A 144,179-nucleotide genomic window follows, 5' to 3' on the forward strand; every position below is an offset into this window, starting at 1 on the left:
CAAACAAATGCAGAAAATTCAAATTCCACTGAATTCATATGCAATCTCAAAATCAGAAGTTCCACATTCACAATGACAGAAACAAACATAAATGGATGCAATAGGATTCAGAGTCTGTATTTTTTCAAGGAAGACAACGGTTTCCTGAGAAGAAAGCACATAACTTGGCCCAGTACTAATAACCCATTCAGGTGTTGGTATGTGATTTATCAGACATCTTTCATACATTGCTTTACCTAGTTGCTGATCTTGGGCAGTCTTTAGATGCTTAACTCAGCCTGACAATATTAAACAAAGTAGCAAAAGCTACATAATAAAAAGAACCTCATCAACAGATTGCCAGGAGCAGAAAGATGCAAATAAATTTTATAAGAGATAGCAGGACCACATGTATGCCATTTTGAAAAAAGAATTTATACTTCACATTTCTTCCCAGTGGTGACCAAAAGTGGTTTATATTGTCAACAGGTAGCAGGGGGTATGGAAAGCACTGCCACTCTTGTCTTATATACAGTGCACTCAAACATTCTAAGACGACAGGGAAACTTTCACCAACTGCTACTTATCTGTCACTACTTTCCTGTGTCTGGGAGTCTATCATTGGGAGGATAGAACTTCAACCACTAGGACCTTTTGTACAGCTCTCATATTCTTAAGCTTTGAAATATCCCATTTCAGGTTTCAGCACCCCCACAATGCAAAATATACCTTTTTGTCAGTTGATTGATGTATAAAAAGCCATACAAGCTGTAACTAAATACCAGAGTTAAATAAAAAGACTGAGATAGTGGGGAATCAAACAAAAAGACAGGAAAATGCAACAACCTTGAATTTGCACCCGTTTCAGTTTTGCAGTTCTTCAAAGCCATTCAGACAATACTGAGCAAGGCTCCCCCTCTCCTCAGATAAAGAGGTGCCAGAACTCTTGCGAAGGAAATGAAAGCGAAACACATGGGATTCTTTGAAACATGATTACTTCCATGTGCTATGGACTTACCTCTACTTTAAAGAATCTTCCAAAGTTTAGACGTGTCATCAGCTTCCTTTTTGAGTCTTGCTTTTGATGCCTAATGCTGGTTGATGACCTTGAAGCAACTTTTACCGAGTCATTTATTTCAGCAAGTTCACAACACAGTTCCAAAACAGGGCAGAACTTACAACCATGAAATGCTACAGCAAGTTTCTTAGATTTGTAAACTGGCCACGTGTGATGTTTCACAAACACTACTAATTACACAAGGTCTTGCTGCTCATTTCAAGAAAGCCAGGATGTTCCATGAAGTGCTGGAAGCATTTTCAAGGCATTTTTATTCTTTTATGGTATTGGGAAAATATTCACTTTCTGGGATGCCAGATGTCTTGTGTCTGTGTCCAGTAAGCTTTTAGGCCACATTAGGGGGTAAGCTGAGTCAGCATCCTTCAAATACTCCAATGGGTTTCTATTGGATCCTTCATTGTATTTTGCTGCTTCTGGGAGGTAAGCAGTGGTTTTGTAATACTTTAGAAGAAGACTGCAGATTTATACCCTGCCCTTCTCTCTGAATCAGAGACTCAGAGCAGCTTACAATCTCCTCTCTCTTCTCCCCTCACAACAGACACCCTGTGAGGTGGGTGGGGTTGAGAGGACTCTCACAGCAGCTGCCCTTTCAAGGACAACCTCTGCGATAGCTATGGCCAACCCAAGGCCATGCCAGCAGGTGCAAGTGAAGGAGTGGGGAATCAAACCCGGTTCTCCCGGATAAGAGTCCGCACACTTAACCACTACACCAAACTGGCAGGGGTATCAAACATGTGGCCTGGGGGCCAAATCAGGCTCCCAGAGGGCTCCTATCAGGCCCATGAGCCTTCTTCCTTCTGCCTCTCCCTTGCTTCCTTCAGTTATGAGACTATTAAATAAAATATTTCAAGAGTGCTAATCTTATAGGCATGTTTTATTTAAAGGGATTTTTTTTTAAAAAAAAATCTTTATAAGTTATATGTATACTATTTCACAGCAATGCTTTCCAGCTATTTATAATGCAGTTCAATACTTGTTTTCTTGGCCAGGTTAACCTTTCGTCTGTCAAAAAAAACAAAACAAAAAAACGGCTTTCTCGAAATGAGTTAGCAAATGAATGTAGCAAATCATTTCACTTCAGTCCACTATTTCAGCTACTTACTGCAACTAGTTAAAGATGCAAATTTGGGGGGGGGGGGGGAATGACTTGCTATGGGAAAACTAGGAGCCGATTGTTGTAGGAAAAGCCAAGGTTCTCTGTGTATTATGAACCAGAGGCAGTGCTTTTTATTTGCAGCTTGTGGCTGTGTGGCAAGTCATGCCACATGCCTGTTACAGCCTTTATCCTTATATTTTACATATGGAGCAATGTGTGGAGGAGCATATACTATACCTGCTCAGTCAGTTCCTCAGCTCTGGTAATGAAACCAATTCTTAGGCTTATCTCTAGTGAGCCCAGGGATCCCTGTGGAAGGCTCCTTCTTTCAGTGGTGGATTGTCTTTTTTCTTTTATACAAGAAAGAAATATGTTCAAGCAAACCACTTGTCTTCTCAGAAGCAGGAAAGCTAAGCAAGTTTGGACAGAACAGCTGAAGGCCAATGAAAAGGTCAGATGGAAGAAAAAATATCCTGCCCTACCCAGAGACTGCAGGCAGTGCTATTAACAAAACGGACGCTTAAGGAAAATGCTGTACATGTAAGGAGTCCAGGTGAGAGGGACTGAATTTTACATACTGATTGGAACTTATCAGTCCAGACTTTTGTTGCTGGGACATTTTTATGAAGGTTATACAGGCTCAATTAATGTCTCTGTGAAAAGGAACAAGGCCGTGTCTCCCATGTAATGTACCTTTTCCTTTAGTTGACAGCCTCCTCCTTAACACTAATTTCATTTCCATGTTTAATATCAGGCTCCAAAGACTTTAGATGCTACTGGTGCTGACAAGAATCTGTATCAACTAAGGTTTCTATGCTTGCTAGTTCTTCCTTGCCTGCAATACTGTACATTTCTGAAAGAAGTTTATGAAAAGATACAAAGAGTCTTGTGTATGATATTCTGATATGCTTTTAATCTTACACATGTAGCACAGAACCATATGATGGGTATCTTGAAAACATAGTTGTACTGAAGTGTGATCTTATAATACCACTTCCAAGATAACGGCTGTAAATCAACAGTATTTTAGCTTCTGATCACCTTTAGTACTTCCAGCAATAACAGTGTACAAGTTAATGCAATTGTGCTCAAGTTTTCTGGTTAAGTACCTGGTATAAGAAGGAAACCAGGAAGATCTTCATTAACAACTTGAATACCAGCCAGAGGTAGCTCAAAAAGGTAAAGGTAGTCCCCTGTGCAAGCACCAGTCGTTTCCAACTGTGGGGTGACGTTGCATCATGACATTTTCATGGCAGACTTTTTACGGGGTGGTTTGCCATTGCCTTCCCCAGTCATCTACACTTTCCCCTCAGCAAGCTGGGTACTCATTTCACCAACCACAGCTGAGGACCAATAATTATACAGATATCCATTTACTCATAAATTCCTTTGTTATCTCCAATTAAATTCTGAACACTTGACCCAAGATAAGGTCCCCAAATTAAGATGTATAATTATAGAATGCGTTTAACTATACATAAACATATTTGCTAATTACATAATAAAAAGGTAAAGTGAGCCACTGAGTTGCAACCAACTTATGGCGACTCCATGAAGTTCCACCTAATGGGGTTGTCAAGGCAACAAATGAACAGAGTTGGTTTGCCATCGCCTTCCCCTGCATAGCATTCTTCTTTGGAGGGCTCCTATCCAAGTATGGATACCGCTTAGTTTCCAAGTTCTTTTGAGATCAGGCTAGTGCGAGTTATTAGGGCTGCTAAGCATAATAACCACCCTTAAAACCCTCTTTGGCTGATGGTCAAATGTTGCAGCTTAGAAATATACTTACCTGAGGAGCTGTTTCTGTTGGCTGTAGTGGCTTTGAAATCACATGATCACAAGGTGAGCCAGGAGTTATGTTCCACAGGAAACCACAGTTATCTCATTGTTTTAATTAACAAGAGTTGTCAATTCTTTATGATGACTTGCTGGAACGGGCAAGGGTATAAATATTTTTTTAAAGGCATACATAATTCAGTGGTGGTGATGGGAAGTGCCATTGAGTCGCAGATTATTTAAGATGACACCACAGGGCTTTCAAGGCAAGAGATGGGTCAGAGATTATTTTGTCATTGCCTGTCACTGCATAGCAACCCTGGACTTCCTTGGCGGCTTCCCATCCAAGTACTAACCAGGCCAACCCTGCTTAAATGCCAAGATCTGATAATATCAAGCCAGTATGGGCCTTCCAGGTCAGGGTAAATAATTCAATGCCAAAGCATAATTCTACTACTTCCAGTCAAGAGCAATTCTATATGCAACTGATTTTACATTCTTCTTCAACAGTTAGATTTCAGTCAAATCTATAACCTGTAGGTAAGCCTGGACACTCAGGTTTGAATTTACACTCTTGCCATGGAAACTTGCCGTGTGAGTCTCTCATTATCAACCTAATCTACCTTAAAGGGTTGTTGTGTGGATCAAACAGAGGAGAGGTGAACAATGTAAGCTATTTGAGTTGATATTAGAGAGAAAGGAAGAATATAAACAAAGAAAATAAACCAACAACTATGCACCCAAAGCCAAAAGATTCCAATGAGTTCAGAAGTGACCCTTTTCAATCTTACTTCTATAGCAGCCAGAAGTGATGAAATCTGAAACACAATTTTAAAGAGCTAAACTGATTACTGTAGTCAGATTTGCTGGCCATTTGCCCAAAACGTGTCAAATTCCCACCATACTCAAAGGCTTGAAATTATACTTTTACTTCATGGACCAGAAGAGACTCAGCAAACATTGTGGGCATGCATAGATGTAACCTGTCTAAGCAACCTTTTTTTAAATAATTCCTGACAAACTGAAATATTCTAGCTCAGACTGAAAGTGTAACAACACAAGTGCTTATTATTCTTTCCAATCTATAGTATCTTGCTGCAGTCAAGTTAATAACTGCTTCTTCACCGCTAGCAACAGATCACCTAAAGATGGCACTTCTGGATTACATAAAAACTATGATGAAAGAAGGAAGCTGAGGAAAGATGTTAGAGGGATGACTGGAAAAAAGGACAGCTAGTTCACTGCCTTTGCTAAGCTTGTGTTTTAGAAGTGAAATAAAAAACAACTCCATGCAACGAAGTTAATTTGTATAACTGACATGTGGAAGAAGAATTCCCTTCTACCAACTAGGATGAGGAAGGCTTCTGGTGCTGTCACAATGCAGGGAAAAGGAACAGGAAGTGCTTCTCCCTATAGTGATGTAGCATTCCTTGTCTGTTCCATCACCTCTTATGGAAGGGACAGTCTTCCAGTCTCCAAAAACGCAACTGCTGCATTAAGGAAGAGGCAGCTGCTGAAGATAGGTTAGTTTAAGGCATTCATGGCAGCCCCCTCACACTTCCTTTTTTTCCAAAAGCAGGCCAGCCTCTGAAGTCTATCTTGTTCCACCTACTTCTCTGATGGAAAAGAGCTGGCTTTCTCCAAATTACACAGAACCCCAAGAATGCTCTCCTACCAAATCCTGAGTGTAGAAACAGAGCAGTATGAGGACACCAGTGGCAAGTGGCTACCACCAGAATACAGTGCTCTGCATCAGTGAACAGAACTATGCAAGCAGAAGTACAGCATCCAAACCAGAAATGGGAGGGATATTTAGTTTGCTGAACATGGGACTTGACTGAATTCATGGTTCACAAATGCAATCTGGTACCCACTGGAAAGAATAATTTGAGCTATTTTTATTTGTCTTTGAGGTGTGATAAATTAAGCTACTAATTGCTCTCTGTGAAGAGCTCAATCAACACATTTTAACAATAAAAGCAATCCACTTTATATTATACCTAGGTAGAAAGCAATAGGGAATATAAGGTCCACTATATTTAAAAAAAAATGCAACCTTTTCAACTTTGTCAAATTGGACTTCCCAGCATGTAAAGGAACCTTAAAAACACTGGGCAAAGTTTTGAGAACATTTAATGCATAATAACTGTTGAAATGAATTTCAATAGAGCTAGTGCAGGAAAATGTTTGGGTAGATTGTACCCCAGTTCTGCAAAATCAGAGATGTTACTGAGACTGTTCAAGTTGTGAGAAATAAGCATAAGGAAACAGAAACACCCCCCCAATGCATCAAATGTTTATACCACAGAAAATATACAATAAAAACAACAATAAACTTTAAAAGCAAAACAATTTTAAATTAAGAGATTAAAAATGAATGATTTCTCCTGAGTATCTGTCACCATACTAAGGCCATGAGCTTAACATGATTAAAAATATACTAGACATTCATGGATGAAATCATCCACAATCATATGACCAAACTCATTTTAATTAAAGCTTTTATGCATATAGGATGTAAGCTACTGGTTAAATGCTGGAAGCTGAGATAAAACTTGCCCTGTGGACAAAAAAATTATCTCTTGCCTACTAAGTCTTGAGTGTCTGCCAGCTTTTGACAGGCAGGATGCCATAATAAAGGGACAACTTCCTGATTTGCCTTTAAGATTTCTTTGTTCCTGGCAGTTGGTGATTGAACACATTTAGAGATATGGCACATAAAGTAAACTGTGTCCACATAGTTAGATTTAAGCACCACAAAATGAGGCTGTAAGCCACAACCCATCTGCTACAGAGCAATTCTAAGCCAAGGAATGTGCTTCAAAACAAACAAGCATCACCTAAATAGCTTTAAATAAGGTACTCTACACCAGGCGGCAAATGATTGCTGCTCCAGTGAATGGACTCACAGCAAAGTAAATACAGGAGGAATAAGTATCTTGCTCTCAAAATATTGCTTGAGTAGTATAGAGGCTGCTTCCAATAGCATGTGCTGAGATGAGTTAAAGAACTGCCAAGTCTACTATGGTGATAGGGTCTTTAGAGTAGACAGCAATGCAAGCAGGGAGGTTGCTGAAACCGCAAACTTAGTGCAGCGTTAGATCTCAGTGATGTGCATTTTGAAACAAAGCTTCTAGTCACAGGGTATGTCGTAGATTCTACGAATAACTTATGATATTGCAAATTACAGTAAACAAAATTAGGAACACCACAGAACATATTGCGCTTTTCAACAGACTGATCAATCATTCAAGTTCTGTCCTCCACACATGGGGGAATTCATCATGTTTATCCAAACATAAATTCAATACTCCATCTTCACATGATACCTTTTTTTTTATTACAATATCCAAAAAACTGGGTATGCAAGATTCTGGGATCAAAGGTCCTTCTCTCGATTTTCAGGAATGTGCCATCAAGACTATATTTAAAAACCATAAAGATTAAAAGTAAAGAAAGAGAAAATGCATTTTCTTCATATAACATTCTGTGTGTCTTATTACCAATCATTCCACATTTTTGTACCCTGAATTTTTTCCCCCTGGAATTGCAAATATATATATATATATATGTATATATATATTATACAAATGCATGTATGTGTTGGAAGCCCCACCTACCTATAATTAGTTATGTTTATTAGTGTCAATCAGCTACAGATACATATTACTTTAAGAATTAAATACATAATTGTTTAATTCAAACAAGCAGAAGGGCAAGAAGAGAAAAGCATTATGTGGATGGCACATTTGGTTGGAGATTACCAAAACATTCAACCATTACAATTCAATGATTCTCTAAGTAATCAACTTTCAATGAAACATCTGTTGCATTTACATGTCAAAATACGCTAGATAGTTTTCTTTTACTACAATCTTACCGTAGTAGTTTAAGAAGTACTATTACAAAATGCTTTAATTAGTGTACTCTTCACAAAGAGTCAAGGAGGCAATGTAATAGTTGAGAAAAGAGTGTAAAGAGTGCTTCTAGAAACTAGGAATTTCTGGAATATACTACTTGGTAAGCAAAATAGCTACAGAACTCACAGCCACAACTGTTAATGTCTACTATATTTCACTTAATTAGCTGCAGGTTCAGTGCATTCAAACTGTGCCCAAAGTCTCTTAATGATGAGTTCTGCTAGCGTTCTGCCAGCGTGAGCTATCCGAACAATTTAACACTGCTTTGAATTGAGAACACCCCTCATTTATGTGAGCTAACTATGTAAACGTATACGGAGGAGGAGAGTTTAGAAACCAGGGAGGAAAATGAGTGCTTGCAATGGGCCATTTAAGTGAAATTTTCAACCTGAGGGAACATGAAACAACTGAAGTTTTAAAAGACAAAACGGGAAAAAAGGGGGGTGGGGTGGAGGAATGGAATAGAGAATATAACCAACCAAGCAAAATACTTTAGAAAGAGGTCATTCTTTGAAGACTGTTCCAGACTGGTGTCGATTGCTCTGCTCTATAAAAGTGAATGTAGGACCTAAGGCTTGTAAGTTAGAAGAGGCCCGGCAGGCCTAGTCCATCTTCAATGTCACTGAAGTGCTTTGACAAGGTATAACTTTTCCCCATGTTCACTGGTGAAGATGGGAGCTTTTTTGTAGTGTTCCACCAACTCATCCATAGTATTAAAGCGACGCTGCCCAATGCAATAGACATTGTCCACCAACTGCACTTTGAAATGTTTGTTCTTCCCTGATGCCTTTAGAGATACTGAAAAGTCACTGGGCTGTGAATAGAAAGGGAAGAAGACATTTAAATACAGTAATAGGCAAACATGCAATTTTAAGTCTGCTATGAATTAATTTAGTTATGGTTCTGGATCCCCTCACTGCTTCAAAGCAACAAATGACTAGCAACATGGTAAGTATGTGCAATTAAGCAAAAGCTTGTCAGAAGCACTATATACAGCTATACACAATCACACTATGAATACAAATCAGAACACTGGAATTGTACAAAGATGCGCACTGCTCCTCATCACATGCAGAAGGGACAGAAGTATTATACCAGCAATGTTCTTTTAAGCAGTGGCCACAAGAGGGCATTTCTTGCTTTGTCCTGACAAAGAAGCACCTTTCAATACATGCTGAGGTTTTTAAGAGTGGATCTTATTTGACTTTTAAGAGCAGGACACACATCTGCAGAATCAAATTACTTCCCTATCATGGTATTTGACGTTTGTCTGCCGTTTACTTTGCTATGAGACCAGCTTCATGAGAGATTAATGTTTTCAAATATATGGTTTATTTTCGCCGTTCAGCATTTGAGAGCCAGTGTGAGGGAGTGCCTAGAGGTTGGACTAGGATCTGAGAAGAACCAGGTTCAAGTCCCCACTCAGCTATGGAAGCCTGCTGAGCCATTCCCTTTCACTCATCCTAGCCAACCTCCCAGGGTTGTTGTGAGGTGAAAATGGAGAAATTATGTAAGCCACTACAGGGCCCACTGGGGAAAAAGCTGTCACAAAATGAAGCAAATAATTAAATAATTTTTGTAAATTAAAAGCCCCGTTCACTGTGAAGTGCTTTGCAGACAGAATAACTGAGGAATGTCATACATTAGTCACTGCATTTTATAACAATCATGCTCCCCCCTTAAAAATCAAATATGCTTTCTATGTGGTTCTTTTATTCTTTTTTGTTTTGTTTTTTAATTTCCCACAATCACTTTTTCGTCTGAAGACAGTCTATTCATTGATGGCCAGTTCAGGAGCTCCGGCTATATGAATGAATTTTAAACATCAGTCAAATGGATCTGTTTTCTCTTTCAATTTGTTAGGTTGGATGTAGATTGCCAAGAGTTCACTGTTGCCAAAGAACTGAGTAGCTAATATGGGGGAACTGGACAGAATATCAACATGGTGTAGCAATTAAGAACAGCAGACCCTAATCTAGAGAATGGGGCTTGATTGCCCACTCCTCCTCCATAGGAAGCCAGCTGGGTGACTTTGAGACAGTCAGTCACAGTTCTGTCAGAGCTCTCTCAGCCCCAGTTACCTCACAAGGGACCTGCTGTGAAGAGAGGAAGGGACGGGGATTATAAGCCATTCTGAGACTCCTTAAGGTAGAGAAAAGCAGGATATAAATACTTGCTCGTCTTTGTCTTCTGATCTTCAGCTTGCCCTGCTGAAAGGTCTGTACTGGTTACTTTTCTGATACTGGGCACAATTCAAAATGCCGATTCTTACCTTTAAGGCTCCAAACAGCTTGTGGGGGGGGGCACAGTAACTGAAGGGATGTTTACTTCCATACTATCCAGCCTGCCAGTTAAGATCTTCATGTCACCCTGACCTGGATAGCCCAGGCAAGCCCGATCTCACCAGAACTCAGAAGCTAAGCAGGGTTGACTCTGGCAAGTACTTGGATGAGAGATCTCATTGGAACAACAGGAGTCAGAAGCAGGCTTTATTCAGTCACCTCCTTGAATATCCTCCATACCCCAGTAGGGGTCAGTCATCAGAGTCATATGACTTCTGGGTGTGCATGCGCGCACACACACACACACAAACACAAAAGTATCAAAAGAAGATAAGAAAAGATCTGCATGTCAAGCCCCGCTCTGTGCCCCTCCGCCTTCAGAGAACTTAGTGGCTACCACAGCCATAGCATTTTATGTGATGGCATCTTGCCATCTGGAACATCCTCCCCCTTGAGGCTTGCTTGTTGCCTACTTTACTTTCTTTTAGGTGGCAGGCTAAAATATACTTTTCTACCCAGGCTTTTAATTATGGGTTTTATCTGATCAGTTTTTAATGACCTGCTTCTGTTTTATGGATAGTTTTTATGCTGCTGATATCTAACAGCTATTGATTAATAATAATAATAATAACAACAATAATAATATTTAATTTGTATCCTGCCCTCCCCGCCAAAGCAGGCTCAGGGTGGCTCACATAGTATAACATAAAATACAAGCATTACAATAATAAAAGCAACTATTTACACAACATATTACAATTCACTGAAATATACTATTACATTAAAACCATCTAATTAAAACCATCAAATTCAATCCCAGCAAATTAGTTTGGTGCTACAGTCTCGGTGTTACTCATCTTACAATTTTTCTTGACGACGGTACAATAGGTTCCACATTAAGAAAAAGCCAGCTGAAAGAGGGTAGTCTTGCAACCCCTGCGGAACTGGGCAAGGCTCCGCAGGGCCCACACCTCTTCTGGTAATTGGTTCCACCAGTGGGGAGCTGTGATTGAAAAGGTCCTTTCTCTTGTAGCTTTCAGTTTGGCCTCCTTTGGCCCAGGGATTGTCAATAGATTTTGCAAACCAGATTTCAGTACTCTCATATGGGGAGAGACGGTCCCTAAGGTAGGCAGGTCCTCGGCCATATAGAGCTTTAAAGATAATAACAAGCACCTTGTAATGAATCTGGTACACAACTGGCAGCCAGTGCAGTTCCCGCAGCCTCAGCTGAATGTGCTCCCACTTAGGGAACCCCAATAGCAGCCTGGCTGCCACGTTCTGCACTAGCTGCAGTTTCTGGGTTCGGCACAGGGGCAGCCCTATGTAGAGGGCATTACATTAGTCCAGCCTCGAGGTGACCATTGCATGGATCACTGTTGCCAGGTCATCGCGCTCCAGGAAGGGAGTCAACTGCCTCACCCACCTGAGATGAATAAAGGCGGATTTAGCAGTGGCTATCTAGGCCTCCATTGACAAGGAAGGCTCCAGTAGCACCCCCAAGCTCGTGGTGCACCGTCAAAAGCTGGTAGGGGGATTTCCCTTCCCGGGCCACCACAGCTTAGGCAAAGGACCTCTGTCTTCGCTGGATTCAACTTCAACCTACTCAGCCTGAGCCATTCTGCCACGGCTTGCAATGCCAGGTCCAGATTTTCTGGGACGCAGCTAGGCCGGCTGTCCATCAGTAGATAGAGCTGGGTGTCATCAGCATATTTGTGACAACCCAGCCCATACCTCCGGGCAATCTGGGAAAGGGGGCACATGTAGATGTTAAACAACATCAGGGAGAGCACCGCCTCCTGTGGCACCCCACAATTAAGTGGCTGCCTCTGGGACAGTTCTCCCCCAATCGCCACCCTTTGTCCCCGACCGTCAAGGAAAGAGGAAAGCCATTGCAAGGCCAACCCCTGAATCCCCGTGTCAGCAAGGTGGCAGGTCAGTAACTGATGGTCAACTGTATCGAACACAGCTGATAGGTCTAACAACAGTAGCACCGCCGAGCCGCCTCGATCCAGATGCCGCTGGAGGTCATCCACCAGGGCGACCAGCACTGTCTCCATCCCATGACCCGGACAAAAGCCGGACTGGTGAGGATCTAGGACGGAAGCATCATCCAGAAAACTCTGCAATTGTAACGCTACTGCCCTCTCAATAATTTTGCCCAATACTATGGAGTTTTTTTTTATTACTGTAAGCCACCTCCAAGCAGAGCTCTGAAGATGTTGCACACAAACATTCTAAATAAAATAGGGATGATATTAAATAGCATTTCCCTCTAAATAAAAAGGGGATGGTATTAAATAGCATATTCCTCACTGCTAACATCTACGGTGATTGAGGTTTTATTGCAGTACCAATGAAGAGATGAACTCTTCATTTCATAACAATGCATAGAACAATATATATAGCTCCTTATTAAAAGATAGTGGCAATGTTTACCAGCAATTATTTTGGATAACTCATTCCATGGGTGGGGCTTTCCATCAGGCTATCCAGACAATCTGGTAATTCTAGTGATTTAGACCCTCCAGCCCTGGCTGCCTATCCAAGACACTTAAGTCTTCTACTTCCAACCCATGTTCCTAAGTTTCTACTTGGCCTACATATATCTGGCTCTTTTCCCCACACCTGCTAGAAATGAGGACATTTAAGACTGCAAGTCCTAGAAATAACACTGAGGACATTAACCATAATACCAAATAATTCTTCTTTATTCGTGTAATCTGAGCCACACACTTAAAGAATGCACTAGATGAATGACTGGGGCAATTAGGAGAGATCTGGCTACAGAGCAAGAAGTCGGCAACCATGGAAGATCTTTTGGTGTTTTTGGCTTTCTAAAAATGAAATAACAAGGACTGCTACTGACACATCGAAAGTTTTTAATTTTCTTCATTTAATTAATGATTAAATGATTAATGATGAAAAAATGAATTAGAAATACTTGAGCTTAAATCTTTTTTTTTTTTGCATCAAATTCTGTAATTGGAATTTCAATAAAACTGTATAGGGACTATGCAAAACATTCACCACTGGGGGGGGGCAACACAATTTCTTAATGACTGAACATGAACCAGTACCAAAGCAGTATAAGAAGGTCTAAAAAAAGTATAAGGTGGTCTACAGAAACAGAAGTCTATTACTTGTGGGGGCAGATATTCTAGGCAAAGAGCAGACAGCTCACAGAGGAGATGGACATGGGTAGGACACAAGCAAGGTCCGTGCAACCAATCATTTAGAATGATGATAATCATCATCTATCAATCGTTGTGTACTTAAGACAGTTTCTACTCTTGACCTGACATTAATAATTTTCCAGCTCCAATATTTACCTATTAAGATTGCATGTAAAGTTAAAGCTACTCTACTATCACATATCAAAACATTTTGATCCTCTGACAGAGACATAATTAAACTCAAGGATGTAAAAAATAGCTGTTGCAAAAAAGGGGGGAGGGGCAAGGCTCCTGTTCTCCTCCTGAGTTTGTATTTTAAGCAACACAAGAATTAGGTGACACAGAAAATGTTACTGGCATTATCACTTCCTATTCTTTCTCAATGCAAATATTTATATTAAAGCTTAACATTCACTCTTTCAAAACAGTCGTCCTATATACTACATGGAAAATAAAAAGGCAGTCTGAAACTGTTCCCTGCTGTACTCCTTGATTTTGTTCCAAGAGTGTTTATTTTTGTATTTTGTTTCTATTCCCCCCCCTTTTTTTGTTTCAGCTCTTGGCAGATATTTCTGCCCCTTTTCCCACTGGACATAGCTGTTGGATGGCTTTGCACGCAATCTTTCCCATGCTTCAGCCCCTGGAGTTTCACACACTGCTCATGGACATTTTAAGGGTATGTCTATGCTAGTTATTTGTTAAGGGTCAGTGCCCTGTAGGCATAGTAATACTGACCCACATCATCCACAATGATATTAAGAAAACTTGTGTAAAGATAGTGTATTGGCACAGCAATAAAAGGAATAATTTACAGATTAAAATGTTCTGCTTCATGTGTACTGCAGAAATCTGATGTGGACAAAATCTTATGATCACAGTAGTCATGCTGTCCATGTTCAAAAATGTCTCTTGATCCTACTTCCAACCATTACAAATATGCAGTCTTAACACTCCCCAAACAGAAAAACCTTGAAAAAATAGTAACAGTTGGCATGATGGCATTCACAAATTTTAGTTTCAGCATACATATTTTAAATCTAACCTGAAGATCTGATTTTTAACTATGATTTTTTGAATGTAAATTTTAACACTGCAATTTTATATTGTAATGGCCAATGGTCACATACAACAAAACTATTACCTACATATTTTAAAGGGTATGAAGGGGAGAATCAGATGTGGGCCTACGGTAGGTGAATAACAGATACCAAATTGTGCATGTGGAGGCAGGTAGTCCCCTGTGCAAGTACCACTCGTTTCCGACTCTGGGGTGAAGTCGCATCATGACGTTTCGCGGAAGACTTTTTACAGGGTGGTCTGCCATTGCCTTCCCCAGTCATCTACACTTTTCTCCCCCGCAAGCTGGGTACTCATTTTACCAAACTTGGAAGGATGGAAGGCTGAGTCAACCTTGAGCCACCTATCTGAACCCAGCTTCTGCAGGGATCAAACTCAGATCATAAGCACAGAGCTCAGACTGCAGTACTGCAGCTTTAACCACTCTGTGCCACGGGGCTCTTCTGTTGAGGCAGAAGCATTTCTAATAAAGATACACTAGAATAAATAGCACAGATGGATTCATAGCAAATGACTGGAATTAGTATTTTTTAAAAACAAACTCTCAAGGTTGGATTCATCATGGTGAACTACTCATATCTAGACCTGAGTGGCAGCAAGTGTGCCACTGTATTTTTTTGTATAAACTTCCAATTAATGTCTTGTAATGCTAGTGCAGAACAAAGTATGTTGGATTAAGCAAATTTCCCTCTTTTTATCAATTACTGTGATTTCAGCTAAATTTAAGTTTGGTTACTCCAATGAATCGTCTAACACAGATCAATAGTGGAAAATTTTAAGACTCCCCTGTCTACCCAAGAGGAAGATACCCTTCCATTATATATGAAATGTTTTGCTGCCTTATATATAACCAAAGTTTGTATGTGAATTTGCTCTGACCCTCTATTTTTCTTCTCTGCCTTTTGGTTAAATAGGTATTAATATATACAAAGTAAAGGCCCATAAAGGATCGTGGTAGCAGGACACAATTTGGAAATGGCAGCTTTCTCCTCTCCAAAGTCTTTCCCTTAAGCAATCTATGAGCTGTCCAGAACTCAAGCAAGATGGTTCTGTTTCATTTTGCAGACAAGGTATTCTACCAAATCATTATTTAAGTATAAGGTTCTAAAGGATATGAACAATAAAGGAGTCAAACATGTCCAATCAACTGAAAACAAACTCAGTAGTAAAATATTAAAATAAAGAACAGCAACAAAAAAAGTCACGCAATAGAAAAACAGATATGAAATGAGTAGTTTAAGGAAAATAAAATGAAATATTTTAGCAACATAGTTATGAACATCTGTTTTTTTGCAGAAGTAAAATGATGATCAATTAATTGAAATAGTCACAATCAGGAAGAGAACTATTTACATGTAAAAGTAGAAGCTCAAGAGAGGAAAAACATTTTAATCTGGCAAAGAGGATGCCAGAAACATAGTAATAGGGAAGGCATTCCACAGACTAAGACCTTTTCTCTCATGGCCACCCATAGCATACTCAACCAGACCTCACATCCTGATCCTAATGTTCAGTAAGGTTCATATGGAAGGATACCCCTTAAGGCACCCAGTCCCATTTAAAAGTACACAGCAGCATTTTGCATTTTGCTTGAAACAAGTCAGCAGTTAGTCCCATTTCTTTCAGCTGAGATGCATTTAATGCGGTTATTAGTAAGCAGACTCTCCAACCCATTTTGCACCAAATGAAGCTTTTAAAGACAGCCCCACATAGAATGCATGGCAATAATCAGGTGTCAACGTAATCAGAGCATGGATAACTCATGGCCAGATTCCAGTTTACAAAGGAATACAACTGGTGACTCTTACTGTTGGTTAAAGGCACTGTATGTCACAGCTGAAACCTGAATGTTCATCAGCATTCTAAACTACATACATACGCTCTGGAGGAGGTTAACTCTATCCAAAATAGGTGGACTCATCATTTCCTGGTCAGTGCTATTACAGAATATCCAAGACACTGGATATGACACACTCGAATTTTATCCACTCAGTTATGAAGGACATCTACAAAAGCTGAATTCCAATCAACAATGATCACATGAACTTTTGTACAATGTTAGTGATATATTCCTTTCAATATAAGTGATTCTAAGCCACAGAAAAATATGAAACTTCAGCGTCCAATTATATCCCTAAGGAACATGATTGTCTCAAAGCAGCATGTTATTCCTGGCTCGTGCAGTATATAGCATCTTCAAACTTTGGATACTGCATCGTTCATTAAAAAATTATTCACACACAGGGCCAAACTATGGTTGGTTGTCAGGTTGAACATGTAAAGAACAATATTACTAGTCAGTTGAGGTAATGAAGAAGCCATGGGTAGCAACACTTTGTAAGCAGTTTCTAGAATCCACAATATGCCTGTAAAGCAAGTTTGGGCCCTTGGAATCACTGCAGGGTTCCTGCCAGCCTTTTGTTCTGAAATTTGGTTGGAAGATAGTTTGCTGCAGTGCTGAACTAGTTTGAGATGCTGGCAGAGATTAGGTAGGGAGAATGTACTGCCACACCGATACTCTTCTAGCTTCCTAAGAAAGCTTTTACTGAGAGCTGTTATTGTGCATGAGGCATGATCTGGAAACAGGGATATACAAATCTTATCTCAGCCATCACCTCACCAGGATTGCCTTACATCAATAGTCGCTATTTGCTCAGTCTCATTCCATACTGACTCCAATAATTCACATGTGCTTTTCAAGGATGTAGGAACACATGCAAAGTGTATTGTAAATGTAAATATACAATACGCATACAAAGTGTATTGTAAGCATATAATTATTATCCCTGCTGGGATAGAGAAAAACAACAACACAACCGAAGGGGCAGGTAGAGTTAGGATGACCCATAAGTTATCACAACATGCTCACAAACAGACATCAAGGGCTGTTGAAATGCCTATCTATTCTCCTGTAGGCCAAAGGAAAAAGATTATATCTCTTGCTCATACACCTGCTTTATGAATCACAAAGAAGACCAGTAAGGTGAGTGCAGCTGCTCACAGTTTAATATTCAAGAACAAATGCCCAGGCCAAAACACATCCTAAAATACATACAGCTATCCCACCATACGATGATTTTAAAAATACAACCCACCCCCAACCATCTTATTTTAGGAATTGCATCGGAATAGCGCACACACACAAAACAAAAAGACCAGTAATCGAAACAAGTTGTTTCACAAGCAAAAAGTTATCAGCTACTAACTTAAAAAAAATCAGTAGCTCCAAGCCTAAGTCACAGGTCCATTTGTACAAGCTAACAAACTAGTGGCCTGGACTACACTGTTGATCGCTCTGAAAAAGGGGCTAACAAGAGGGCAGACAGAATGAACTGGCTCACTGGTAGCAGTCATGTTTACATTCCCATTTTGACTTTCTCTTGGGGATGAGGGAAAGGTGTGAGATAGGTTCTTATGGCCAGACTGCCATACCCTGCTTCTGAAGTCTTATAGCTGATGGGTAAGCTGTGATGGACAGATTAGGTTCTGCCTCTCCATAAGAGCAACCGATGTGAGCTGACAGAGTGTTGGTCAAAGGCTCACAGTTAAACAGCTGTTAGTTCAGCCGGAGTAAGAACTGGCTGAGGGAAGAAGCAGTAAGCTTGAGCCAGCCTATCGAAATACAGCAGCTTGATGTGGACTGAGAAACCATTTGAAATAAAGGTCAATTTGTAACAAAGGATCCCAAATGCCTGAATAGAGCTATGGTTCAAAAGTTCCAGTGTGAACAGACTTTGTAATTGTCTACTTGATTCACTCCAGTGTTGTGCTTAAACCATAAACAAAAGTTAAACCCTGTGGAGTGGATGCTTATGACCCACACATGCAAATGCAAACTAAGACCTTGGCCTATATGAATAAATGGTGGCAGTCAATGAAACAGGTATCTGAGCCACAACCCCAAAAGCTCTGTGCAGTGTCTGATTGATGGGTGATTGTTAAAGGGCACAGATGGCTACAAGAGGAGATGGGATAAACATATGGAGCAGAAGTCCATCAGTGACTATTAGCCACAGTGTATTGATGGAACTCTGCCTGGGGCAGTGATGCTCTGTATTCTTGGTGCTTGGGGGGGGGGGCAACAGTGGGAGGGCTTCTAGTGTCCTGGCCCAACTGGTGGACCTCCTGATGGTACCTGGTTTTTTGGCCACTGTGTGATAGAGTGTTGGACTAGATGGGCCACTGGCCTGGTCCAACATGGCTTCTCTTATGTTCTCTTAAGGGGAATGGGCTACCCTGTCTGGTGAGGGAGAAGGCAAAACTGGTGCATGAAAGGGTTGGCGGTGCTTGCTCTGTATTTGGAAAGAGGAAAGATGGGTAGCAAATTGTGACTTCCCAACCTACCTATAACCCTGACAGAGGTTGTGAAGGGTAGTAGGGACTCTGAGGAGGGCAGAAGATCACATAAGCTCATAATAACAAGTAGTGATTAGAAGTTGTTTTTAATATATATATATATATATATATATATATATATATATATATATATATATATATATATATATAATAATGAAATAAGCAAGGATAGGATGTAAAGATTTAAATTGGACAAACATTTTAGTATTTAATTTGGTGGTAATTATGGCAGCTGTGGAGAGCCCTAGTGAGGCACCCACAGGACGCAGACAGACAGCAAGCCCATCTAACAGTGGTTAGTCAACTGCATACCATGACAGCTGCTGCTGCAATAACTGCTTGGGCTTAAACCTGTCTCAAGAGTATCCAGGCTGCATTCCTATACAAGCTTTGGACTTCATTGCAACCAGTGCCAGCTAGATATGCATAGGAATGGAGCCTTTGTTTTCTCCCCAGCAAATAATGTAACTGTTTCTTTGGAGCTATATGAATATAAAAGAGCCAGAAGCAAAGGCACCAATTTTTCTGGCACAGTCTACTCAAATTTAGAATGTACTCTGCAATTTCATGTGTCCAAGGTTGAATTTTTTAAAAACAGCGTTATTAGAAGAAGAAAAAATAAGAAAGCAAGCACAGAAATACACCAAGGATGTTCTATTCATTTATAATTGCACTAAATTAAACATTTTAATGTAATACTTTATTATTAGTGCAGATGCCATCAACACAAACAGAACCTATAGTGAAATATTCATTATGGTCATTAATAATGAATACTGAATTTATATTCACAGGAAATCCTCTTTTCAAATTAAGACATCCATCCCCACAAATAATGGTATGTTAGAGATATAAAATGGAATTGATCTGAACTTCCACCACTGCCCCCCATTAAGATGCAAACCCAGCCATGATTTGGTGATGCATGAAGAAGCTGACAGTGCAACCACTCGTCCTGTGCTGCTGCATTCCTCCCTCTAAACAAGCCACAGCTTTCCTTTAGAACCAAACCAGCCAATTATGGTGGTTTCTATATACCAATTTAGTGTCAAAATGGGAAGGAAGGTAGAGAGGGTATTACAGCAGACAAAGCAGAACCCAAGGATTATGCACAAGCATCAGATTACAATCTTGTATTGCGTGTTAGTCAAGTCTATCTAGGTAATATTTGTTCTGTTCATCTCTAAAGAAAGCTGCATTATCAAGCAACGGATGAAGGTGATCTGTGTTAGCATAACATATAGCTCTAATCCTCTAAAGACTTTCTCTTCTTCACAGGGGAATATCTGCAGTATAATAAACCCCATAGGATGAAGTGCAAAAACAAAAATCAAGCACTTTGGAACGTTTCAGATTTCAAAGTGAGGCCAACTTACCGAAGATTCACTGTCTCTGACAAGGAAGTCCCCTTCCACTCCTCTTTCGTTCAGAGCACATTCAGCCTGATGCCGAGTAACATTCCCATAATACCACTCTCTTCCAGCAAACCGTCCTGTAGTAGAGGGCCCCGTGTAGCTTATCTGAGGTGGATGGGAAGCATTAATGGTAGGACCATCACTTACTATTACTACATAGTTTTTGGGAACAAGACCAATTTGCCCTCGAGAATTTTTACATTTCCACCATTCTGGGTCATTTTCAGGTTTCTCTATGACTTCCATGGTTTCACCTTTCTCAAAGTTGAGCTCTTCTTCTGTGACGGAACTAAATGGATACAGTGTCTGAACAACGTGAAGCACTTTCATGGTCTGGCCATTACTCATGGATGCTCCTTTCCTTAAACTCAGAAAACTTGGTGAATCAGCAGTTGCTTCTTCAACTTCTTCTACTACATAGTTTGAAGGAAACCAGCCAATCTGCCCATTGTAGCTCCCTCTCCACCAGCCATCACTGCATTTTTCCATAACAATGACTCGAGATCCTTTCACAAGGGACAATTCATCCTCCCTCTCTGCCATGTAGGCAAATTTAACATAGGCTGGGATGTTCAGATCATAAATCCGATCAGCACTGCTACCATTAGATGGGTACTCTGCATCAGTGCTAGGAGTTGGAGAAGCATCTCGAGCACTCGTCTTCCTTTTTGTTTTACCCAAACCTGTTAAAAAAAAAAAAAAGAAATCTAATGAACATTCAAGAAATATATCTGATCAAGTACAGAGCTGGAAAATCCTCCAACTGCTTCCTGTATCTGTCAAGAAAACAATTAAGACAAAGACGAAAGGAGGTACAATGCCCGGAAAGCTGTCAGGAAAAATGAACATGTTAACATTTTAAGAAGCTTCTTCATTTCAGAAGGGTAACTACTATATAAAAGCTCTGCTATGCGCTTACGGTGTGTTTTTTTTTTTTTACATAATCACAACAGACAGAACACAGAGAGAAAGACAGGCAGGGTGTCAAAGCAAATTCTGTTTTTATAATTCATTACACATTGGGCCATGTTCTAGGAATAACATCTCTTAAAATGTAAATTGTCCTTTAATTCTGATTCCACTACCATTTTCACAGAATAAGAAATCATTCCCGCTAACAAATATAAACTGGATTGAAGCTATTACAAATAAGAGTTATTAGAAGCATATCTCCATCTCTCCTTCTTCCTTCCAACAGTCTCCTGTGTAGCTCCCCACACCAGCAAAGGCCTGGTCAAAGGCCAGGGCACCCTCCAGAACAAAATGTGGCATAGCACAGAAGAGATGCAGCAGGAACTGGATGAAATCCCACCATTATCTTCTCTTCCTCTATTGCCACCCCTCAGCATGTGGGAATATTTACTCATTATACAAAGCCGCATTGAAGTCAGAATGCAAAAAAATATGGCACTTCCAAAAAAGCAGAAGTATAACTTCCTTAACATGTATATACAGCTATTATTTTACATTTTACTAGAAATTTTACAGTAAAGATGAGCACATCAGTTTCAAATCAGCTGCATTCTGATAAATTTATGCAATCTATCAATGTCTAATTAAAAAGTGAGATTTGAACTATAACATATTATCATCAGCATTGCCCAGTTCTTCTTGGGAGTCAGTAGCGGGAATACCATACCACATTTTTCACTTAAGAGATAAAGATGCCCTCACAATCTTTTACTGTGCCAGCACAATTACCAAGAACACTGGAATGCAACACTATGAAGCACAATACTTTCCAAAACATGCAATAAATTACTGAGGTATACATTCAGTTGTTAGCACCCACAGATGTAAATGTAAATGACCTTTAATTTTGACTCCACTACCGTTTCACAGAATAAGAAATAATTCCCACTAACTCATATATAATCTCCATTCATTACTGTATTCTCAGATCTGCAATCCTGTTTACTAAGTTCTGATTTGGATAGTCCAGGCTAGCTCAAACTTATCATATCTGAAAGGTAAGCAATGCTGGTCCTGGTTAGTACTTGGATGGGAGATCACCAAGGAAGTCCAGAGTTGTAATGCAGAGATAGGCAACCTCTCTTAGAGCAATTCCTCAGTGGAACATGCTTCCTCGGGAGGTGGTGGGCTCTCCTTCCTTGGAGGTTTTTAAACAGAGGCTAGATGGCCATCTGACAGCAATGAAGATCCTGTGAATTTAGGGGGGAGGTGTTTGTGAGTTTCCTGCATTGTGCAGGGGGTTGGACTAGATGACCCTAGAGGTCCCTTCCAACTCTATGATTCTCTTCCCTTGAAAACCCTATAGGGTCGCCATAAATCAGCAGCGCTTGACAGCACTTTCCACCACAATCAACACAAAGATTCACAAATCTAAAATGGTATTTCAAGTCCAATCTATCTGACTAATACTGTATTTCATGTTCAAGTTCAATCTGGAAACAAGAAGAATTCAAACTTACTTTGCAGCCTGGGGTTCTTATTGTACGGGGGGGGGGGTGGAAATCTAACTCAAACAAAATGCCGGACACTATTCAACACTCACTAAGCATAACAGCAGACATCACAGATGAAGAAAATGCAACAGTTTTCTATGATACAGGATCCTATAAAGTTGCCTAACATAAAGGCAATTACTGTAATATGAAAAGACTGAAGGATCATGAGGAGTACAACAAAGAAACTCCATTACTTAAAGAATGTTTTAAAAAATCTTAAAACAGAAATTTTATTTATATATACATATAAACCTGTATGATTACAGATACCATCGTGGCTTGTTTGACTACATCACTGCTTAATTATGTACCAAACAGTTAAAACTTAAAATGCTAGTCTTGGGCAGCTTAATATGCTGACTGCAAAATATCATCTCAACAGAATTTAAAAAAAGAACCACTGGCAAAATGGAAATTGAAATAATACATAGGGGGAAGAAATTTGAGGATTCTTCTCAGACTGTACTGATATGATCAAAATGTAATAATGCCTCTTCCCCCTCAACTAAGTGAGCCAACTAGGCATTCCTCCTAACTAGTGAACATGCACCTTGACAAAGCAAAGGCAAGTTATGGTACAACAAAAACTTTTGTTAGCTGCCACTCGGTTAACCAGAAAGGTACATTAAATGACATACCAGGAACCACCCAAGTCAGTCACATGAACAGCAGCTGAGCTAGTCAGGCAAGTGCGGCTTGACTCGAGTGCAGCCTGATAAGACTTTCTTAGCTGGCTTGTTTAACTAACAGGCAACCCCAATTCCACCTAGATGCCAGTTGATAAAGCTGTGACTATACTGTGTGATACAGACACAGGAAACAGTGCTGCTATTATATGATTAAGAAGCCAGTAAAAGTCTGTCAATGAATGGCTCTTTTCAAATCATAGATTCCACTAGGGTTGCCAGCTCTGGGATGGGAAATTTCTGGAGATTTTGAGGGTGGAGCCTAAGGGGGTGGGGTTCAGGAAGGGGAGGGGAATAGTGCTATTGAGTCTACCTTGCAAAGCAGACATTTTCTCCAAGAAAACTGATCTCTATTGTCTGGAGAGCAGTTGTAACAGCACGAGATTGCCAGCTACCGCATGGAGCTTAATCCTAGATTCCACCATTTTCTTCAGTAGTATTACAGGATAATTATTTAAGAACAAGTCCCAGAATCTATTTAAATCACTGGCCATTCTGGAGGGGTAACAAAAATTCCCATCAAGAAATACAAGAACACTTAGAAACTGTGAATGAGTACAGTTTTATTTTAATTGCTGGGAAATTCTGAGCTTATCCGCCCTATGCAGAAGTATACCAAAACCCCACATTGACATTATTTGCGAAGGTTTATCAAAGACTAACAAAATGACTGACAAATAATGAGTGTTTTTGGAGGGCTTGTATACATAATATCTTTTAGGGATTCCTTATTAGGTATAGCTGCAGGACCCGTGATGACAGAGGAAGAGAGATTTTTCACCCATGTAACACTGCCTCAAAATTACTTTCCTCCTTTTTACTTGGAACCATTCAGTGAAATAGTACAAATGACTTCTGCTTCCTGTTTCCTATATGTCTCCAGTTAACCATGTCTGTAATCATATTTATGCAAATGATCCTTAGGGAGATTAACTGTAAGTGATCTTTTGTTGTGTTTTGAGGAAGAGAGCCCAGATGTTTCAAGCAACAGACTTCTATGAACTCAGGTGTTATGCCACAACCACAACAGAACTAAGTACCATTTCGGCTCTAGATTATAAATAATAGCTATATTTAACATAATGTTTAATATTATTGAGACATCCACATGATTAACACACATTTTAATTATGTTCATATCACTAAACACAGATTTCTAAAATCATATTACAATTTATATTGTATTTTTCACATATCCTCATTAGGGTCTTCTACAAATATGATTCAAGGTATGAAATATAAGGCAAAATTCCTTACTGTATTACTATTTAATTCAAAACATTTTTATGCCACCATTCCAACCAATCAAGGTCCATAATGCGGTGAACATAAAAACCCGTTTAAACAATTAAAATATAGTTAAAATTATGAAATTCAATCAAAACCACATAAACAAGTATTCCTTCTAAACTGTGCACATGAGTGGCCACTCATTAACACAGGAAGTCCCACTCAGCAGCAATCTGGAGCTACACAGGGTTTTGCATTTCCCATTTTCATATTACAGCAGTTATATTATGCTCAGTATGTGAACTGCTCTCCTCAGTAAATTAAAGGAAATATTGAATCATAGTTGGACAGGACTTCAAGGGTCATCTAGTCCAACCCACCGCACGATGCAGGAAATTCACAAATACCACCCCCTCCCCAACACCATCAGTGACCCTTACTAAATGCCCAGAAGATGGCAAAAAAGCCTCCTTTCTTTTTATTTTCTTTTTTGCCTTTTTTACCTCCTAGCAAAGAACACTGACAAATGAACAAAACCGGATCTACATGTTTTTTGAGGGGGGGGGGGCAAAATTAAAAAATGACGCCCCCTTACGGGCCATTCTATCTTATTGTCCCATAGAATACAATGGACTCTATACACAATTTGCCACCACCCCCCCCCCTTCATCAGCGTCCGGGGCAAGCACCCCCCTCTGCCTCCCCTAGATCTGGCCCTGCAAATGGAGACAGATTAATCTCCTTGGATAGGGAGTTCTAAAGTTTTGGTGCCACAACAGAACAGGCCCTTTCTCAGGTTGCCACCTGTCTAGTCTCAGATGGTGAGAGCAAACAAAGCACAGTCTCCGGGGATGACTGGAGGGAGCAGGTAGGTTTGTACAGGAAAGCGGTCCTTATGTCTGTCTAGTTTAGTTAGAAAGAACAATTGGGAGTCAACTGTTTATACATCCTTGTTTAAACAATACCCTCAAGCATTAATTAATCTTCATGCAGAGAAGTAAAAAATATAGACGGCCTTTATTATAAGTAACAATTGCCACCAATGAAAATTCATAGAAGACAAACTATTTCTAGGTCTCTTCTGGAACACTGAGGAAGCTTCAAATACAATGAAAGAGCGCTCCTGAACACTATCTGCAACATCTTTTTTGCTCTGAAACAAAAAACAACCTTCAACAACGCACTGTAACTATACAAAAGCAGTAATCTACAATGAAATAATACATTTGAATACGTCTCTTAGTAATTCAGGTTTTAAGAACAGTTTTGAAGACACAGTGGTACCATTCCCCAGAACTAACAAGCAGGCAAACCTCAAATTGTGCTAAAAAGTGAATAAAATGATGCATTAATAAATACTCTTGCCTACCACATCTTGAATATGCCTCAGAAGCAGTGTTCTTTCAAAGCTGAGTTAGTGTGAGCTAGCTCACAGATTTTTGGCCTCCAACGCACACATTTTTGTCTTAGCTCAGGAAGGATGACCCCAGAGCACACTAATTTATGCAGTAGCTCACAACTTTAATGCCAGCAGCTCACAAAGTAGAATTTTTGCTCACAAGACTCTGCAGCTTAGAGGGAACATTGCTCAGTAGGACAAATTCTTCTTTCTTCCAAACTTGCAAGTCAATGCATAATATTTCAAATGTCCCTTCCAAGAATATGTGAATAGAAAACAAACTCAATGTTGGCAGGACACTACATAGCATACATTTCTTATACCTAAATGCATACCTATCAAATCTCTGCGTTCACACCCCTGACCCATCTCATTTATTCCATGTAGCCTGACCTTTAAAAAGGACTGCTGGTCATGCAAAGGAAATACGTAATTTCTTTACTTATAAATCATAAAGTATGTAACTAATAGTTTTAAAAACTGGAAACAAACTTTCCTGAGAAAAAACAAACAAAAAAGCCCAGCAGGGAATAGATTTTACAGATAGGCAAAACTTATTTACTTGTTTTAAACAGTTACACCCTGCCTTTCAGTTATTCGCCTCTATGGTGCTGTACAGAGAATACATATAAAAAGATCAGCAATTAAGGCTTCTGTTGTTCTAGCTGCCTGGCAATGACAGGAGCTCCTTTCCATCTCCTGGTGCAGGGTAGCTGGGTGCCAACAAAAAAGCCATGTGACAATGTCAAATTCAAGACAGAGAAAATATGATCCTGAGCTCCAGGAGGCAGCAGAGCAAAAGGTATGTGGCTTTACTGTTTCCAAAGCACTACTGCTGCATGGCAACATAAATCTAATCCCTGTAAGGGAGGGGCGAGGGAGAACATGTGAACTTCCATTCCACGGATTACAGAAGCAGATTTTTAAAAGCCTGTTTTTGTAGACTAATGTGCCATTTTCTAATTATAGTTTTCAATCCTCAGTTTGCAGAGGAAGCAAGTTTATATGTAGGAAGCTCAAACTTACCAAGCCTTCACATGTTTTTGCATATTCGTAGGTTTTACTGATGAGTTCTCATTATAGCACTTTAAACTTCTCACCTTCCCCAGGTGAAAGGACAATGTTGAATCTGGTAACTGTCCTGTTCATTCACACTTTACTTTACCTGCATACATTCTATACTGATGACAGGTGAGTTTGAAGGTGACTTTCATTGTTTGGTCATCATATTGTTAAACACATATTAAGTTTATACCAGGCTATGTAATAACTGAACATATTCTTATTTTTAAGAGTTCCCCAAATGTTTGAGGAACTACAGACTTTCCAAAACTCCACACAGTATGTATCTTTTTCTTTTTCCTAGTCACTGGTAATCCAAGGGCTCAGACTATAGGTGACAAACATTTTGAAAGTACTGTAGAGCTTCATATCAATCCTTCACTATTTTAGAAATATATTTAACTATTTCTGTTCCATGTTTGAATAGGAGGAGGAATCAATTTCAGTCAAATTTCCCAACTTAAATTTACTCATGAGGCATATACTAAGTTGTTGGTACAACAAAATATAGACTTCTGCAATTAAATGAAGGATTTTTCTGTACTGCAGACATACAGCATGAAACAAGATCACTCACTTAAGATGAAGAGCTCAGAACTTCAAATGGTTGACAAGTGTCCGGATGGTTTTATCAAATCAACAATCATGCTGTTAAGGTGACAAGAGTCTAAATATTTAAACAAACACAGATCCAACACATGGCCTCTGAGGACAAGCATTATAAATACATTTTTGACCCATTCAATCTTTCATAGAGAAAAGGAGGTTTTAACTTAATGGCACTATCTATTGAGCCAAAATAAAGCAAGGAGGCTTTTAACTTAATGGCAGTCTAGCCAAAATTAAGCCTCTTGATTTCAGTATGAAAAAGAAGGATGCTTTTAAAAAGATATTTTTGAGGGGTTTTTTGTATTCTCCAGGTCTTGTGTATGTTACACAACTACACAGATATGAGCAGTTTCCATTTTTAGAAACTCCAGGTAAAGATCTGTAGCATGATACACAGCCGGGCAAAGGAGAGGGGAGAAACAAAAGCTGTTGCCACAACTTGGGGTCAATAGTTTAAACCTTTAAACCTCCCTATGAAAGTACACCTTTTTATTTTCTCAAACCGAACATGTGTTAGTTCTATCTATAGAATGAAGCAAAGCTCTGGACATGGAACACCACTGCAATACAGACAAAAAATGTATCCACTTTGGTACTGGGTAGCCTGGACTGTGCAACAATACCACAGGCACTTGCAATTTGCATCTCTGACCAGGGTGCTCACAAAGGCCACCCCCACACATTCACAAGTTCAAAGTTCTTCTTACTTTTAAGGCCCTAAACTGCCTGCTACATTTGTACCTATGGGTCCACCTCTCCCTATATGTCTCCCCCACCCCCAAGAACACTTTGTTCTTCTTTACACCATCTGCTGCTGCCACCTGGTCCACTAGTGGTTCAACTTTCCTCAACTAGGGCAAGAGCTTTATCTGTTGGGGCTTCTGCCTGGTGGAACTCTCTGCCAGATGACATCCAGGCCCTGCGGAATCTTTCTAGATTCCGTAGGGACTCTAAGACAGAGTTGTTCCACCAGGCTTACCGGTGAAGACAGTCAAGGCCAGTATTCTACCACTTATTAGCAGTGCTGCTGTTTTGTTTTCCTGGACAGCAGTCTGGGGTGTTAGTCACTGGGTGTCAAATTATTATATTTTTACTCTGATGCCCGAGCTTCGGTGCTGCTTTATAGATTGTAATGTAATGTTTTTGTAGGTATGCTTAATGTTTATTTATAGGTAGTTTTATTGGATGTTGTGAACCACCATGAGCCCTGGACCCAGGGAGGGGCAGGGTGTAAATCTATAAATAAATAAGCAAATAAAAAAGTGCATAGGCTATTTCCTCCCTCAAGACTCCTCCCTCCCTTTCGTACTTAAATTTTTTTGGATAGCTTTTATAATACTCTGGAACTACAGGCCAAAACCTGTATAATTGTTAGGGCTACTGTGTTATATTAACTGTGACAACTAAACCTGAAAAGGAAATAAACTGAGGGTTTTAAGGGGAAATGGTGGCCATATTCATAGTACATTTGTCATTTTATTTTGCAGCTGGATGGATAGAATTTAAGAAAAAATATCCTGAAGCTGCTTAAAAAGCCTTCAAAGAATAAGTTATCATATAAATGGTGCTCAGTATTTAGCAGTTTATTATGTTACATCCCGTAAATAGAATTGCTTGTTTTGAATTTGAAAACAACAGATAAGGAGCAAGAGGCATTATTATTACATCAGGAACGCATTTCTATAAAGAGAGTAAAGGCTGCAGTGCAACAGAATGGATGGCACTTTTGCAAAGGGAATATGGATTATAGTCTATTGCGCTTTATTATATGTATACTGGGGTCAGCATGAACCAGAAAAATGGAGCATCGCAGTTCTCATGAACCACAAACTTCTCCATTGCACAAACCAGTTCTTCAGGAAGTTTGTGAAGCAGCAACCCCACCAGAAGTGAGCTCCAAAGGTATTTAAATGCCTGGTTGGGGACATGGCTGTAACACAACCCGGAAGTAAGCCCTGAAGACATGTAAATGCCTTCAGAGCCCACTTCTGGGTTGGCCCAACTGAGCTCCAAGAGTGAGCTCTTTGGTGCTCACTCCAGGAGCTCAGTCGAGTCCAGCAGTTTGACTAGACTGAGCTCACTCTCGAAGTTCAGTCAGGCCTGCCTGACCAAGGGGCGGGCTCCAAAGAACTCACTTCTGGTTGGGTGGCCCAGCCTGGAAGTGAGCTCCAAAAGCACTTAAATGCCAATGGTGGCTCGTGGTGGTCTCTGAATGAATTTAAATACTTTTGGAGCTCACTTCTGGTTGGGCTGCCAGACTAGGAAGTAAGCTCCAAAGGTATTCAAATGCCTTCAGAGCCTGCACAAACCCTCTCATGGAGGCTCATGGGCAGATCATGGGAGACACGTTCTCCCGAGCCCCTGGTTTGCAAACCATGTACCAGGCTAGTTTGTGCTTGTCCCTAATGTGCAATCTTATGCATGGTTTCTATTTTTCTAATTCCATTTTTCACATTGCTTATGACATCTGATACTTCCCTGCACTGTTTCTAATTTCTGTACTACTACTACTGTTCATTGGATGTCTCATACTATTTATTCCATTCCCCGCCTTTCTCCCCAGTGGGGAGCCAAAATAACTTACATCATTCTCCTCTCCTCCATTTAATCCTCACGACAACCCTGCAAGGTAGACTAGGCTGAGACAGTGTGACTAGGCCAAGGTCAAACCTGGGTATCCCAGGTATTAGTCTGACACTCTTTTATTAACTACACCACACTGGCTCATATTTAACTGCTATGTAATCCTGCTCATATTCTCAGCAAGAAAGATGGGCCATGAATACAGTAAATAAATAATCTTTCAGCTAGTTAAATTCAACTACTTTTTAAATAAGTCATCCTTAAAAAAAAAAAAAGAATACCAAAAGCGGAGAAAAGTTGACAAAAGCTAAGAAAATCTGATAGTTACTGGCACTTAGCTGATGGCTAACTGCAGTAACCATGAGTCATTCTGCTGCTTGGCAAGAGCAACACTTACTTCTGCATCCTAGATAACAGACCTCAAATATAATTTCTAGAGCCTATTTTAGTAGCTAAGAGCCCCGTGGCACAGAGTGGTAAAGCAGCAGTACTGCAGTCGGAGCCCTCTGCTCACGACCTGAGTTCGATCCCAGAGGAAGCAGGCTTCAGGTTGACTCAGCCTTCCATCTTTCCAAGGTCGGTCAAATGAGTACCCAGCTTGCTGGAGGGAAAGTGTAGATGACTGGTGAAGGCAATGGCAAACCACCCCATAAAAAGTCTGCCGTGAAAATGTTGTGAACCCCAGAGTCGAAAATGACTGGTGCTTGCACAGGGGACTACCTTTACCTTTTTTTTATTTTAGTAGCTGCCCAACCTCATACTCCAACTCCAATGCAGTTTAAAGGGCAGAAATGGAGATGGGATTATTTTTGCCTGGAAGTTACAACAGGAAAAGCAGGTTTACTAAGTTTGTGGTCATAAAAAAAAGGTACAGGAGTCCCTCAAACTTGTTTCTTTGGTACCCTGGGGAGCACAATCATGGTGCACATCTTCTCTGGTCTCTCCTACTATGAAGTTTGAGACTAGAGCAAGTTGACCACATTTTAACAGATCTAGTGACTTATGATGACCCCACGCTAAGATGTGTTGCTGTACTGAAGCATGGAAGATACCGGTCTACAGCACAACATTTGGCAACTGAACTTGCACAGGTTTATTTATGTATTTCATGCATATCTCACCTTTCTGCCCAATAGGGACCCAAAACAGCTTACATTGTTCCCCTCTCTTTCATTTTATCCTCAAAAAAACTAAGTAAAGTAGATTCGGCTGAGAGTGTGTTGCTGGAAAGCCAACCAACAGGCTTCCATTTGAAGGTGAGTCTCCCTAGATCCCAGACCAACACATTCTAGCCGTTCTGTTACATGGCTAATATTATCTTGCATTTGTACGACTTGCCCTTTCAAGGAAACATCTTCCTACCAATTGTGGATAGTCTAAATAGTTTTGTAGTTGTCTTAAAAATGTTCTATAAAGAAAATAGTTTTATTTGAAAATACAATAAAATAGCTAGCCTAAAACAGGGGAATCAAACATGTAGCCTGGGGGCCAAATGAGGCCCCTAGAGCAGGGGTGGCCAACGGTAGCTCTCCAGATGTTTTTTGCCTACAACTCCCATCAGCCCCAGCCAGCATGGCCAATGGCTGGGGCTGATGGGAGTTGTAGGCAAAAAAACATCTGGAGAGCTACTGTTGGCCACCCTGCCCTAGAGGCTCCTATCAGCCCCTCCCCAGCAACTGACTATCACCTGCTTCCTCTCTCTTGCTTCCTTCTGCATCACAAAACGTAACAAAATAGTGCACTCTGTGTTCTAAGATGCTAGTACAATGTAAACGGTATTTTTATCATACATTGCAAAGACAGACATAGATATACGAATTAGGAACCCTCTAGCCAAAAGGTTTAAATGTTAGCTTTGACTTATCTCCTTTTATGTAAATATATCTATATGTGTGTGTGTGTGTGTGTGTGTTAAATCAGTTTAATACAATATGGGATACTGTCCCTTTAAGAATGCTCAGCTTAGATCCAGCTGTTTGCAATTGTGATTACACTAAGCTTTGGGATTTGCATTTAACCATGCTTTTAGCATAGTATACTAGGAGAGGTGATACCCAAGCCTTTGAACTATTTGAGCTTTGCCACTTTGAAGAACCTTCGCTCAGTAAAGTAAAGCTGACAATACAAAGGGGTGAGTGACTGTGTATATTGAATGATTCACACCTTAAAGACCTGAACAAGGCGGTGGTCCATAATGCTAACTTTTGTTTGTTTGTTTACTTAGACAGGGGTGTCGAACTCATTTGTTATGAGGACTGAATCTGACATAAATGAGACGTTGTCAGGCTGGGCCATGTGTGTCCTAAAATGTAATGCCAGGAGACAGAGATATAAACTTTATAAACACAATTAAAGATTTAAAAAAAATTAAAACATGCTTAAAACATTATCACTGGTTCATCTTAAAGGTGCTTTCTTTGTATCTCTCCCAAGGGATCCAGGGAACTGCGCAAAGGAAGCTCTGGCTCTTTCCTTCCTTCCCCAGGGGCCCAGGAGGGGGAAGAGTCTCAGCCAATTTAAGGAAGAGAGGCTTGGCTCAGTAGTTCTGCTGTGATTGAGAGAGCCTGGCCAAGCAAGTTCTCCCTCCTCCCCCCCTTCTCTCCCAAGGGAGGAGCCTCAGCCAATGGAGAAAATAAAGGTTTTGCTCTGTAGCTCCTGTGTGATTGAGAAAGTCTGGCAAAGCAAGCTGTGATGCAGAAGGAATCAATACAATAATAAGGAGAACACAGAAAAAACTAAAGTAACAAAACAGTGCACTCTGTGTTCTAAGATGCTAGTATAATGCAAACAGTATTTTTATCATATATGCAAGTTACAAAGACTCAATTGTTATTACAAATAAAGGAATTTAACAAACTAGGCATTTCCTGACTATTCAGTCAACAAAGTTCAGTCCATGGGAGCATACAAAAGGTATTCTTAAAGGTGTAGTCCACTGTAATTCAGTCCATCCCCAGAAAATTACTGAAATGCTTCCATGTAGAAAAGAATTCTGAGCAGTATTTCTACACAATTTCCGGATAAATCCGTGTTCCAGGAATCAAAGCCATTCTTCAGGCTGGCATTATAAGAAGAGGAAATATCCTGAACCAAATAAAGAAACAGGTACAAAATAATACAACATATATGATCTCACTATCCAAATGCACAGACCTACATTCAATATATACAGTCACTCACCCCTTTGTATTGTCAGCTTTACTTTACTGAGTGAAGGTCCTGATTGTGTTCTTCAAAGTGGCAAAGCTCAAATAGTTCAATGGCTCAGGTATCAGCTCTCCTGGTATACTAAGCTAAAAGCATGGTTAAATGCAAATCCCAAAGCTTAGCGTAATCACAATTGCAAACAGCTGGATCTAAACTGAGCATTCTTAAAGAGACAGTATCCCATATTGTATTAAACTAATTTAACATATTTTTAAAAAATAAATGTCAGAAAGGTGGGAGCTATATATGTAAAAAGACAGGTTGCTTACCTGTAACTGTAGATCTTCGAGTGGTCATCTGTGCATTCACACCCATGGGATATAGCGCTTGCGCTGATCCCCCGAATCGGTACCTAAAAAGCCCGGGATTTTTTCGCGCTCGGCACCAGTGGGCATGCACAGGCGTCCCAGTATGCATGCTCACCGGAGCCAGCGTGAGGATCTCGCCAGTTCATTCTTGACCTCTGCGCTGAGAGGATCTCCTGGGGCTGATGGCGGCGACTACAAGCATAATGCTGTTTGCAAAATTGAGAATGAGAGGTCTTCAAATGTGGTTTCTCAGACAGTTTCGGCCTTTACGGAACTCACCTCGGAAGAGGTTTACGATTCCACCTTAGGTACAGATTCGGGGGATCGGCACAGGCGCTATATCCCATGGGTATGAAGCACAGAGACCACGAAGAAGATCTAGACAAATATTGCTCCAAGCACCTCTGAGCGCACCCACTGCTCTTTCCCTGCTGCTGCCTGCCAGCTGGTAGGCGGCAAGGTGGAGAAGGGTGGCGGGGAGGTGGGTAACATGGGAAAGTGCAGCAGGAAAAGTGCACCAGGAGCAGTGGGGTGCACATGGAGAGGGGGAAGGGGCACGCACTGGCTGCCTACCTGGCCTACTGGGATATGCCGGCCCTGGGCAGTACTACTTTTGAGGTATCTAGGCTTAAAAAAAATACAACCAGAATGTAAATACTAAAAAGGTACAATTCCAATATGAGCAACACACTAAAAATTCCTTTCTTAAGGCTCAGTGCAGCTATGGACTTGTGGGATTCAACTCAGGCAAGCAACCTGCTAACAACCACAGCCTTTCATGTAGAATACAGACTCACAAACACTAGCCTAACCATATTAACTAGAATAATATGGTGATCCAAAGGCCATTTTCTGCCTGTGAAAGGGTAAGTGATTTCTGTGATTCTCTTGTCTCACTGCAGGTCTCCAATTCATACCTCATGTTATTTCTAAGTGTCCCCTATGCCCCAAGTGCAGAATATCAGAGAGCCTTTGTGGGTTGCAGCTGGAAAGAGGAAACAGAAAGATTCCATTCTGCTGGAGGAAGTGTCTTTCATCAGCAGAAAGTGACCACTGGATCAAATCTATTTTCATATAGTAGCACCGATGGTATTGAATACCATCCTTGCCATGAAGAGCTTTGTGATCTAAATGCTGAGAGTGGGAAAACAAAGGCAGGAGAGGGGAACAAAGGCCAAGTTAACAACATGCAAACACTTATTAACAGTGCCATCAATGTCCACATCTATAGGATTTTCTATACATACCTAAAAATAGAGGCTTTCTAGTGTTTTTATGTACTACTAGAAAAGCTAGAATTTGTGTCTATAGAGCACAAATCCTAAACTGTTGTGACAGGGATAGATTTTCTCCAGATTTCCAAACACAACATATTTCTTACTCTGCAGCCCTGGAGACATGAGATGCACCATTAAGGGGCTGTCCATTTCTGCTGTGTACCCTTCAAGAACATGTAAGTTACACACAACCTGTAAGTGTGAAACAATAAGAATTATTCATACATAACATATGCATATGAAGTCTACTTCACTTTCATGCCAATGACTGTACCAAGCAATCTTCACTGGTTCTTTGCTGCAATAAAACTTCAAGATGATTCACACATACATGTTTAGCAATTCATCTTAATCGGCCAACTGCCTCAGTCCAAAAGAGTTTGCAGTAATCTTAGGTAACACATTCAGTTTGTTGTGTACCTCTGACCATCATTTCACATCTGCAAGTTATTGCTTGGTTACAAAGTCCATTGCATCCTTTGATGTGACTTGCATTTATGAACAAGTTTCAGTGGATTCCAAGACTCCTGCATGATTTCCACACTGTCTCTGCCTCCTGGTATTTCAAGGTCTCCTGTCCAAATACTTGCCAGAGTCAACCCTGCTTAGCTTCCAAGATTTGACAGACCGGGCTTGCCTGAACTATCCAGGTCAGGCAATTCAAGAACCTAAACTGTGGTTCTCAAACACAAATTAGTTCCTCAGATTAAAATTATTTTGTGAAGCTGTTTCAGCTCTTGGGGACTGCAGTTCTCAGGGCTCTCAACAACTATCCTCAGCAGACTGTTTACACATTATAAGAAGTTACAGTCCTGTAAACAACTCCAGGCAGCCCCTGCCCCCCCAAAATAAACATGCAAGGAGAGAACAATTAGAAAACCCCTGTTTTCTAATAACTCATCAAGCTTTTCACTGAGTCAAGCAGAAACATATCAGAAAATAAAGCTGAAGTTTAACCAAACGCTTAAATTTCCTTCGGTGATGAAATGGGGAGGTGAGGAATCTAAAGTGACCTGACAGCTAGCAGACTGGGTTGTCTCGAAAAAGGAAATAGCTGACAGTTATAATAAACAGGAAGTTAAATGAAAGAGGAAAAAAGCAAGCAGCACTGTAAAAGCATACAGCATATTTAACCTCAAACAAACGGAAAACTGTAACAATGATCATGAGCAACTATGCTATTAATTTCAGCAACTATTTGGATTTGAAATAATTACTGCTCAATCAGAGCACAGATGCAGAAAGTCATGGGGAAGAAAAAAAAAACATAATTTGGCAGCAAAGCCAAATATCAGACTCAGATAAGAAATAATTGTGTTGAGCGTTCCAGATACTGTAAATTGTTGTCTATTTCACTGCCTCATTAGTGGAAAAACTACCATTAACACATTTCTAGCTTGCTGGAGGAGTCAGGAGCATTTTTACCAGCACTTTGTGGCCTTTTCTTTCAAACTCACACCATGCGTTGTCATCCACACCTTCATGACCTCAAGGCTAAAGTGCAGATACATACTCTGAGCAGGGCTATCGCTAACTGTTTGAAAGCAGAAGGTAGCAAATGAACTGTCACTGGAGATATATTATATGAATAGCACAGGTCTACCCTGTCTTTGATCCTTGCAGACACCAGAGTCATAATGCTGGATTTCACCTATACAGTGTGCAGGGAAATTCTTCAGGGCACCCTAATGGTACGGCATCCTCCATCCCCAGAAGCTAAAAATCATATCCTCATCACAAAGGAAGAGACAGACTTGTTTCAGGAAAAACAAAACAAAAGAATGGGAGCATGGTGGACTACAAACACTACAAAGCAATTTTGCAGACTATGTTTCAGGGACAGACTAGGGTGGGTGAAAAGGCAGGCCAACTGAAAGGGACCCTGGTGTTTCCCCCTTTCTGCCATGTTTACCTCTTCCATGTTTACTAAGCAATACAAATGTTCAGAATTCTAGAATCAAAATTAATTGTGGTTCTGAAAATACCAAAGCTATCATGGAAATTCTATTTATTTATCAAAATTATTTGTAAGTCTTCTCTCAACATATGGACCCAAGAACAGGAACAACACATAAAAACAGCAGCGGCCTTGGTAGCCCTGACTGGGAAGAAAGACAGGTTGCTTACCTATAACTGTAGATCTTCGAGTGGTCATCTGTGCATTCACACTCATGGGATAGTGCGCCTGCGCCGATCCCCGAATCGGTATCTGCAAAAGCCCGGGATTTTTTCGCGCTCGGCGCCACCAAGCATGCGCAGGCGACCCACTGCGCATGCCCACCGGCGCCCGCGCGGCAATCCCGCCAGTTCCTCCCTGACCGCTGAAAGCCCCTTTCTGGAGAGAGAGAGACCGTCAGCAGCGGGGAAGGAGGGCGGGTAGTGTGAATGCACAGATGACCACTCGAAGATCTACAGTTACAGGTAAGCAACCTGTCTATCTTCTTCGTGGTCTCTGTGCTTCACACTCATGGGAGATTAGCAAGCAAAGCATACCTGGAGGCGGGAAGACGGTCAGCCTGAAGACACAGCCTGTAGCACCGCAGCTCCCAACCGAGTCCTCTGCTGAGCATGCACGTCCAGCGCGTAGTGCTTCATGAAGGCATGCGGAGAAGACCAGGTAGCCGCCTTGCAGACATCAGAAAGGGACACACCTTTCAGGAATGCCACCGACGTGGCCATCGCCCTAGTGGAGTGTCCACGCACAGGTCCAGGTAACGGCTTTTTAGCCAACAGATAACAAAGTTTGATCGTCTCAGTAAGCCACTTGGAAAGTCTTTGAGACGAAATCTTGGACCCTAACTTGGGGGCAGAGTAGGAGACAAAAAGCTGGTTATCCTTACGAAAACCCCTTGAACGGTTTAAATAAAATAGGAGGGCACGCTTAACATCCAGTGCATGTAGCCTCCGTTCCTCGTCCGAGGAAGGACTAGGGTAAAAAGTGGGTAACCAAACTTCTAAGTTAAGGTGAAACTGGGAAACCACTTTCGGGAGAAAAGTAATGTCCGGGGCCAAAGAAACTCCGGCCTCCCTAAAGGCAAGGTATGGGTAGTCACACCGCATCGCTGTGAGCTCCCCCGCACGACGTGCTGACGTGATGGCAACTAAAAATGCAGTCTTCCAGGACAAGAGCTGCAGGGAACATGTTGCCATGGGTTCAAAGGGACGGCGAGTTAACTTGTCCAAAACCAAAGTCAGGTCCCACAACTGTGGAGGGGATCTAGAGGGGGGATGAAGCCGGAACAGGCCCTTTAAAAATCTTTTGGAATGCGGGTGTGCAAAAACAGAGTAACCCTCGACCGAAACATGGAAGGCAGAAATAGCTGCCAAATAAACCTTGATGGAGGAAAAAACTAACCCCTCATCGATCAAAGACAAAAGAAACTCAAAAATTGCCGGGAGTCCAACCGAGTTGGGTGGCACAAGAGAGTCAGCCATGAAGTCACTGAACTTCTTCCACTTCCTCTCATAAGAGGCACGGGTGGAAGGTTTCCTGCTACTCTGGAGCACCTGCTGAACCCTGGTGGAAAAGTCTAGTGGTCGATGAACCACGCTGTCAGCTTCAGGTGCGGCACGTTGTGATGGAGCACGTGTCCGCCCTGGGCCGACAACAGGTCCGGTTCCGCCGGGAACTGGTAAAAGATCCCCTTCGACTGCTGGAGCAGAATCGGGAACCAGCTCTGACGGGGCCACCACGGGGTCACCAGAATGCATCGTGGTCTCTCCTGCACTAACTTGTGGACCACTCTCGTCAGCAGAGGTAAGGGTGGGAACATGTACAGGAACCAACCCTCCCACTGAAAAAGGAGTCCGTCTCCCAGGGAAGTCGGGTCCGCACCCCCCCTGGCACAGAACAAGGGGCACTTCTTGTTCCACGCTGTGGCGAAAACATCTAGCTGCGGATAGCCCCAAAGTTGGAATACTGGTTCCAGGAACTTCCACTGCAGTTCCCATTCGTGTGGGGATGCTGCACCCCTGCTGAGAGAGTCCGCCTGTACGTTGAGGACCCCAGGCAGATGCGTAGCCTTCACAAAAATGTCCCACTGGAGGCACTCCCTCCAGAGATCTAATGCCAGTGAGCATAGCCTGCGAGACACTGTCCCTCCCTGCCTGTTTATATAACACATGGCAGTGGTGTTGTCCGTCAGTAATGCCACGGTCTTCCCCGCTAACAGAGGGCGGAAGGATCGAAGGGCAAAGTGGACCGCCAGCAGTTCCAGGTAATTTATGTGGTACTGGCCGAGTTTTAGTGGCCACTTGCCCCCCACACATAAGTCCTCCAGATGAGCTCCCCACCCCCACATGGAAGCATCGGTGGCGATGGTCACGGAAGGGGTTGGTAGATGAAAGGGAGCCCCTTGGCAGATGTTGCTCTCCGACCCCCACCATTGCAGGGATTGAAGAGCCTCGGATGGGATGGTGAACCTCTTCCGAGGTGAGTCTCTGAGGGGGCGAAAATGGCGCAAGAACCATAGCTGTAGGCCCCTCATGTGCAGCCTTGCAAAGCGCAGCACGCTCGTCGTCGCAGCCATCAGTCCCAGCATCCGCTGGATCTGTTGTGCTGTGCCCCATTGTCGCCTTTGGAGAAGCTGTACCAGAGTCATGATGTCCCTTGCTCTCTGAGCGGGAAGAAACGCTCTGTGCTGATCCGTGTCCAACAGAGCCCCTATGAATTGAACTGTCTTTGACGGGGTGAGATGAGACTTCTCCACGTTGACCTGCAACCCCAGGGTGCCGAGAAGACGCAGAGTAATGGCGATGTGAGAAGTTAAACTCTCCCTCGACTTCGCTACAAGAAGCCAGTCGTCGATGTACGGAAAAACAACGACTCCCTGAAGGCGAAGATGAGCAGCCACCACACTCATCAGCTTCGTGAACACCCGAGGAGCAGTAGACAGTCCAAACGGCAGGGCCCTGAATTGGAAGTGACGAGCACCCACTGCAAATCGTAGGAAACGCCTGAACGCGGGATGGATGCTGACATGAAAGTAAGCATCCCTGAGGTCCAGGGTCGCCATCCAATCCCCCTGATTGATGAGGGGCAGGATCGTTTGCAGTGTAGCCATTCTGAACTTCTGGTATAGAATGAATTTGTTCAGACCCCGCAAGTCCATGATAGGCCGTAGACCCCCGTCCCTTTTGGGAACCAGAAAGTAGCGGGAGTAGAAACCTCCCACCCTGGTCTCCGGTGGAACAACCTCTATGGCTTGTTTCTGTAGGAGGTTGCTCACCTCCGCCAGCAGAGGTGGGGAAGGGGGAGTGGTAACTACCACGGACTGGTTTGGGGTCTGGATAAACTCTATCTTGTAGCCCTCTTGAATAATGGACAGAGCCCACCTGTCTGTGGAGATCAACTCCCAGGCAGGCAGGAAAGGGCGTAGGCGAATGGAATGGTCGACAGTGGGGGCGATGACGCGTGCTTGCGGGAAGTCAAACCCCCTGCTTCTGTGGCCGAGCCCCCTTAGATTTATTAGAAGGCTGGCCCCCATAACGGTTTCTGCCGTTGCCGGAGTAGGGTGGCCGTTCAGGTTGCTGCGAGCGAGGACGCCACTGCTCAGGGGAGAACTTCTGATAGGGCTTCTTGGTCCAAGGTTTGGACCATTGTTTTGACTTCGGAGACTTGGAGGAAGGTTGGACCCCCAAGTTTCTGGATGTCTTGACACTCTTGTCAAACTCTTGCAGCGCCGTGTCGGTCGTAGTGCTGAAGAGCCCGTCACCCTCGAAGGGTAAGTCCTCGATAAAGGTCTTGGTGTCTTGGTGCAGTGCCGTCGACCTGAGCCAGGAGTGTCGCCTGATGCAAACTGCCGATGTAATGGCTTTGGCTGAGGCTTCCACCATATGTTTCGCTGCAGCCAGTTGCTGTCTGGCTACAGCGAGACCTTCCTTTTGCAATTTCATTGCCGCCGTCTTCTTGTCCTCACTTAGTGAAGAGAGGAAGGGGGAAAGCTGTTCCCACACGGCATACTGGTACCTAGCCATGCAGGCTGCATAGTTAGATACCTTGATGCCGAGTGCCCCCGCTGAATAGACCTTGCGGCCCATCCCGTCGATTTTCCTACCCTCCTTGTCCGGTGGGGAGGAGTGCACCTTCCTTGCCTTCGAGGAGGAGGAGACCACCACAGAATTCGGACGTGGGTGGGTGAACAGAAATTCAGCACCTGCCTCCTGAACCCTGTACATATGGTCCAGGCGTTTGGAGGAAACGGGTGTCGAGGAAGGCTTCTTCCAAGATTCTTTGATGGCCTGAAGAATCACCTTGGTGACTGGAAGGGCCACCGCAGTGGACGTGTTCCTCTGCATTATATCGAACACGTTGTCATCCACTACGGGTTCCGGTTGGGTCACAGGCAGTCTGAGGGTGGAAGCGATGCGCCTCACGAGGTCGCCATAGGATTTTAGGTCTTCCGACGGCGAGATCGGAAGATCCTCCGCCGTGTTGGAACCAGGTGAGGGTTCCAGATCAGGGATCTCACTGTCCGACTCCGATGACGAGGAGTCACGCTGAGTGGAATGCTCGGAGAGCCTCGGTGTCGACGCTCGCGGTTGAAGTTGTACCGACGATAGTCTTGGAGGAGCTTCGACCGGGACTAGCTGTCGATCCGGGGGGACCGACGCCGACGCCTTTCGGGAGTGATGCGAGACCCTCGACATCGCAGAAAACTCCGAAGCTTGCTCCCAGTCTTGGTAGTCCTCCGGGTACCACCGACAGGATTCGTATCTGGAGTAGGGAGGCTGCCACCGCCGTTGCTCCCATGGTGGTATTGGGAAGCGTTGCGGGGTGTAGGATAGGTCCCGTCTGGGTCGGGGCTTGAAGGGCGGGTCTACGACCGGTGCCGAAGCGTCTACCCCCGACGTCGATCCGCTGCTCGACCGACGCCGTGAGCCTAAGGATGAAGACCGTTGGGTGAGGTCAATTTCCGGCTCCTGCTCCGACGCCGACAGGCGTTGTTGGGCTGTTGGGCTCCTGCGCGGAGAGACCCGAATCGATTTCGGCGGTTTTGCCGACGTCGATGCGCCTTCCGACGGAGAAGGAGTGCGGGGTCGCTTGCGCTTCTCCTTCGATTTCGCCTTTTTCGGAGCTCGGGTCCCCGAGTCCTCTCGGCGTTTTGTAGCGGGCGCATCCACCGAACCCTCGTGGGGACGCTTCGTGGAGCCACGCTCTTCCGGCAATTCCAAAGTCAGAATCGGAGCAGCATCGGCCGATGCAAGCTCCTGTGCCGGGGTGTCGGTCGACTTCGGTGCCGAAACCTCCATCGGTCGATGAGGTCGAAGCGCCGATTCGGTGAGCGCTGCCGATAATCGAGCTGCACGGTTCTTCCTGGTCTGTTTCGAGAACCGAAGGCAGTGCGGGCACGACTCAACTCTGTGCGCCTCCCCCAAACACAGCAGGCACAGGGAATGTCCGTCGGGAGGGGCAATCTTCCTCCCACAAGCCCGGCAGCGCTTAAAAAACCCCCAGCGACTTTCCATAAGCGGTCGCGCGGGAAAAATTTTTCCTTCTGCTCAGAAACGCCTGAGAGAAAGGGGGGTAAAAACGGAAACGGACCACCCCAAAGGGCGATCCGCCGGACAACAAAGAAAACGCTTCTTCTTCTTTTTTTTTTTTTTTTTTTTACTAACTATCACTAACTAACACTAATAACTAGCTAACTAACTATTTACAAGACCAAACGGGCTGGAACGAGAGAAAAAATCGCTCTCACCGACCGGAGAATCAGAAAGGGAACCTCTCTAGCGCAGCGGTCAGAAAGGAACTGGCGGGATTGCCGCGCGGGCGCCGGTGGGCATGCGCAGTGGGTCGCCTGCGCATGCTTGGTGGCGCCGAGCGCGAAAAAATCCCGGGCTTTTGCAGATACCGATTCGGGGATCGGCGCAGGCGCACTATCCCATGAGTGTGAAGCACAGAGACCACGAAGAAGATAGAAGGGATACAAATACTGTAAATGAATAAAACAAACTGCTACCCAGTTACAATAGTGTATACAAAGCAAACAGTCCCAAAAGCCCTCAGACAGAACTCGTCTTATTTTCATTTATTAATATATTTATACCCTGCCTCCCTCTTGGCTCAAGGTGGCTTACAGAAAATAATTAAAACTCTACAGATTATATCCAGAGAAACCCACAACTACTCAGTCCCAAATATGCCTGGGAAACAACCAATCCTTGCTTGCAGCCCCTGTTGCGGATCTCCAATGAAGAAGTTTGTTCCATAGAGTGAGGACCATAATGGAAAATCCTGAGCTCCGGCCAGTGCCAGGTAGGCCGCCCTAAGTAAGCTAATAGCCAGAAAGTGGCAGCATTAAGACCGTAGTTGGCACAAGATATGGGATGACAGAGCTCCAGGTTTGAAGAGCTTTAACCAGCACCTTGAATTTAACTGGGAAACAAATTGGCAGCCAGCATAGCTGTTCCAAAATGGACAAGATGCATTCCCATCAAATAGCCCTCAACAAGCAGGCTATTGCATTTTGACCAGCTGCAGTTTCCAGGTTGTCTTCAAGGACAACCCAATGCAGATCAAGTTACAGTAATCCAGCCATGAGGTTACAAGAATGGATCAGATCAGCATGGCCAGGTCAGCCAAGGAAAGAGGTGGAGAAACAGATACGGCTGATAAAACAGATAAAAGGCACTCTTAGCAACTGCACCAACTTGCTTTTCAAAAAGCAAATCTGGGTCCAAGCTTTTAATCTGCTCTGCAAAAGCTAACTTCATGGATCCACTCCCTCTCAAACATCAGCCTTTTGGGCCAGCATGATTTGTGTTCTTTATGGATTCAATTTCACTTTGTTCTGCCTTAGCCACCTTGCCACAGCTTGAAAGTACAGACATTACAAAACCTTTTAAAAACAAGGAAAGAGAAGGTCTTCCTCCACTCTTGGAAAGGTATTCCACAGAATGGGGGTGAATATTGTCGCCTCTGCCTGTTATATGGCATTCTGCTCTAACTGTACTTTCCAAGTCATTTTCAAGGGCAGGCCAACACAAAGCATTTTACAGCCTTGAAAGTACTGAAGCTTAGAACACTTTGACTACCATATTCAATTGGGTTTTTTTGAAAATGGATGGAATCCAAAAGGACTCCTAAACTCTTAACTAAGACTGCTGATAAGAGGCTTAATAAGTAAAATGGCCCATCTCATTTCTCTGCCTGATCATTACATCATGTTTTAGTACTTACTGACATCTTATGCTTCCATGCAAGTTATGCTGATTCCGTACTATCAGAACTGAACAAAAATATCCGTATGGCATTTGCTTAGGTCTCCAATGTAGGTTTACCAACTAGTGGGATAAAGAAAGACAAAATAGATCTAAAAGTGTTGTTAACTGTTGCTGGCTATCCTACAAGTGAGAACAAATTATAAGTCATTTACTTTGACTGAACAGTCACTGGAGAGCCAGTTTGGTGTAGTGGTTAAGTGTGTGGACTCTTATCTGGGAGAACCGGGTTTGATTCCCCACTCCTCCACTTGCACCTGCTGGGATGGCCTTGGGTCAGCCATAACTCTGGCAGAGGTTGTCCTTGAAAGGGCAGCTGCTGTGAGAGCCCTCTCCAGCCCCACCCACCTCACAGGGTGTCTGTTGTGGGGGAGGAAGGTAAAAGAGATTGTGAGCCGCTCTGAGACTCTTCGGAGTGGAGGGCGGGATATAAATCCAATATCTTCTTCTTCTTCATATTCCATTATATCAATAACATTTCTCTATATGGCCATCCACATCATTTTTAATGTCTTCGGAAACAGACAGCCTTATTGACATAAAATAGCATTGAAGATCAAGTCAGGAGAAGTGGTTAAGTGCATGGACTCTTATCTGGGAAAACATGCAGTTGCTGGAATGACCAAGGGTCACTAGTTCTTGTGTGCAAATAAAGTGTTAAAAAAAGAAAAGGAAGATGCTCCTGAATGGTGTCCAGTTCCCATATCTGGGAAAACATACAGCTGCTGGAGAGCAAGTGTCAGCCGTAACTCTCTTAGAGCTGTTCTGCTCAAGAGTTCTCTCAGTCCCATCTACCTCATAGAGTAACTGTTGTGGGGAAGGGAAGAGAAATTGTAAGCATCTCTGAGTGAAGGGTGGGGAGAAATCCAATCTCCTCCTCCTCCTTCTAAACAGTTTGGCATCATGTGACTGTCCTCACTCACCAGAAGAGACAGGCCCTCAGAAGCAGACTTCCATTTTGTTACAGAGGTTGTGCCTCTGTATTGGGATGCCTACCCAGGATGCAAGTAATTGGCTGAATGCACATTTTGATGACAATATTCATCTTCATGTACCAAACTGGTAAGCCAGTATGGTGCATACAAGTTAAATAAATAAGCACATCCCTGAGTTAGAGAAGGCCCACTACATTGCCATTAATCAGCAAAATCGACTGGCTTCATTGAAATGAGGCATCTGCTAGAGTACTTTACACTACACCGGCAGTGGAAAGCCCTGTCATGTCCCAGCAACTTCTAGTGATCCTGTACGGTTTTCAAGGCAAGAGACAAACAGAGGTGGCTTGTCATTGCCTGCCTCTGTGCAGCAACCCTGAATTTCCTCAGGGGTCTCCCATCCAAATACTAGCCAGTGCCAAACCTGCTTAGCTTCTGAGATCTGAAAAGATCAGGCTAGATTACCTTTTTTAAAGTACATGGACTGCAGTACAATAGAGAGTTAATTTTAAAAACATGGACCACACCACCAATTTTAAACATAATTACAGAGTAGGTGCATACTTCTCACCAAAGGATGTTAACACATACTCAGATGATTATATGAAATGTATCCGCACACACAACACATCCCTTTCATACATGCACTCAGAAACTGAACTTGAGGAGCGACTATAGACAAATCAACATAAAAGAACATAAAAGAAGGAGCAAAAAAAAAAAAGTTAAGATACTGAGACATGGTTCAAATATAACTGTTTTCTTCTACCAAGCTGAAAAAACAACTAAAATGAAACTTCTCTGAAGTACAGACTTCTGTAATTCTAGGTGATTCCTATTATAAACCAAAGCCACAGCACACCAAGTGTTTCACAAGACACTATTTCTTACTCAGCAGTTGAGGGAAGAAATAAATGAAAAGCTTTCAAGCTGTTGTAATAATTATGTTGCCGAAGTGGGAAATCCTGGGTGCCATAAACAAGAAACAGAAGCCAGCAAATTTCATCACACTAAGGAAGTCACGGGCGAGACAGTTTCAGAAGACTCTAGCAAATTAACCCAGAAGGAAAGGGAAACCCAAGGTCATTAGCAATCTGACCTTGAGGGAAACCACATTCTAGGGGTGGTCTATCGCCATGCATGTTAAACAATCAGGAAATAAACCAGAACACAAAGAGTATTTAGAAAATATTCACAATTCACACCTAAATACAGACATGCCTTTGCAGACACAATTGTGATTAGTGAGCAATATAACAATGGGAAAGTCTCCTTTCATAGGCTGTGATCACACACACTAAATAATGCACTTTCAATCAAATTTCAATACATTTTCCAACTGGATTTTGTCAGTTCATACACTAAAATCCATTTGGAAAGTGGATTGAAAGTGCATTATTTAGTGTGTGATCACAGCCTCAGTTTTTCATAATTTACACTTTTTCACATTTTTCTTGTAAGCATCCAAAGAAACATAAAGCAGGTTTTGAGGGCTTACATGAAGGAAGCTTGCAAAAACTCAAATACCCAACCAAAACTTCTTTCCTTTTCCAAAACTTACCCAAAGATAGGGAAGAGAAGGTAGGTCAAGTCCTTCTGTGGACACCTTTGTGGACACCTAGAAAAATGCTACAAAGGCAGTACCCAGACACAACACAGTTATGTAGGCTTCCAGAATTTATTCCACTAGGTTGTGGGGATGACACCCAATTTGAACAGATGCAAGCTCAGGCCCAATTTCAGAGGGGACTGGGCTCATCTCACACTGGAATGACAATTACCACATCAAACTTTTATCAGTTCCACCAAGTATCAGAAATCAACTGTGTACTCTTTAAGAGGAAAAAAAAGTGATTTTGGAAGAAAGGAAAAGTAGAGGACATTTTTCTCAGGTACTTATACTTAGGTACTTATTTTCTCAGGTACTTATACTCACAAACTGGATCACAAACCTAAATTTGTGACAAACCAGGCCTGACTCATGGTTCACAAAACAAGATTCATGTCATCTGCCCCCACCCCCAACCCAACAGCGAGGTTTGTGTGGTTCATCTTGGCAGACATATTGGTGCTGGGGCTTGGAGATGGCGTTTAAAGAGACCACAGTCTCTTTAAATGCCTTCTCCATGCTGTGCTGACGTGGTGGTGCAAATCGGCTAGTGAAGTCATTAGGCATTTAAATACCTTCTGAGTTTATTTGAAAGTTGTGCTGTTGCAGCAGCTGTGGTACAGCTTGCAAAAGCCATTTAAAGGGGATCCCTTTTACACACTGGACCTTTGGCTCTTCTCTTACCCAAAGCCTATCTGCACTTGGAGGACAGGTAGAGGGGCATCCCAGGAAGGTCCACTGATGCCTCTAGCTTACCATGCCACAAACCTCACTAACCACCAATCAGTTTGTTAAATGGAAATGTTTGTTGTTCATGAGACCTCCATTTTCCCAATTCATGCCCATTCCTACTTATATTTGCTCTTGAAAAGATTAAGGAAACATACTCCTTCCAATCTCATCTACCACAACAAACTACATTTACTGAATTCACTTTTTAAAAAACCCATAAAATAACGTTCCACATATATTTTCAAAAATTAGTTTTTCAGAAAATCTTAAATTTCCAAGAAGGACTTACCCAATGTGTCTTTCAGATTTTTAACCAATGAGCCCTTCTTCAGACTGTTCTTTCTTTCGACATAATTTGATGGTACGTATCCTGTTTTGTTGGCTGCATTTCTTACCCTCCACCACGTTTTGGAATCATCTAGCAGCCAGAGGCGTTCATTCTTCTTTATGTCGAGTTCTTGGTCCTGTTGTGCAGTGTAATCCCACTTTGCTATAACAATAACTTCTTCTGTCATCTTTCATGGAGTCTCTCTGTCATAAAACAAATACATTCATTCATTGAAATACTGAACATGCTCCTCCACTACTGTTTTAACATTAAAGCCTGAAAACATAAAACATCTTAAAACAGTAGTGCTTAATTGTGTTAATGTTTTTCAGTATGCTATATTTCTGCTCAGCTTTAATTTTACTGGTTTTGTTGAAAACGTCTGAGCAGCAAGAGAAAGCAATATAGAAATATAGTAAATAAATCAGAATGCACTCACAAGCCATTACAAAGCCATTGCAGCTTTGCTTTTACATCAAATCAAACTGCTCCTAAAAGTAGCCAGATTAGAAGAAGACTGCAGATTTATACCTCGCCCTTCTCTCCGAATCAGAGACTCAGAGTGGCTAACAATCTCCTATATCTTCTCCCCCCACAACAGACACCCTGTTAGGTGGGTAAGGCTGAGACGGCTCTCACAGCAGCTGCCCTTGCAAGGACAACTCTTGCGATAGCTATGGCTAACCCAAGGCCATTCCAGCAGCTGTAAGTGGAGGAGTGGGGAATCAAACCCGATTCTCCCAGATAAGAGTCCGCACACTTAACCACAACACCATATTGGCTCTCCTGGTTAGCTAGTTTATTTTTATTTTTTTAAATGACAGCAGACTGTTTATGTGTTATGTGGGATTATGGCACCTCCTACACATTTAATATTCTATCACCTCTGCAGGTTTCTCCCTGAAAAATACTGTTCTGTTAAAGAAGTACAAATCTTGCCACAACTGGTCTAGGAAGAAGTCTTGCATTATCAAACACTCCAGGCATGTCATTCAAGAACATCTTTCTTTTCTTTTTCTTTTTAACACTTTATTTGCACACGAGAACTACTATATTGCAGACAGCATGTCTATTTTGTACATTACTTTCCAAGTGTGCACTTTTAAGAGGAAACTTATCTAACCACTTCATATTCATAGAACTATGTTGCTTAATTATTCTAGACTACTGTCTCAAGGACTATCATTGTCCCTATGATATTGGGGTCCAGAGGCTTTCAGGTTTTTATGAGAACGATGTACGTACACAGGAAACAAGCTGCAATTGGAACAAAGACAGAGACCAACAAATTGAAAATGCAAGGTTAAAACTAGTACATAAAATGGCTATGTTTTTTCTGAACTTACATGTAAAGATGAAATAGCTTGCCAACATTCATTAAAATCTGACAGAATTCTGTTCACTTTCACCACTACCTTCACTCTTTTGTCATGGTTTAGGAATTTTTGTTAATCTTAAAAGAATGGGAGTGCAAAAGGCCATCAAGTCACAAGTAATGGCAACCCCGCAGGGGTAAAGCAAGAGATTAACATAACTAGTTTGCCACTGCCTGCCTCTATGCAGCAACTCTGGCCTTCCTTCGTGGTCTCCTATCCAAGTACTAACCAGGCCCAACCCAGCTTAGCTTCCAAGATCTGACAAGATCAGGTTAGCCTGGGCCATCCAGGTCAAGGCAACAAGACAACACCCAAAATTAAAAGATGGTGACTGAGTGCAGGAAACATAACATCTGTTACATGTACATGCAAGGGCTTGCATACCATTAAGAGAAATCAGAAACTGCAAGCAGACCCTCTCGATCATCTCGAACACATTTGTTTTACATCCTTTAACCTGCATACTTATAAGAAGCTATCTTCTTCAGTTTACAACTAATACTTTTTACATCTCTGCCTCCAATGCAGTCTCTTAAAGCAGAAACTACTCTTCTACAACAGAATAGTAAATGGTAAAAAGAGGGGAAGCAACAGACTGATGAAAATATTTTCAAGATTAATACAAAGCTGAGAGCCACTAGGCTATAACACAACTGTAGCTGTGATTGTAATTGCACTGCAATGTTAAGAGTTGAAGAATGCAGTTTAGGCAACCTTCTGTAATTTCTTTACTAGCCAATTCCATTTAAGTGCAGAAAAGAGATTTCTTGTATTTGCCAAGTACATGTAGTTGCACAGTCCTCTAATTTTTGAAGGGGAAATGTTACACTGAAATACAATACAAAAATGAAAAACAGCAATGCATGCTATGCTCCAATAAATTACGTTATGAACTCTAATCAGTGATGCAGCTTAAAACAGGCTGAAGAAAAAGATCTTCAATTAGAGATGTGAAGTCCCATGAAAATCGAAAGAAAGAAAGAAAGAAAGAAAGAAAGAAAGAAAGAAAGAAAGAAAGAAAGAAAGAAAGAAAGAAAGAAAGAAAGAAAGAAAGAAAGATTCCCATGGGGAAGGGGGCTCTGAAAAAAAACCCGCCCTAGATAATATTTTCCCTAATGAAATGAGTGACTATGAGACATGTCTCACTCCAAATATGTAGTGTGTATATTTTTAACTAAGAATCTGCAGCACTAAAGAATCCCTATATATACACACAACATATTTTAATAGCAATATTATCAAAATATACTAATTTTATACACAAACTGATATGCTAAAATATGGACAATTCAAGGTCTTCAATGTTGTAAAGTTTAATGCAATGTCTAGATCTGCTTTAGACTTATTAGGATTGCATGAGACTACTGACTACAAAAGTTGTTTTCTATTTTAAACTCTTATTTTCCCCACTTCTGGGGTGGAGGTGGGGGAACTAGCATAGCATAGGGTGCAGCACAGGGTGTGCACACACTCTTTCTTTAGTATTGGGTATATTCACAATTTTTCCTTGGTGAAAACTGAGGGATTCATATTTCTAAATTCCCTAAATATACCAAATTCTAAGTTACCTAAATATACCAAATACTACAATGTTATATGCTAAATTAAAAATATGCATTTATGCTTTAAAGCAATTAAATTAGTTTAGGTCTGAGAAGAAAGTACTGCATGTACTTCAATTTCTCCCCAAATTTTTCCCCCCTCCCCCCACCGAAAACTTCCCTTCATTGGTCTCAAAATTTCTCTTTTTATATCTCTGCCTCCAATGTAGCCTCCTAAAGCAGAAAGTACTCTTCTATAACAGAATAGTAAAGGGTAAAAAGAAAGGAAACAACAGACTGATGGAAAATATTTTCAAGATTAATACACAGCTGAGAGTCACTAGGCTATTAAAGAAAAAGCACAAGGCAAATATACATAATCATGCGAGAGCTGAGATAGGCAGCCATGTTGATCTAACAAAAAACAATTCCAAGCATTAGTAAAACTTTTTTTGGTGCAGCTAAAAACTCACAAAGTAGTAAAGAAAATTCTTCACCAGGATGGATGTATAATATCATTACCATCATCACAGAAGGATATATATTCTGGGCAAGATGAAAAGCCTACATTTGTAATTTGCAATAGTTTAAGGTGACATGAAGAAGGGTTTGGCAGATATAATTTGGTTAGGTCACCCTTGGTGTAAAATGATCTTCGGTTGCAACCAAGGATGCCGGGAACAAAGACCAATCACTGCTTTCCCATTAGGCTTCAAGCTTAAGCTGAAATATACAGATCCCTTGCAAGACACACAGCAAACAAAATCCTTAAAACAGCAAAAATGGATATTAAGACTCGATGGTGCAACAGGTACAATATCTAGCCTGTTACAGAGTTATCCTTTTTTGCATATTTTTAGATTGCCAGTGTGTCTGTGTTTAGATACACAACAGCGAAAGTGCCTGCACAGAAACCAAATGGATTGTGGAACAGGGATAAACAGTTGTACTCCATTTGCTGATGGTTGTAGTTTTAAAATGCTTTTCTCTCAGAGTGCTGTACAAGGACAAATCAGAGTTTCTAAATAAAACTAACATGCTGTAATCACAAAATAGACAAACTACAGGTCAATAACATGTTCTAGCCACAGGGAGATTACAATCAGCCTGATCTGGATGCTCTTATACTGTCAATGCACATTTGGATTAATTCAAATTATTTTCAGCATGGACAGTCAAAATGTTCCAATGTTAACAACTACTGTGTCAGCATAAAGCCTTGCCAGATTACCCCCAGTCAGGGCAACCAGAAGCAAAAACACACACCCTGCTTTCTCTTTACTCGTTTAAGTGGCGAGGGAACTTCCCAGTTCAATTAATAATTACCCAAATATGAAAAGCCTTAATAAGAAGGAAAATAAGTAGTTCCAAATTGATCCTAGGGGGTTACAAATATTGACTTTAGCAGCTTTGCAAAATAGTCTCCAGCACCCTAACTTTTGTTCAATGGGGGAGAAACAGTAAATCTTATTTGAGATATCATGCTCACCTCTATGGAGGTATTCAAGAAACTGGCTATTCTGTGTCTTCTATGCACAGCCTAAACAAAAGCTACAGCAGCATATTCTAAGCCCAGAATGTTATCCCAAAAGCATAGCTCCCAGCACACTCTGTTCTGCCCACTTTATCACGTAACCCAGTTGTGCTTTCTTAACAAGAAAGAGAAGTGAGAACTGGAGCTGTTCTATGGGGAAACAATGTCCTTTAAGATCTGACTATGGTGCTGCTTAGAGAATATGTGCTAACAGTAAAAAGGAACAAGCAGAACTTAAGGACCTGATCCCAGAATCTTAGTGCTACCACTCTCTACTTTATTTCCAGACAAGGATGCTCAAGGATAAATTATTTTTCAGTTCAGGGCACAGAACTCTTGCATAAATTTAAACATGGCTGTTAATTTATACAAACATAGCCGGACTTTGGCTTGGAACAGACATTGATTGGGCTGTCTTTCAGCCAGCTGCAGTTAACAAAATCAGGAGTCACCTCAGAAAAACATGCTCCTCCGCATGCAGACCAGATCATCCTGGTACACATTCCATTTTTAACTGTGGTTAAGCAGTGTGTCAGCCCAATCATTAAATATGGAAAGAATGAACTAGAGGCCTGTTCACACAACATGTTGAGTCCATGTTAAAATGACCCAGTTCAGTTCTGAATATCTTTGTTCCGGATATTATCGATCAGACTGCCATACTGCAATTCAAATCACTCCCCCAATATTATGTACATGTGCATCATACGCATAAACACATCATACGCATATGAATAAATCAGAAAACGTGGTTATGCGGTTATGTACATATCGCTAAGTAGTAAAAAAAAATGGCAACTGTAAGCCAGATGTCTGAGGCTCCTTTTGCTCTGAGACAGCCTCCAGACATTCGGAAGTTGGTTAATATCGCAGTAGAACTATCCAGATGGAGAAAACTATGAGGTGAAACCGGACAACTCAAAAAAACACCGTAAAGGAGCAGGTAACAAAATAACCTGGCTTAGAGAAGGATTGGGGGGGGGGGGGGGCGGGCAACAATGATTGACTACTGGGAGGCAGATGTTGCTGTCTGATCAGCCACTTTTAATCCGGTAGGAAACAGTAGCGACAACTGATTAAACTGTGCGTCTGAACAGGCCCAGAATTTGCCTTCAGCCAGGATCTGAAAGTTCAGCTTGAGGATGAAGCAAGGAAAGTTTAAAAGTGAACTTGTTAGCAGAGGAATAGAAGACATTTAATGCAGCAGCAATCAAGTACTGCATGTCAGGTATATCTGAGTGCACTCTTAGCTCTTTTTTAAAAAAAGTTACCCCTATATGTCTCATGTTCATTAGACAAATCTAACAGCACAGGGCTGCATGATTAAGATATGTCAGCCCTTGATCCCATGGCACTGATGGTATCTGGAGAGAAGATACCGAACATCCCCCCCAAACCAACATCAAACATATAAATACAGTAAAACAAATACTTCACTTCATTATAGACATACAACATTTATGTGTGCAGTGTTAGGCTACAATATGAACAGAAATGCAAAGGAAAGATCTTTTAACAGTTACAAATTGAAGTTGCAAGGAGATTATGATTATGAGATTATGATTTCTCTTGAACCTTCATATATCATAGGCTACCATTACAAAAGTAAAACTATCATTCAAATTATATAATACAGTTTACTCAGATAAAGCATACCAAGTATCATACCTTATTTGCATTTTCTCTCAAATACAGGTGCTGGCTGTTTTTTAACTTTCTCGTATAACCCACACCTGTTCTTCTATCCAATGTACAATTCATCTGATAAAAGATACAAAATATAGCCACTACAACAAATTTTACACATCCTCTGCTTGATCTAAGCTGCTTACAGGAAACCTCAATTTAAGTTTGCTTTTTGAGGTAATGGAATATCTATGTAGCTTCCTTGCAACATAGAAGCAGCCTGATGCATGCACTCCTAGTGGCACAGGCACTGTCTACACACATCTTGCTAAAAAAGTCTCTCTGAACATCCAGTAGTACAACTGAGCCTTGCAACTGCCATTAAACATATGAACTGTGATTACTTGTATCCTATCTGAAAAGTGACCATAATGAAAACCTGAAAGGTTTCAGGAAAACCTGAAAGGAGTACTTTGTGATTTGTGTCAAATATCAAACATTGTATCAAATAAACATTGTTTGCATTGGTTTTCTGAAATGACAATATGGTTTTATTTAAAAAGGTTACTGACACCAACTTTAATCCATATCAGCTTTTCTATCATTATCGTCACCATTCACCAAAAGAAATGTAAAATCTGAACAAAGCACTGGTTTTGTTTGATTTTTGTTAGAAAGGATAACCAATTATATTAACACATATTCCCTCATATGGCATAAACCAGTCAGTCAGCACTCTCTTCCCCTAATCGAATATGTAGTTTCACTCAGGATCTGCAAGGGAGTAATAAGTAACACAAGTTACTAAATAGTCAAATGTAAGTGTATTGGATGTCAAGAGGGCAGAAAAGACAAATTGCTTACAAAAAACCCCAAAAAGCTATTTTAACACAACAATATTTCTTCTGACACAAAATACTCCCCTCCCTCATCTCAAGAAATCAGCTCTACAGGACACAGCACCTAGAAGTTTTTCGCCTCCATACAAGCTGACAAAAGCACCACCTTCCTGCCTAAACACAAGTCTGGAAATCCCTGCACAGTGTTTTCTGTACACCTGGAATCAGTTGAATTTAAAATGGCAGTCTGAGTAGTAAAAGCTTCCGTTGAGGAAACTGTTTAAGATGCCACAATATTGCTCTTAAGAGAATGAATCTGCCTTTCTCAATATTCTTCTTTAGATAGATAGCAGAGCCTCCTCACTTTCAGAGGAAAACACTGAAAAATGCTTCAAACTTTTATTTCAAGCAAGAGATCCAGCTCAGACTTGGCATCGTTTACTATACCACAGCTTCTCCTCCTCCTATGATGATGATGCAATCAGCTAACCTCATAGGAGAAGAAATCCTGACAAGGGATCATCAAGAGGAATTATACCCCCAATGTTCAACCTCCAATGCTAGAATTAACAGGGAAGCCTATGAAGGGCTGTGCCTGCAGCTCTAGCATTACCCCTTGGAGCACTGAGAGAATGACTTCATCAAGGCTAGAAAAATATAAAGAGTACCGCTTACCTAATGTTCCTTTATTTCCCCCTGTAACAAACTACAATTCTATCCACTGCTGCAGAACAGGGACGGTGGGGAGGGACGGTGGCTCAGTAGTAGAGCATCTGCTTGGGAAGCAGAAGGTCCCAGGTTCAATCCCTGGCATCTCCAAAAAACGGTCCAGGCAAAGAGGTGTGAAAAACCTCAGCTTGAGATCCTGGAGAGCCGCTGCCAGTCTGAGAAGACAATACTGACTTTGATGGACCAAAAGTCTGATTCAGTATAAGGCAACTTCATATGTTCATATGTTCAACAGGAAGTCCTCATGGTAGCTAGTAACAGCACCATGACATTTACCAGTCATGGGGGTCCCAGCTAAGTCCTAACATAAAAGGCCAATTTAGCTTTTAAGGAGGAGGGACATATATAGAATGTCTACATTCTACTTGTGTCAAGTCATCACAGCTAAAAAAGTACACAGAGAAATATCAAGCTGGGGGGGGGGGGGAGAGCTATCCAAGCTCCTAATTTCTTCTTCATGATCTCAAGAAAATTTAAAAAATCTTCTAGGGAAACCATGAAATGCCATCAAAGACTATTGCTAGAAGAGAAAATAAATGCTGTCTCTAAAGACTTCACCATTATGGTGGGGACTATTTAGTCCATGAGGTTAAAATGTGAATATTCACAAGCAAACTAATAAGCAGGAATAATTTTGTAGAAAAATAGGTGGTGGAGCTCATTAGCATAACTCATTAGCATATGCCACCCCCTCCCCAGCCAAAAGCAACCCAATGCAAGAAGAGAGAGCCCCGGGTGAGCGAGGCCTGCTTGGGCTGGCTAGAGATCTCCTTGGCTTCCGCCCTCCCCAGTCAAAAGGCCAGCAAGCCACTTGCTGTCCAAAATCACGTAAGTGGAGAAAGGGTGGTGTGGGCTTCCCCAGGGGTTAATGAAGGCTGCTGGAGGCATGGCAAAGCTCCTGGTGGCTGGCTGGCTGCGCATTCTCCTAATCCAGGGATTGTTATGAAGCTGCACCTACTATTCAATGGCAAGGTAGGTGGGGAAGAAGAGAGGAAACCCTCAGAAAGGTTCAGGAGCTGTGCTCCTGTGAGCTCCTGCTGAATCTGAGGCCTGACTAGCAGTAACATCTTAGTAAACTCAAAGTTTAAAAAAAATTCACAAAGAGAAAACTTTTAATTAAACACCTTAATTCAGGTTGTCAAATCTGTGAAAAAGATATTTGTGCAATGAAACTACCTCCTGGAGTCCTCCAAACTGATAACAGAGCTCTGAATTACCTGGCATATTTGCATAATTTTTCCTTCCTTCAGCTTCTAAGCATACCCAGAATGATCTGAATTCGTCCCAGTAATTACCATGAAATAGGAAGAGAGCAACTTACTGGGGCCACAAAAGGCAGCTGGATGGTGAAACTCACGTTTTGAACCTAATTTTCCCATATGTATGTGCGACACTCTAGGCCACAGCACCACAGAGACTTTGATTCTACCTTAACAGCAACACACTGAGTTGTAACCATTTTAATAAAGTTGCTGTTTTTCCATTATAGCACTGTATTGTATTCTCCTGGACCATGTGCGGTTATAATTTGTGCTTATATGAAATAACGACAAGACAGCCTTTTCCTATCAAGGATGTGTCAGATGGGTTATGGTTTCTCAGCATGATACCCCTGACAAAACATTACCTGAATAAGTGATCTTTCTACTTACTCAGCTTGCTCTTGGTTATTTTGAAGGCTAGGATTCAAAAACTCTTTGGGTTTCTTTTTACTTTGAAAATTAGTTTCTTATTCAGTGTTGTACTGCTGTCACGCAATAAAACATCTCAGATAGAAGAAGAAAAGACAGCTAAGAATACATTTTTATATCCTACTAAGTTCCACACTCAGGGAAGGTTTTTAAATACTTTGTTTAAAAGATTAGTTTAAACTATTTAAACTCTGTTTAAAATATTAGTAAACTGTTAAGTAAAACCAAAACAGGACAGATTTAAAACAGAGCCATCGATTGCTAAACCTCGTTCCCTGCTCTCAAAAGCAGGAGTCAACCTTTGAAAATGTTTCACAGAAAAGGAGCTGTATAGTTTGTTCACCTCAAGATAAGTAGTCAAATCTTCCTTTTTCCTCCCCACAGTCCCAGAGAAGAAAAGTGTGTATTCTCTTTTTGTGTTTTATCCGCTAGGGATGCACATGAACTGAATTATGAACTGTAATTCTTCATAAACCAGGCTTAGTTTGTGTTTTGTGAACCTTGGGTTGTGCCATCCCACCCCCATGAACCTCCCAGGTGGGTCATGTGCTTCATGTCAACACACTGGCACCAGCAGTGGGGTTTGAAGAAGGCATTTTAAAATCCATTTAAATTTCTTCTGCAGCAGTGTGGTTTGCAAAAATCATTTAAAGGGATCCCTTTAAATGGTTTTTTGCAAGCCATACTGCCACCACCATGAGATGATTCATGGATGAACTGAGAAGGCATTTTGCTGCTTGGACTCCACTTCTGTCTGGTACATGCTTGCAAAAGCCATTTAAAGGGAACATTCCCATTAAATGGCTTTTGGACGATCTCTCCCTCCTTTCATTCTGTTGGCCTTAGGAAGCTGTCCCCAGCAGAGAGGTAAGAGGGAAGATCCATGAACCTCATGAACCCGAACCGGTATGCGAAGCAGGAGAAGTTCATCCTGGTTCATGGGACACACAACTCTTGGCGCATAGGCTCTGACTTTACTTGATCGATTCTGGACCATGTGGCATACAAAAAACACTGAATGCTATAGGTATGCTCTTGATTAAGACATAAGGTTATAGAACAAGACGCCTCAAGAATATCTCTAAGCCTTTGTCACTTCAATAAATTTCCTTGCGGTCCAGCAATGTTCTATTGTTTTATTCTGTTCTGTATTATGAACCAATATGTGTACTTACCTTTCTGACCTCTGAAGAAGACCAATTTAGGTCGAAACGCGTCACGTCAAGCTGACTGGGTTCCCATTGAGGTTTTACGATTTTACATAGGATAGAAGCTTATGATGGGCCCTTAAATGGTTTTAGCTTTCAACAATAAATACATGTATGTTGATTTATGATTTTTTTACACTTTGTTTTTAATGTTCGGCCCTTTAATTGCATATTAACCTTTTAGGTTTCTTACTCCAGTTTTTGGGTTAAGTTTCTTTCCCTTCTTTGTTTTTCTTTGCATGCTTGCAAAAGCCATTTAAAGGGAACATTCCCATTAAATGGCTTTTGGACAATCTCTCCCTCCTTTCATTCTGTTGGCCTCAGGAAGCTGCCCCTAGCAGAGAGGTAGGAGGGAAGATCCATGAACCTCATGAACCCGAACCGGTTTGTGAAGCAGGGGAAGTTCATCCTGGTTCATGGGACCTCATGTACCAGGATGAACCTCCATTTTCCCTGTTCGTGCTCATCTGGGTTATCCATGCCACGAATTTTCTACAACTACACTGACTGGAAAGCTGCTGACTTGCTATTATCTTGAAGTTACTCTTAAGCATAACTGTTCCTAAAGAATACAAGGGGTCAAGAAAAAAAGTACAACTGTGGGAAAACGCAAATCTCCTTTGTTCTAAGGAACTTAAATATTCTACAATCTCAAGATCAAAGAGAGAGAGGAGACACACCAATTTTTATTAATTTTTATCACACCATTTCCCTAAAGACCCAGAACAGCATTGCATTATCACAGTAACTCTAAGAAGTAAGTCAGGCTTGAAGAATGTGACTGGGTCTATGGTTTGTCTGAAGTAATGTTCTAATGCATTTCAATAGTAATTTTAAGGTAGTGTTATTAAAAATATCAGACTGTCACAATCAGTGTTCCCTCTAAGATGAGTCACAGATTTTTAGCCTCCAGCTCACACATTTTTGTCTTAGCTCAGGAAGGATGACCCCAGAGCACATTAATTTATGCAGTAGCTCACAACTTTAAAGCCAGTAGCTCACAACTTTAATGCCAGTAGCTTAAAGTAGAATTTTTGCTCACAAGACTCTGCAGCTTAGAGGGAACATTGGTCACAATACATATTGAACTTCATGGAAGAACAGAATTTGAACAGGCTCCCTCCAATTCTAGTGAAACTATCTAACCACTATACCCACAGTGCATCTGCTTTCCTGCAAAAATTACATATGCTTACCCAATTATGTGCCAGGTTTATCATTCTAGTACATACTGAAAACCAACCACATGATTCCCACCAAAATTATTCTTCAGAACTGTACACTTCTACAGTTAATTTTTTTTTGTTTCATTCCATTAGAAAAAGCTAAGCTAGGAAGCACAGAAAAAAATTACAACCAATTTTCAGTAACAAATGAACAAATAAAAGCCACCTAATATTGGGTATAAAACATAAACCTAAATATTCAAAATGCCATTGTTTGTCAAAAACAAAAAAAGCACTGAAGCTTTAGGAAAAGATGAATGACAGCAGAATTCTGCTGCAGCAAGCAACGCTGCAGAAAAATCTGCTACTCAGAGATTGTTTCTGTGTAAAAATACCCCAACCTGCTCTGACCTTTAAGAGTAGAAAAGACTGACAACTGCTGTCGAATATGAAAGGGGATGGCAGCATGCTCTATAGTCTTAGAATTGCTTCATGGAAAAAGTCCAATGATGAGAAGTCTAGTATTGGGAGAATTAGGCTTCATGTAGCCCCTCTGGACTAGACTCCCAGAAAGCTTTTGATAAAGTTCCTCATCAAAGACTCCTTAGTAAACTCTGCAGTCATGGGATAAGAAGTAAGTTCTCTTGTGGATTAAGAACTGGCTAATTAACAGAGAGCAGAGGGTGAGTGCAAATGGGCAGTTTTCATAGTGGAAGTTCGTAAGCAGTACAGTATTGCAGGGCTTGGTATTAGGTCTGATGCTGACACTTTTTAACTTCATTAATTATTTGGAGTTGGGAATAAGCAGATGACACTAAGTTGTTCAGTGCAGTGAGAACCAGGGAGGACTGTAAGGGCAACTAAAATGATTAAGGGGATGGAACACCTTTCCTATAAAGAAAGATTAAAGAGCTTCAGGCTCTTTAGCTTGGAGAAATAATGCTTGAGGGATGACATGACAGAGGTTAGCAATATACGAATGCTTTCCTTCTTTGTAAATAATAAAAACAAAAAATGACAGAGGTTAACAAAATTATGCAAAGGAAAGAGAAGGTAGAGAAAGTAGTACTGTGCTTCCTTTCTTGCAATACAAGAACTCGTAGGTACTCAGTGAAATTAAAGAGCAGTACGCTTAGAACAAACAAAAGGAAGTCTTTCTTCACCCAAAGAATAATTAACATGCGGAATTCGCTGCTGCAGGAAGTCGTGGCAGCTACAAGCACAGACAACTTCAAGAGGGGACTGGATAAACATACAGAGCATTAGTGGTTGCCACTAGACTCTGCTTTGTATTCTTGGTGTTTAGAGGGCAACAGTGGGAGAGCTTCTGGAGTTCTGGCCCCATTGGTGGACCTCCTGATGGTACCTGGATTTTGGCCACTGTGTGCCACAGAGTGCTAGATTGGGTGGGCCATTGGCCTGATCCAACATGGCTACACTTATGTTCTTAAACAGGGCATGAACATAACAAAAGAAGGAAATGTAGATCAAAGAAGAGTAAAGGACACTGAAATTTGAAAATGATGTTATTTGCAATATAATCAGCCACAGAATCACCACCAGTATTTAAAGGTTGACATCTCTGTATTATTACAGATTAACTAGAAATTAAACTGGTCAAACTTGCACCATCTAGGAAGCATATCTGCCTGCAATATTCACAAACAGCAGCTTCAGCTATTTTCAGTGCAGCAAGTACAACAGAACCAACCGAGAAATACCCACTACAACTCAAGCCTGCATGTTTCCAGTCACACCTAGCCCATCTATCACTCCCTGCCAGATTACAAAAACAACTGTGTTCCTGCAAGAGGCTGGGGAAGGCACAGTCTAAAGATACAATCTATTAAGTCATATGAAGACATTTGCCTTTGTCTTCCACTTTTATGCCGAGGGTGTGGGCAGAGTTCAGCTTCAGGAAGGCTTAGGGATGCGTTTATTTATCCACCCTGACAACTCAAGGCTAGCCTCAGGAAAGGAGCGTTGGATTAAAGAGTCTGTTTAGCAGGCAGGAGTTAGGTCAAGGATATGCAATTGGTGAAAGGTTAGGACAGGAATTGCAGGAAAGGCAGTTCCACAAGTGGAATAATTTAGAACAAAAAGCATCCATTTTGAGGATGTCCATGGCAAAGAATGTGGATAAAGGAAACAAAAATAACTGCACTGACAGACAGCTGTTGCTTCTTCATGGAAAGGAATAGTTGAAAAGGTAAAGCAAAGAGGAGACTTCTTGGCCAAGTACCAGAGTAGGAAGACGGTGACTGATTACTGGAAGGGAGAACCTGTTTACATTTTTCTGACTTTCCCCAACCCTATTGTCAGCTCACACCACCTTACTTTAAATGACTGGCCTCCAAGACATAAAGCTACGACTTGCGTATTTGCATAGCATCATTACCCACACTGAAATAGGCTGGCACGCAACCTCCTGCCTTCACTGGCTCTCCTCCACTCCCACATTGGCAGAAAACTGGAGGAGAGGGCACAGATGTAGCAACATCACTTCCAGTCACCATGTCCACAACACTCTAGGAATTTCCCCTATCTCTGTGGTCTTTACCATAAAGATTGGGGAAATTCCTAGCATGGGAGGCAGCATATAGAAGTAATACTGCTGCACCAGTGATGTTCCCATTCCAATGCCCCACCCTCCAGAAGTTGTCAGTGCGTGGAGAGTTCACATACAGTTTATTTAAAACATTTTTATGCCACCTTATCAGGGTCCACAAGGCAGCACAAAGAAAAAAAATAAATTAAAATTATAAAATAATTCAATTAAAAACACAACGATTGTCAAGAGACCCAGTAACCATTACTAAGAAGCCATTCAAGAAACAAAAAAGCCTTTACCTGCTGGTGAAAGACTGGTAGAGAAAGACAAATCTCCTTAGGGAGGAAATTTCAAAGTTTTGTTGCTAAAGTCCCTTCTTGACTTGCCACCTCCCTAGTTTCAGATGGTGTGGGAAACTGAAGCATGGCTTCTAAAGATGACTAGAGTGTATAGCAGGGCTATTTTTGTAGCAGGAACTCCTCTGCATATTAGGCCACACACTCTATGTAGCCAGTCCTCCAAAATTTTACAGGGCTCTTAGGACATGGACTACTGTAAGCTCCAGGAGGATTGGCTACATCAGGAGTGTGTGGCCTAATGTGCAAAGGAGTTACTGCTACAAAAAAAAAGCCCTAGTGTACAGGTAGGTTCACACTAGAAGTCCGGAAACTTGACACATACCAGAAGAGGCAGTCTATAAGGTCTTTTGGTCCCAGGCCATACAGGTCTTTAAAGATCAGCAGCAGCACTTTGAACTGAGCCTAGAAGCAAACTGAAACCTGGTATAGATGGAAACAGACTGGAGTGATAAGAGTTTCTACCACTCTCTCCATTCAGCACTCTGGCCACGGCATTCTAATCTAACTGTAACTTTAAGGGCAGCCCTATGTAGAAGAAACTGCAGTAATCTAATCTAGATGTTACCAGGACATGCATCACAGTGGCAAGATCTTTGCCCAGGAATGGCCACAGTGAACACCATCCTTAAGAACATAAAAGAAGCCATGTTGGATCAGGCCAATGGCCCATCCAGTCCAACACTCTGTCACACAGTGGCCAAAAAAATTATATATGTGTGTGTGTGTGTGTATATATATATATACGTATACACACACACACATATATGTATATATACACACACACTGTGGCTAATAGCCACTGATGGACCTCTGCTCCATATTTTTATCTAACCCCCTCTTGAAGCTGGCTATGCTTGTAGTCGCCACCACCTCCTGTGGCAGTGAATTCCACATGTTAATCACCCTTTGGGTACTTCCTTTTATCTGTTTTAACCTGACTGCTCAGCAATTTCATTGAATGCCCACGAATTCTTGTATTGTGAGAAAGGGAGAAAAGTACTTCTCTACTTTCTCCATCCCATGCATTATCTTGTAAACCTCTATCATGTCACCCCGCAGTCGACGTTTCTCCAAGCTAAAGAGCCCCAAGCGTTTTAACCTTTCTTCATAGCGAAAGTGTTCCAATCCTTTAATCATTCTAGTTGCCCTTTTCTGGACTTTTTCCAATGCTATGATATCCTTTTTGAGGTTTATTGCACACAGAATTGCACACAGAATTGCACACAGTATTCCAAATGAGACCGCACCATTGATTTATACAGGGGCATTATGATACTGGCTGATTTGTTTTCAATTCCCTTCATAATAATTCCCAGCATGGCGTTGGCCTTTTTTATTGCAATCGCACACTGTTTTGACATTTTCAGTGAGTTATCTACCACGACCGCAAGATCTCTCTCTCGGTCAGTCTCTGCCAGTTCACAGCCCATCGACTTGTATTTGTAGCTAGGATTCTTGGCTCCAATGTGCATTACTTTGCACTTGGCCACATTGAACCTCAACTGCCACGTTGACACCCACTGATCCAGCCTCAACAGATCCCTTTGGAGTGCCTCACAATCCTCTCTGGTTCTCACCACCCTGAACAATTTAGTGTCATCTGCAAACTTGGCCACTTGACTGCTCATTCCCAACTCCATATCATTTATGAACAAGTTAAAGAGCATGGGACCCAGTACTGAGCCCTGCGGCACCCCACTGCTTACTGTCCTCCACTGCGAAGACTGCCCATTTATACTCACTCTCTGCTTCCTATTAATAAGCCAGTTTTTGATCCACAAGAGGACCTGTCCTTTTACTCCATGATTCTCGAGCTAAGGAGCCTTTGATGAGGAACTTTATCAAAAGCTTTCTGAAAGTCAAGGCCAACACTACCATGTGTTTATCCAACAGAAGGTTTCGGTTCAGAAGCACACCTGAGCTATAAGCCAACTTCTTTAGGGGGAGTTCAACCCCGCCCAAAATTGGGGATAAGTTATTTCCTGGGTCAAACATTTTCCCCAGTAGTAGTACTTCCTTTTTGTTAGGAAGTTTCAGTTTGTTAGCTGTCATCCATTCCAAAACTGACTCCAGGCACCAGTTCACAGTTTCTACTGCTTCCCTGGGGTCTGCTGAAAGCATGCGATAGAGCTGAGAGTGCTCCACATATTGGTGGCAATTCAGTCCAAATCTCTCGACAACCTTCCCCAGTGGTTTTACATAGATGTTGAAAAGCATGGGGGACAAGATGGAAGCTTGGGGAAAACTGTAGGCTAAACGCCAAGAGGCAGAGCAACAGTACCACAGCACCATACTCTGAAACCTACCTTTGAGGTAAGATTGGATGGAAGTAGTAAGTCCCTTGTCTGATGGTATTGAAAGCTACTGAGAGTTCCAGGAGAATTAAAGAGTTGCATTCCCCCATCTATATCCCAGCATGTGTCATCCACCAGGGTAACCAAGGCCATTTCTGTCCCATAATCAGGCCTGAAAACACACTGGAATGGATCTAAATAATCTACTTTATTAAGGAATCTCTGAAGTTGGTCAGCTACCGCATGTTCCATCACCTTGCCTGAGAATCATACATTTGAGATTAGACAATAATTATTCAACTCTCGTGGGCCAGACTCAGAGTACATTTCTTTAGGAGTGGACATATCATTGCCTGCTTAAGGTCTGGAGTGACCATCTTGTCTCTCTGGGAAGCATTTAATGTCTCTCAGTCTGCCCCCACCTCAGCAGATTTAAGCAACCAAGAGGGGCAAAGGTCATACAAGCAGGTGATAGGTGTCGGGTTTCCAGAAGCCTGTCAACAAGGATTGTTGTCAATTCAGATTTAACAAGGTTGAGATTAGTCCGTTACTCTGTCCCTAATATTGAAGCTCTTTCCCTCTTACTACTTCCAACAAAATATTAAGCAATTCTAGTATAGTGGCAGGTTTTTTTAAAAATCAAAATCCATCCTACAGACAAGTGCCAAGAAGCGCCTCCCTAGCACCTTGAGAAACCGTAACTAGATCTTGATGAATGCACACATTGTATGGTATTCTGTAATAAATTTCCCCACACCCCATTGTCACTGACCTTTATCAACTGGACATTAGGATAACCCTTCTTTAATCCTTTGGCAGTGACCCTTTCTGTAATTTCATTGCCACATTTCCAAAAGAATAGGAGATATGGGGATAACTCAGTCACCAGACTACTTATGAACAGAAGGTCTTGTAATCCCCTGCTTAAAGAGCGCACCGAAGATTTTTTTTTTGTAGTGATATAAAAAAATATATTATGCTTATTTTAATGTTGGGGGAGGGATCAGGACAACTGAAATGCATGCACTTTAGAAATAATCAAAGTCTTGTGGACAGACATTACCAATATGCATGCAGTGCACATTACATCAGAGAAGGTCAAGCTCATCTCTTATTTGTAATGTCCAAACATCTCTTAGAATCAAATTTGCTCTGTCCAAGATTCTCCACAACAGGCAAGGAAGATAACAAACTAAGACTCTTCCTCAGCAACAAATGGACTCTTACGCTGTGTGGGAAGAAAGAAATCCCATGGCGCATAGTCACCTGTCTGTTGTAGCTGTTCTTTATTTAGTTACTTCATTTGTACCTTGCCTTTCTCCCTACTGGGGATCCAAAGTGGCTTACATTGTTCTTCTTTCCTCCACTTTATCCTCAGAACAGCTCTGTGAGGTAAATTAGGCTGAGAGCTTGTGACTAGTCGAGAGTAATCCAGTTTGTTTCCACAGCAGAGTGAGGATTTGAACTTGGGTTTCCCAGATCACAGCTCAACACTTTAATCACTACACCACAGTGGTTCTCATTGTATAATTTATTTACATTGTTTAACTCACTACCAGTATCAAACTTTTGATATGAGACAGTGATCTGACCCAATTTGTTCTAGAAACTTATTGGTTTCTACATAAAAGTGAGATTATTTTCTTTTTAAAAGAACCCTAGTGCCTTTATAATTTTGTTGAAGAAATTCACTTCTGAAATGTAAGAATTTAACCTTGATCTTACATACAAGGACAAAACTCAGAAATATTTTATATTGCTGTTTTATTACTGATCTCCTGGAACACCATTACCTATTTTCTAAGGGATTTCACTGTGTACTGTCTAGACTCTAAATGCTACTATTGACCCCTGTTCTCCAAGAAGAAAATGTGTTATTTATTCTGTGTTATAAACAGAATACAGTTTAAAATGAAAGCTACAATATGGTCAAGAGGCAATATATCTAATCCTGTTTTTGCCTGGATACTTAACAATTAAATTACTTATTCTGTTCCATTTCTTCCGTGTATGCACTGTATGACTAACACCACACATAACTGCAACTATGAACAATGTTTCTATCCTGGGTTGGGTTTTTTTAATTATCTTTGAAACCTAGTAAGAAAAGGGAAGAAAACAAGAATATGTACTAGATGATCAGTTTGCCAACTGACCAGAAACACACAGCCAGGCCGACTGTTACCATTAACAGCAACTTGGAACACTAGAATTAGCAGGTAAAGAGGATGATTCAAAAGTTGGAAAATTAAGTAAAAAGGATGGTTCAAAAGCTGGAAAACTATCTAGTGGAAGCCATGAAAGGAAGAAGTCAGGGACAGAAGAGAATGGGAGGGGGGGAAAGTGACTACAATACAACTGTAGCTTTTCAATAGCGCAGGAAGACCTGTTTCAGAAGATGCAATAAACATCACAGGAGCATTTACTCAGATGCCTGAAGGAACTGAAGGAGGAGGGCGGGATTTGGGACAAAAATTCTTTCACCCTTTATAACTTCTGCTTTTCCCTTGTTGTCTCTATGGCTTTCAGTTTAGCTTTGTTACCACATGATTGGTCAAAGGGTGCACAAACTGCACGTGACTCTGCATTATATTTCTGCAAACTCCACACAGCAACAGTAGGGCATCATCTTGTGTGCATGTAAAAGATAAGGGAACGCAGATGATCTTCTAAGGCAAGGGTGTCAAACACACAGCCCGTGGCCTGCATCAAGCCCGCAGAGGGCTCCAATCAGGCTAGCAACGGGCTGTTATCTGTTTCATTTTTCCTTACCTGCTTTTTTTTTGTCGCTATTTTGTGTTTCTCCCCGGATAAGCCAGGCAGCAAAGCAGCCTTTCCCTCTCCCCCCTCCCTTTTCCCAAAGGGAGGAGGGAGGAGCAGCCTCAGCCAATGAGAAAGCTTGGCTCTATAGCTCTGTTGGGTGATTAAGTTTGCCAGGCTCAATTAATCACCCTGCAGAGCTACTGAGACAAGCCTCTCTTCCTTCTAATTAATGGCTGAGGCTCCTCCCCCTCCTCGTGCCCCAGGGAAGGAAAGAAAGAGCCAGAGCTTCCTTTTCATAGTCCCCACCATCAGGAGAGCTACAAAGAGTGCTTTTAAGACTAGCGATGTTTTAGTGAAGGTATGAGCTTTTTGCCTTGCTACAGAGAGAGGGAGAGAGAGTGTTTTGTTGGGCTTACTACAGAGAGAGAGAGTGTGTTTTGTTGGGTGTAACTGGGTTCCCCTCCTCTTTTTCACTGTACTCATGCCCTCTAGTCTTTCTCAATAGGAAAGCATGTGAACTATTTAGAAGAGAAATATCAGCATTAGGCTGAGAGTGTGCTCCAGCAAATTTTCCTTAATTTTTCTTTCACATTTTCCTTTGAAAAGGGGGGGGGGGTCTTGAATTTAGACTTTCCAGATAGTAGGCTGACACTGACCACTGTACATGGCTGTCTCTCTGTTCCTGTAGTTTGTTTTTTGGGGGGAAGTTGTATTTTTTTTTAGTTGTAGTTATTTTTCTGGGGGAAATTATAGTTTTGTTGACAGGCACATAGCCCTCAGTCTGTGCCATGGTGCCTTCACATGTTCTTGTCTAGTACGTGAAGCAACTTCAGTACAAAAGCTCACAATGCCCAGCTGCTTCATGTTCCTCTTAGGCTCAAAACACTGACCATGAGATGTCTGTAATGAATGTCAATGAATCAAAAGTAGGTTTGCAACTTACAGATGTGCACACCTGAACAGCACATATTCAAGACTGGTACAGCACAGACACTGTCTGCAGTTTTTGATGCAATAATTCATAGCAAGAAGTGACATTTATCAGAGACTGTAAAACAAAATATTGCAAGAGTGCTAATATTTTAAGCATGTTTTATTTTAAGTTTTAAAAAATCTTTAATTGTGTGTCTGTGCCCTTTCATAAAGTTTATACGTCCGCTAGCTAGCATTATACTTTATGATACACATGGCCCAGCCCGATAAGGTTTCATTTATGTCAAATCCGGCCCTCATAGCAAATGAGTTTGATATCCCTGGTCTAAGGACTACTGCCTTGATATTGCACACATTTTCAAAGATTTGGATGTGTACTTTAAACTTCGTAGAATCACCTCATACAATGACTAATTTCTTCTTGTTCTGCATTCTTCCTTGTTACGCAGAGGGACCAGTCAAACTGTGACAATTTAAATCATTAGAATTATGGCCATGAAACTTCACACGCCACAAGTTTCTGACCTCTAATACTAGCTGGGAAAACTCAGTAAGAATACCAACAGCCAGTCTATCCTCCCCAACATCAGAATGTGCAGAAGTCCATTAAACTTGGGTATAAAGATATTTAGAAGAACGCTGTATATATAAATATTTTCTAAATAGGAATTTACATTGAGCTTCTGATACACTATTAGTTCTAACCGAGGCAAGACTTCTGTGTCATCAGCTCTTTAAAGAGTGTGCATATTTTTTCTCTACAAAATTTCAAATTCCAAGTATATCTATAGTATATCCGTGCAGCTGTCATAAACAACAAAAGTTAATTACATCCCTCATTAACAGATTTTTCATAAACTAGAACACCATTTATTTCTAATTGTATCTGGCCCATAGTGACAGGGGGGAATGGCCCCTCCATTCAACTCCCCCTTAAAGCTCTGTGGCCCCTCTGTTGGACGATACCCCAGGCAGACGCTCCCCCCCACCGCCGATCAGGTGATTGGTGGGTAAAACTGCAGCAGGCTGCCATCCCCTCTCTCCTCCTCTTCTGCTGCTCCACACCTACCATCCCCTCCCCCCCCGGTGCTCCTCCTCCCTTCTTCACACTTGTAAGGCTTAGAGTAGGGGCCATGAAGCGGTATTCTGGGCTCTGTAAAAGGCAGGAAAACTGGTGTGGGAGGCTGGCTGCTCTGCTCCTGTGCCCCTCTGGTGCACTCACAATCAGCTCTGGGGGCACAAGCAGCAGCAGCGAGCACCCTGCGGAAAAAGCACAGCCACCCTTGCCGCCTCCCCACTTCATGAGCCGAGCTGTCAGGGGGAAGGGTGAGTTCAGCTTGGGTGGGGAGCAGAGAGAGCTGGGTGTGTCTAGTAAAAACATAAGAACATAAGAGAAGCCATGTTGGATCAGGCCAATGGCTCATCCAGTCAAACACACAGTGGCCAAAAAATTTATTACCATTTGGGTGAAGAAGTACCTCCTTTTATCCGTTCTAACCCAACTGCTCAGCAATTTCATTGAAAGCCCACAAGTTCCTGTATTGTGAGAAAGGGAGAAAAGCACTTCTTTATCTTCTCCATCCCATGCATAATCTTGAAAACCTCTATCATGTTATCCCGCAGTCGATGTTTCTCCAAGCTAAAGAGCCCCAAGCGTTTTAACCTTTCTTCATAGGGAAAGTGTTCCAAACTTTTAATCATTCTAGTTGCCCTTTTCTGGACTTTTTCCAATGCTATGATATCCTTTTTGAGGTGCGGTGACCAGAATTGCACACAGTATTCCAAATGAGACCGCACCATCGATTTATACAGGGGCATTATGATACTGGCTGATTTGTTTTCAGTTCCCTTCCTAATAATTCCCAGCATGGCGTTGGCCTTTTTTATTGCAATCGCACACTGTCTTGACATTTTCAGTGAGTTATCTACCACGACCGCAAGATCTCTCTCTTGGTCAGTCTCTGCCAGTTCACACCCCATCGACTTGTATTTGTAGCTGGGATTCTTGGCTCCAATGTGCATTATTTTGCACTTGGCCACATTGAACCTCATCTGCGACGTTGGCGCCCACTCACCCAGCCTCAACAGATCCCTTTGGAGCGCCTCACAATCCTCTCTGGTTCTCACCAACCTGAACAATTTAGTGTCTTCTGCAACCTTGGCCACTTGACTGCTCACTCCCAAATCCAAATCATTTATGAACAAGTTAAAGAGCATTGGACCCAGTACAGAGCCTTGGGGCACTCCACTGCTTATCGTCCTCCACTGCAAAGACTGCCCATTTATACTCACTCTCTGCTTCCTATTAATTAGCCAGTTTTTGATCCACAAGAGGACCTGTCCTTTTACTCCATGATTCTCGAGCTTACTAAGGAGCCTTTGATGAGGAACTTTATCAAAAGCTTTCTGGAAGTCAAGGTAAACAATATCTATCAGGTCTCCTTTGTCCACATGTTTGTTCACCCCCTCAAAGAAATGTAACAGGTTAGTGAGACAAGATCTTCCCTTACAGAACCCATGCTGAGTCTTCCTCAATAACTCGTGTTCATCAATGTGCCTACTCATTCTGTCCTTGATAATGATTTCTACCAACTTTCCCGGTATTGAAGTCAGGCTGACTGGCCTATAGTTTCCCGGATCTCCTCTGGAACCCTTTTTAATGATGGGGGTGACATTTGCTACCTTTCAGTCCTCAGGAACAGAGGCAGATTTCAATGAAAGATTACATATTTTTGTCAGAAAATCCACAAGTTCAACTTTGAGTTCTTTCAGAACTCTGGGATGTATACCATCTGGACCTGGTGACTTATTAGTTTTTAATTACTCTATCAGTTGTAGGACCTCTTCCCTTGTCACCTCAATCTGACTCAGGTCTTTCAACACCCCTTCCAATATAAGTGGTTCTGCAGCAGGCAAACACTTCTCATCTTCCACAGTGAAGACAAAGGCAAAAAATGCATTCAGCTTCTCAGCCATGTCCCTATCCTCCTTCAGTAATCCTTTGACCCCTTGGTCATCCAAGGGCCCCACTGCCTCCCTGGCTGGTTTCCTGCTTCTAATATATTGGAAGAAATTTTTATTGTTGGTCTTTATGGTTTTTGCAATATGCTCCTCATAGTCCCTTTCTGCCTGCCTAATCACAGTCTTGCATTTGATTTGCCACTGCCTGTGTTCCCTTTAATTAATCTCACTTGGACTAGCTTTCCACTGCTTAAAAGAGTCCTTCTTACCTTTTAAAGCTTCCATTACTTTGTTTGTTAACCATGCAGGCCTTTTCTTATACCTGTTTGTACCTTTCCTAACTTGTGGTATATATTTTATCTGAGCTTCTAGGATTGTATTTTTAAATAGCCTCCAAGCTTCCCCAAGGAAGCTGTATTTACCTTTCCTTTCAGTTTCCTCTTCACATGCCTCCTCATCTCAGAGAATTTACCCCTTTTAAAGTTAAACGTGGTCATGCTGGTCTTTTGGAGCAACTCTCTATTTATACAAATGGTGAAATCAATAACATTATGGTCACTGCTCCCAAGCGGTGTGATCACTTTTACATCTCTCACCAAGTCTTGGGCATTACTTAGGACCAAATCCAGTATCGCCCCACCCCTGATAGGTTCAGAGACCATCTGCTCCATAGCACAGTCATGGAGAGCATCAAGAAACTCAGTCTCTTTCTCTCAACCAGAACACATATTGACCCATTCAATCTGCGGGTAGTTAAGATCACCTATGATGACACAGTTTTTACGTCTAGCCACTATCTTTAAGCTTCCATCATATTATAGTTGTCCTCTATCTTTTGATTTGGTGGGCGATAACAAACTCCCATAGTTAAATTTCCTTTTGGGCCCTCTATTTCAACCCAAAGCATTTCCAGAAGGGAATCTAATTCTCTGACCTCAGTCTTACTGGACCGTATGCCCCCTCTGACATACAGAGCCACGCCACCTCCAACCTTTCCCTCCCTATCTTTCCGATATAACATATCCAGGAATCACTGTGTCCCACTGATTCTCCTCATTCTACCAAGTTTCTGAAATTCCCACAATGTCTATGTTTTCTCCCAACACTAAACATTCCAACTCACCAATTTTACTTCGAAGACTTCTAGCATTTGTGTACAAACATCTATAATTTCCCAGGCAAGCTAGGCCCGCCACCTTCCTCCTGCCGCCTCGAGACTCTGGCAGGCAGTCCATACTGTTTGTCACCATCTCAGTGGACAACTCTGATCCATTACCCAGTAGAAAAGTAACAGCTAACCCTTCATCTCTTTGAGATGAGTCCTCCCGAACCAGAGACGTTTCATCTCCTGTCGGCTTCCCCCCAAGATTTAGTTTAAAAACTGCTCTGCCACCTTTTTGATTTTAAGCACCAGCAGCCTGGTTCCATCCGGGGACAAGTGGAGACCGTCTTTTTTGAACAGCTCCCGCTTGTTCCAAAGCGCATCCCAGTGCCTAATTAAGTTAAACCCTTCCTCCTTACACCATCGTCTATCCACACATTGAGACTTCTAATTTGTGCCTGTCTCTCCAGCCCTGCATGTGGAACAGGCAGCACTTCTGAGAAGGCTACCTTGGAGGTCCGGGCCTTAAGTCTCCTGCCTAACAGCCTAAATTTTTCCTCCAGGACTTCACAACTGCATTTCCCCACATCGTTGGTGCTAACATGCACCACGACCACTGGCTCCTCCCCAGCACTGTCTATCAGCCTATCTACTACACGCATAATGTTCGCTACCTTTGCACCAGGCAGGCAAGTCACCATATGGTCAGTACGCAGTTTTGCCACCCAGCTGTCTACTTGCCTAAGGATCGACTCACCAATTACCAAGACCCTCCCCCCTCTCTCCCTGCCCAGGGATGGTTCCTTGGCACGAGAAGATTTCCGCTCACCAACTGAAGAAGAGGTCCCTTCTGAGGGCACATCCCCTTTATACTCATCCCGGTGCCCTGTTCCCTCTCGACCCTCATGCTTCCTGGCAGCAACGGGGCTGCCACGTTCAGAGTGCGGCTCATCTAACACGTCCCCGAGAGTCTTCTACCTGCTGGCATTCTACCTTCATGATAGCTTTTTAAAAATATACAGTCCCCTTTTAAACCCTGTTTTTTTATGTGGCTCCCCGCCTGGAGAGTCTACTTACCTTATTGGGAACACAAGGAATCTGGGTTCCAGGTCCTTACACAGCCACCAGGCTAAGAGCCACAGGCCAAGAGCCCTTCAGCTCTTGCCCTTCAGCTCGCACCTCTGGCAAGGCGCAGCTTAATAATGCAAAGAGGGTGGGGAACACAGCCACTCCTAATCAATCAGCAGCAATCACTTTCAATCACCTTCACCTTCAGCCCTTCAAACAAACTCAGAAGTTTTCAGCAACTCCCCCAGCTGATAAGACACAAACCTCACGCTTGTAGCACTTCTCTGCTCTATTCCAGAGCCCTCTGCAATGTGCCTGCTGCTTGTGGCCTTCTCCTCTGAGGGAAAGGGGGGAAGGCAGGATGAGGGCGGCGGTTCAGCTCCTGCTGCCCCCTCCTTGCCCTGCTCCTGGCCTGGGGGGTGCCTGACGCAGGTGAGCTGAGGCTCTGGCTCTGCTGACTAGCCTGCAGTGTGGTCCTGCAGTGCTCCTCTGCCTCCTTTGTGGCCCCCTCCCACTCTACCTCTAGTTTAGGATATACCTGGGCAGCGTGATTCAGGATTGGTTGGGGGTGGGGTAGAGGCTGATGTCAGCACGCGAGTATTACGACGGGCCTGCTCTTCTCTTTGTGTGGGGCTGAAGCTTCACACCGCTGCTCTGTGTGGGAGAGAAAGGGGGAAAGCCTTTTTGAAGTGCTGTCCAGAGCTGGTAAGCTCTTTCCTTAGGGTGAAGGGAGGGCAAGTTCAGCCACAGCGTGGGTCCGGAGGAGGGAGGGAGGCCTGCTGGGGGAGACACATGTCCCGTCTGGGCCCAGTTTTTAAAACGTTTATGATGTCATTTTGTGCCCCATGGCCTAGCTTTTTATCCTAGGGGCCCCCCCATGAAAAATTTTATGGCTACGGGCCTGAATTGTATCAACACTAATGTATAAACATGAATATGAGTGTGCAAAATGTAGCACAAAGGATATGTGTCTGCATATGTGTCTAAGTGAATTAGAATAACTCTGAAGAATTATTACTAAGATGTTAATTAGAAATCTTTCTTGCTGCATCAGTTTTTAAAGAAAACTGTGGAAAATCCTAAAAATCAGCAATTACTTATAAAAACTTCCAGATGTCATTAGCCTCTTTCCTGCAGAACAGGAGTATCTTGAAAACGTCACAGAAATCTTCCATAGAAGTACTTTTTTCACTGTACTATGCCCAGGCATCAAGGGCGCAGGACTGAGATATTAAGTCATCCCAGACTTTCCCTCACTAGTTTAAAGCCTAAAATCTATTCTAAATGTAAAAAAAGAGTAGGAACCACATAATGCAGGTTGAAGTTAACTCCAAGAGAGAAACATGGGTACACTTTGGCCATACTAGTCATGAAATATCACTGCCTCTAATCAGACTGTTTTTGTCATGATTTGGATATGATTTCCAGCTTACATCTTCACATGTATGCTGCAGAATTTTTTTAAAAAAATAAATCACAGTAAATCTCTATTATCCAACAAAGATTAAATAAAAAATCACTATCAGAGCTTAGGAGAACACATGGCTACTTTTGCCCTCAAACTGTTTTAAGTGGTATCTTTAAATACCCAAAATTCTGAGCACATAACTATCTTAAATAAAATCACTTCAGTACACAGTGTGGAAATTATACTTTGTCAGCTGGTAGTATATTTCAGCTCCGAAGCATGCACCCCTCTTAACGCAGTGTTTTTTAAAAAAATTCCTACATACTTCAGTAACCTAGATATTATCTAGAGAATTTATGTGTAATATACCAAGGCATGATATTTACAGCAAACATTAATTCTAGCACATTTAAGCCCTGGGGTCATTTCAGCTCATGAATTGTGTGACAATCTCAGACAAATGGTATGTTAAGCCACAAGAATATAGTTTGAGAGACAGAACTATCCAAGGAATAAGTTGCTTGTCATATCATCTGAGCTGCTAAAAATTAATATAATGATAGTGGCTGATGACAAGTATCTGCATTCCTAATTAGCGCTGTATGGCAATTTTTAAAATATCACACTTCATAAAGGCAATGATACTACCAGCAAGCATTCAACAGATATGAACCATTCCACATAGAAGACAAATGCGATTTTTCCATTTTGTTTCAGATACATCCTGAGAAACCATGTGTTTCATCAAGTAGTGACCACAGCAGAATCACCATTTTATCAAAATGAACTTCCTTTAAATAAACAGAAAGCTGTCTAAGCCATCTGTGCTTCATCCATAGCTGGTAGCTACAGACCACCACTGGCACTGGACCAGAGCTCAGAACATCCTGCATCCATTTTTTAAAGAAAGCTCCTGCTTCTTCCTTTTAACCAGCAACTTGCACATGTCATTCTGAGGAGAAAAGCACTGCAACTGCTTCCATTGTAGATACACTTCCCACTTCTCTATTTTTGGGAAGTCTGTGGTTACCAGAGAGGAGAAAGTTATCATTTCTAGATACCTTTCAGGAGTTACGGGTCCGTATTCAAGTCTACTGAGGCTAGCTAATGTTCCACAGTATCTTAGGAGTTCACACAAGTACAATGGAACAATTTCCTCCATGTGTCAAAGAACAGAACTGTATTACAGTATTGGACAAAGAACAGATCACAATTGTTCCTTCCTTTTTAGAAATATGGCTGCTCAAGGATCTGTCATGTCCTGCCCTGATCTTGGACACTTTCTCCCCCTTAAATTCTGGCATTCCACTCTAGCCTGCTCCACCAAGACAAATTATTCCCAATTCCCTCCCCATTCAAACTCCGAATAGTGCTTTCTTGCTATAGCACCTGATCTTTATAATTGTTTCTGATCCTGCAAGTCCATTTAAAAAACATTTCCTAATTGGACTGCGATACTGCTTACTTGGTCCCAAATTTTTACTTCAGTACCATGGTGTAGCCAGAGTAACATAGTGCTTATAGCAATGGATGAGGACCTGGAAACCCAGGTTCAAATCTCCACAGGCCATGAAACTTACTAGATGACCCTGGGCCAACCACTCAGCCCAACCTACTTACAGGGTTCCTGTGAGGATCTAATGAAGGAGAAGAGAAAGCCATATACAATGTCCTGAGCTCACTGGAAGAAGGCCAGGGTAAAAATGTAATAAATGCAATAATAGATTATCTCAAGAATTAACCCACAAAGACAACACAATTAATAAGCTGAAATGCTTGCTGCACTATTCTAAATTTGTTAGCTGCAACAGTGCCAGGGCAGTGAACAAAACTGTCATTTAAAAAAATATTAAGTCTAACTAAAGATACATATGCAATTATTTTCTAAAAATATTTACCATGCAATGAAAACTGGATTACTTAAAACTACATTAAAGTAATTGCTGTATCTCTTTTAATAATAGCAATGATATAAATCAACATATTCTTTCCTTGACTGGAATTATGTGGCATAATGAAGATGAATGATCATACTACAACAGACACTTACTGCTAGTCTCATTAGCAGAGCCCAAAATCAATGGACGTGCAACCAAATACTGCTAGACAAGAAGTCAACAACATGATGAACTCAATAATTTTACATATATTATAGGATAGCAATCTCCAGGTCCAAATACTTACAATCAAAATTGCAAAACAGAAGCAGCCATTAAATAATCTAAGTTTTAATATATGCTCCACATCTACTAGAGTGCATCCAGTGATCCATAGGATTATGGCTGTTCCTTGAATCTCCGGGAGAAGGAGAAAAAAAATCACCCCCTCTTTCTCCATATTCCATCAGCACAGATGAACTGACAGAACAAGAAGGGTGATTTTGTGCTTTCCCCCTCTCCGGAGCAGCCTCCTGACCCGCAAGGTCCCGTAACCCGGGAATAAACATTCCAGGTGTCAGGAATTTTGTTTCAGTTATACAACCCCTATACGTTTTGGATAAGCTTCTTCAGGGGAATTTGTAAAACTGTATTCCTAAAGCAGTTCCTATAGCAATAATCACACTCCTCACAGTAATAGAACTTCAGAAGGAACTGCTTCCATTATACAATTTTGCCAATCCTATCTATGCAAGAGGCTTAGGACCAGTAGAATTGAATAAAATAGTTTTCTTCCCCCCATATCATCACTCGTTTTTTGGGGGGAGGGGCTTCATCCTGGTTTTTTGCAAGGCTCTTATGGTCACAGGCCAAGGGTTTATGTGACTTTCTAAGGGCATAGTCCAATTTACAATCCAACTGAGTAGTGATCCTTTGCTATCTTTAGTGACCAAACTCCTCTCATAAGAGCAGCACTACTGAGGTATCTACTAAAGGTACCAGGAAAATATAAATTGCTTAATTACACAGATAGTAGTATCTTTTGGCTAGGTTGGAATTTTGCTTATTAGAAAGGGGGTTAAGTCCACAATTCCTTCATTCAGTGTTCAAAAAATTCAGGAGGGGGGGGAATGCTTTAGTTCATCTGGCTTTGCTTTAGAGTTCTTTTTCTCTTTCCTATATGTAGTAGGCTCCAAGAAACCCAGGGCCACTACAGGAACCCCTGATATTGTTGCTATTTTAAAAGGCATTTACACTGTTCAAAAACTACCGTCTCTTCCTCTTCTGAGACGACTTCATCTTCATCAGAAGAGATGTCTGAGGCCCCAGAACCACAAGAGTCATTGAATGACTCCCACCCAAGTAACAGAAAGTTCAAGATTTGGTCCCTTCTTCTTGATGGGAATTACAAAGGATCTCCCTCCCCTTCAGAGTGAGAACTGATAATCTCTGCTGCTGTTCATATAGGAGTGCAAGGGGATGCCCAAACTCCTATGAGTTCAGATTGCCTCATAATCTCTATTTGAAAATAAGTACCTATTTATTGATGTTCAGTTTGACCAAACTGCCAAACCATCCATTGGAATTCTCTGCACAACAGTATGTGTGTGGGGGGGGAGGGAGAGATAGATAGATAAGATAGATAGATTAGATAGATAGATAGATAGATAGATAGATAGATAGATAGATAGATAGATAGATAGATAGATAGAGAGAAGGCTTTCATGCATATTATCTCTTATAGCTTCATGACACAGCTGCAGAACAGGCACAATTCTTTTTGACAACCAAATTTAAATATATCATTAATGTGTTCCAAAATGAATTAACTTTAGAATAGAATCTACCTTTTGCTCTTCCTATTAATGATTTCTGGGGATAACCCATATGGCTCTTCTTGCACATGGAGTTTTGTAAAGTTTGTAAAACATGAACTGGATCAAGAAAATCAAAATAACAGATGCCACTGAGACCTTTACAACATGGGCAAAATTCTCCAGGAGGGGGCTGCCAGTGGAGAGAAGATGAGAAAGCCAAAGTTGGGGTGGTGAGTGGGAAATTAATTAATCAGCTCCTGTCTTGTACCTCAGAATAATCAGCTGAAGTATGTTGATGATGATATTGATATTGGATTTATATTCCACCCTCCACTCCGAAGAGTCTCAGAGCAGCTCACAATCTCCTTTACCTTCCTCCCCCACAACAGACACCCTGTGAGGTGGGTGGGGCTGGAGAGGGCTCTCACAGTAGCTGCCCTTGCAAGGACAACCTCTGCCAGAGCTATGGCTGACCCAAGGCCATGCTAGCAGGTGCAAGTGGAGGAGTGGGGAATCGAACCCGGTTCTCCCAGATAAGAGTCCGCACACTTAACCACTACACCAAACTGGCTCTCCTATGTAAATAGGGAAGGACTGTTCCAGAAACTGTATTATAGAGGTTAAAGAACACTTCGCCTTGGAGAATATTTGTGGTAAAGGCTGTCCTTGGCTCCTGAAGGACCTCTGGTTGCCCATCCATGCAATAGACCTATTTTGAAAGTTAGAAAATAGTACATAAAATACTGCCACTCCCATACAGTTTACCCGGGAGAAATGGATTGGTATGGAGAAGCAGTTGCTCACACAATGCATTTTTCTCATTTCTCTTCACACTATAGCCTCCTGGCCTTCCCAAACACTTTCCTAGAAAGTTGGAGACCACTGAAAACTGGATGAAATGTAATACAGATAGCTACAGTGGGAAGGAAGAATCAGTAAAAATAATCCTATTATCTCCCCTTTTTTCATGAACAGAAGTGCCCTCCCTAGAATAAACAGCACACTGGAGTGCTAGACTGCACTTGAAGCGGCAACCTAAGAAAAAAGTTAACTACTATAAAATATGAATAATTTATGTGTGTTTTAAAGATACATGAACAAAATAACAAACTATTCTGAATTTACCATTAAATGCTGCAATAATTAATGCAATTTTAGCCCTGCAAGTACACAAAAAGTTACAGAAGACACACAGCTGGAGGCAAACTGCAATTAAACCAATAAGAATAATCAGTAAACAATAATAACCTCCAACTAACAATATCTGAGCATCTTACCTTTGGCACACAATTCAGGATCCAGACACTGAAAGCTAGGACTTTTCAATATGTTATACTTGCAAAAGATTCTGAAACAAAACACAAAGACAGTTTAGTTAACGTTTAAAATCTGGCAGGTTTTTAAAAATTAAGCTAGCCGAACTGCATTGACAGAGAGAATTTCAATCTACTTAATTTTCAACAGTGAACATTTTATTAGATGGACACACTGATCAAAGCAAACAGAACCTCCTCCCCCCAAAAAACCCTCAGCTAGCAAATTATTTGTTCTTTTTTGTTGGCATTTGGAGATTTTCAAAATGTACTGACATTTTTCACATCAAGCATTTCATGCATTAGACATAGGTTTTCAGAAGCAATTAATACTGTTCTTCCAAGGAGCTTCCCAAGCCTGTGAGGTATTTGTGCTAGTAACTCTCCCTCTGCCTAATGCAGGGTTTTTTTTGTAGCAGGAACTTCTTTGCATATTAGGCCACACACCCCTGATGTAGCCAATCCTCCTGGAGCTTACAATAGGTGCTGTACTAAGAGCCCTGTAAGCTCCAGGAGGACTGGCTAGATCAGAAGTGTGTGGCCTAATATGCAAAGGAGTTCCTGCTACAAAAAAAGCCCTGGCCTAAGGTAATACTGACTTCATGGCTAAGCAGAAAGTTTAAATTGAATCTCCCCAGTCCGAGTGATACACCACACCCACCTTTTTAAAATTAAAACCAGCATCAAGTAGAAGTATTGCTGATCACATGTCACAGTAGCTTTAGATGTTCCTCTCAAGTCTCATCTAAAAGTAGAATACTATGCACCTCCACTGTACAATCTCCTGATGTGGAGACAGAATGCTCATTCCACCCTCTCCCCCGCACATCAGATGAATTGTTGGAAAAGAAAACATGAAACACTTGTTCTCTCTCCCTATCGCTGCAAGACGCCTAACAATTCACACTGTTAAAATCCATTAACTGCTGACAAGCAGCACTATGCTTCCTAAATGCCTTGATTCCCAGGGTATTGTTGGAACACATGCAATACTGCAACCTTGCTGAAGCCAAATAGGTATGGGAGCTGATCAGTACATAGATGGAAGCCTGTGCACTGTCTCAATGGGTAAGTGTTGGATATAAATGTAATAAATAATAAAATAATAAATGTTCCAACTTAAAGGAACCAAATATGAGGAAAGTGTGCCTGTTATTCTTTAGGGACTGAGACATTTTGTTTATTTAAACCAGAAGCCATGCTATCAGAAGATATATTTGACTAATGCAGCTTACATTATTCTTTGTCAGAATTTTATGGAAAACGTCGGGGTTCCCCCCCCCCCAATTTTCCAATTTTTATTATAATACATACTTAACTTACAATAGTTCGAAAACATTTAGTTTTTTTGTCTATAAAGTCAGCAAAGTATTCTTCTAATACAAGTTGAGAAAAAAAAAACAGTTAACAAGTAAACAGAACAGAAAATAGGAGTTTTAAGCAGTATATTTTGCTGTTCAATAATGTAATGAGCTAAAAAACAAACAATCCAAAGGAAACAAACTTGGCTGCATACATACAAGTAGCTTTATCACAGGCCTTGACAATTATTCTTTGGATCTAAGTACCAACCCAAATATTCAGGAACCAGACTTCATAGGTAACAAATACAATATTTTTACCATCATGTGAACCACCTCAAGCAGGTCTCTGAAAAGGGGCATAAACATTTACTAGAAACTGATTTAAAGTATAATATAGGCTTACCCTGAATGACAAGCTCAATGCCTTTGCTGTTATTTTTGCCATCAAGTTACAGCTGACTTATGGAGACCCCCATAGGGTTTTCAAGGCAAGAGACATTCAGAGGTGGTTTGCCACTGCCTACCTCCACATCATGACCCTGGTATTCCTTGGAAGTCTCCCATCCAAATACTAGCCAGGGCTGATCATGCTTAACTTCTGAGATCTGACAAAATCAGACTTGCCTGGGTAGCTTCTCATTTACCTGTTTGGGTTTTTTTAATCCTCTTCTATTATAAAACTAGGATTTTGGACTACATAGGAAAACACTGAGAACTATTCAATATTATACTCCTCATACTTCCACATTAGACTAACATTTCAACCAGTATGGCATAGCAGACAGAATGCACAACATGAACTGGGGAGGCTTGGAATCATTCTGCTCCCAAAGCTATCGGTTGACCTGGGATCAGTCTTAGCTTGACTAGCCTCACAAAGTTACTGTAAGGATACAATGGGAATGAAAGAGAACACTGAGAACTAATACCTGAGCTCCTTGGCTGAAGGGTGGGTAAAAACTATAATGATTAATGTATATTGGTTTGACTGTTTGCACTGCAGAAATTTGGAGGAAATTCTCATATTATTTTAAATGTCTGCTCCATTCACCTGCTCTCCCCAACCCCCTGGGACTGTCCCAACTATAATAATTATATTAATGTATATCAGTTTGACTGCTTCACTATGGAAATGTTGAGGGAATTCTCATATTATTTTGAAAGTCTGCTCCACCCACCTGGTCCCTCCCACACCAGAAACTGTCTCCACTTAACAGTGGCGTGTTAACAGTGGAGTGCCTGACACTCCAGGCACTTAACAGTGGACTGCCTGGCAACTTCCAGGAAACCAGTCTCCTGATAGCCTCCCAGCAAAACCGGAGCAGACAGAGAAGGTGAGGTGGCCTTTGCCACTGGCAACTGGAACTGCAGGGCAGGGATCCCTTGCTGCTGTCCAAGGCATAGGTAGGGTCACAGCAAGAGCAGGCAAAAGCCTTCCCCCCTGCCCTGGCACAGCCTGACTGCACCTTTCAGCTGGGGAAGTTCCTCTGGATGTTTCCAAGTGGCCTGTTGCAGCAAAACCTCCAGCTGGCATTGCCCCAGCTCTCATCTCATGCTGGCATTACTCCACTTCTCTCTCACATGTGCGCAGCAAGGGATCCCTGCCCTGCAATTCCAGTTGCCAGCAGCAAATCTATGGTAACCACTGCAGCTTGGCACATGGGATTTGTCAAGGACAGCTTTATCAGAGATACTGGGAATTCTCACACTACTTTGAAATGGAGTCACGTTAAAAGTAATTCACCTCGGTTCTCTGTCGTGAGACTATAAACAAAGTCAGCCAGTAAACAAATACATAAAGACATTGTGAGTCAGAAAGGGCATTTTGAAATTTAATCTTGTGACAACCACATACTCCTGATAACCCAACAGAAAGAGTGTCTTTGCCTATATTCTTCCCTTGTTAGCCTCCACTACCCTCCCTGGGTATATTTAGAAAAATGGGATATTGCCTGCTACAGTAATACACCAAGCACAAACAAGTTCAAGGCCAATCAATATGCCCTAGATAAAGGGACATACTGACACTGATTTCTCTCCAGCAATCTCACCCTTTGCTGCTGAACAGTAAACACTGTTACGAAACTTAAAGCTATAGATTACTTTCAATGCAAAGCATTTTGGTAATCATGTGACAGCATAGATTCAGATGTGTGGAAAACCCACTCAAACCAAACCTTTCTGCATAGCCTCAAACAAAAGAAAAAGCGTACACTCCAGACTCAGCAATTTTCCAAAGGAGCATACTTCATACACCATATATTCAAAGGTGTATAAAACCCATTCAAACTACAGTATTTTTTGCACCATAAGACTCACTTTTCCCCCCCAAAAAAGTGGAGGGAAAAGTGTGTGCGTCTTAAGGAGCGAATACTGCAAAAAATTCACACAAATGCCTCTAAATTCACACAAACGGCTCTAAAAACTAGGTGCGTCTTATGTTCAGGTGCGTCTTATGGAGCGAAAAATACGGTAATTCCAAATCTTTCTGCGCAGTCTCAAACAAAATAAAAAGTATATAAAGATTCAGCAATTTTGAAAGGAGAATACTTCATGGTTGGTCCCCACTGTACCATACCTTGCTAATTCAGTCTATTAAAATTTGCTCTGGTGTTGAATGCTATTCATTATCATCTGTGTTCTCAACGTAAGTTCCTTGGATAGTGACATCCACTGAGATGACACTGATAAGGAGAAATAAAAGGAGAACTAAAAAGACCTCTCGCCCCTTGTTATCCATAGATGTTTGGGCTGAGGTAGAGATATATCATGACCATACAAAGATGTAGCTTGAATTTAGCAAATATAAAAGCAGTTGAAAACAGTTCATTGTGAGAACTTCAAGCAAATCTAATTTAATGGTTCACTATACTTACACAGTCAACAGCAGTCTACTACTGACCATACCTTAACCAATAAATCAAAATAGAAGTCAAGAATCCAAAAGCAATATGGACTAATGCAAGCTGATACCTCAACAGGCCTCTGTTAAGTCTCCTTCCTTTCCAAGTGTAGCTATATTATATGGTTACTGTGTGCTCCATTTTACTGAATTTGTGTCACAGACTGATGACAGAACACTACAAATCACTGAACAATGTTCTCTTTTAGATATGCAGTGACACCTGTCTTGCTTTCGAACTAATGGCATCTTTAAAGCTATCTGAATACAATATTTGAGCTCAGCCCAATCATGTCACTTCTGTTTTAAAACTCGAAGAGTCCTTTAGGATTAGATGTGGGAATCATACTAAACATGGAATCACTTCATGATCAGTTCCAAGTCTGATATCAGAACATAAACCCTGGGAAGCATTCTGGTCTTATGTCAATAAAAAAGCAACTGAACAATCTTGGAAACTATTTATGAAGAACTTTGCCTCAAACAACAGATATTCATAATTGATAAAAAATCTGTCTTGCACAATGAACATCTCATTTTTATTATATAATGCAGGGGTATATAAAAAAGGAATAAAATTAACAGTGCCATACAAATGCACTTTTTCTGCAGTCAAATCACAGCTGACTTATAGCGACCCCTTAGGGTTTTCAAGGCAAGAAAGGTTCAGTGGAGGTTTGCCATTGCCTGTATCCATGTCATGACCCTGGTAATCCTCGGAGGTCTCCGAGTCCAAATTTAGAATTCTTAAACTTATTTTTTTTTGTTTTGTTTTAATGTTTTAGCTGTGATGGAACCCACTTTGAGCCTGCATTTGAGGAAGGGCAGGATATAAATCCAATAAATAAATAAATACTAGCCAGAGCTGACTGTACTTAACTTCTGAGATTCAACAATCTATTGATCTATTTACAATCTAGTAATCTATTTACTAACTACAATAGATTTTGCTACTGCAGAAGATTACATACCAAGTCATAACGTTTTTGACTGACATCTGTCCAAGAAACTAAGTGGAATACTGATAGGATTGAAAGGAAAATTACGTGTCATCAGTCTCACCCCATCTAAAAATTGTTTTGATACCTTCAACAAATATTTAACTGGTCACACACCTAGCATGTATACTCCCTGTTTTTGTACAGCAGGTAAACCAGTAACAGAAGATGCTAAACTGTTACCAAAGAAAATGCATACCTTGTATCTTATATTTGTTACTAATATTACTGAAATATGTTCAATAATATTAATTACAAATATAAGGTACATGGACATTGCAAGTCTCTTTGTAGATTTCCCACTAAGTGCTTTTTGAGAAAGGGATTCCTGCCATTTTAAACATAATGTACTACAGAAGTTCTTATTACGGAATATAACTTACTAAGATATAATTCTTCAGTTAACTTGTGCTTAAAATGGAATTTCAAGAGTATTATGATATCTAAATTCTTCTGATACCCAACAGGGCTTCAACCTACAAAAATACATCAAAATCCAAAACCTAGAAAACTCAATCTGCATCTCCCAATGTCAGTTATTTTCTTCAGGTAGCCCCCCCTTCTTAAGGTGTCCTTTGTTAGGGCTGTCTGTACAGCAAGATCATGGGCTTTTTCATTAGTCCTCTGGAATGGCACCAGAGTAAATAAGTGAGACTTATATTCTATGTTTAGGAAGGCATGTGAGGCAGTCTTATTCTAGAAGGCATTTGGTGGAGGGTGAATTGTTTCAGTAGTTTTAACTGTGCTCAGTTTGATTTTGTGCATTTACTGGTCTTGTGTGATTTAAATTTTGAGTGTTTTTAAATCTGAAAATTGTGTATTTTAATCTTGCTAATTTGAATTGTTATTTTTTCCCCTTGCAACCTGCTTGCTACCTTGTCAACCTCCACCAAATCCTAAGAGATAATAATCTATATATCTCATGTGGGAATTTTTTTTTTTGTGGGCAGGAAACTCAGATTGTCTTAAACGTTACTATGTAACTTGAATTCATTCATTCACATCTTTTACAGGAAGCTGGTTTCTATTTCCTTTTTCTATCTCTTGACAGTCTTTTTTCTCTGATTTTTGAAATTAGTGCTTAAAGGCAGGAACAAACTTGGTTCTATTAAATGACAATACATTCAGAAAAATACTTTCATTTGCAGGATCTTGAAAATGTAGACAATTGCAGAATGAATGTTAAGGATCTTAAAATGTAGGGGAGGGTGAAGATGTGGCAGAAAGAAGTTCACTGATCACAAAAAAGCATCTTATTTATTTATTTGATTTGGCTTATATCCCACCCTCCCCACAAGCAGGCTCAGAGTAAGTTACAACATCTTAAGCCATCTAACACTTAATTTGACTGATTGAAACTTGAACACCAAATATTAACTCCTTAATTCAAATCAAGGCATGATTTTAGAGCTTCCAGGTACTACAAAGCCCTGATGTGCAGTTTATCAGATATGAGAAACACGGCTCCTAGCAATTAAGACTCAGCAGCAAGTCTTGTGAGACTATAATCGAAGGGATATTTTCATTAATTGGGATTGGAGGGTCATGCATCCCCAGAGGTCATCTATGCAAAAATCAGTAATTTATTCAAGCATCTTGCTCATACCAGCAGAAACGACAATAATCAGGGCACTGTGTATGTGTATATATATAAAATGCACTTGCCTGGAAGCCATAGTTGACTTCTGGTGTCCACTAGTGGGGTTTGGGCATTTTGGAGAGATGGCTTGCTATTGCCTGCCTTTGTGTCCCAGCTCTCTTCCAAGTACTTGACAGGGTTGACCCTGCTTAGCCTCCAAGATCTGACGAGATTGGGCTTGCCTGGGCTATCCAGGTCAAGGCAACCAGGGTGCTATAATTTGTGGAAGACAGACTTAAAACCGCCTGCCCCCCCCCCCATGCAACAACATGAGGTATCTTGTTTAGGTCAGTGCTCTTCAAATGTTCCATACCTAGAATCCTCTGAGCTCAAACTACAAGGCAAGAAATGATGTGACCGTCATGTGACAGGAAGAGTGGGTCCACACTTATGACTTGGACTATAGGCAACAGAAGGAGTGATCAAAGCAAAAGAAATGCAAAATAAGAGTCAACCTTGTTTCACCATTCTGCCACTCAAAGGCAAAAAAAAGCAAGAGATATGAAACCACTGTTCTCTATGCATGAGCACAAAAGAGCTAGTTGTTCAAAACACAACCAAAACCTTATGCCAGCTTGGAAGAGGCTTGCAACTCAACTAGTCGGGCTATGTGACCCTCTTAGGGTCTTGAGACAAGGGCTTTTACAAATGTAGTACCAGATGACTACTATCTGGAAAGAGCTCCTTCCCAAGAAAATGTGCCAAGAGATCGTAAGACTAGATACAAACTAAATCACTTTACACTTCTCAGGAAACCCAAACCTATATACGTGACAAGAAACTTCCAGGGACAGTCAATAGAAACTTTAAATGTCGGGTTTTACTATGTACAGAAGTCTGACACTGACTACTACAGTGATACCAGAGGTACTTGCAATTATGCAAGTGAAAGCTGCATTAACTGTGAAAGCTGAGGCTGCCCACCATTTTAAAATGACTCTTTTTCTAATAGATGGCTTTTTAAAAGATTGCACATGACAGTGCAAGAGAACAATTTGATAGTATTAAAATATAATTAGGACCAAACCAACACAGACATAGAAAAGTTGCCAATAATACTATTTAAAATAAACAAACATAGGAATAAAATGTTTTTTAAAAATTCTCAACACTAGAGAAGTGGGTAGGAAAGACAAAACAGTAACAAAACATATTTAAAATTTTAACTGCTGGTCCTATGGAACAATGTCAAGATATGTCATGTGGAAGGAGTGGCATTGGCAGAAATCAGCAACCTAATCCCCCCACAGCCCATGCATGAGTACATCACAAGTACATCCGTGCTTATGACCAGAAAACTGGTCCTTTAGGATCTAACACATACAGGATAATACCAAAGCTTTTCAATTACTGTACAATAAACAAAAATTAGAAATGAAGAAAATTAATTTGTATTTTCTTAATATTATAGTATGGATTTATTTATTTATACCATCTCCAACTGCCATAGAGAAACTTAACACTTTACAGAATGTTGTCTGCTATTTTAACATACACAATTATGGGAGATCAGTTTTAACAATATACAATAACAAGAATGAGAATTTTTTCAAGCTGTTGATTTTGAAAACAGGCAACATATATTAAAAATAAAACAGGTTGCTATAAAAAAGGCTGGATAATTTTGTTGTGTAATCTTACTGCTTTGACTACAGCAATGATTAGCTATTAAAATACTTCATCGAAAAGCCTTTTAAATACAGATGTCTGAAATAAGCTGAGGTTTGCTTTACGGTGTGTTGACAAAGAAAGTTTTTTTTAAAAAAACAAGACTAATAAAAAAATTGTGGCAGTAGAATCTATGGTCTCCAGTCATGAAAACCTATTCACTCTGATGAGAAAAAACAGCAATTTTTTTTTTTTTAAAAAACCCTCTAACCACTATTAGCTATGTATTTTATTCAGCTGTTAAAATGTCACCCTAACATTATAGGTATAACGTATTCTTGAATTTCTGAAATCTACTTCTATCAACAGCAGAATCAAATGTAATTAAAACTTTGCAGGGGGATGGTTATTTTGAATATAAAGTGGTTTACAGTCATCACAACTCTAAGAAGAATTGCAGCATTTCAAGAGTAATTTGTTTGCTAAGGATTTAAAACATCGCAGAATGAAATCTCATCTGACTTCTGCATGATATACATGCTAGATATTTTATTGTACTTACATTCCTTTATACTTTTTTGCTTCTTCTGGAATTTGTAGTGGTGCGTGACAATAACAAATTCTATGGCATTTTGCTGCTTGTCTATGTGTCTGTTGTGTACAAAGAATGTAAGATCTGTGCTTGTTATTAATCCCTCTTACAACACATTAATAACATGCGTCTACCCAGTCTTAACAACTGCATATTTGCTTCTGAACTGCATACCTCCTTCCAAACCACAGTGCAACATCACAGCAACTCCTGTATCCCTGATAACGTCTAATGAAACACAACATGTCACCCTGCCTTGACTCTAACTCACTGGTAGTGACTAGTGGGGGCACAGGAAGATAAACTTTGCAACAAAAATAACATCATGTGCATTGCTCAACAACCAAACCAAGACCTTTGGTTTAACCATTCGGTTTTCTTTGTAACACTTAACAGACTGAGATTTATCAACATAATCTCCATAGATGGGTGTAAGGTTCAAACGCAAAGTCTGTGTTTCAATTTTAAACCATGCAGTCATCGAGATAGAGACAGTAAGCAAGAAAATGTGCTGTAAAGAGATACCTGCCTCAGAATTTGAGCTACAGAACTGCAGACTACACAGAGCTTATCAGAATCAAATTTTGGATGTACTGTTCCAACACATTCTACATTTGAAAACTAAACTCCTGTTTGACCTCCACATCTATTGAAGGAGGGGAACATCCAAAATAAATTGTAAATCCAAATGTAGGAGTCTTCAAGAACACTAAACTTTACAAGACTTAGTAGATATTACCAGCAAAGAAAAGAGATAACAATGCAGGTTTTCTGCTTTCAACAGCAGCCACGCAGGTTGCTTAGTATCAGTTCAGGGGTGTCAAACATACAGCTTGGGGGCCAAATCAGGCCCCCGGAGGGCTCCTATCAGGCTCCTGAACAACTGGCTGTCATATGCTTCCTTCTCTCTATCTTTTGCTTCCTTCTGCATCACAGCTTGCTTTGCAAAGCTTGCTCAATCACATAGGAGCTACAAAGCAAAAACTCTTTTTTCATTAGCTGATGCTCCTCCCTTGGGGAGGAAGGGGAGAAGGCAGAGCTTGTTTTTCCAAGCTCTCTGAATTGCACAGCAGATCTACTGAGCCAAGCCTCTCTTCCTTCTATTAGCTGAGGCTCCTCCCGCTCCTGGTCCCCTGGGGAAGGAAAGAGCCAGAGCTTCCTTTGCCCAGTTCCCTGGATCCCATGGCAGAAATACAAAGAAAGCACCTTTAAGACCAACGAGTGCTAACGTTTTAGGCATGTTTTAAGGGTTTTGATTAAAATTGTGTTTGTCTGTGTCCTTTATAAAGTTTATATCTTTGCTACCTAATCTTAAATAGGTATACACATGGCCTCAGTCAACCTGACATGGCCAGGCCCAACCTGACATGCCCTGGCCCAACAAAGTCTCATTTATGTCAGATCTGGCCCTCATAACCAATGAGTTCGATACCCCTGGCTTAAACCCTAAGATAATACATTTGCACTTTCTCTTTTTTGCCACGTGATGAAAGCATAGGAAGAGAAAAACCTGACAAGGCCTAAGGTATCTGAGCAGCGCAAAAACAACTAACAAGTCCCATGAATCCACTCTGCTAGTGGTGGAGGCCTTGCTATAGCAGAAAAGTGGGAGTGACGGTGGCTCAGTGGCAGAGCATCTGCTTAGGAAGCAGAAGGTCCTAGGCTCAATCCCCGGCATCTCCAACTAAAAAGGGTCCAGACAAGTAAGCGTGAAAAACCTCAGCTTGAGACCCTGGAGAGCTGCTGCCAGTCTGAGTAGACAATACTGACTTTGATGGACCCAGGGTCTGATTCAGTATAAGGCAGCTTCATAGAGAGCCAGTTTGGTGTAGTGGTTAAGTGTGTGGACTCTTATCTGGGAGAACCGGGTTTGATTCCCCACTCCTCCACTTGCATCTGCTAGCATGGCCTTGGGTCATCCATAGCTCTGGCAGAGGTTGTCCTTGAAAGGGCAGCTGCTGTGAGAGCCCTCTCCAGCCCCACCCACCTCACAGGGTGTCTGTTGTGGGGGAGGAAGGTAAAAGGAGATTGTGAGCCGCTCTGAGACTCTTTGGAGTGGAGGGCGGGATATAAATCCAATATCTTCTTCATATGTTCATATGTTTAAAAGCAGGGAAGGCTCTCTGCTCCACAGAAATGCCCCTAACAGCAAGGATTCACAGGATCCAACTCAATGCAAGTACAAAACCATCATTATTCATTTCATTACCGAGGGAAGCTGTCACAAGTATGTTACAAGTTCAAACAGCAACTACTGACCAGTAGTTGATATATAGATCAGATATGTCCCACTGCCTCAATGCCATGCAGAGAAAGTGGAGTCTATTGATCATGTTCTGCTGCACTGGCCATTCTACAATGACATTCGATCTCACTATATAGCCCCAATCCTGCCAATTCTACTAGGAAGACCTGAACTACTTTAGGTCACCCTCCTCCCAGGAGATAACTAATAAAGTAGCTAAATTTTGTCTTTGGGCGTGTGGGATATGCAAGCGGCTGACTGAGTCTTAATAAAAATACCTGTCAGAGAAAAACATCATCTCCCCGTCCTCTAACATTCAGCGCTGATGCCGCTGCACTGCATGTGCCCCCTATTTTATTTTTATTTTACTATTTATCTTTATCCTTATTACTGATCTTGTATCAAAATAAATTTTGAATCGAATAGTATAGGCACTAAAATATTATAAACTATATATAGTATATGTAGATGTGAACCCAAAATAAACAAGCAGTCATGAAAGCTCAGGGTTAACAACATCTGTCATGCTAACAGCATTTTAACTATATTAAATCAGCACAAAGTAAAAGAACGCTGATTTTAGCATACATCCACACATCATGACACACTACATGTAACCATGACCAGAAAGACATGGTAAGTCTAAACCAAAGTCTTCTAACCCCATGAAGCACTTTAGGGGAGGAAATATATATTTGGTCTGCTAAAGGTAAAAAGCAAAAGAGGGTTTTAAAAAGTATTTTAAAAGGGTTCATCTGTCATGCAGATTTTAAATGCAAGAGGTGTTATGGGAAGGAGGTTCAGCTCTCCTGAGAGACAGCTGTCTTAACAAAAAGCCTACTAACTCAGAAATCCCTTTTATCTTCACAGTAATTTATGCTTCTTTTTCAAAGACTGCCATGGGTTCATGCTGAAGTAAAATAATCCTTTATAAAGTTAGCATTCTCTGTATGACAAAATTCAATAAGTGGCAACCATATTACATTCTATTAGAAGACAGGCCTTTAAAATGGAAATGCTTTCTACAAGCAAAAATCCCACAATAAGGGCATGATAAAATGCACACATCTGAAAGTATCTAAATGACAGGCAACAGGGAATCCTAAAAAAATCCATTCTGGTAGAGTTTGTTAAGTTTGACACCTGACTGCTCACATTACTCTGATTAGCTAAGTGAATTAATGCTACAATGCCAGAAGTTATTACAAAGATTCATGAAATACTAACTTGGTTTTCAGTCCCTCTATGCAGGCCAGCTGACACTCAAAATTTAATTTTACATTTTACCCAAGGGACTGAGGACAAGGCACAGTTAAAAGACATCTTTATGATAAATATTACTCACCTGGCCAAAACTCACAGAATCACCTCTGCTGCTAAGGAACTGTAGAGACACACTGCTAAAACAGAGATGGTATTCCTCCTGGCACATTTAGCTCTCTGTAGAATTAGAAGCACCCAAGAAAGCCCAACATGACATATGTGCACTTGGATGGAGAAACACCTATAAAAGCACACAGCTAACAGGAGTGAGGCTAAGGTTTCTACCAGTGGTTTCACACATGCCCGTTCCCACTTTAGCCTCACCAGGCTAAAGAACAACAGCCTTCTTTTAACACCTGTGGCATGTAACATTTTTATTTATTTAGAGCATTTATTAGCCACCGTTCTACTGTGTGGGACTCAGCATAGTTCAGGAGCAGATCAGAAGCTAATGCAATTGCTGTAGTATTGGGGTCACAAGCTCCTGATTGCTGGCCCTGACCAGCAGTCTATTTTGGCATTCTATGCCAGCGGCAGCTTCTGAATGTTCTTCAAGGGTAGCTCAAGTAGAACATTGCAATAGTCCAGTCTACTGTGGCTAGATATGACCAAACAAAGAACAGACACAACTGAAAAACCAGTCAAAGCTGTGCAAAAACACTCTGAACCACCACTTACTTGATTTTCTAAGGTGACTGTTGTGTCAAGCAGTATTCCCAAAGTGAGAACCTGGCTTTTCAAAGGGAGCGTAATCCCATTCAACACAGAAAAGATCTTACGCCTCTGCCTTGCCTTTCTACTAAATCAGAGAACCTTGTTCACCCTTATCCAGCCTACTACTGACTCTAAAAGGTGGAAAAGGCAGAGCTGAGTTGAGTATCATTTCACATTGGTGACACCACAACCCATACCCCTTGATGGCCTCTTTTAAGACAGAACCCTACGGAACCACACAGGCCAACAGCCATGGGACAGAGCAGGAATCCACCAACAGGTCCTTCTCAAACCAACTCCTTAGACAGGACCCAAATCCCTACAACCTGGTGCCCCTTAGTCCCAATGCTGAAAGACAGCTCAGTAGGATACTATAGCAAATAGTAATGAGAAATCCAGCAGGACTAGCAGTATGCCTAAAAACTCTATCAAGAACTAGACCAAACTAGACCTGGATAGAGCTTTTAGGCATAGTGCAGTGAGACAGAAAGACATAAAAGCTCAGTTCTTTGAGTACCAGTACAGGTAAGAAATATTCTTTAGTTGATTCTCCTATTACCAAGAAACAAATACAAGTACACACACACATTCTCTCTTTACTACTTTATTTACAAAATGACTAGATGTCCTGATTAACTATTCACTTGTGATAGTGTAACCAGTTAGTGTTCAACTTCAGTTCTCAGCATCAGATTAGAGGAACCAGGAAGAAGGTGCCAACCTAGTACCAATAAACTATATTTGTTGTTCCCTTACTATGGTTGTATATGACCTATGAACAAAACCTTAGTAAATGGGATTAATTTTCTCTACCTTTGTCAATAAAGTTTCAATACATTATCATACTTTGTATGGTTTTCTGCTCCTGTAGTCATTTTCTTTCTCACAGGACAGTGATTTTGCAAGCTGCCCTTCTCTCATTGCAGCCCCCATGTTCGATCCCATGATGCTCAATGTGAGTTCTCTGACCTATGGGGACAAAATATGAGGGGCACAGAAGGCTGCTGAGAGGTAGGATGCATTAAAAGAGTGTGGATCAGCTGTAAAGAAAAAGAACACTGGGTAGATTGTGGAGGATGAAGGAAACCAGGCCATTAAGTACAAGAGCAAAAACTGGAGTGGAGGAAAAGGGAAGGAGAACTGACAGGAGGGATGGGACCTTCCTTCCCCCATGAGTCCTTGTGGGGCCCCCAGGCGATGCATCACACTCTTGCAAGTAAGGTTTTATCCTCCACTTAGTCAAAAGTAAAAAAATTCAAACGCCGAGGTAAACTATAATGATAATCATCCTGGAAGGTGGCAGCTATTTTCTTCAGATGTTTATGCTGAGGCATCTTCTGAATACATTTTTGACTGTAGCTAATGATCGAGCACTACATTTCCATACCAGAAGCATAAAGAAATATGGCTGTTGGTATATTATGCTCATTTCTGTTAGGTGCACATGAAAATGCATTACTTCACAAAATGCCACATTATTGTAATTTGGTCATTTCACACACCAGTGATCAATTTCAACTGAATACATTTTGAAGGTCTAAGCAGGATAAAAAATTAGATAAACCAACGGATATTAAAGTCCTTCTTTCATAAGAAAGTTTATTCAACTACTGATGCTTGATGAAATGACTGAGGATCAAGCAAGAGAGCTAGAGGAACCAAAGACAGAAAAAAATCCACACTACTTGGTGTGAGGGGTTACTGATCTACCTGGGTATGTATATAGACATGTATTTCCTGGCAGGAAAGAGAGACGGCCTTGTACCCCAATCTATCACATTTTTAATTTCCACTTGTACAAAAGAGACCTACAATAATTTGGTTTTAGCAGCCCGGACACAATACATCTGTTATGGCATTTGACATATTGCTGAATTTCAAAGGCAATGTCTCCAAAGCAAAACACTGTCTGGGATGAAGAAGTCTCTTTCAATAGCCCCAGATTCAGAAATACAAGGGGATCACCCATGTTCTTTCAACCACAGTGGTATATAGATGAGCCTTAACTCCGCTCTCTTCTGCTTCCATCCATCCACTCACCCAACCTTGCAGCTGATCATCCACCTCCTAATGATACTGGGAAAAGGCCTCAATTCAGGCTCACCATGGCAAGTGGATTGCCCCAGGGCATCCAGTCCTAGCCTCTTCAGAATGAGAGGCATGTGAAAAATATCAAGTGGAAGAAACTGATATATGTGTCCTTCCTACAGAATCAGCAACTTCCATCCTGGCTGAGTGTCAAACTGCAGCAATGAAGGAAGCTTTAAATCTCTTTTCAGATCCACTGAATGCTTTTAAGTGACTACCACAATTCTACAATTTAGTACCCATTTATTTTTCATCAGATCCATGTATCTTCTTTCCTCCCCCCCCCGCATTTGACACCTCTGCTCTCCTTAAAAAAAACAAAAAAAAAATTTTCACAAGCCACCACTGGTGCAATCACCTTCGGTCAAGGCACTGCCCAACAGAAGACCAGTTGGCTTTATACGTTCATGAGAATACACATCACTTTCTTTGTTCTGTTCTATGAAGGGCAGGCTCACATAGATCAAAACATAAATTAATATCCACCACAGGGTCGTGAAATTCAGGAGAAAAGCTTTCTGCAGGTCTTGTATTGGCTGCTCCTGAGAGGACTGCCCTAAAGCAATTTAATGGTAGAAATAGGCTGCAACAGCACTAGAAGATATATTTACCCACTGGGAACTGTTTCTTACTTGCAGACTGAAAGCCCAACTTGCACTTCTGAATAAAAATAAAAGCAGTTCCTAAAATAAGTATGCTTTGGGAAATAAAAGTGGTTCTGTCAGGGTCAGCTGGAAGACAGTCCAAATACACCAACCTCACTGGTCAGGAATCAGGCCAGAGGCAAGCAGCATTGTCACAGCCAAATAAGACAGAGGAAAGCAATGGTTTGTGGGAGATTTGAAGGGGGAGGTGGTGTAAGCAATCATGAGATCAAGTCTGATATGACAGGAGCAGAAGTAGGGGGCAATCATAGGCAGGCTAGGTCTGATACTGCAGATTCGAAAGGCAGGCAAAGCCAAGCAAGATCCTTTCAAAAGGAGTTATTAAGACTGATGAGTCAAGTCAAAGAAGGAGCTTTATAGAGACCTAGCTCTTCTCTGACTGGCTGCCCCATTTACATGGTACTTGAGTGGCCCACTGAACTTCAGGATAAACAATAATAAGAGATTGGATTTATACCCCACACTTCACTCAGAGAGGCTAACAATCTCCTTTCTCTTCCCCTACCCACAATAGGCACCCTGTGAGGTAGACAGGGCTGAGAGAGCTCTCCAGGAACTGTTCTTGAGCAGAGCAGCTCTGAAAGAGTTATGATTGATCCAAGGTTACTCCAGCAGCTGTGGAGGAGCGGGGAATCAAGCCCGGTTCTCCCAGATTAGAGTCTACACACTTAACTACTACATCAAACTGACTCTCCAAGATGGTCAGCTTGTTTATGGTTGTGGTAGCGCAGGGAGTAAGGAGAGCCTTGCCCCAAGTTCCCATGTTCAAGACTCCCAATATCTTTCAGGGGCAGAATGAGATTAATGTAGATTAATTTTGCAACTTAAAATATATAATAATAATAATACCATAGACCTTTATTGGCATTGATATAAGGGTACAGTATACTTTAAAACCAACAGTAACACTATAGAATATAATAAAACCTTTAAAAACCCAGCAAAAGTTAAATGACATAAAATAGCTATGGGCTATGCATGAGTAAAAGCCTCTCTGATTTGGATCGCAACCTGTAAAAAGCAAGCAACGTGAGTAGTGACAAAATTGTGTTTCCTGTGGAGTAAAAAACGAACCTTGGCATTGACAGAGAGGCCTTGATGGTCAAAGAGCAGAGCATCAAGGTATCTTGCTCGTGGACTGCTATAGAAAGGGCAGTCCAGAAGAACATGAGAGACCGTTTCGATGACTCCTTGGCTACAAGGGCATCGTCTAAGATTGCGGGGGATTCTGTGGTATCTTCCGGAGAGGATGGCCGATGGTAGTGCATTAAATCTGGCCAGCATGAATGCTCTTCTTTGGTGAGGATCAGTTATAAAGAGGAAATAGGGAGCTAAAAACCCAGGAGTCTGGGATAAACCCAGATAGCTTGGGGAGCAAGATTTCCGAGCTGCCTCAGTTAGACGTTGCACCTGGATATCTAGTAGTCTGCGTTTGATGGACTGAAATACCGCAGGAGCAGAGGATAGATACAATGCATACAAGGAAATTCCTATGGATGTAATTTTCTTTTGGATCAGGGTCAACCATTTGGATGCATGATGGTCCATCAGCATCAAAAAGGTGAAAGAATTCTGATCAGAGTTAAATAAAAGGCGCAGCCAAAACTTAAAGGTCAAAAGCCAGGCGCGAGTTTCCAGCAGCAACAGTCCAGTTTCCATGCCAATTGCGCGCTTGGTGGAAGAGGACGACCATCCCAGATAGTGTACCATTCTTCGGTCAAGGGTATATGATAGCTGCGCTCCCCTGCTAGAACCTCCAAACAACTTAAAATATATTATATTCTTGTATTCCTCTGAACTTAACCCATTGATACAAACTGTACTTTCCTATGTTCCATGTTCAAGACTCTCAGCATCTTTCAGGGGCAGAATGAGATTAATGTAGATTAATTTTGCAACTTAAAATATATTATATTCTTGTATTCCTCTGAACTTAACCCATTGATACAATCTGTACTTTCCTACTGGACTGGAAATCAACCTTTTTTCCTAGCTTAATTCTTACCAATGTCCCTCTAATCTCTTACACATGTTCTTTATTACCACTTTATTTTCATATTTTTTCAAATTCAAGTTACTGACTTAACTTCAAGAACAAAAGAATTCTGTTATAGATTAAAACGTGTTAGCTCTCCCCACCAGGCCTGAAAAATCACTTTCCCATTCTGTTCCCAACATCCACAGCTGACTTGACTACTCAATAAGCCAATCAAGGAATCCAACTCACTTTCCTTCAATCTGTTCAATACATTTGTGCCACTGCACCAATGTTAGATGAATCTTGATGTCTTCAACACAGATATCTTCTAATATAAGGCAAGGAGCAGAGAGCATAAGCACTAACAGGAAGATAAACTATTGGATCACTAACCCTGTATACACCAGACTGAATAAATACACTCTATCCCACGACTTGAAAGACATGCCACGCTTTAATTTTACAGTCTTATCTCTACATATCTCCTATCAACAATCCTGACAATCATTCATGCATGCATCTCCCTTTACCCATAAACACAAAAAAAACAAAAGAAATACATAGTAAAAATTTACTAAATATTTTATATATTGTTTTTTCTACCTGATGTTTAACATAACACTGAAATATAATGTTCACTGCTCTACTTGGTTTTTATATGTGCTCTTCAAACTCACTTTAGTTTCTTCAGCAAACTGTTTAAAGATTTCATTCATACACCTTAAGAATAAAGCCCCCCTCCCAATAAACCCTGATTAAAACAGGTTTTAAAAAACCCATATTAAGGCTTTATTAACTGTGGAAGGAGAGCATTTTATCCTTAAGCTGTGTGAAACCCTTAAAATATCTGTTTGCCTTCAGAAGCCAACATGGGTTCAAAAGCCCTTTAAAAAGGGACCTAAGTCAACAGCTGCATTGTGAAACAAATTCTGAAACAATGCTTCAGAATTTTACTACCAATCAATTAAACTAACATGACTAAAATATGAATTAGCAAGCACAACACAATGAAAGCACATTAGATATTACTAAATGTATCTTTGAAAGATGTTTGCTGGTACCCGAGCATAATAAAAGCAACTTCAACATCGGTGTTCACCTTTAACCCTACCTACTGTGTCATTAAAATATTATTTAAAGTTAAACAATCATTCTTAAAATAAAATGACTTTCTTTAACAAAAAGATAGCTTAGAGCTGCTACCAGCAAGAAACTAATATTTCAACTTTTCTCAAGCCTGGGTTCTTCCTTCAAGTTTTAAGCCCTCATGTCCTCACTTACAAGTGATGGAACTTGTACAATTGGCAAGATGTTCCATCTAGGCCAACAAACTGAAAGAAAAATGCATTGCTTGGATGGAATAATGCTAGCACATTCACAGCAAAAAGCATATAAATACTTAAGTAATAAGAAATTCTTCAGCCAGTCTACTTGCTAAATGATACTTGCTGAACCACACTAGACACTGGCAAGGATCCGCTGGAGCTTTTTCCTGGACGGGGAAAGAGACAATACAGCATATACCACAATGCACCGTTTAAACTTAACAAAAAAAAATCAAGGCACTAAAAACTGCTGACACACTAATTTTAGCATACCCCAAAGCACTATGCACAACAGCTCATGGATACTGTTATCCACTAATCTATTTCAACAGAATTTAACTCTTACTGGAACACCTCCATTTCACTGCTATTTTCTGTAGTATCACTTGAGTTGCTTGTAATTTCCATATCAGGTTGATGATTATAATATGCCTTCCACTATGGTACGGAAGAATTTGATTTTGATTTGACCAGCACAGCCAAACTTTATTTTTATTTAGATTATTAGTAGTTGCAGTTTTAGTAGTAGTGGTTGTAATAGTAGTAGTTGTGGCTTTATCCCCACCCACAATTTACCAATCAACAAAGCATATATGTACTACTTTGTATACTTCCTGGGCGGGGGAATCTCCTAGAAAACATTAATTACAACTCTGAAACAGCCAAGCTTGCCTAATACTTTATTGGCAAGGATATACACTCATTATTGTCAATTTTATGATACAATGAATCTTTGCGAATGGAATTTTTTCAGCAAAAAAATAAAGCACTGGAAAATTTTTAACACACATTTCTTCCCTCTGAAATGACTGCTTTTATTTCCTTTACAACATTATATTTACATACTTATTACAAGCCAACACAAAGGCCTGATGCAGATGCAACATGCAGATGCAACATTCATAACACCTTAACCATAGTTCACTCATTGAGACATGGCTGCAGGAATGCACCTTTCTCCCCACCATCTTTTTATTTTGTCTTTAACATTTCAATAAAAATCATCTCATTTCCACTATGTGATGAGAACTACTTTAGCTTGTTTAGGAAACAGATATTTGGAATGACATCAGTTGGTGGGCATCAAATAACACCATACTTATTTCAACCATTCTCCAAATGGAGAAAGAGTAGGTGGCAGAGAACAAAATGTATTACCACACTCAGCTGTCTGCTAAAACACCAACTGCTCCAGCTTCACATTCTGGATAATTCCCTTTTCTCCTATGCTTATCTGAAATGAAGATGTCTCGCTATCAATTTGATATATAACACTACCACAGGTTAACTTCAAATGCTAAGGGATTATACCCGCCTTGATTCTTTGGAGGAGGGTGGAAAGCACACACATATGAAATGCTGGCTGGGGTGGGCAGAAGGGAGGCAGGAGTTCATGCTCCTCCTCCCATAACTGCAGCACTGCCACTTCAGCAGTGGTGGTGTTGGTAGTGCCTGCCCGCCCGCCCGCCCACAGAAAGATAGCACTGGCAGGCAGTGGGTTCTCCAGTGACTCCTCCTCCCCATCAAAGTGGGTTTACTTTGTCTGTTGTACGCTGTTATATTTTTTAAAAGTTCCAATTTTTCTGCAAACCTAGGGGTCCCCCAAGTTTATTTCAAAAAATCTCTTCTGTCCAAGCCCCGATCTACATGTTTCAATATCTGCAGATACAGCCATGTTGACTATTAGATATACTGATATAACACCGCTATTATGTTTTGTTATGCAAATAATTTTGATTGATGACACTCAACCAAATCATATGAACATTGTGGGAAAATATCTGTTGGCTAAGTGCTATGTCTGAACACTGACTGGATATCCCAAAGCATAGCTATGTGTTCTCCCACCCTGCTAGAGATGGTACCAAAAATGACAATGCTGAATCCACTGGGACTCTTGCCACATTCCTACCTATAACCTTCCTCCATCCATCCACTATGAGCCATGGGAAGAGGGTGAGTAAATGGATAGAGGACACAGGATGTATAGCGCCCCAATACATTTAAAGGTTTGGGAACTACTTTCAAGAAACATAACTGGCAGTTCACGGGCACACATTTCACAGAGTGACGAAAAATAATTTTATTTTCTAGAAAAGCTCCTTCACTGAACTTGTGTTTGAAGTATATAATGATCACAATGCTTGAAAATTGCCTGGGTGAAAAAATTTCATCTGTCATACTTAAGAGCAGATTTTCTCAATATCACATTTCATTTGTTAAAATATTTATAACTCTCCTTTCTCACTAACTATATAGAAATAAAGTTCTGAGAGGCGATATAATGAATAGTAGTAGTGCATGTTCAGGTAAGAAACAAAATTATCACCTTATAGTAATTTTTCTTCAGTTCTGAAGTTATCTCCTAAAATCAAATTTAACACACAGAATCTGAAATGTTTCCTCTCTGATTTTAATATTTCATTCTAAAAGTCTATTACTTCGACAAACTACAAAACTCAATATATTCTATCTTTTATAATGTAGCATCAGTGAAATACGGTAACTAACAGACTGACGGAGAAGAAAGCTCTGGTAAATATACACTGAAACACTGGAGAATATTGCATTACAAGATGATTAAGCCTGAATAAGGAGAATAACACTGACAAAATGATAATTCCTGGGTTAATGCTCATTGTATTTCAAAGTATTCTGAATTATTTTCATCTTTATAAGTTATTAGAATAATTTTAAAACTAGGCTAATTCATATTTTACAAAGTCAGTTTGATCACCATTATCACTTCTCGTAAAATCAAACAGTGCTACAGAGACACATCTCACTTAACTTCTGAAGTCTGAGAAAAGATTATCTGATAAAGAATGTTCAGCACTTCTGTCTCTGTTAGAAGGTAGTGTCTTTTTTGCTATGCATGCAGAAGGTGAAGTAAAGACATGAAGCATTTTGATTCATATCTAGAAAATTTTTCTACTATGAAGCGTTATAGTATTCCGGTTAGACTAGATATGCTACTGAAAACAGAGAAAATTACTATAAAAAGCAATAGACTTCAAGTACTTAAGTCCTACTTCTCTAAACTGGGCCACATCATGCTTACTCTGGCTTCCAAGAACAGATGACTCATTTTTATCTGTAGCTTCCCAACAGTATTACATTGGTTTAAAAACTCAAGGCCAAAAACATTCAGCACACGATGACAATATTTTATATAAACTATAGTAAATCAAAATTTGAAAAACACTATCCCAAGTTTTTAAAAAATGCACTGGAAATTTTAGCTATAAGAATTTTCATCCCACCCCCCCCACCCCCGGTTGAACAGCAGTATTACCACCATGGGAAGATCTAGTTTCTATAATAATGCATCAGTCTAATTAAAAGTATAAAAATAGACAGCATTTTAAGCACACATTTTTGTCTAGTGTTTTGGATTGGTATCTAAGTTGCAATTACATAAGGTACCAAAATAGGCTGTGTTACTTAGGAACTTTCGCAAAATTCACAAATACTATTTCTGTCCTCTCTAGGGTTTAGAAGCGTGTTCTTTTCCAATCCCTTCCTCCCATCTGTATTTATCACAAGATATGGCACTACCACAGCACTTTTTAAATTCAGTATCAAGCATATATTATGGGAAAAATAAAGAAAATCAAAACTAATCAAAATGAGATTTCACTATGCGAGCAAATTAGCTGGTAAGGAAACCTTTATCAATACAATAAGGTAAGATATATGACCACAACTTAATTCCATTGGTTCCAGATTTACTTAAACCAGCATAATCCATTACAGTTCATTTACCACATACAGAAATTTGAGCTTTTGATCTTCAGATTTTTTTCCCCTCCAGTGTTCACTTGCAAGTGTATAAGTACAGTCTACATGTGATATTTCTAACAGAGAGATAAACTTTGGTTCAGCCTAGTCACTGCATTTGTTTTGTTGAAAGTATATCGGTACTGCTATGGATCCCATAAAACATGTGCACTGACAGAAGGGTTTCTCTCCACAGAGCACCAGAGTCACACCTCCCCCCTCCTGCTGCAGCCCCAAATGATCCTGAAATGCTGCTCCTGGGACAGAAAATCTGCAGAAACCTTCTGGTGGATCCATGTCAGTAATTGTGCATCAGCTTCTGAACACATGCTTGCAGCAAAACAGCAGAAGGATTTACATGGTTTTCCTACAGAGGGATTATTTCCAGGCAGGGAAAATTATGTGTGTGAAGTAGCTCTTCAAATTAAACAAAACAACAACAATCCCAGGTAAAGTTAACAACATTCACCCTTAAGCCAAAAATCTCTCGTTGCATTTCCCAACAGGTTAACACATAAAGAATTACCAATTCACTGAAAGTGCTTCAGTACTCTTTAATATTCATACCACTATTTTCTATGCTCTTGGATTTCAAACCAATATTATGCAAGGGTCAAATAGTCTTTATAAAATAAAAACACGCCTATTTAAAATCTTCTATTCTTGGAAGATTCCAGCCTCCTACCCCATGCCCATTAAAAATAAATCCCACTATTACAATTAGTCCACATTACCAACTGACCACCAGTAGCATGCTCAGTACTGTGCAGAACAAAGAAAGCTATGATACCTGCCCAAGTGGCTTGCAGTCTATTTACAAGGTTATAAAAAGCAGTTAAATAATAAAGGAAAAGGTAAATCCCGTGCAAGCACCAGTCATTTCTGACTCTGGGGTGATGTTGCTTTCACAACATTTCACGGCAGACTTTTTACGGGGTGGTTTGCCATTGCCTTCCCCACTTATTTACACTTTCCCCCCAGCAAGCTGGGTACTCATTTTACTGACCTCAGAAGGATGGAAGGCAGAGTCAACCATGAGCCAGCTACCTGAACCCAGCTTCCGCCAGGATCAAACTCAGGTCGTGAACAGAGCTTGGACTGCTGTACTGCAGCTTACCACTCTGAGCCACAGGGCTCCTTATAGTTAAGTAATAGACAACCTTAATCCTAAACATTCAAGTCCTATTGATTTAAATGGAATTTACTTCCTAATGAGTGTTCTTGAAGTTACAACTGTAATAACAGTGATGAAATTCTGGTTCAAAACCTAAGACATGACTGCACTTTTCCCAGACTGTTACTTTCAGTGCTAAGAAAGACAACAACTTAGAATACCACTGTTCAGCAGAGGATTAGCTGATGCATTTTTAAAAGGCCATAGTATCATTTTAAAAGGCCAATAACAGTATCATTTTAATTAAACAAAACAAGATAAGATCTCATCACTCCGCCACGACCTCCCCGCCACATTGGAGACAGTACGTGAACTTGAGGCCCTGTGCCTGTCTTCTGGTTCTGTTCTGAACCGCTTCAATACACTCAGCCTAGAGGAAGTTGACAGGATCCTCTCTACTGTATGCCCAACAACTTGTGATCTGGACCCTTGCCGCTCCTGGCTAATTAAAGCTTGCCAGAGGGAGCTCAGATATCCTATACGGGATATTGTAAATAGATCCCTTGTGGAAGGGCGTTTTCCAACACCTCTTAAAGAGGCTGTGATCTGCCCTCTCCTGACAAAATCGACATTAGACCCGGACGAATTGGCACATTACCGGCCGGTCTCGAATTTACCCTTTTGGTGTAAAATTATTGAGAGGGCAGTAGCACTACAGTTACGGAGCTTTCTGGACGATGCTTCCATCCTAAACGCCCACCAGTCCGGCTTCCGCCCAGGTCACGGGACAAAGACAGTGGTGGTCACCCAGGTGAATGACCTCCAGCGGCATCTGGATCGAGGCGGCTCAGCGGTACTGATATTGTTGGACCTATCAGCAGCGTTCAATACAGTCGACCATCGGTTGCTGACCCGCTATCTCGACGACACGGGGATTCAGGGGTTGGCCTTGCAATAGCTTTCCTCCTTCCTTTATGGTCAGGGACAAAGGGTGGTGACTGGGGGTGAACTGTCCCAGAGGCACGCGCTTGACTGCAGGGTGCCTCAAGGGGTGGTGCTCTCCTCAATGTTGCTCAACATCTACATGCGCCCCCTTGCCCAGAGGTATGGGTTGGGTTGTCACCAGTATGCTGATGACACCCAGCTTTATCTACTGATGGACGGACGGCCTGACTGTGTCCCAGAAAATTTGGACCTGGTGCTACAAGCCGTGGCTGGATGGCTTAGGCTGAGTAGATCGAAGCTCAATCCAGCGAAGACAGAGGTCCTTTGCTTGAGTCGTGGTGGTCTGGGAAGGGAAATTCCCCTACCGGCGTTTGACAGTGCACCAATGGCAATGGCGCACAAGATCAAGAGCTTGGGGGTGCTACTAGAGCTTGCCTTGACAATGGAGGTCCAGATAGCAGCCACTGCTAAATCCACGTTTTTCCATCTTAGGCGGGCAAGGTAGTTGGTTCCCTTCCTGGAGCGTGGCGACCTGGCAACAGTGATCCATATAATGGTCACCTCGAGGCTCGACTACTGTAATGCCCTCTACATGGGGTGCCCTTGTGCCGAACCCGGAAGCTGCAGCTAGTGCAGAATGCGGCCGCCTGGCTGTTTTTGGGGCTCCTCAGGTGGGAGCACATTTAGCCGGGACTGTGGGAACTTCACTGGCTGCCAATAGTATACTGGATTTGTTACAAGGTGCTGGTTATGACTTTTAAAGTCCTATATGGCCTAAGACCTGCCTACCTTAGGGACTGTGTCTCCCCACGTTCCCCAGAGAGTACTCAGATCCGGATCACAAAATCTATTAGTAATCCCCGGGCCAAAGGAGACCAGATTGAAATCAACCAGAGACAGGGCCTTCTCAATTGTAGCCCCCTGCTGGTGGAACCAACTGCCAGATGAAGTGAGGGCCTTGCGGAATTTTGTGCAGTTCCGCAGGGCCTGCAAGACTGTCCTCTTCCAGCTGGCATTCAATTGACTCAGCACCGGTATTTAAGAGAAGTGGAAGAAGGCTGTCGCCACCAGAATAACACCAATTCAATATTCTGTTTTAATCATTGCATATCTATTTTATTATTGAATGTGCAATTTTAATACTCATTAATTTAATTGTTTGTGGGATTTTATGTTATGAGCCGCCCTGAGCCTGCTTCGGCGGGGAGGGTGGGATATAAATCAAATAAATAAATAAATAAAATTTTAGCTATTACAAACAATTCAAACAAACTGGATCATGTTCAAAAAGATCACCTCTGAACAGATAGGTACATTCTGATACACATATAGATAACTAAAAGTGTTAAAAACACTGTATGCTCCAGATAAATGTTGATCTTAATCATAGCTGTAAAGAAGGCTCAAATCCCACTAAAGTCGATGCAGTTATTCTGGTGTACATAACCAGAGTATCCTCCCACTTGGTCTAAGTGACTGTGCTGATATTACAAGCGTACAGGACTCATTTCATGAAATGTTGGGTGGTTGCTACAGTCAATATGCCTCATTCTAAACAACTGTTCCAAATACCATAACAAATACATGATGCCCTCTTTACAATTTCAAATTAAATATTTTGTTTGAGTGTCACTAAGACTCCAGAAAACAGGTGCACAAATAAGACACTTCACAGAACAAACTGCCTCTATTAAATAACTAGCTAAATGACTCTACAATTCCATAAGTGAAGAATACCATTCTTTCCCCCACCTACATTTAGCACCACTTCACATCCTCACTCATGGGTAGGCTGTGTAATGGTTGGAGCATTACACCAGCACAAACACCAGTTGATGCTGACTGTCCCATGGTTAAGGACAGTGAGAAGTTTTGCCCCAATGTACAGCATTTTACTTTTCTCCACATTAAATGAATACCATACTCTGAAGGAGCTGAGGGTAGCAACTGTAGATAATACATATGTGGGGCAGATTGCCATGCCTCTATCCTGGGTATTCTACCTATTAAGAACCATCAGTAACCAATATGGACCTACTTGCTGGCATACCTGCTCAACAGAGATATGCACAGCATTAATAATGTGGCTGTACAAAAGAAAAATCTACAAACTTTTGGTTTCATTATGAAGAATGAAATTATCAAAGACCGCTCTGCTATCACATTTTGCTTACTGGTGTCCTGAAGTATGTAATGGACTGTTCACCTGAATGAAAGTTAGAAGTCAGATATTTACATAAAGACTATAAGAAGTGTGCATGTTTTAACACGGTACTATCCACACCTTCCAGGAAGATCATGATCACTGAAATCATATAAAGATATACCACAGTTATCCCATTTTATAGGAAAAAAATAATTATTTGTATTGTGAACAAGAAAAATGTGGGAAGAATAACAGTATCCCTGTGCTGATAGAACGCCTATCAACAAACAGTTCAAGAGCAGGATTCAATATTCTACAAAGAGAATTTGGTAGTCTTGTTCTCCGTTAAACAGCAAGACTGGAATAGATATTTAAAGCCATTATGGACCTAAACTGAAATACCTTGACATGAACTGACCACATTTGGAAGATGAGTTCAGGCCAACCTTTCCTAAGGATTGGTTTTGATTATTATTAATAATATTAATTAGATTTATATCCCACCCTCCCTGCTGAAGCAGGCTCAACTTTGGTGTGTTCAAATTAGGGCAAAGCAACTGTCTTGTGACTGACAACAAATACATCATCACCTTCCTGAAGGCTGGAATTTGAATGTACAGTCAAACTGTCCACCATTTGACACCCTCACATCACAATTTTACCAAGCTCTGAATAATGCAGCCTGTGCTACTTTCATGTCTGATAGACTGCTGGTCAGGGACAATTGCACACAAAAAATGTAAAGTATAAATACATCTAACAGACATACTTGTAAGGAAACAATGACTCTTTCCCTGTAGAGTGTACCTGCTTTCACTCTTGCATAATAGGTGAACTCTTTTTTATTTTTTTTAAAAAGCAAAACAAAGGATACATATACTTTGCCCTTAAAGAAGTATGCATACTTACACAAAGAAAGAAAGGTTAGCCTTTCACCAGGAATGCCCTACATTTAAACCACCCCAATGCACAATACATTGATCTAAATAACATTATCCTGAGTATGCATATAAAGGAACAAAAGAACAAGAATAATATTTCACACTTGAGCATGAACCACTGCTGTTCCATCTTGACATCTTCTCCCCTCCCCCTTAAACTAAGAATCGTGAGGGGTGGGGGTGGAAAAATGTGTCCTGCCCTCACCTTCCCTTGTTTCTACCTGTTCACTCTCCTCCACTTGCCCATCAGCTACTGTAAAATCTTTCCTGCCTTCTATGACACCCTCCGCAACTGAGTGAAGGAACCAACATCCATATCTTCTTTTCTTCCTTGCTGGGGGGGGGGGGGGAGAAAGAAGATAATCTCCCACCTACTCCCAACCACACTCCCCCCTATAGGGAGAGAGAGGCACACACACACAAACACACACACACAAACGGCGCTTTGCAACAGCCTGCCTGCCGCTGAACCCTTCCCTGCCTGGGCCATCCCACTTCTCTCCTTTCGCTGCCCCCGCCCCGGAAAAACAAATCCAGTCCTCCTTACCCTCCGAGATCCCCCCAGTCTTCTCGCCTCTTTTTTTTTTCTAGAGGAAATAAACGCACACCCCTTCCTCGCAGCTCTCCATTTGCCAACAAGCACTCGCCTCCCGTCCCTCACACCCCGATTTCCTTTAAATAATAAAACAAAGCAACCCCTTTCTTTGATTAAAGCCTGGAAAAGCTCCCAGCTGCCCAACCTCCGACCAGCCGGATCTCTTCAGGAAGGGGTGATTCTCCCGGATCCTTTTCACATTCTGCCTTCCTCCAGTCATAAAACCCCCGTGCAGGAGCGGGGTGGGGGGAGACGGGAGGAGGAAAGGGCGGAGGCGCTGGTCCTCAAGGCTCTCCCCCCCTTTCCCTCCTTTTTTCCACCCGGGCGCGCTCGCCTAGGCCCGGCGTCGGCGATGGGACCGGGCGAGCCAGTGGGGGGATCCGCCAAACCCTCCCCCCAGCATGCACACCCCCCAAAAACCCGCCTCCCCTCCAAACTCCTCAGCCGACCCCGCTGCAAGTTTATGGCGGCTCCTCCTCCGCCTTCCCTACCTGGTTTGAGGGGGAGGGGAGGGGAGGAAGGGGGGCGGGCGGCGGTCAGTCGCGGACTCCGGTTCGGGACCCTCCGGCCCAGGCGGGAGCGAATGAAGAAGGGCAGCAGGAAGAGGAGAGGGAGAGAAGCGGCGGCGGCTTCCCCCCTCGCTCTCCCTTCCCGGCGGGCTCCGCTCTTTGTCTCGGCGGTGGCGGCGGCTGGGTTCTTCCCCTCGCCTGCTCCACTCGTCGCTTTTCCTGCCTTTGCGCCCAGCAGCTGGCCGCGACCTCCGGAGGGGGCCCGCCGGCCTCTCCCCGCTGGCTGCCTCCCCCTGCTTGCCGCCGCCTCTCCTTCTCCGGCTCGGCGTGCCCAAGGCCCCAGCGCGTCTACCGCCGCTGAGCTCAGCCTCAGCAGCCCGGTGGCGGCAGCAGCGGCAGCTCCGGGCCCCTCCTCCTTCTCCTCCACACAGGCAGGCAGGCAGTTCCTCCCCCCTCCTTCCTTCCTTCCCTCCCCAGCCTGCCCCTTCCCTTCCTGCCGCTGGGATCGCAAAGAGGAGAGGCGGGATGGGAGATGGCTCCCCCCCCACCCCCCGCTTTCCTTTCCCGGTTCCTGAGAGGATCTGCTGCAACCTTGCTGTGCCTCCCCCTCCTCGAGAGGGAAACAACAAGGCCGGGAGGGAAAGCAAGAAAGAAAAAACTGCACACACAATATTGGGGGCGGGGGCCTTAAGCCAACTGCAGCGTGTGCCTAGTCTTCTCACGCCCACACACCGCCTTATTTTCAGCGCCCTGAAAAGTTTTGGAAGGCGAGCTCTCGGCCTGGCGACTCGGGAAAGCTGCAGGCGTTGAAAGCCCCGCTGAACTTCGTGGGACAGGAAAAAATCCAGGCCGGCCTGGGATTGTCAGAGAGGTGAACACAAGCAGAGGCGCTCGGGGATCCCATTGAACGAAACAGCCTGGATCCTGCGAGGCGTTAAGCGCGACGCCCGCCGCCCCCGAACCCGTTGAAATAACTTGGCATGAGATCGAGTTGGACGTGCCTTTCTGCCCTATCTTAAACACAGGATACATTCACATATGCGTGTGCTTTCCTTGATTGCAATAGAAGCCTGCGCTAACTGGGGCAGTTTTTTTTGCAAATGGGCTGGTAAATCTGGGTTATGCAGTTCTTGTAAGCTCTAGTTTCAGCCTGAGCGTTTGGCTGGCTGATGCGTCTCTTTCGATTGTAAACGGAGCGCACATCCGAAGCTATAAAAATGGAGTCAACACAATACCCTTTTAAAAACCCAGATCCGCGCCTCTGGCAATACCGGGTTTCCGGCACGAGTCCCCCTCCCCTCATCCTCTTCAAAGCACATGATACTTATTTAGAAAAGAAAGAGGGCAGCAAGTGTTTGGTCTTGTATTTTTTTTTTTTTGCTGCATCCGTAGATCCATTGTGCTATCTAGAAAAAAAGAGATGCTTTTAGGTTTGCATGTGAACACAGTCCACAGCTTTCCCAATTAAAAATAGAAGGCAGTCCATGGTAACGTTCCCAGAAGTGCCACCCTAGAAAAGAGAACTTTCAGGAATAGCGTCACAGCAGCTGATAGAGCTGATTCGCCAGGAATGTGACGTCACTTTGGCAGCACCGCTTTAGCAAGACGGTCTAGGAGGGAAGGGAACGTTCCTTATCTGGGAGCGGTCCCTAGGAAAGGGTGAGGTAGCTGTATAGCCATAGCAAGGCCACTAATGGACACAATTTGAACGGTGGACACAGTCATGTACTTAAAATATTGCATACTTGTAGTCAGGAGTCGTTTTGTAGAAAAATAGGTGGTGGAGCTCATCCAGGGATTGTTATGCAGCTGCAATAATATTCAATTGACAAGGAGGTGGAACTCTCAGAAGGAGGAGTTGGAACTCTCAGAGAGGTTCAGGAGTTGTGCTCCTGTGAGCTCCCACTGAATCTGAGGCCTTCTTGTAGTCATATAAGTATATTGGTTTGACAGTATAAACCATAATCAAAAGAATGACATTTCATACATAGATCTAGGTGGGCAGCTGTGTTGGTCTGAAGCAGTAGAACAAAGTTTGAACTCAGTCTTAAATGTGCTACTGAACTCAAACTTAGTTTATGCATCGTGGTCGTTAGACTATCATGCTAAGAACTGGGAGGCCTTGGTTAAATTGCCTTTCTGCTATGCTCAAAGCATACTTACTGGATGACCTTGGGCAGTTATTCTCTAACAAAGTTGTGAGGATAAAACGGAGGAGAGGAAAACATTGTTCTAGCCCTGATCTTCCTCTGCAGTGAACATTAAATATTCTACAAAGTAATTTTCTTCAATCTGCTAGCCCTCTCTACTTTATATATATTAAATATTTATATATCCTATGGTTTGATTAGAGATCTATTGGGCTTTAAAATCCATTGGGTATTAATTTTGATCAGATTTTGCCCTCAATATTAGATTTGTTGAACACATAAATATAAAGGGCTTTACTGCTATAAAATGCAATGGGTAGAATGTCCAAAATGTTCAGTTAGTTTCTGCTGAATCACTTCAGCATCCAGTGATTTTGATTCAGCCTGACAGTAACATAGCTGCTTTTCTCACTTACTGCGTGACTGTTGTATTGTCAGTGACATTCACTAAAAACACATTGAGAGCAGCAATTTCAAAACTGGAAACAATTCCACCTTCTTGTTCTCCATGCATCCAATGATTGCAGGGTACTTTGAATACTCAACCACAGAGACACAATTATTATTTATTGTTGTTACAATTTATTACTTTATTATTATGAATGACACCCCATCTTCCTTATATCAGGGAAACTACAGTAGTAAATGTGAGTATAGCTGAAGACTGGTCAATAGGAAATTCGCTCCACATGGCAGCTATTATTTGCAGCAAGCTGTTATGCCCCACAGGGCTTTTTTTGAGCAGGAACGCAGTTCCGGCTGGCTTGGTGTCAAGGAGTGCAGCCTACTACACAGATGAAGTTCTGCTGGACTTTTCCCACCTGTGCTTTTCCCACCCCAAAAAAGACCTGTGCGCAACAATGGTGACAGAATGGGGTATGGTCTATGATGCAAATGAGTTCCTGTTGGACTTTTTATACAAAAAAAGCCCTGATGCCCCATGTTGGTCAGTGGTTTACACCTTCCCAGCCCACAACTGCCTTTTTGGGAGAAAGGGGTGTGTGTGCATTTCTATGGTGAGCATTGCTAAATTCATGTGGTGAGCATACACCTATCTCTCTACAGAAATCACTGCCTCAGACCCATAGCCATGGGGGGGCTGTGGGGGCACTGCCACCTGACTTTCAGGCAGGACCTCTGACTCCAGGGTGCAGCCTGTTTTTTTTTTCTTTTTTGTCATGGTAGAGCCAGTGAAGTGTCAGCAGCAGCAGCCAGAGCCAGGAGTGCTGACCAAGGCACAGTGCACTGCAGCAGCAAAAGCAGCAGGCAGAGAGGTGAGAGGCAGAGGAAGCCACATGGAATGGGCTGGGGAGGGGGGGCAGATGGAGCGGCTGGCTGCAAAGTGCTGGAGTGGGAGAGAGGGAGGAACTGATCTTGGTCATCTGGAGATGAATTGTAATAGAGATTTCCAGATGCACCTGGAGGCTGGCAACCCTAAACCCATTAAAATCAGTGGACTTGGACAAGAATAATTCTACATATAATTGTACTACTAAGCATCTTAGCCATGACTGCCTAAGGCTGCAGTTCTAAGCGCACTTATTTGCTCTACAACTCCATGGGTATATTTAATTTATTTATTTACTTAATTTATAGCCCACCTTTGTCCACAATGGGAGCCCAAAGTAACTTGCATCATTCTCTGTTCCAATTTATGCTCACAACAGCCCTGTGAGGTAGGTGAGGTTGAGAGTGTACAACTAGCTCAAAGTCACCTAGTGAGTTTCCATAGCATTGTGGAGATTTGAACCTTGAGCCTCCTAGATCCTATTCTGAATATCTAACCACTGTGCAGCACCGGCTTTCATGGGGTTGCCACTAGTACTACTTTTTACAACAATATTGGATTTATATTCTGCCCTCCACTCTGAATCTCAACGTCTCAGAGCAGCCCACAATCTCCTTTATCTTCCTCCCCCACAACAAACACCCTGTGAGGTAGGTGGGGCTGTGAGAGCTCTCACAGAAACTGCCCTGCAAGGACAAGCTCTGCAAGAGCTATGGCTGATCCAAGGCCATTCCAGCAACTGCAAGTGGAGGAGTGGGGAATCAAACCCGGTTCTCCCAAATAAGAGTCCATGGACTTAACCACTGCACCAAACTGGCAGACCTGGATAAGTCTTGTAAGTCACAAGATAGTGAGTCACCTGGTGGTTGCTGCTAGTCCTCCTTCAAAGGCCAAAATGGCCCTGACCTGATCCCAATCTTTTACTATCTAAAACCAAGGCTTGAAGGCTGGCAATACAGTTGTGGTTGCCTATTAATCATTTGTGGCACTTCCGCTTCTTCTGCTGCTGCTTTTTTATATTACAGATCCTTGTGCAAACCTGGGGCTTTTCTCAGATTTGTAGCAAGCTCTGTCTTGTCTGTCCATGCTAAATCTTGTGATTTAAGTATCTGCAGATTAGAAGATAGATAATGCAAAATGCATGATATTGCTATAATGGAAATAACTGTGCAAGATATCACATTAGCATGTTAGCTCTTAACAATCTGTTAAGGGACTGTAGTTAAAGACTGCAGCTTCTTCTTTTATATAGAAGAATTCTTGTATGAATTCCTTGTGGGTAAAGTTCATCGCTAGGCCATATGCTCCTTGCAAAATCTTCTACAATGAATAGGAGTTTCATGGCAAGCCACCAACAGAGCAGTTGCACAAAGTAGTTGCTTACTCGGTTTCCTGTGCACTGCTGAAAAAAATATTTTTTAAAAGCACTGCAAGGGTAGGATTCGGCAGGTTCTGGTTACAGCACAAAGCAAGAAGCAACATTAAAAAGCCACAGCTTGCATTCCAAATAACAATATTTGATATCCAAAATACGCTGCACAATACCCAACTAATTCTGAAGCGTGTTTTGCTTTCAGCCAGCTGTGGCGGTTGATGTAAATAGACATTCTCTGCTTCAAAAGGCAAAAACAAGCCATGGAAACACAGCCTATCCTTAATCTATCTACTTTCAGATGTTGGGAACAATTCAGTTTGCCAACCTCCAAGTGGGAGCAGGGGATTTGAAGGCCCTACCCCTGCTTCAGGGTCATCAGAAAGTGCGTGTGTGTGTGGAATATCTGCTGGGCACTCTATTCCCATAGATATAATGGTGAATTGATCTGCAGGTATCTGGGAGTCTGGGGGATCCTGTTTTTTTGAGGTAGAGACACCAAATTTTCAGCATAGCATCTGGTGCCTCTCTTTAAAACACCTTCCAAGTTTCAAAAAGATTGGACCAGGGGGTCCAATTCTATGAGCCTCAAAAGAAGATGCCCCTATCTTTCATTATTTCCAGTAGAAGGAAGGCATTTAAAAGGTGTGTAGTCCCTTTAAATGTGATAGCCAGAACTCCCTTTGGAGTTCAATCATGCTTGTAACCTGGCTCCACCCCCAACGTCTCCTTGCTCCACTCCCAAAGTCTCCTGGCTTCACCCCCAAAGTCCCCAGATATTTCTTGAATCGGACTTGGCAACCCTAGGAACAATTTTTTAATCTCTCTTTTCAAATACAGGACAGTAAACTGTAAAAATGTATGATTTATGTAAAAATGCATGCTCCACTGATATTATAGAATACACAAGCTGACCTTTTTATGTCCCTTTTAACTTTTCCTTCTGTTGAACTGAAGGACGCAGTATACACATTTCCTTTATCACACACATGCCACTTAAAATATCCCTGTGTGGCATTTCCTAACAAAGCTCAACAACTGTTTATTGTTGCACAGAACATTTCAGTACAAACATCACATATTCCAGTCTGCAGCTGAAAAGAGTGTGCGAAAGCTTTTTCTCTTCTTACATGATACAGTGGGGACACACTGGCCTGGCCCCTTATTCTCTACAATTCACCCTAAAGGAAAAAAGGGACTCCAGGGACCCCTAAAGGGGAAAAAAAAGTGCATTTCACATGTCAGAGTAGCCCAACTTGACTTGCTTTTTTCAAAACAGAAACAAACCCCAAAGTAGGCCACTGTGATCAAAGTCCAAATCAGAGGCGGAGTCAAGGGAGGCAGGTTTCCCTCCTTCTGTCAGCTGGCAGCACAGGACTACAGAGAAACCATCAATGTAAAATCCGCTATGGACTCATTACGGAGAATCTGGGTTTCAAGATGTCCATGCTTTCTCAGCAGCAGTTTTCAAGTCTGAGTACTGTTTGTCTGCTCCCTGCTTTCCCAAGCAACAGCAAATTCCTGGGGCAGCCTTTTGAAGCTCAGTGTCTTTGTGAGGAGGAAGCACTGGAACCTTATGGTGGCTTTTGCAATATCTGTTTATCTGCATGTCTGCAAGCAGAGCATAGGGAGAACAGCAAGCTCCTGACAGACTGTCCTAAAGCAGCATCAGGACTCTTGGAAGACCCCCTCCCCATGGCTTCTCCATGTCAGCCAGATGCCAAGTTCATCCGCTTCTCTTTTTCTGTATATATCCTGACTCCCATTTTGTTTCTCTCCAGCTCCCATATGCATACAGCCACAAGCCATCAAAAGCCAACAGTGCTCATTTAAGCAAGCGGCTTCTACTTGGCAGTGATCACTGAAGTAACATTTTTGAACTATTAACTAATCAGAAGCCTGGAGCAAAGTCATAGCAGTTGATGGCCATACCCATATTATTATTGGGCTATTTGGCGAATATAGCAGTTTGCCCAGTCACAAAAGCATGGTACTGAGTGCAGTAAATAAATTTCTCAAGAAGTATATTGCCAAAAAAAGAAGTGAACTTACATTTATTCAAGTGGATCCAGTTCATATTCAGGGTTGCAGTCAAAAGGAACGAAGCCTAATCTAAACAGTACTTCCTCTATCATGGCCAGCCTGTCCAGCATCATATATGTGGAAGTGTGAGGGCACTTTGTCTACGAGAGAGACCTGCAAAGACATGTCTTCATGGAAAGCCATGTGAGAGAGTGAGAGGACAAAACAATAGAGTGGAAGGGTCAGAGGGCAGCTCCCAGGTTAAGACAAAGAGACGGATCTCATTCAATGAGAGAACACCTTTAGACACTTAGAGTGATGTAGGGCCCCCATGCTGAAGTTGCTCACTCCAATTATTGTCATCTGGGAGGTCCAGGTTTGAATTCTCGCTCTGCCACAAACCTTTGGGTGACTTTGGGCAAGTCACGTGCCCTCACCCTAACACAGTTGTTGCTATGATCATAAACAGGAGAAAGAAACACTGCTGTTTTAAACAGCTTTTGATCTCCATTGTGGGGAAGGGGGGAGGGGATATAACTATCTAAATAAATAAATTCCAACGGTTCAGTGTCATATGCCCACTGAATATCACTGTAAAATTATCATTGCATCTGTTTAAATGTAGTCCCAGAATTGCTAGATTTCTAGGTTTGATACTGTATGAATGAGCTGTTTTGGTCTTGCATGCTCACAAACTCTGACTTCTACACTTTCCTCATGCAATCTGCTTGTCTGCAACATTCAGGCTGTCAAGTGATGAGCTTGGGAATCATAAGCAGACTGTGGTTTTGTGTAGCAAGTAGAAACTATGGGCTATCACAATTGGGTGTAAAACAGGAAGTCATGGAGAGAATCAGAGTGCAAGGGGAAGGAAGGATTGCAAAAGGCCCAAGGCTCGCTGATATAATACCAAATCCCTAGAAGAGCTCCAGTGGCTTTAAAAGCAACATAGCAACTTACAAATGAGAACAAAGGCTTAACTTAATGTGCCTATAAGATCCCGGGTAGTTTCAAGGAAAGTGAGAAAGAACAATGAAATCCGCAACATTTCTATATTATTCCTGTCTTGCAGAAAAGGCAAATTCAAAGAGCTACTTTGGGATAAATTTGGATGAAGGAATAATGCAGGGAAAAAATGGCAGACAGAAGGACTAGTTTTGAATGGAAAGTGCAACCATTTTAATACAAACTAGAAGGCTTTGTATTAATGAGAAGACAAGACTAATTGAAAAAGACAACAATGCTAGGGGAAAGTTAAAGGCAGCAAGAAAAAAGGAAGACACGGGCAGGAAGAAAAATGGAAGACGCACGATAAAGCCCAGCAGGAACTTATTTACATATTAGGCCACACCCCCTGATGTCACCAGCGTTTCACACTGGACTTTTCTTGTGGAAAAAGCCCAGCAGGAACTTATTTGCATATTAGGCCACACACCCCTGATGCCAAGCCAGCCAGAACTGCTTTCCTGCTCAAAAAGCAAAACCTGGGAAGACCCAACATGAGGTGGATTGACTCAGTAAAGGAAGCCACAGCCTTCAGTTCACAAGACCTGAGCTAGGTTGTTAATGGTAGGATGTTTTGGAGGTTATTAATTCATAGAGTCTCTGTAAGTTGGAAGCAGCTCCATAAGTTGATAGCACATAACACACACAGAACGTCTGCTGGTCCAGAACAAAAAAATTAGTCTATAACAGCATATATCAGTTTTCGGTACCCAAACTCATATTCAAAGAATAGAAGTTCCCACAAGGGCCGGACTAGAGCTGTCTGCTAGATGAAGAGCTTGATAGGGATCCATCCTAGGCAAATTGTGTTTCATGATGGAAAAAAAGATGAGAACGTCAAAAGGTCTTGCCCAATTTCTAATATTTAGCAGATCGGTAAAAAGAGTACCCAGCTTGCTGGGGGAAAAGTGTAGATAACTGGGGAAGGCAATGGCAAACCACTCCATAAAAAGTCTGCCGTAAAAATGTCGTGATGTGATGTCACCCCAGAGTTGGAAACGACTGGTGCTTACACAGGGGGACTACCTTTACCTTTTTAAACTATAAGACAAAAAAATATTTGTGGTATTCATTAAAACTGAAAGGTAAAAAATGACAAATGGAGCACCACTATTTATAAAGGCATTATTACTAAATTAAAAGCAAATGCTCTTGTGCTATTTTTCTGTACTGTCACACTTTGTGAATAACCTTGGTCACATATGTGGATGTAATTGAGCACCTCATCTGTACAATCAATTGCTGCTGTAATTAATTAGCAGCGGAATTAACTGGAAAACATAGTCTAAAGAAATGACAGCACAGGGCTGCAATTGATATTGCCCCCTAATGCCATCAATTTCAATTTAAATGGCTAATCTAATCTATGGAAAGGTATGAATATATCATACTAACAAGAGAATTATAGAAAACCATTCGGTCAAATACAGAGTTGTTGTTTTTTTAAGGCAATGGAATGGTTTGTAGTTTAGGAAATGAGGCACAGGATAGATTAGGATCTAAAACTATGAAAGTATTTATTATAGAAATTATTAGCATAAATCAAGGAAAAGGGTAAACCTTTTCAACAATTATTAATTAGCTGAAGTATTAATTATTATTCTTGAAAGTAAACTCAACTTTACATCGAGCAATCATGGGGGGGAATTCAATTAAATAACTGGGTTGTACACAATATGGCTACTAAATTGATATTTAGAGCTTCTTAATAGGAAAGCCTTTAGTTCTCAAATATTCATTCAATTTAGATTTCTACATTTCCTTTTTTCTCTGGTTTTTTTTTTTTGTATTTTTGTGTGTGCGTGCACCTGGAAGTCATGGCAACCTCTGGTGACTGAGCCCTGCTGGGGGCATGGAGGATATTCAGAGAGAAAGGAGCTCTCCCATCCAAGTTCATGCCAGAGTTGACCCTGCTTAGCTTCCAAGATCTGATGAGATTGGTCTTGCCTGGGCTATCCATGTCAGGGCTAGATTTCTACATTTCCTGATGAGCAGTCATACTTTACAGATTTAAAAAGCTATACCTGGCAATGACATACCCATAGGAGCACTCTAGATAAAGCAAAGTAGACCATGCAATATTACTGATAAACTGAAAAAAGGGTTGCCAGTCTTCAGGTGGTATCTGGAGATTTCCCAGATTTACAACTGGTCTTTATGTTACAGAGATCCGTTCCCCTGGAGAAAATAGCTGCTTTGGATGGTATACTCTATGACATTATACCCCTTGGAGGTCCCTCCCTTCCACAAACCTTACCATCCCCAGGCTCCACCCTCAAAATCTTCAAGAATTTTGCAACCAGAACAGGTGGCAATCCTAACTAAAAACCTTCCTCCAGTGTTGCATCGAGTTGATCTGCTGTGTGGTTGTCAGTTCTCTTTTTCCAGTTTGGCTTCTGCATACCTGCAAGCTGGTTAACAGACAATTTGTTGACTGCCACATAGTTGTTCTTGTTATGGGCATGCAGTTTTAGAGACAGCTCTGCTTGTGATTGCGTTTGTCACTGCAGCCTTTAAATCTATAGGAAAGAACCCTGCTGGACCAAGAACATTGACAACTCCATTCATCAGTCTTGCTTTTCAGTCAATGAGTGTGTGGCAGCTGATCAACATGAGTGGCCTGTCTTCAGATATTGGGTCTGATAGTGCAAAATCTCCACAGGGGCCAGAGCTCCTTCCAAGATTAACTGGGAGCAAGCCTTGTACCAGGTGCCTCATGTAGGCTAACCCTTCTGTTTCACAGCACTAGGTCTTTGTGAGCTTTTCTTGCCTGGATTATACATGTGTTGGGTTTTGACACCATAGTCAGTGAAGGATTCAAAATGCCTCATGATGTGTCTTTGTGTGGTATGTGGAATTGTCTGCATTACATGAACTGCTGTTTCTAGTCATGTCTCATCCTACCATTTTGCTATCCTTAATCTTGTTGCTGGTCAAATTCCTAGCTTCTGCCTTAGTGGAATTTGAACCCATCACTCCTATTTCTTACCTCAGTGCTTTCTCCAAAACTACACAGATATCTTCTGTGAATTTTCACTTCAGAGTTCCCTTGTTGTCCTAGTGTCTCTGTGTGTCCATCCACTGTATAGTTAACCTCCAGGTGTGGACTTGAGTTCTCACTAAAATCCAACTGATCTCCCGACTACAGATATCAAACTACAGATATGGAGAGCCAGTTTGGTGTAGTGGTTAAGTGTGCAGACTCTTATCTGGGAGAACCAAATTTGATTCCCCACTTCTCCACATGCAACTGCTGGAGTGACTTTGGGTCAGTCATAAATCTGTCAGAGCTGTTCTGGAAAGAGCAGTTTCTTGTCAGAGCTCTCAGCCCCACTTACCTCACAGGGTGTCTGTTGCGGAGAGGGGAAGGGAAAGGAGATTGTAAATCACTCTGAGACTCCTTCAGGTCATGAAGGGTATAAAACCAATTTCCTCCTCCTCCTCTTCCCCCTGAAGAAAATGGCAACTTTAGAGAGAGTGGGGTCTGTGGCATTACATCTTTGCTGAACTCCCGCCCACCTCTCCCAGAACTTTGCCCTCTCTGGGCTGCATTCATAAATCTTCAGGAATTTCCCAACCTGGAGTTAGCAACCCTTGTGCCCTGTTTTGTAAGAAGGTGCCCTTCAGTGCATTCTCCCCCCTCCCCAGATCTGAACCCTTTTCTGGGAGAGGCTGGTGCCTCCTCTATGAAAGCCCCTGAATTGTATGGTCAGAATGACCTTCCCTGTGTGTCTACCTGTCAAGAGGGAAAACCCTACTTAGCTGGTGATAAAAAGTGCTATCAAGTCACATCCCACTTAGGGCCACCTTGTAAGGTTATAAAGGCAAGAGACGAACAGAGGTGGTTTGCCATGCCTACCCCTGAGAAGCAGCCCTAGATTTATTTGGTGATTTCCCATCTAAGTGCTAGAGCCAGCTTGGTGTAGTGGTTAAGAGAGGTGGACTCTAATCTGGAGAACTATGTTTGATTCTCCACTCCTCCTCCACATGAAGCCAGCTGGGTGACCTTGGGCCAGTCACAGTTCTCTCAGAACTCTCTCAGCCCCACCTAGCACAAGATGACTTATGTAGGGAGAGGAAGAAAGAGTAACTGTAAGCCACTCTGAGGCTCCTTTGGGTATAAAGTGGGGTATAAAAACCAGCTCTTCTACTAATCACCTACCATTTTTAGGTAAGGTTATAGAGAGGGCAGTGGCGTTACAGCTGCAGAGTTTTTTGGATGACACTTCCGCCTTAGACCCTCACCAGTCCGGCTTCCGTCCGGGTTATGGGACGGAGACAGTGCTGGTCGCCTTGGTGGATGACCTCCAGCGGCATCTGGATCGAGGCGGCGTGGCGGTGCTGATATTGTTAGATCTGTCGGCCGCATTTGATACGGTTGATCATCAGTTACTGGCCCGCCGGCTCGCCGACACGGGGATTGGGGGATTGGCCTTACAGTGGCTTTCCTCCTTCCTCGAAGGACGGGGACAAAGGGTGGCCATTGGGGGGGAACGGTCCCGGAGGCACCCACTAGTATGTGGGGTCCCACAAGGGGCAGTTCTCTCCCCGATGTTATTTAACATCTATATGCGCCCCCTTGCCCAGATTGCCCGGAGGTTTGGACTTGGGTGCCATCAATATGCTGATGACACCCAACTCTATCTGCTAATGGATGGCCGGCCTGGCTCCGTCCCAGAAAGCCTGGACCTAGCATTGCAAGCCGTGGCAGGCTGGCTTAGACTGAGTGGGCTGAAGTTGAATCCAACGAAGACAGAGGTCCTGTGCTTGGGTCGCGGTGCCTTGGGAGGGGAAATCCCCTTGCCAGTCCTTGACGGTGTGCAGCTTAAAGCGGCACACAGGGTCAAGAGCCTGGGGGTTCTTCTGGAGCCTTCATTATCAATGGAGGCACAGATAGCAGCCGCTGCCAAGTCCGCGTTCTTTCATCTTCGTCGGGCGAAGCAGTTGGCCCCCTTCCTAGAGCGCCGTGACCTAGCAACAGTGATCCATGCTACGGTCACCTCGAGACTGGACTACTGCAACGCCCTCTACATGGGGCTGCCCTTGTGCCGAATTCGGCGGCTGCAGCTGGTGCAGAACGCGGCGGCTAGGCTGTTGCTGGGGCTCCCAAGGTGGGAGCACATACAGCCGGGGCTGCGCGGACTGCACTGGTTGCCAGTGGCATACCGAGTTCGCTACAAGGTGCTGGTTATTACCTTTAAAGCCCTATATGGCCGAGGACCTACCTACCTAAGGGACCGTCTCTCCCCATATGAGCCCCAGAGGGCACTGAGGTCATCTGGGAAAAACCAGCTGAATATCCCTGGGCCAAGGGAGGCCAGACTGAAAGCCACCCGGGACCGGGCCTTCTCTATTACTGCTCCACTACTGTGGAACCAACTCCCTGAGGAGGTGAGGGCCATACGATGTTTAGAGGGATTCCGTAGGGCCTGTAAGACCCACCTTTTCAAGATGGCCTTCAACTAGCGAAAAAATTAGTGAAAAAACTTGTGACAAAACTAGATATGCTGCTAGAAATGCTTTTATTCTTGAAATGTTTTTACTTCTGAAATTTATTGAAACTTGTTTATAACGCCATACTGTTATGTGAATTTTAATACTTTGTAATTGTTTTAACCGTGTTTTATAATTATAACTGATGTAATGTGTGTTTTATGTTGTGAGCCGCCCTGAGCCTGCTCCGGTGGGGAGGGCGGGATAGAAATAAAAAATTATTATTATTATATTATTATATAATCAGGGCTGATTCTTTTTAGCTACCAAGGCCTGACAAGATCTAACAAGTCTGGACTACCCATGTCAGGGTCTGGCTAGCTAACAGCCACTAAATACCATCTATGCTGAATTTGTTTTCTTTTTGCTTGTAAATACTTAAGCTTGGACGCAACAAGAGGAATTCCTGGCAGGAAAAGTAGCTGGGGAAGATCCTGCTAGATTAGCTAGCAGCAGCTGAATTGTATTTGGGCTGAATGTGTTTTTGCCTCTGCTTGCAGGCAGGGCTGGCCCTGCCACTAGGCGATTGCCTAGGGTGTTGGCCTTCTGGGGGCACAGAACTGGATGTCCCCCATGTGACTTGGTGATGTTATCAGTGCGGGGGTGCGGGGGGGCTCCAGAAGTTAGGCTTGCCTAGGGTGCCTGACAGTTTAGGGCCAGCCCTGCTTGCAGGTGTCCTAGGAAGCCGAGGCATGGACAGAATGCCAGCCAATGATGTCTTGATCTTTGGTTCTTAGCCCAAGGCTTTAAGCCAGCTCACTGGGTAGGGACGGTGGCTCAGTGGTAGAGCATCTGCTTGGGAAGCAGAAGGTCCCAGGTTCAATCCCTGGTATCTCCAAAAAAGGGTCCAGGCAAATAGGTGTGAAAAACCTCAGCTTGAGACCCTGGAAAGCCGCTGCCAGTCTGAGAAGACAATACTGACTTTGATGGACCAAGGGTCTGATTCAGTATAAGGCAGCTTCATATGTTCATATATGTTCAATCAGGATATGCCCAAGTTGTGTTTGTTTTCTTTCTTTTTATTGTTCACTCAAATTATTGTTTAAACTGATTGGTTTGTGGGGTTTGGAGGTTTGGGAGACTTTTTGTAAGCCACTTCAGGTCTTTTCTTGGGGGGTGAGGGAAGCAGCCTAGAAATGCCTAAATAACAGTAAGGGATTTGAACCCCCACCTGAAGAGTACATTTTGTAGTAAAAGCCCAGCAGGAACTCATTTGCATATTAGGACACACCCCATGGCAGCAAGCCAGCCTGAACTGCTCAAAAAAAGTCCTGCTTAAGAGCATGTTAGTTACTGGGCTTCTACCAGCCATGCCACATTCTTCATACAACAGAGGGTAAGGGTTTTTCTTCCTTCCTACTTTTCTTGGTGTCTTCTGTGGTCAGATGATGCCAAGGAAGGTGATGTCAACTCATGTCACTGTGCATTGGTTGTCTGTTTTCATATACATCCACCATTAACATGCCAATCCATGACTGGTGAGTGTTGATGATGTTGCCTTGCGCTCCAGTGAAGAAGCTATGTTCTCAGCTCCTTGGAATTTGCCTTTTTGTTTGCTGCTGAGGAAGCATACAATCGAGATAGTCTCTGGAGAGCAAAATACTACTGACTAGCTACACCAGTGCTGTGCCAACATCAGCAGCATACCAGTGTCTAAGGTGTTGCTACTTTCCTTTAAAGCCCTATACAGCCAGGGGCCAGCATATCTTTGGGACCGCCTCTCCCTGTATGAGCCCCACAGGTCCTTACGATCAGCGACCCAACAACTTTTGGTAATACCCAGCCCCAGAGACGTCCATCTGACCTTGACAAGGGCCAGGGCCTTTTCAGCCCTGCCTGGTGGAATGAGCTCCCCCTGGAGATCCAGGCCCTGCGGGATCTGCTTCAGTTCCACAGGGCCTGTAAAACAGAGCTCTTTCACCAGGCTTTCAGTTGAAGCAGTGGGCGTCACTTGTTACTGGCCTCCCCCCTCATTCCATCCCAGCGCTACATGATCTGCTGGACCTGGACAATAGGTCATGTCTGTGAGGCGGAATCTGCCATCTTAGTCTTTGTAATTTTAGATTTTATATATTTTAAATTGGTCTTTTACTAGGGTTGCCAAGTCCAATTCAAGAAATATCTGGGAACCTTGGGGGTGGAGCAAGGAGACTTTGGGGGCAGAGCCAGAAGCAAGGGTGTGACAAACATAATTGAACTCCAAGGGAGTTCTGGCCATCACATTTAAAGGGACAGCACACCTTTTTAAATGCCTTCCTTCCATAGGAAATAATGAAGGATAGGGGCACGTTTTTGGGGGCTCATAGAATTGGACCCCCCTGGTCCAATCGTTTTGAAACTTGGGGGTATTTTGGGGAAAGGCACTAGATGCTATACTGAAAATGTGATGCCTCTACCTCAAAAAACAGCCCCCCCCCCCCGAGAGCTCCTGATACCATTATTCCCTATGGGAATCGTTCTCCATAGGGAATAATTGCCCAGGGGTGCGGTCACACTCACCATTAAATCCATCTGCAACATGCCTCTATTATAATCCGCACAACCAATTTTCCGATCAGACAACAGCCAGGCTCCCGTTCTATCCCAAGTGGGTCTCGTCGCTGGTCGATCAGAGTGCTCTACCAGACCTCGTTTCATGAGACGTCAATCTGCATTAGCGCAGGCGCAGTGATGCCCGCTATCTGCAGCACATCACTTTTAAATGGGTCGGATCACTAACAGTTTTGCTAGTCCATTGGCACTACTTTTCCAGCACAAGCACTATGCGTGCAGAAAAAAACCCAGGAATTCAAATTAGTTCACATCTAGTTCACATTTACTTTCATAAGTGAGTTTTGTTTCCAGACATAAGGGGCGGGTAAACGATTTATCGAGCCAACATTCACTCGCTCATTCACTGGTGCAGTGATATCACTTACAGGGGGCTTTGAGAGGGAAACGGTGGTGCGCTTCCGACGAGTCGCCAACGATGGAGCGTTCAAACAGAGAAATTCCGCTCAGGAACCGTCAGAAGAATTTTGTTCCGGATTTAAAGCAGTATCAAATTAGTCCGCACCCCAGTCTTCTCAACGCGGGACTCGAACAAGCTATCCACCATTCACAGATGCTGACGTTTGGACAACCGCTTAAAATCTGACATGTTTCCAGACTCCACTCATGTCTGTCGCGGGATTTTATGAACGTCTGACCTTACCCCAGTAGACCTTTCCCTCCTCCCCCCGCCCTGCCGCTTTCTGACATCTGAAAAGAACAGGGGCTATGCTGCTCTCTCTCTCTCACACACACATATGTTTTGCTGACCCTTCCCATGAATTACTTCCTGCTCAAATTTAAAGGAACACAGACCTGTTTTTTTTTAAACGAACCTGTTTGCAGGTTTCCAAACCTGCCCAAGATCTACAGCTGTATGGTGGCTGTGGGGGTGGGGCTTCCCCCACTGGCCAGCTGGCTGGGGGTGGGGGGAAGCCTATAAAACCAGGGGATCCCCAGCTGGGACCTGGGGATTGGGAAGCCTATCTTTTACTGTTTTTACTGTTGACTGTTTTATGATGTAACCCGCCCTGAGCCTGTTCTATGGGAAGGGCAGGCTAAAAATTGAATAAAATAAATAAAAATAAATAAGATTTACAACTGAGCTGCCTTTTTCTTAACCATTATTTCAGTATGTTGTAAGTGATTTGGTTTAGTTGCATAACAATGAGTAGAAAAGAGTAAGAGTCCAGTAGCCCCTTAAAGACTAACAAAGTAACTTTAAGATCCTATATCAAATTTTTATAACAGTAATCACAGGATAATCTTTACTCTTTTAAAAATATAATGCTTTACCCTCAGCCATACTGGAGGCCAGATTTACTAGATCCTTAAAGAAAAGTTGCTTGTATGGGATGGGAGTTGATGAATCATTAGAACATGTCATTTTTATTGCAGTTTATATAATGACATCAGGAAAGTTCTGGTCATGCTCATTATCAATTCCTATCCCGGCTTCAATAAAACAATATTTATATCAATTATGCTGGAGGACATTAATCAAAACTTGACTAAGTTGCCAAACTTGGATGGATGGCTTATCGAATTAGGGAAGAAACAAAGAAGTCTAGATAGGGCTTTTACTTTATCTTTAATTTTAATACTAATTTTAGATGTTTTAAGCTTTACATTTTAATCTATTCTTTATGTATATTTTAGATGGTATCATACTTTAATTGTATTCTCTTTATTTGTTATGACTTGGATTTTTATGAATTGTTTGCTGGTCTAAGACCATTATAAATTCATTCATTCATTACTAATAAAATTTGTGGCAGGGGCCAGGGCATGAGTTTACATGAAGAAGTGAGGAGTGACTCATAGAATCATAGAGTTGGAAGGGACTCTAGGGTCATCTAGTCCAACCCCCTGCACTACGCAGGAAACTCACAAACACTCTCTCCCCAGGAAGACTCATGAAAGCCCCTACTCTGCCACAGATTTTGTTAGTCTTTAAGATGCTACTGTACTCTTACTCTTTTCTACTGCTACAGACAGACTAACAAGGGTACCCATCTTAATCTGTCTCCATAGCATGATGACTCAATCATAGAGGGGCCTATTCTGTCCACAGTTCTTTGCAGAATAAATAAAAAAGGGATTTGTTCAGCATTTAGCTGCTGGTCCCATCTCAGAACCATTTCAGAACTTGGCATCAGTTTGTAGCCCAATCCTCCTACCAGAGTTCATAGTACAAGAATATATTGCCTGAAAGCTTATCATAGGACTCTGATGTTCCATATCAGAACTCACTGGCAAGGTTCTCTGAATTATCATCATACATACAAGCATGTTATGTCATGAATATGAGAGACATAAGTTCTTTGCTATTTAAGATCAGTGGCTCAAATATCTTTGAAACTTTGGCCACTAGCCTGCTATTCTGAATTGTCATAAGAAATTGTAGCCTCTTTTGCCTTGTTCCTGACTCTGAATAGAATACAGTCCGAGAGAGGTCACTATAATGGATAACACAACAAAAAATACAAGCTAGTGACCAATTTACTAAGAAATATATAGATACCAGTCCAAATCAAAACATGTACATTCAAGTCCCAAAGTAGTCTGGTGACAAGCCAATTGATTAAGTACTTGTTTCTTTCCAGTCTTCATCAGACCTGGGACAACTAACAAAAGAAAATATTATACAAAAATATCAGAAGGACATTCAGAGACCACCAACCCTCTTCCAGTGAAAAAATATCATACTTACATAGTGATTCGATTATATAGATTCTTTACATAATTTTTTAAAAAAGGGACGCAGAGCATCTCCAACAGCAATTTCACATCGGCTACAGCTCAGTATGAGGCTTCTTGCGCACCCTAATGGTGCAACTAACATGTTTAAAAAGGCAAACATCTCATTTACAGCTGCCATTACACAAACCTCTTAAAGGTAAAGTAACATATTTCTAATGCAACATGCTAAAATACACAAACACCACAAACTATATCCTCAGCAGATACAACATACAAAATATTTCATACAAAGAATGTCAAATCACATAATTTATACAAAAATGTGTTATCACACAGCAAAATTATGCACAGCACTCAAAATATAAAGAAGACCATTCATAGAAAACATGTCAAATCATTGGTCATATTCAGTCCATATGGAGAAATGCAATTCAACTGGTGTATCCAGTATGCCTCTTTTTGCAACAGGATTTTGTGCACGTCTTCATTTCTATCTGTTTGTTCATATTTGTGTAAGGTGAAAAAACAAAAATCTTCACAGTCATGATTCTTTTGCATAAAATGGCTGACCATAGCAGCTTTAATCACATGGTTCCTAAGTCTGCTCCTGTGTTCCAGGATACGTACTCTAAGGGCTCGAGTAGTACTGCCAACATATCTTAGGCCACACCCACAGATGATCAAATACACAATACAGGGGGTAGCACATGTAGAGTAATGATTTAGAACAAATGGTCTAGTCTTTTCAGCAAAATAATACTCTTTGACATTCATAGATAAATGACAAATTGCACACCTTTTACAAGCAAAGTGCCCTTTAAGAGTATGTTTGACCGATTGGTATTCTCTAGGTCTTACCAATTTATCTCTAATCGAATAAGTGCGACACAGTCCTATTTGTGGTGTCATTTCACAACCTCCAATATCACTTACAATGTGCCAATGCTTCCTTACCACATTACAAATTCTGCTAGACAATCTACTAAATTCTAGTCCCCATTGTAATCTAGTATTTCTCATCCTGGGATTCTGTTTTAGTAACTGTGTTATATCTAGATTGGCAACCATTTTTCTAGCCATCCTAACATCTTTTTCTAGTTAGCCTCTACCAACAAAATGAGATGCCAACTTATCCCTATCCTCAAGATAATCAGACATTAGGGTACTATTTCTTCTCAGCCTTACAAACTGGCCATATGGTATATTCTTTTTCAAAGCACATGGATGGAATGATGAATACTGTAAAAAAGCATTCCTATCTGTTGGCTTTCTGTAGGTTTTAGTTGCCAACTTATTCTCAGTAGTTTTGTACACAACTGTATCTAAAAAAGGTACATCATTAGTGCTTTCCTGGTAAGTAAATTCCACCTTGTCATACATTGTGTTCATCCAGTTCATGAGCTCTGACACATATTTTGTGTGGCTTATCACAAAGAAGCAATCATCTATAAATCTGGTGTAAAAAATTATCTCTTTCAAAAAAAGGATTGCAATTTTCATTGAAAAATTTTTCCATCTCAAGTTTGTTCATGAAGAGATTTGCTATGCTAGGGGCACATCTTGACCCCATAGCTACCCCTGACACTTGCAAATAAAAAGAATCTCTATACTGGAAATAATTCTTATCCTGAATTATGTCTAGCAGTTCCATAAGGAAATATGTAGGGGGCTCTTTAATGTAGGGGGCTCACTCAACTCCAAAGTTTCTTCAACCACCAGCCTTGCGTCTTCATGTGGTATAATTGTATAGAGTGATTTTACATCCGCTGTAATCAAGACAGCCTCTTCTGGAACCAATAACCCTTCAATGTTGTTAATAAACTGAGTTGCGTCTTTAGTAAAAGACATCATTCTAAGGACAAAGGGTTGTAAAAAATAATCTAAATACTTTGCTAAGGGTTCTAACACCAAGTTTGTGCCTGATAAAATTGGTCTCCCTGGTGGTGGAAGTATCTGTTTATGTATCTTAGGCAAGATGTAAAGGCAAAAAGTCCTGGGAAATTCATTGTATAAATATTTATGTAACTTGTTGGAGATTATACCATCATTTCAGCTTCATTCAGGACAATTTTAATCAATCTCTGAATGTTCCTTGTTGGATCACTCATCAAACACTTATAATGTGTGGTAACAGCTAGTTGCTTTTCAATCTCTTGATGATAGTCATTACTGTTCAAAACCACAATGGCCCCACCCTTATCAGCAGGCTTCACTATGATAGAATCATCCTGTACCAGCCCTTTAAGAGCTAAAGCCTCCTCTCAAGGCAGATTACTCCAAGGTCACTTTAAATTGCTTTCCAGCCTTTTAACATCTCTCAAAACTAAATGCTCAGAAGTTACAATTGTTGGATCCTGAATAGAGGGATTAAATGTAGATTTGGGGCAGAACATTTCCCAGTTGCCCTCATCATTGCCAAACAATTTTTTTAATTCAATCATTCGGATTAATTGAAAAATATCAATTCTTGTCTGAAAACTGTTGTAATCAGGTACAGTGTTAGCCAAAATGCCCTCAAAACGAGGTTGGGGAATTAGTTAGGTGGGCACCTGGCTCACTAGGAATCTTTTTACCAAATGTATACAAGGCTCAACCATCCAGAGGGTGATGCTCAATAAAAGGACTCTAATTTAATAAAACCAATTGTAATTTATTTAGAATAATATAGTTCTTTCACACAAGATAAAAATACAATACATTCACACAGGCCTAAGAAACACAGATAGATGGATAGGGGAACATATAAGGGTAGACACACAGGGTAATATTTACCATCGTAGTCTTTGAGGAAGGTTCCAATGGCGACATAAGAGGACAGGGGAAATGGACCCAAAACTGTGGCCAGAATTGGGGATGGATCTAGACAGCGGAACTGGGATACTGTTAGATGCACACATGAGTGGAGTTGGGTCAGAGGTTAAATAGACTACCCTTAGACCCTCAGGGGCTGGGAGGGAGGAGAGAGGGGAGGCTCTGCAATGACCAGGAGGGCTGGACTATGGCAGAGCCAATAGAAAGTTCCTTGGTTGTTCCTAATTGGGTACCTGTCTTGACCAATGAGCTTGCCTGGATCCTGGGTACCTGGAAGAATCTTCCTGATTAGAACAGGCCATGGGGTGGCTCCAACATGACAGTTGGGAAAATGAATAGAAGTGATTACTAGGTGGGGGACACTTAAGATTAGATGGACTTATCTGAAAAGGTGACAATAGGGAATCAAATACTGGCCTAGGTATCACCCGGGTTAGACAAAAGACTTGACTCTGACAGGAGATGTTCTTCCTCTTCCTTATCTTCTTCCTGGCACCCGTCTTTGTTCTGGGTTTCGTTAGACAAAAGGCTTGAGTGGTCTGGCAGGGTATGCTTGGATAAGCTTGATGGCTTTATGCAAAAGCTGAAGCAGATGGTGGAGATGGAATCAGGAGAGCAAGATAGATTCTGGTGGTGTTAGCCTTTGGATCATGGAAACAGGCTGGAAGCATGGTGCCTTGGCTTCTTCCACTGCAGCGGCCAGGACTGGGCACACAAGGAGTAGCTGGAGCACGTCTGTAGTCCTGGCTAACACCCTTCCAGATGTAGAACGCTGCTGCAAAGCTGAGGCTTATAGTATACACATAAGCCTTAGAAACTGTAAGCAAAGTCCACTTCTTAGAGCAGATGTGTGAGAGTCAAAACTCCAGGCACCCTGGCAACCATACTGGTGATCACGATGTCCATATGTATGAAAAGTAGGGGGCTTTCCTTACAACAGGCACAAAACCCAGCCCTCTATTGAGCACCCTATGCTCCTCAACTGTCAGTAACCGGTTAGACAAATTTACAATTAAGTCTTCTTGCAATTCCTTTGGTCCTGACTCTGTCCTAAAAAATCATCACCAGTTCTCCTGTCCCCACTTTTCCTATTGTAGCTCCTAAGAATTCTCTTTGGTTTTACTGGGGCTTTATCCTCCCCTGATGTGGATCCAGAATCAACATCAGAGGAGTCCACATCAGAGTACACCCTCATATTTTTGAGATACAGAAGTTCTGTGGGAAACAGACCTCTACCTTGTACTACATCCATCTCCATTATATTAGTATTCTTCAAAATATATTGACTGGTCATAGGGACCAGATCACTCCAGTCCTGTTCATCTACACTGGCTTCCAGTTTGTTTCCAGACCCAATTTAGGGTGCTTTAAAGCCCTATACTGCTTGGGGCTAGCATAAGACCTCCTTCTCCCATATGAATCTAGCTGTCCATTCTAGTAGTCTTTGGAGACTCTGCTTCAGCTCTCCCTTCTTGGTTGTAGCACCAAAATTCTGGAACTCTCTCCCCAGGAAGATTTGTCTGCCTCCATCATTGTCTTCTGCCAGCCAATGAAGGTTTTGTTTTCTTTGGGTTACTCCCAGTAACTGATATTGACCTTGTGTTGTTATGTTTGTGTTTTACTGAATTGTTTAAATATTCTATATATACTTTATTTAAATGCTGTTTTAATATCTCAGATGGTATAACATTTAAGTATTTTCATGTGTTGATGTTTGCCTTGGGGAACTCTATTTGGGTGGAAAGGAGGCATAGGAATGTCTTAAAATAATTAAAAAGAGCATTCAGAATGGAAAATATTCTGGATTAGAAAGTTCAACAAGTTTCAAGTCTTTAATTGGACAGCGCTGTGTTCTGCATTGATGTACAACATATAGTTGACACATCTACTTGGTATTATTAAATTATCGTGCTTCTTTTTTGGCCATGTCATTTTGAAGACGAAAGCTAAAAATACTGGCCTATATTCAACCACCCATGGAATTCATGGAGTGAGACTCTCCCATTTTATCCCTCCTGCTGCAGCTTTCTTAAATTTTGTTTCTCCAGGTCAGCCAGGAACAGCATAAAAAGTAAAGTGGACTTCTGTGGTGGTAAGAGGCAACTGGTCCACAAATACAGATTCTGTAACATAGAAGGGATGGCATAGATGAATACAGGCAGCTTTCCCAATCTATTTGAGATGTTCCAAAAGTATGTAGTACATAACACAGAGCCGGCTGTCTCCTATAATTAGCGTTTATTGTTTATACTGGCCTAAATTTTTCTGGGTGTGACTATTTACACCAATTATAGCATACTCATAACAGCCTCAATGCATGTATTCCAGCCCCACAACCAACTCGATGCTTTCCAAGTAAATTACTTAACAGAACAAAGAGTACTACCGCAGTGGGTCTCCTGTGCAGACTTTCAGAGAACATTTCAACTGCTTCCAGTCCATGTTTCTTCCAATCTGTTTCTTACCTAAAGACAAGCTTTCACAAAAGTCAAGCCTACTGAGAACAGAACCCTTCCCCCCCCCCCCATACACACACAAAAAACCTGCACTCGGGGCATGCCATGAACTCTTTCAACCATTTCTCACAGGTTGAAGGGAAGTCAAGAAACTGAGGGACAGGTGGCATATAAAGATTTCTGGCAGTCTCACCTATCACCAGGCATGGCAGCTGGTGTTTGAAGATAGTGTGTAGAGTGGATGCTATACCAGTGTGCAGCATGAGGATAGGTCTTCATTATAGGGATGAGATGAGCATGAAAAGCATTTTTACGGTTTGATTTAGTTTGTGGTTCATGGCTAAACCACATCCTACCAAGGCTGGATCTAGGGGGGGCAGAGGGGTATGCTTGCCCCGGGCACCAAGGCATGGGGGGGGGGTGCCAAATTTGGTATGGTGTCCATTGTATTCTATGGCTCCATAAGATAGAATGGGACCATAAGGGGGTGTCATTTTTTAATTTTGTCCCCCCTCAAAAACATGTAGATCCGGTCCTGCATACTACCACAAATCTATATGAACTGGGAGATTGGTTCTAGGGATGAGCACGATAGTTTGGTTCCTGATTCATGGCTGAACCACAAACCGAACCATGAACTAGAAGGCTGGTTTGCAAATCAACCCAGTTTGTTCATAACCCCTGCTTTCTGCTCTCCACCTGTTTTTTGCAGGGAGCAGAAAGCAAAATTTTTAAATAGCTCCACGCCATTTAAGCCACTGCTTTCTGCTCCATTTGGAAAGCTGTGAAGAGCAAAAACAGTGGCTTAAATGGCTAGGAGATGAATCCAAGAAAACCCCTCTAAACAACTGAGCTGCACAGAGCAAACTGTTCCATCTGGCTCGGTTATTTAAAGGGGCTTTCTTCGGTAGCTAGTTCCTGGGGTTAGCTGCCCAAGAAAACTCCTTTAAACAGCACAGGAGCAGGCTCAGCTGTTTAGAACCCAAAACAAGTGAGCCATGGGAGCAGGCTGATTCCTGTGGTTCAGCTGTTTCTGGTCTAAACCACTGCTTTTTGTTCCCCATGAACCTGCAAACCTCCATGAACTGCCATAAAAGTTTATGGTTGATGTTGAAGACAAAGAAGAAAAATTGCAGATTTATACCCTGCCCTTCTCTCTGAATCAGAGACTCAGAGTGACTTACAATCTCCTATATCTTCTCTTGTGGGACAGGTGGCATAGGAAGATTACTGGCGGAGAGCAGAAAGCAGGGGTTATGAACCCAAACAAACTGGTTTGATTTGCAAACCAGCCTCCTAGTTCATGGTTCGGTTCATGGCTGGATTGCAGTTTCCGTACTTCAGTTTGTGAATCACAAACCAACCAAATCTTTCCACAAACAAAGGTCGTGAGCCAGATTGTGACCACCCATACATCATACCATCCTTTGAAAAACCAAAAAAACCCTCACGGTTGCATGAGTAGCTTTGCCAGGTTAATTGGGTATCCCATCCTCTCATGCAATATAGCCATCAGAAATATAGTAACGGTTTTCAGAGGCATTACCGTTGCTTGTTATAAACAGGACTGCCTTGTCAGTTTTCCACTGAATGGAAATTTTCATTGTGCCTTTGCAAGAATATGCTAGATTGAGTGCCTAATGGAAATGCTATGTACTGCCAGTAGAAAGAGAAAGAGAGAAGTGGAAAATAGAATTAACTCTAAATGGGTCTGGGTGAGCATCCACCTGAGAGAACTGAGAAAACAATTAGAACTAAAACCACATGGAGTATCACTATTATCTGATACTCTCCTTGTGGTTAGCCAAGTTTACCCCTATATGGTTAGCCAAACCTCTACAATAGAGCCAGCCACAGCGACCATTTAAGGAACCCTTCAAGTTTTCCCCAAAAAGTTGTTACAAATATAATAACATTGGGTTAAGCCCCAAATGTAATGCCACAGCAACACAAAGTGGTGTGGGGGGAAGAGGATTTTCCCTCCTCCATGAGTCCTTATGGACCTCTAACTTGTGAAAGTCTTATTTAGATATTCACTTCACCTAGGGCTGCCAGAGTTCTTATTACAGCTGCTTGACCTGCAAAAATGAGCACATGACAATTTTTGCTAAAGGTACAAGAATAAGTTAAGAAAAAAAAATTCTGCCCCGCTTCAACTATGAAATACAGAAATGTCTTGTGTCTGGGTGACAATCTGAGATGATAAATCATATATATGTCTTGATGATATAGTAAAGTCAGATATAAGAATACTTGTAGCTGCAGCCCCCAGAGCACAAATAATTTCCCCAGAGCTGATTTCAGGTCAAATTATTGGACTAGGAAATCAGTGGCTAGGAGCTGAACCCAAGAAAGACCCTTTAAACAGCCGAGCTGTGCAAAGCAAACTGTTCCACCTGGCTCAGTTATTAAAGGGGCTTTCTTAGGTAGCTAGTTCTGTAGCTAACTGCCCAAGAAAGCTCCTTTAAACAGCTGGGCACTTATTTATTCTGACTATCAAGGACATCTATTTTCTCAAGAAGCATTGTCTCCATCTTGTTTAATTTCACTTGTTCTTTTTCATACACTTGACCACAGCTCCTAGACGCTGACGGCAACATTCCAACAATGAAACAGTGAGCTATGTATCATCAATATATCTTCAGATGATCTCATTCAGTGATCTTATATATGTATTTTAAATCATGATGGGGACTCACAGAACCAAGGGATAAAGCCCAACTTATCACCCAGGGTACTGAATCATTTACTTACAAATGAAAATTTTAGCCACTATTCTAGCATCAGGCATGGGGTTGCCAGGTCTGTGCTGAAAAATACTTTGAGATTTTTTGGGGGGTGGATCTGGGAAAGGGTGGAATTTGGGGAGGGGAGGGGCCTCAGCATGGTACAATGCCATAGAGTCCACTCTTCAAAGCAGCCATTTTCTCCAGGGGAGCTGATCTCTGCCAGCTGGAGATCAGTTGTAAAAGAAGGAGATTTCCAGGCCCCACCTGGAGGCTGGCAACCCTAAATTCAATCAGCTGACAGATCTAACAGGATTAAAAGTAACAAAGTGCCCTTATCCATGAATAGCTTGAGATTGTTCACCAGTGCTACTCAAGCTGTTTCCATCCCATTACCAGGTGGACAGACAGATCAAAAGGGTTACAAGAAGAAGCATCACCGGGGTGTGCCCGAAGGTGTTCTACCACCACCTGTTCTACCACCTTGCTTGAAAATGGCAAATTGGAAATAGGCCTATAATTAGCTAGGTCATTTTTATCAAGCGAAGGCTTTTTCAGCACAGGTTGACAATTGCTTGCATTGTGCCCCAGGAAAACGGCCCTAAACCAAGGAGGTGGTAATTAGCCTTGTCCAAGGAGCTCTCAGACTCTCCAAGCAGTTAATCAAAAGGACAAGGATCAAGCTGTGCCTTTCACAACAAGGACCCTGTAGGCTGTCTTGGCAATCAATCTGAAATGACCCATGGAAACCAGAGAAGCAGTTGCTTCAGACATCCTCAGCCTAGAAACGACTTCCAAATTAGCCACTCACTTGGGAAAATTTCTGAGAGAATTATTTCCAACGGCTCCTCTGGACAAGATTCAGGTGACACAATGGTAGTGAGGAAGGAAGCTTTTGTCGACTTCATCACTGATTCTTTCTTCTGCACCTATAGTTACATGTAAGTTTCCCCAGCTGGGCATCCTGGAGCCATTTCAGGCTGGCACCATGGCACTGGGGGAAGGGCCTAAGATCCCTCCCCCTGTAAACCGTGGTCCTGGTGCAAGTCAAGCTCCCTCTGCAAGTGGGGATGAAGATCTGAGTATAGAACTCAGAATACGGACCTCTCAGGATACGCCTGTTCAAAATACATTGATCTGGCAGCTAGAAGGACATTTATGATGTGTGTGAGTCAGGCCTTAGTGTCATCCTACCTGATAAAGGTAATATTACTTTCACTGACATCTAGATACATCTATCAGATTTTCAGATTCCTGCTTGCATATTTGTCATTTTAAAACTTCTAGTTGTACACTTAGCTGCAGCTTCCACAATTAACACTATAAATATCTCTGAAGCCCAACTGGTTTCCATAGTGAACTAAGGAAACAAGGTAACACAGACAAATTATTGCTTGGATCCATGCAAATCACACTGTGCAAATATTAAAAGGTCAACATTTGGGAGCTAAAACCTTGAAAACATTTCCTGAACCACCACCACCACCCCTCCCATTTTGCTGTTAAATGGTTTTGTGCTGTTTTGCTAAAATTGTTTCAGAGACAGTCAAATATGAGTTTAGTTCAGAAGGCGGACGGGAGGGGAGATGCTCTTTTTAATTTTTACATTCTTTTTGGTAGAGTTTGCATAGAAGTTGAATCTTACCAGCTCTTCCACTGACATGAGAGGGAGGAGCAAATACCTTATTCAATTGCTCTGTTCAGGAGCTATAGATACAACAGTGTTATGATGGACTGGTGGGACAAAGTAACCGAAAACTCACAAAAGGCATGGCCTGCCTGTCCCATTGCCCTGTAGTCTTGGCATGTAGGTTGTGCAGGTAGTTTGTGGCAACTTTGATCTTTTTTTGCTGTATAACACCGGTTCTAAATAATGCATTAAATATACGTGATGATATATTCAGAAAGTATAAGGTCACTGTGATATATTACAAGGACATGCATGAGGTGTCTGGTAGTCTACAACATTTTTGGTTTTTAACATGATGCTGTATTTACTCATTATTCATTAAAACCACTGCAAAAAGAGCCACGGCTCATTGGTGGAACATCTGTTTGGCATGCAGAAAGCTGCAGGTTCGATTCCCATGCTCTCAAGGTTCAGATAGTAGATGATGTGAAAGGCCCCTGTGTTCTTACACAGTAAAAATCCAGATGTAAAATGCATTATTTAGTGTAGTGTGAAAGGTACCATAAGACCCTGGTGAACAATTGCTAGTCTGAGTAAACCATACAGGTGTGACCAATGGTCTTATCCAATATAAGGCAACTTCATGTAGATCACATATGGTAAAGTGAATATATTACCAGGCAAAATCATATCTAGATTTAAAGGTCTGAAATCCTCATTGCATACTTCTGTCCCGCATAGCAGTATCTCTGCTCCAAGCAAAGCGCTTAGCTGGCGAAGACGAGGCTGCCAAAGGGGAAACTAGAGGCACAAAGTTCTGAGACATCTGTTAGTCTGGGAACTCAAGGAGGCAGGCAAATCACAGGATTTGTTTTTATATTATGCTTTGTTGGGTATGGATAACATGAGGTGGGGCAGAAGGACTCTCTGTCTGGGTGTCCAGAGTGGCCCGGAGATTATAAATCTGAATGTAAATGTGCTCGTGGGTCTACTGGTAGCAAAACAGCAGGAGAAAAATTAAATGAATGCTGTGTACTTTTGTATAGAAGGGTCATTTTATGTTTAAAATGGATAAACATTCCATTAGGAAAGTATTTCCCAAGCCAGCAATAAACACAATGCAACTATTAAATGCAATTTTTCTCTTTGCAGCTTTGGCTTCTGAAGAATGGGATAGATTAGTTGTCAAAGCAGCAAATGAGATGTAAAAAGGACTAAAATTGAATTTCTCTACAACTTCATAATTCACTTGCAAGCTGTGTAAATGTTCATTTTTTAAACAAAGATCTGCAGGCAGACTTTTTGTCCTATCTCAATTTTTCATTTTCACTGTTTTGAGTTATGTTGCAATTTTCTAAGAACCTGTGCAAAACTACGCACTTCTATTTACATGTTGTGCAATATCTTAAACTGAACTTGAGTTTTCAGTCACAGAAAATGTCACACAATGGTATGTTTAAAAATAATTTAGCATGATGGTGACAGCAAGAATAACTCACATGCGTCTCACAGGAAGGGACAAATCTCGAGTAAACAGCAACTTTTGTATGCCTTTCTGTGCTTATTTTCTGCAAATAGTTATCAAATCTACTATACTGGGAAGCTGGTCTCTGCCACAGAATTCCTCATTCAGAATTTATGTGTTCATTTTGCAGATGAAAAAAAAAGTTGTTTTCAAGCTCTAGTTCAGAGGTAACCTAAATTTGAAGAGATATGGTCAGTCAGTTGGATCCAACCAGCTTTTCCATTGGTGGCCACCAATATGATCATACTGGCGATTATGGATCATAGACTGAAAGCACATGCAATGGAGGGTATAGTAAGGAGGAGAATTAAGTGAGATTGAATGAAAAGGGTGGATTGGTCCAAATCAGTGCCTGACAGAGTCTCAGGGTCCCAAAAGTAGAATGCTTGCCCTTGGAAGCCATTGTATAGGACTTCAGCGTTCCCTGTTCCACCTCTAGGCTTTCAGAAATCAAATTTACTTATTTATTTTGGCGGATTTTCTCAATTACCAGTGCAGAAGCGATATTGTCCCTGTTCTTGAAAAGTAGCTGAGTTCATCACACATATTCTCTTGCATTGTGAATTTTATTAAGAAGAAAGATTGCAATTAATTATTCCACTCCTCTCTAAATTTGTACCACTGAAGTATTATATGAATTTGAGGTTTGGAAATATCTCTTAGAAGATATGCAGAAACTTGAAACTTATGCAATAGCAAAATTCTGTACTATAGTAATTAGAAAGCAGAAATGTTTGACATTATTGAAATAGATTCTCAGTGTTCTGAGTTTTGTGAATGTAAAATGGCCTTAAAAGATGTTCTGAACTTACGTTGCTCTTTGACCGTAATAAATCTTGACTGACTGACTGATTTACTTATTTATTAAAATATTTCATCCCACATTTCTCCCACCCTTGTGTTAGGGTTGCCAGCCTTCATGTGTGCCTAGTGATCTCCCAGAATTACAGGTGGTCTCCTGGCTACAGAGATCAGTTCTCTTGCAGAGAATGAGTGCTTTGGAGGGTGGACTTGGTGAAATTATACCCTGTTGAGGTCCCCAACCCCCACTCTGCACCCACAAATCTCCAGGAATTTGCCAACTCAGAACTGGCAACCCTAACTGGGGGCTCAAAGCCATATTCAAAATGAAATAGTATGAACTGTACAAATTTAAATGAAATATACAACCCAACAAGTCCCTTGCCAAGATGCTCCAGGAGAGTAAGCACCCCAAATGTGACATGCCCACTTCAACTGGAAGTTATGTAGGCAAAGTGGAAGGGCTTCTAGCCCCACTTGTGAACCTCCTTTTTTTTTTGGCCACTGTGTGACACAGAGTGTTGGACTGGATGGGCTGTTGGCCTGATCCAACAGGCTTCTCTTATGTTCTTATGTTTTATTTCCATCCCAGATCCTCTTGGAAGCAGAGTTACAATATTCAACAGAAACTCCTTTTGCCCTTCATATCATACCTTTAAACAAGCCCAGTCTTCATTATCTCCCTTCTCTTTCCTTTGAACAAGACCAGCTTTAAGTTAGCTGCAAAGATGGGCAGGGCAAATACTCAAGTTTTATTCAGCTGAAGCATATGTTCCTAATTCCTTCCCCTGCTTCCACTTTTGGTCAAGCTAGGGGCCTATATATTTGCTTAATTTACATTTGTCTCTCCATCTTGCAGGGAACTGAGGTTCACACTAAATGTTATAACTTTTAATTAACCATGTCCATGTTCTCTAGGCTCAACTCATGTTCCCCATAGTCACCCAGGAGCAATGGGGATAGCGTTTCCATGACCCTCCTGGCAACTAGCAGGGAATGGGGGGGGGGACTTACCTGGAGAAAGAGAAAGGCCCAGGCCTCATTGCCAGCCTTGCATAGGAAGTAATGTCATCACACTGTGATTTCACTGTGATGCTCTGGCATTTGGGCAAAAACTCCATGGTAAAGATGGCTTCTATCAAGGAGGTTTTTCCCAAATGCCAGAGCATCACCTGGATGTTACTAGTGTGATGATGTCACTTCCTGTGGTCTGGCCTTCCTCTTTCTCCTGATAAATCCTCTCACTGGCCAAATGCTTCATGGCTGGGGAGCAGGGCCTAGAGGTGAGAATCCACACCTCCACCAGAGAGTTTGGCAACCCCATGTGGGGTTTTTTAAAGAGCTGCAGGGGCCCAATTCTGTATGCATGGCTCTAAAATGAGTCAAACAACACTCTCTGTTTTAGCTCAGGAAAACTGTGCAGGGGGAGGCAGAAGGCAGAAGGCAGAGCCCCTCCTCCCCACACACTGCAAGCATGAGCAGAATTGGGAACCTGCAGCTATAAGGTGATTCTCCACAGGTCCTGTGTGACTGCAGGGACTGTGAATTGGACCCATGGGATTCAAACCCAACCCTTTAAAAGTTTGAGCTTCAATTATCTCCAAGATGGAGGGTTAGATGTAAACAATGAAAATATAAGACAGTCCTATTAATATGCTCAGTGATTCCAATCACTGTATTTGGTTTAGAATTTCAAGATTATTTTAACATTGAAGTTAAACAACTCTGGACAGCACAAACACACATCTGTGAGCATTGCTATTCATGAATGGCTTGGATTGAATGAATCATGCATAAGTTTTTATAAAACATAGAGGAGATATTAAGTTTCAGCTACTACTTCAAAATATTATCTTTTGGAAGTGCAGCATGAATAAGAAAAGATTCCCTTGGGACATGCTTATGTGTAAAAACTATAGAAAAGGTTTTTACATACATTGTAGTGCTGTTCTGAAATGCAGAGATTTTGCAGAGGTTTTAAAATATGATACTGGTTTTAAAATAGCTCAGATCCTTGGAGAATCCATACTCTGCCTATTGTAAGTATGGAGTTTTTATTTAGCAGCTGACTTCTACAGCTAGTTCTACATTTGTGATCAACGACAATTTTGAATGAAAGCGTTCAGTTCATTATTATTTAATTCTTTAAAAAATCATTGGTGCATAAACTGTTATTGGAAATGCAAAAGCAGTAGAATTCTACTGTGGACATGAACATTGTACACTAAGAATGAGTCACAACATGGCTGAAAGCTTAAATAAATGCTTTGTAATCTCCCCTATAACTGCCCATGAGTCATTGCTTGTTATATTGGAATGTGAATGTAATATTGTTCATGAGCTTGTTCCCCTGAGGCTGATCTCTGTGGGGGATGCTCTGACCTAGCCTCTTGCCCCTCATCACAAAAGAACTCATCCTCTTCTGTGACATGAATTCTCATGGTAGAAGAGGGTTTCCTGTAGCAGATCTCTCGTAACAGAGCCATGGTTTTCAAACTTGCTAACTTGTGGAACCCTTTCCACTTCAACTTGTCTGTCAAAGAACCCTTGCATATCTGCTAGCAAAACTCTGGGCGTTTTTGCACTGACCTTTTACTGGCGCGACCACCCTCCTCACGCCGGCGGATCTGCAGGGATTTCGCACCAGAAGCGCCGGCGCAGCCAAAAGAGCCGGCAACTTCCATCGCGAAACCCGCTCAAACATTTTCCTGCTTCTTGGCGGTTTCCGTTTGAGCTGGTTTCGCGACAGAAGTTGCCGGCTCTTTTGGCTGCACCGGCGCTTCTGGTGCGAAATCCCTGCAGATTTCTAGGGAACAGCCTATTGCTCCATTCACAGATGATGTCACTTATTCTATTGAAGGATGACGAGGAAGAGAAGGAGATTGGATTTATATCCCGCTCTTCACTCAGAGTCTCAGAGTAGTTTATATTATAATCTCCTTCCCTTCCTCTCCTCACAACAGACACCCTGGCTGCAATCACACACACTAAATAATGCACTTTCAATCCACTTTCCAACTGGATTTTGCCAGGTAGATGGGGCTGAAAGAGCTCTCAGAAACCGCTCTTGAGAGAACAGCTCTGAGAGAACTGTGACTGACCCAAGGTCACCCAGTGACTGACTGCATGTGGAGGAGTGCAGAATCAAACCCGGTTCTCCTAGATTAGGGTCCGTGCCCTAAACCACTACTGCACTGCTTAACCAACAACAACAACCGGCTCTCAGAATGTAGCAGACTTCCGGCAAGATGGCGGAGTGAAGCGGACTCCTTCTCGGTGCTCGGGGAGGGAGTTCTGTTTGGGGGGAGATCGAGGGGGTCTCCTACTTGGAGACACCCCTTACGGAGCTGTCGGAGACGCTCCGAAGCCTGGGGGGCTGCTGGATGTGAGGGAGGGACGGAGGTTCCTCTCCCAGTACCAGTTTCCCCTTTGGCCGATTCCCAGCCAACACTGTTGTGCCGAGCTGTGCCGCCGGAAAAAAGGGAGATCGAAGAGGAAGCGTAACTCCCTTCAGCTTACCCAGAAAGGTGCTCATATCTGGGTCTTCATACTTCGCATCTGTTAAGCCCCTCGCAAGCCCTTGAGGAAGAAGGAAGGAGGAAGCCCGCCGGTGAGCGGCTCGTTCCCAGACAGTGGGGGTGCGGAGGCGCCTGCAAGCGCCTGCAAGCGTGGGGCGGCGAGTGGCGGAGAGCGAGCGATAGTGCGACAAGCGGCGTTTGACGAAAACTTTCAGCGGCTGATCAGCTGAGCGGCGCGGTGAGCGAGTAACTAAAGCTTATATCCGAGGGGGGAAGAAGTAAGCGGAGGGGAAGAGGCGAGCCTGTGGGATCTTTAGTCGCCAGATTCGGTGGGGGGTGTGACAGGAGAGAAGGAAGGCGAGGCGTAATGGCCGACTCGAGCTGAAGCGGGCGTGGAGCGGAAGTCTTGGTAGCGCTGGAGCCGGCCGGGATTTGGAAAGTTTTTCTGTGAGCGGGGTGGAAGATACAAAACCCCCCCCCCACCTTGACTTTACTTTGTGCTCTTGGTTTCCCTCCTTTTGGCAAGCGTTGTTGAAGAATGGTTTCTCCTTAAAGCTATACATTTTTGTCCGTGGGAAGAAACAGCTTTGTATTTGTGGCTACGTGCTTTAGAGAGAACTACTGCTTGAATAAAGGGTAGAGCTGCAGTTCTTAGCAGCTGCCGCTGCGGCTGCGCTCTACTGAAGATTATGGGTGTTTGGGTCCACATTTCCTAAGAGACATTTGGACTACAATTCTTTCTCTATTTTAAGTCGCTTTGGAGACTTTTTCTGGACTGTGTGCCTGTCTTTGTTGGACTGTTTTATTACTAATTTTAGCTGGATCTTCCAAGACCA

At 41.9% G+C, this 144,179-nt stretch overlaps 1 protein-coding gene across 1 annotated transcript; it reads right to left on the reverse strand.

Moving 5' to 3' along the window:
- Window positions 1-6,298: 6,298 nt before the first annotated feature.
- NCK2 (NCK adaptor protein 2) lies at window positions 6,299-80,044 on the reverse strand. Its single transcript, XM_060233781.1, has 4 exons — window positions 79,928-80,044; window positions 47,769-48,010; window positions 20,114-20,835; window positions 6,299-8,663 (listed from the first exon to the last, which is right to left on the reverse strand). Exons 2-4 carry the CDS (start codon window positions 47,992-47,994, stop codon window positions 8,469-8,471), a joined length of 1,143 nt encoding a protein of 380 aa, XP_060089764.1. The 5' UTR covers window positions 47,995-48,010; window positions 79,928-80,044; the 3' UTR covers window positions 6,299-8,468.
- Window positions 80,045-144,179: the final 64,135 nt, after the last annotated feature.

This window comes from Heteronotia binoei, chromosome 3 (assembly GCF_032191835.1).
Source record: "Heteronotia binoei isolate CCM8104 ecotype False Entrance Well chromosome 3, APGP_CSIRO_Hbin_v1, whole genome shotgun sequence".
Classification (NCBI taxonomy): domain Eukaryota; kingdom Metazoa; phylum Chordata; class Lepidosauria; order Squamata; family Gekkonidae; genus Heteronotia; species Heteronotia binoei.

Coding starts and splice junctions, on each gene's coding strand:
- NCK2 (XM_060233781.1), bottom strand. CDS start 47,994: ATGACAGAAGAAGTTATTGTTATAGCAAAGTGGGATTACACTGCACAA. Junction 20,836..47,768: donor AAATCTGAAAGACACATTGG/GTAAGTCCTTCT, acceptor TTTTTTTAACAG/GTTTGGGTAAAACAAAAAGG. Junction 8,664..20,113: donor TCAGAGACAGTGAATCTTCG/GTAAGTTGGCCT, acceptor TTCTATTCACAG/CCCAGTGACTTTTCAGTATC.